Source organism: Pristiophorus japonicus, chromosome 5 (assembly GCF_044704955.1).
Source record: "Pristiophorus japonicus isolate sPriJap1 chromosome 5, sPriJap1.hap1, whole genome shotgun sequence".
Taxonomy (NCBI): Eukaryota; Metazoa; Chordata; class Chondrichthyes; family Pristiophoridae; genus Pristiophorus; species Pristiophorus japonicus.
Window position 1 is genome coordinate 143,710,931 of NC_091981.1, and position 144,179 is coordinate 143,855,109.

At 43.6% G+C, this 144,179-nt stretch overlaps 1 protein-coding gene across 1 annotated transcript; it reads left to right on the top strand.

Moving 5' to 3' along the window:
• The first annotated feature begins 36,880 nt into the window (after window positions 1-36,880).
• On the top strand, window positions 36,881-99,164 carry meox2a (mesenchyme homeobox 2a). The gene is made up of 3 exons (XM_070879981.1): window positions 36,881-37,493; window positions 40,911-41,083; window positions 98,165-99,164. The coding sequence occupies exons 1-3, from the start codon at window positions 37,001-37,003 to the stop codon at window positions 98,384-98,386; spliced, it is 888 nt and encodes a 295-aa protein (XP_070736082.1). The 5' UTR covers window positions 36,881-37,000; the 3' UTR covers window positions 98,387-99,164.
• The last annotated feature ends 45,015 nt before the right edge of the window (window positions 99,165-144,179 follow it).

The window sequence follows — 144,179 nt, forward strand, 5'->3', positions numbered from 1 at the left end:
TCACACTGCCACCCAACTTAGTGTCAAGCGCAAATTTGGAGATACTACATTTAATCCCCTCGTCTAAATTATTAATGTACAGTGTAAACAGCTGGGGCCCCAGAACAGAACCTTGCGGTACCCCACTAGTCACTGCCTGCCATTCTGAAAAGTACCCATTTACTCCTACTCTTTGCTTCCTGTCTGACAACCAGTTCTCAATCCATGTCAGCACACTACCCCCAATCCCATGTGCTTTAACTTTGCACATTAATCTCTTGTGTGGGACCTTGTCGAAAGCCTTCTGAAAGTCCAAATATACCACATCAACTGGTTCTCCCTTGTCCACTCTACTGGAAACATCCTCAAAAAATTCCAGAAGATTTGTCAAGCATGATTTCCCTTTCACAAATCCATGCTGACTTGGACCTATCATATTACCTCTTTCCAAATGCACTGCGATGACATCCTTAATAATTGATTCCATCATTTTACCCACTACCGATGTCAGGCTGACCGGTCTGTAATTCCCTGTTTTCTCTCTCCCTCCTTTTTTAAAAAGTGGGGTTACATTGGCTACCCTCCACTCCATAGGAACTGATCCAGAGTCAATGGAATGTTGGAAAATGACTGTCAATGCATCCACTATTTCCAAGGCCACCTCCTTAAGTACTCTGGGATGCAGTCCATCAGGCCCTGGGGATTTATCGGCCTTCAATCCCATCAATTTCCCCAACACAATTTCCCGACTAATAAGGATTTCCCTCAGTTCCTCCTCCTTACTAGACCCTCCGACCCCTTTTATATCCGGAAGGTTGTTTGTGTCCTCCTCAGTGAATACCGAACCAAAGTACTTGTTCAATTGGTCCGCCATTGAAGGCATTCAATAAGGTTACTGCACAAGATAAAAGCTCATGGGATTGGGGGTAATATGTTATCATGGATTGGCTAACTAACAAAAAACAGAGAGTCAGAATAAATGGGTAATTTTCCAGTTGGCAAACGGTAACTAGTAGGGTGCCACAGGGATCAGTGCTGGGGCTTCAACTATTTACAATCTTTATTAATGACTTGGATTAAGGGACCAGGTGTATTGTAGCCAAGTTTGCTGATGATACAAAGATGGGTGGGAAAGCAAGTTGTGAGGAAGACAGAGAATCTGCAAAGGGATATAGACAGTCTAAGTGAGTGGAAAAAAAATTGCAGTTGGAGTATAATATAGGAAAGTGTGAGGTTATCCACTTTGGCAGGAAAAATAAAAAAGCAATTTATTATTTAAATGGAGAGAGATTACAAAATGCTGCAGTACAGAGGGACCTGGGGGTCCTTGTGCATGAAACACAAAAAGATATTATGCAGATGCAGCAAATAATCAGGAAGACAAATGAAATGTTGGTCTTTATTACAAGGGGGTGGACTATAAAAGCAGGGAAGTCCTGTTACAACTGTACAGGGTATTGGTGAGACCACACCTAAAGTACTGCGTACAGTTTTGGTCTCCTTATTTAAGGAGTGATATAGTTGCATTGGAGGCAGTTCAGAGAAGGTTCCCTAGGTTGATTCCTGAGATGAAGTGGTTGACTTATGAAGAAGGGTTGAGCAGGTTGTGCCTATACTCAATGGAGTTTAGAAGAATGAGAGGTGATCTTATTGAAACATGTAAAATACTGAGGGGGTCTCAACAAGGTAGATGCAGAGAGGATGTTTCCACTCATGAGGGGATCTAGAACTAGGGGGGTATAATTAAGAATATGGGGTCTCCCATTTAGTACTGAAAGGAGGAGGAATTTCTACTCTCAGATGGTTGTAAATCTATGGAATTCTCTGCCCCAGAGTGCTGTGGAGGCTGGATCATTGAATATATTTAATGTGGAGATAGACAGATTTTTGAGCGATAAAGGAGTAAAGGGTTATGGGGAGCGGGCAGGGAAGTGGAGCTGAGTCCACGATCAGATCAGCCATGATCTTATTAAATGGCGGAGCAGGCTCGAGGAGCCAAAAGTCCATCTCCTGTTCCTATTTCTTATGTTTTTATGTTCTTATGTTTATTGCATTTGTATTCTATGGTGTGGAAAATCAGTGTCACTCAGCTCTGGACATGAAGGTCAGAACGAGGCCAGCCCAAAATTGGAATATGGGCCTCAACTAAATAATGCGTGTGACCTGATGGCACCTGGTGTGCTCCCACATGCAGCTTGCCCACGTACTGGTTCAAATTTCGGACCGCCTGCCTCACCGACAGAAGCCCTCAGCTAAGTGGTGGGTACGAGGAGAGCGGGAGGGGGATGAATGCAGCCTGGCAATGGCCCTCAGGAGGCCGGGAGAACTCCTGCTCTTCTGACTCCATAAGAACGTATTATTTTAAATGATTATTCTTTGTTTAATTCACCTTTCATTGGCAGCCTCTGCTTGAGACCATAGAAATAAAACATCAGGAGAGATGTAAAACGGGCTGCCAACTATCTCCTGTTTTACACTATCACACACAGTCTAACTCTACTCATTGGGCTTTTTAGCTTAGCAAGAAGGCATCTGAGAGCTAATCTTATAAGAACATAAAAAAGAGAAGCAGGAGTAGGCCATAAGGCCCCTCGAGCCTGCTCCGCCATTCAATGAGATCATGGCTGATTTGATCATGGACTCAGCTCCACTTCCCTGCCCGCTCCCCATAACTCCTTATCCCCTTATCGTTTAAGAAACTGTGTATTTCTGTCTTAAATTTATTTAATGTCCCAGCTTCCACAGCTCTCTGAGGCAGCGAATTCCACAGATTCACAACCCTCTGATAGAAGAAATTTCTCCTCATTTCAGTTCTAAATGGGCAGCCCCTTATCCTAAGATCATGCCCTCTAATTCTAGTCTCCCCCACCAGTGGAAACATCCTCTCTGCAACCACCTTGTCCAGCTCCCTTATAATCTTATACGTTTCTATAACATCACCTCTCATTCTTCTGAATTCCAATGAGTAGAGGCCTAACCTACTCAACCTTTCCTCATAAGTCAACCCACTCATTCCCGGGATCAACCTAGTGAACTTTCTCTGAATGCCTCCACAGCAAATATATCTGTTTGTAAATATGGAAACCAAAACTACATGCAGTATTCCAGGTGTGGCCTCCCCAATACCCCTGTGCAGCTGTAACAAGACTTCCCTGCTTTTATACTCCATCCCATTTCAATAAAGGCCAAGATTCCATTGGCCTTCCTGATCATTTGCTGTAGCTGCATACTATCCTTTTATGTTTCATGCACAAGTACCCTCAGATCCCGCTGTACTGCAGCACTTTGCAAACTTTCTCCATTTAAATAATAATTTGCTCTTTGATTTTTTTCTGCCAAAGTGCATGACCTCACATTTTCCAACATTATACTCCATCTGCCAAAATTTTCCCACTCATTTAGCATGTCTATGTCCTCCTTCAGCCTCTATGTCCTCCTCACACATTACCCTTCCTCCCATCTTTGTATCATCAGCAAACTTGGCTACGCTACTCTCAGTCCCCTCTTCCAAGTCGTTAATATAGATTGTAAATAGTTGGGGTCCCAGCACTGATCCCTGTGGCACCCCACTCGTTACTGATTGCCAACCAGAGAATGAACCATTTATCCAGACTCTCTGTTTTCTGTTTGTCAGCCAATCTTCTATCCATGCTAATATATTACCTCCAACCCCGTGAACTTTTATCTTGTACAGTAATCTTTTGTGTGGCACCTTGTCAAATGCCTTCTGGAAGTCGAAATACACCACATCCACTGGTTCCCCTCTATCCACCCTGTTCGTTACATTCTCAAAGAATTCCAGCAAATTTGTCAAACATGATTTCCCCTTCATAAATCCATGCTAACTTTGCCTGACCAAATTTTGCTTTTCCAAATGTCCTGTTACTGCTTCTTTAATAATGGACTCCAACATTTTCCCAACCACAGATGTTAGGGCTAACTGGTCTATAGTTTCCTGCTTTTTGTCTGCCTCCTTTTTTGAATAGGGGCGTGACATTTGCAGTTTTCCAATCTGCTGGGACCTCCCCAACATCCAGGGAATTTTGGTAAATTACAACCAACCCATCCACAATCCCTGTTGCTACTTCTCTTAAGATCCAAGGATGCAAGCATCAGGTCCAGGGGATTTATCTGCCTTTAGTCCCATTATCTTACTGAGTACCACCTCCTTAGTGCTTGTGATTGTGTTAAGTTCCTCCCCCGCTATAGCACCTTGACTATCCACTGTTGGAATATTGTTAGTGTCCTCTACTGTAAAAACTGATACAAAATACTTGTTTAGAGTTTCTGCCATCTCCATGTTCCCCATTACTAATTCCCTGGTCTCGTCCTCTAACGGACCAACATTTACTTTAGCCACTCTTTTTCTTTTTATATACCTATAGAAACTCTCATTATTTGTTTTTATATTTCATGCTAGTTTACTTTCATAGTCTATCTTCCCTTTCTTAATCATTTTTTTAGTCATTCTTTGCTGGCTTTTAAAAGCTTCCCAATCTTCTGTCTTCCCACTAGTTTTGGCCACTTTGTATGCCCTTGTTTTTAATCAGATACTGTCCTTTATTTCTTTAGTTAGCCACAGATGGCTATCTTTTCTCTTGCACCCTTTCCTCCTTACTGGAATATATTTTTCTTGAGAGTTGTGAAATATCTCTTTAAATGTACACCACTATTCATCAACCGTCCCACACTTCAATCTGTTTTCCCAGTCCACTTTAGTCAACTCTGCCCTCATACCTTCATAGTCTCCTTTATTTAAGCTTTGTATGCTGGTTAGAGATCCAACTTTCTCACCCTCTGTCTGAATTTGAAACTCAATCATGCTATGATCACTCATTCCAAGGGGATCCTTTACTAAGAGATTGTTTATTAATCCTCTCTCATTACACAGGACCAGATCTAGGATAGCCTGCCCCCTGGTTGGTTCCATTACATACTGTTCAGGGAACCCGTCCCTTATGCACTCTATGAACTCTTCCTCAAGGCTACCCTGACCAATTTGATAGGGGTATAGAAGATAGATAAAGGAATGGAAAAGGTAAAGCCAGGATATTGCTTTAGTTTAAATTGCACTATAGATCAAGAGGACACAGGTTCATGCTCGTTAAAGATAAATTTAGAACTTATATCTGGAAGTTCTTCTTCAAATAAAAAATGATCAAGACTTGCAATGGATTTTCACACTCGCACGACTGTGTCAAGAAATTCCTCTTAAATTTTTCATTTGATCTGTTAGTGTTCTGAACTCACCCACATGTGGAAACAATTTCTCTGCATCCACCCTATCGAACCCCTTCATAATTTTAAAGACCACTATTAGATCAATTATTTTCCAGAAATAAAAGAACTCCAGCCTGCTCAATTTTTCCTGATAGTTGTAGCCTCTCAATTCTGTTAATGTCCTTTTAAATCTTTTCTGCATTCTCCAGTGTTCCAATATCATTTTTGTAGTATGAAGACCAGAACTACACACAGTATTCCAAGTGTGGCCTAATTTCCCTGCTTTGTATTCTATATATAATCGCAGATACTTTGTTTGCACTTTTTATGGCCTTAATAACTTATGTTGTTACTCTGAGTGATTTATGTATCTGTATTTCCAGATCTCCATGCTCCTCTACCCATTTACTTTCTTATCTCCCAAGGAATAGTGGCCTCCTTATTCCTTTTACCAAAATGAACCATCTTACAAAACCCCTTCCTCCACTTTAATAGCCTCATACCTCACATCTCTTACTGCAGCTCTCCCGTCACTTGACACATGCCTTACCCCATTTGCTTTATCTTCTTGCAGCATAAATTGGAGGGGGCTTCGCCAACATTAAGTATCTCACCCCTTTTGAGGAGAAGGTGAGTTGATTACTAAAGGGCAGAAATTTGAGATCATCATCAAATTGACTTGAATGGAAAGTAAAAGTGGCCAATGTGTAAACTGGACGGCCGATCCTTTTCCGGTAGTTTCCTGTCTGGTGGATTAGGTTAAAATGACTCCCGATGGCCCAGTTGAATAGCTTCATGGTTTTTAAATGGGTTCTATGCCTTTCACTAAATGCATCACACATAATACAAGTCAGAATATCTGTATGGTGGTGCATAGCTTGCACTTGGAACCTGAATGTTTGATGCAAAAATGACATAGGTAGTGCTGAATTTAATGAGATGTACAGCTTGAAACCTTGGATGAAATGAGAACTGGTTAAATAAAGTGTAATTGACTTTATGGGCATTTGGGTTGCTAGTTTTACTTTACTCATTCAGTCAATGGTCTGGAAGTCTGTAAATGAAATGGATATACTACTGATGGAATTAAAGAGCAATTGGAGCAAAACTATGAATTCATTTTCAGTAATTAACAGATAATAATAACACTTTCAAATAAATTACCAGAACCAGATGTTAACAGCCCCTTTCTTAGGTGCTACATTGCCACATTAGGATCGAAAATGGGGTCTAAGATGATTGCGAACACTTCTAACAGGAAGTGCGCAGGATGCCATCTTGGTAAAGGACAAAGAGGCGTTCTATATCCATGTCTGAAGCAAGTGTTAGTTTTTATACATATGCAAAAAAGGGACCTAATACTTACTTCTGGTGCCTGCTGCAACTTTGTTATACATCAAGGCACCAGCGCCAGTGCTGGTTACCTCTGGAAAAAACAACCTTAAACATCATGTAAGTAGAAAAAGGTAAGTACTGAACATAATCACCACCACTCCCCGTCCCGATATCTGTGACCTCCCCCCTTACCCCAACCTCAAGACTCCCCCTGATCTCCTAGTCCTCCTGACAGCATTCCCAAGGCCTGCAATCTTCCTGCCTGATCCACCACAGAACCCTGATCATGGACTCCAAGTCCCACCCATTCCTCCTTCAGACCCCCGCGATCTAACACGATCACTTACTTGGAAATTGGAGCATTAACCTGTGCGGGCACCTACCATAGCACCATCTACATTGTGATGATGTCCAAGGCCCAAAATCTGGGGCTCCTCGGACCTCCCCATTTAACACGGGATGTTAACACTGTGCAGGACGCTCCCAAATGTATCCCCCCATTTGTCCACATAATCTTATTAGAGTCTGTCAATGATGGCTGGCGACATAAAATAACCATAAATATTTATTTGTTTTAAATAGAGGTACTCTGTTTGTGTTTGGAAAAATAAAGAAATGAATTAAATCATAGCTGTTCCAGATTATCATTCTGAAATAGATACAAATATTTTTACTGGGAATTTCCTCGAGGCCTCGCCGGTTCCGCTGCCGTAACTTTGACGTAAGATCAGCACAAACCCCGTTTACGCAGTGTAGCCGGGATTTCCACCAATCTTCCCCCAAAGTTATGCTGGCCGATTGGGAAACCCCTCCCCCATCACAAGGGAAATTCCCAGGGGGTGAAATTCAATAAGGCCCCAAAACAGCCGCTGGCACCGTGATGCAGAATATGCCTGCACCCATTTAGAAAATGCAGGTAGCACGTCAATTTGGTGCTGCCTGCAAACTAACATGATAGGCGTACACAGACCAGTGACTAATGTGCTGCTGACAGGCTGCCCGCTCAGCAGGGGACAAGATTGTGTCGCTTGGAGCAAGTCTAACTTTACTTAAAGCTGGCCTGCTCCTTTTCAAGGGTCTCGTTAGCTCTTAAAGCTGAACTGCCTTGTGAACAAAATATTAAAAATCCTTCAACAATCGGCAGTCTGCAGCTCTGAAAGCTGAGCTACATTCTGCAAAAAAAAATCCTTTAGAATTGGCCAATCTGCAGCTCTTAAAACTGAACTGCCTTCTGCACATAAAAATGCTAAAAGCTTTTCAACATTAACACAAATGGCTTAACAGGCCAGAGAAAGGTCACGCAGGGTCTCAAATGCAGCACTCCAGATTTGTGCAGAGGGTCTACACTGGAAGAGATGTCCTCTACTCATAGGGTGTCAGAAGGCCTTCCAGAAAGTATGATGTGGGAGTTAGATCATCGAGTTAGTCACTGCCAACAGTATCATCCCCAGGACCTGGCTCCAGTGCCCAAAAAAGTTTCATAACCCTAGATGAATGATCAAGATCACTGAATGCATCAATGCTCAATGCATGACTCACCACCCACCACCCCCCCATCATTCATCTACCAAACACGAGGCACAGCTCACATTCTTAGTTTCACCTCATCCCATTGGAGGAGATGCTGGCCATTCTTGGCAGGGGCATGGCTGAGCCCTTGGCCAAAGGTGGGGCTGAAAGAATTCAAGATGCCAATATCTTCATATGTTATCCTCCTTCTCACATCCCATTTCCCCCTCATCCCACAATATCTTCTGATTTACAAGCTGCACATGGTGTAAGCATGCACCTCTTGCTTTTACCTCCCTCCCCTCACCATAACTCCACCTTTGTGTCTTCCCAGTTCAGACACCCGAGAAATTGTGTCTGCCCATCCAGTGAGTCAACACGAAGAGGGAGAGGAGAGTGAAGAAGAAGAAACACAGTCACTCGATTTGACACTCCCAGCCACCAGCTCCTCGAGGCCATCCTGCAAGGGCATTTGCAGTGTCCCCCACTGAAAGTCAGCAGCCTTCCACCAGCTATGCTGCAGTTACTGGGGCAACTCTGTGTGACATCAGTAGGATAAGCAAAGACACACACAAGACACTCACTAAGAGAATGCATAAGGGTGATGAGTTGGTTCTTGATGTCATTATGGATGGATAGATGGATATAGGTGGATTGCAAAGTTTGCTTTGTGGTGGCTTTTATTTCAGCATCACCACCAAGAGGATGTTGTGATGGTCAGTAGCAGATGGAAGGTAAGGTATGGGAGCACTGTTGAAAGGGGAATCAGGGTTGTGATCACAGGGACTTGAGGCAGATGATTCCATTCCAAATATCCCGGCCACAAAGGTGCTGTCAGGGATGCATCCTTCCGTCTGATTCCTCCCCTTTGGCTTCTTCCTCTTCTGTGTCTTTCTCTTCCCTCTGCAAGCAGATGTTGTAAATGTGAAATGACAGCATTAAATGCTGGAAATACTCAGCTGGTCAGGCAGCATCTCGACCTGAGATGTGAACTCAGTTTTTCTCTCCACGGATGTTGCATGGCCTGCTGAGTATTAACAGCATGTCCTGTCTTCTCAAAGGTCTTAATTTACTATCCAAGCCTTAGCAAGCATTCAGCAGCATTCCCTACATAATTAAAAAAACTTTTCACATTTATTGCAGCAAGCCACCACTTCAATAAAATTTTAACAAACAGTCCAAAACCTTAAATACAAACTTATCTGAATGATGTGTGTGTCCCTTTAAGAGGTGCAGACATTGCCACTGTCAGCCTGCTTGCACTTAATCTGGCAGGCTTAGAACCCAGCGTGAAGGTCGAAGTTCACACTTGTGACTTAATGTCGGTGTTGTGTGCTGATTTACTTCACAATGCTGACACTTTTCCAGCCTGGCACTGCCAGTTACTGGCAGCACAAAGTTAAGCACAAAAACGCTGAGGGAACCACCAGCAGCTGGCCGCCATTTAGCGCCATTCAATGGTGCTATGGAATGGTGCTATGGTCATGAATTTCTAGCCCTAGGTTACTATATTAATGAGACTTGCATTCTGACTGCTCTTTTTGACTTGACAAAACTGAAACTTGTGTAGTAAATTAGCTGGGTTTTTGGTGCTCCTTGCTGTTGTTTCCCTTTAATTCAGCATTCCTTTGGTACACATCTTCCACAGCAGAATTCCTGCTGCTTCCAGTTCATCCCTGAAGCTGCAACCAGTACTGATTATGGATATTTCATTGGGCTTACTACTGGGTTCTGTTTGATTTGCAGGAGGAAAAGGAATATGTACCCAAATTCTTGTAGAACAAACCATTGGGATGTTGAAGTAGAGCTTCTGATGTCTCATTAGATCAGTTGCGGTTAATAAAGTTTTGAAGATTATTTGCGCCTGTTGTGTTCTGCACAATTTTGACATTAGAAAAGAGGAATGTTCTACAGCCAGAAGGGCTGGAAAGCAAGTTTGCACCCTTGTCTATCAAAAAAAAAGAAAATGGGCAGAAGGTAGAAGAGGCAGAGGAAAAATGGCCCTAAGAGGGCCAGTCAGAGCTCACTGAATGAGCTGTGCATTTAGAGTTTGTAATCCTGCTCCTTTCCACACCAAGTCACTTTCTCTGCACCCTGTCCAAGACTAATTTCAGTCCGATCACCGCTAGTTCAATCAAAAAAACACTCCTTTCATATCAACCCCCTTCCCCATTGGGATAAAGTTATGAAGCCCCCCACCTCCCCAACCCCTATCACTGAGTCACATACCCGGCTTATGTCCTGGGGGTGGTGGGCATTGAAATATAAAAGCAGAGAAAGCCATGGCCACAGCCAGTGACCACAATATAGTACATCAAGATTTCCAAAAGGGATTTAACAAAAGGCCGTTAATTAAACTCAAAGCTGTAGCGCTTCAGAGTAAACTTTGGGAAGGGATAAGAAACTGACTGATGGGTAGGAAATAACAAGTACTCATTAGAGGAGGAATGTCATAACAACAGCAACAACAACTTGTATTTATACAACAACTTTAACATAGTGAACTATCCCAAGGCACTTCATAGGAGTATTATGCAATAACATTTTGACACCGAGACGCATAAGTAGAAATTAGTGCATGTGACGGTCACAGAGATATGTTTTAAGAAGCGTCATGAAGGAGGAAAGATAGGTACAGAGGCTGAGAGGTTTAGGCAGGGAGTTCCAGAGCTTGGGGCCCAGGCAACAGAAGGCACGGCTACCAATGGTTGAGTGATTACAACCAGGGATGCTTAGGAGGGCAGAACCAGAGGAGCGCAAACATCTTGGGGAGTTGTGGGGCTGGAGGAGATTACAGACATAGGGAGGGGCGGGGCCATGGAGGGATTTGAAAATAAGGATGAGAATTTTGAAATCGAGGTGTTGCTCAACCGTAAGTCAATGTAAGTCAGCGAGCATGAGGGTGATGGGTGAACGTGACTTGGTACGAATTAGGACACGGGTAGCTGAGTTTTGGATCACCTCTAGTTTACTTGGATAGAACATGGGAGGCCAGCCAGGTGTGTGTTGGAATAGTCAAGTCTAGAGGTAACAAAGGCATGGACGAGGGCTTCGGCAGCGGATGAGCTGAGGCAAGGGCAGAGACGGGCGATGTTACGGAGGTGGAAATAGGTGGTCTTAGTTATGCTGCAGATATGTGGTCGAAAGCTCATTGCAGGGTCGAACATGACACTGAGGTTGCAAACAGTCTGGTTCAGCCTCAGACAGGAGTTGGGGAGAGGGATGGAGTAAGTGGGGCCAAAATTCAGTGTCCCGGGAGAGACCGTCACTGCAGGTTTTCAACGGCTAATCATTAAAATCAATTGGCTGACGCATTCTGCTCGATTGCCCCCTGCCCCCCCCCCCCCCACCCCGCTGATGCATATTCATCGTGGGGGTTTTTTCAGCAGTGAGCACTTCCACCGGAATTGGCTGCAGTAAAGGGTGTGCTGCTGCAGTGACACCATCAGGGTGCGCACCGCTGCTACACGGCCATGCCACCCATATTCAGTTTAAAAAGGGAGGGTTTTTTTTAGCAGTGCCCCCGTCAGCTTTTTGGGTAAGTACACTTTGCCGTGATGCTCGACACCTCTGGAGGAGGACAACAGAGGATTCCCACGAGCTGGGGTATTTGTGCTGATAACTTTTGCTCTTTGTTTTTTGATTTTGTTAAACCTGCTGAGTGCTATTTAGAACTTTTGGGAGAGTTTTCAGGACTTTGAGCTCTGACTCATTAGTGGAGGCCTGCAGGCCACATTCTGTGCTCCAGAGGCCTGCTTGTCAGGGTGCAGCCTTGAAGCACAATGGGATCAGTGTTGGCAGGGGAACGCCTGGTACACCTTGTAAGACGCAGGGCGGCACACAAGAGAAGGCGGCACCATCATCAACATGCACAGAGGCAGCGGGCAAGAGAGGCAGCAGTTATGCCTGCCCAACATCCACAACGGCCTGCAGATGTGTGCAGACCTGCACATAGAGGGGGTGTCCAAGAGGAAATGGCATCAGGAGGAGGGTCAGGAATGCTGACCCCACCCCCACCACCACATACTGGGCCAGGAACCTTACCAGCAACAGCTTGCAGAGGCGCGCGACCATGAGGAGGACCAGGGAGATGGCCACCATCCAGCTGCCATGGGAGGCGGCCAACACAGAACTGGGGGAAGCAGGTCCTACCCTCAAAGGGTCTACAGACCTCAGTTCTCTTTCCTCCAGCTCAGTGGTGAGCTATGCCTCAAAGGCTGAGATTCAGAAAGGAGGTACTGAGGGAGCTCTGTAATGTGATGCACCAAGATCTGGAGCCTCACACAAGGCTCAGGACTGCTCTGACCATTGCGACCAAGGTCACCATATCTTTGAACTTCTGTTCTGTGGGGTCTTTCCAGTCTGCCACTGCAGACATTGGCAACATTTCTTAATTCTCTGCACATCGCTCCTTCCAGCAGGTTACCGATGCACTGTATAGAAGAAGAGTGGACTGCATCTCATTCCCAATGACGAGTGACAAACAGGTGGAGCGGCAGGCCAAATTTGCCCGCATTGCAGGGTTCCCAAGGGTGCAGGGTGCCATCGACTGCACACACCTTGGGCTGAGGACACCACAACACCACCTCAAGATCTTTGTCAACCATAAGAGGTTCCACTTGCTCAATGTACAGCACGTGTGTGACCACCAACATCGGAATCTGACAGTTGATGCGAGGTATCCAGGCATCAACCATGAGTTGTTCATTCTGCGCCAGACTAGTATGCCCGCCCTCTTCACCGACCCAAATCAGGTGTATGGTTGGCTGTTTGGCGACAAGGCATATCCCCTGTCCACTTGGCTGCTCACTCCACTGCGGAAGCCCAGGACAGCGCCAGAGCATGCCTACAACGACGCTCATTCTGCACTGCACATCATCGAGCACTGCATTGACATCCTCAAGCAGAGGTTCCGTTGCCTGAACCGGTCTGGTGGCGCTTGCAGTACGCTCCTGAACGGGTTTCCATATTCATGGTGGTCTACTGCATGCTGCATAACCTGGCCCCCATGAGAGGACAGCCGCTGGAAGTCGAGCCAGCAGTACCACCTGATGATGAGGAGGCGCAGGAGGAGGAGGAGGAGCCCTGTCGCCGCCCAGCCAGGAGGCATCGTCCCCATCGCAACCCTGCAAGGGAGGTACAGAGATGTCTGATAGCTGCACAATTCACGTAACCTCATCCACACGTGACCCTTCAGCTCTCACTTTCCATGGCCATCGCAATGAATGCTTTCACACAGAATTGCAAAACCCAAATGAAACACCTGGCAGATATATATGCCAAAAATAAAGATTTATCAAATAATCAAAGTCAGTTCAAAAACATAACAGAAACAAAAATGACTATCATCAATACCACAAATAATCATGTTTTACCCCTGTGCATCTCTTTACATGCCTATCCTAACACTACACCTAAGTGTCTCCCCTGTGGCTGCATCATGGTTCTGGGAAGGCTGCTGTGGTTGTTGTGTGGAAGCTACAGATGTCCTTGTCGGACACCCTCGACCAGCTTCGGACCTGGAAGGGCTGGGTACAGACTGGCCAGCCACCTCCTGGGATGGTTCAGTCTGGTTTGGCTCGGGTGAGGCCATGCACAGAGGCATTGGCAGAGTGGCAGGTCTTGGGACAAGAATGGTGTGATCCTGAGAGAGCACATCATCAGGAGCCTGGTCCAAGGAGCCTGAGTCACTCACCGCGGGCAGCATACTACCATCAGCACCAAGCTGAGGGAAGTCAGGTCGGTGGTGTGGCACGACACCAGAAGGTCTCCTGTGGCCCGTGGTGGACTCAGCTGTGAAAGCAACACTGAGGTGTCGGGGGGCATCGAGCTGAGACTGCACGAGAGCAGCCAGAGTCTCAAAGCCAACAGACATGGCAGCACTTTGACGCTCCATGGCAGCAGTAAGACGCTCCGTGGCCTGTTGCCCAGAGTGCATAAGAGCATTCTGAGCTTCCAGGGCTGTGGCCATCCTCTCCAATCCAGCACCGATGCGCTCGTTCCCTCGCGCCTGTGCTGAAATGGCAGCTGCCACATCACTTGCAGGTTGCGGCATCACAGCTGGATCCGCACGGTCACTGTGGGAGTCCACCATCGCCTGCACACTGGCAATGATAGGCTCCATGGTGTGCACAGAGCTGTCAACTATGCGGGAGGTGGACTCTTTCACACTCCTTAACTTCGGACAGCCTCTCTGACACCCTTGTTAGTGCCCCCAACATCTGGGAATGCATGGCCCCCACCCTTCGTTCATATGCCGCTACATCGATGGCATCGTCTGAGTCTTCATCGAGAGAACTCTGGTGCAGACTCGCTCCCCGCCGCCACCCCCCCCCCACCCCCACGTCACTCAGAGAGATGGCACATGAGGTTGCCTAGCTCCATCACCATGGTACAGCCACTAGGCCCCTGGTGCAGCACCCAGTGCAGACCCCTGTACCACCTCATCTATATCACACCGCGCACTTCCAGTATCTGAGTGGTTGCATGTGGGTGGAAGCAGTGACACGTTGGTGCCATCAGTGTCCTCTTCCTCTTCCAGAAATCCCCAGGGCCTGATAGTCTGCATCCCAGAGTACTTAAGGAAGTGGCCCTAGAAATAGTAGATGCATTGGTGGTCATTTTTCAACATTCCATGGACTCTGGATCAGTTCCTATGGATTGGAGGGTAGGAAATGTAACCATTTTTAAAAAAGGAGGTAGAGAGAAAACAGGGAATTATAGACTGGTTAGCCTGACATCGGTAGTGGGGAAAATGCTGGAATCAATTATTAAAGATGTAATAGCAGCGTATTTGGAAAGCAGTGACAGGATCGGTCCAAGTCAGCATGGATTTATGAAAGGGAAATCATGCTTGACAAATCTTCTAGAATTTTTTGAGGATGTAACTAGCAGAGTGGATAAGGGAGAACCAGCAGTTATGGTGTATTTGGACTTTCAAAAGGCTTTTGACAAGGTCACACACAAGAGATTAGTGTGCAAAATTAAGGCACAGGGGATTGGGGGTAATGTATTGACATGTATAGAACTGGTTGTCAGACAGGAAGCAAAGAGTGGGAATAAACGGGTCCTTTTCAGAATGGCAGACAGTGACTAGTGGGGTACCGCAAGGTTCAGTGCTGGGACCCCAGCTATTTACACTATATATTAATGACTTCGACGAAGGAATTGAATGTAATATCTCCAAGTTTGCAGATGACACTAAGCTGGCTGGCAGTGTGAGCTGTGAGGAGGATGCTAAGAGGCTGCAGGGTGACTTGGACAGGTTAGGTGAGTGGGCAAATGCATGGCTGATGCAGTATAATGTGGATGAGTGTGAGGTTATCTACTTTGGTGGCGAAAACAGAAAAGCAGATTATTATCTGAATGGTGACAGATTAGTAAAAGGGGTGGTTCAACGAGACCTGGGTGTCATGGTACATCAGTCATTGAAAGTAGGCATGCAGGTACATCAGGCAGTTAAGAAAGCAAATGGCATGTTGGCCTTCATAGCGAGAGGATTTGAGTATTGGAGCAGGGTGGTCTTGCTGCAGTTGTACAGGGCTTTGGTGAGACCACACCTTGAGTATTGTGTGCAATTTTGGTCTCCGAATCTGAGGAAGAACATTCCTGCTGTTGAGGGAGTGCAGCGAAGGTTCACCAGACTGATTCCCGGGATGGCAGGACTGACATATGAAGAAAGACTGGATCAACAAGACTTATATTCACTGGAATTTAGAAGAATGAGAGGGGACCTCATAGAAGCAGATAAAATTCTGACGGGATTGGAAAGGTTAGCTGCAGGTAGAATGTTCCCGATGTTGGGGAAGTCCAGAACCAGGGGTCACAATCTAAGGATAAGGGATAAGCCATATAGGACCGAGATGAGGAGAAACGTTTTCACCCAGAGAATTGTGAACCTGTGGAACTCTCTACCACAGAAAGTTGTTGAGTCCAGTTCGTTGGATATATCCAAGAGGGAGTTAGATATGACCCTTACAGCTAAAGGGATCAAGTGGTATGGATAGAAAGCAGGAAACGGGTACTGAGGTCGCATGATGAGCCATGATCATGTTGAATGGTGGTGCAGGCTCGAAGGACCGAATGGCCTGCTCATGCACATATTTTCTATGTTTCTATGTTTCCTCAAACGAGAGATTGTTGTGGATGCTCGCAGCAGAGCTTGAACCCTCAATGTCGTCACTGCTGAGACCTGACATTTCAGGGCTTAGAGAAACATAGAAACATAGAAAATAGGTGCAGGAGTAGGCCATTCGGCCCTTCGAGCCTGCACCGCCATTCAATGAGTTCATGGCTGAACATGCATTTTCAGTACCCCATTCCTGCTTTCTCGCCATACCCCTTGATCCCCTTAGTAGTAAGGACTACATCTAACTCCTTTTTGAATATATTTAGTGAATTGGCCTCAACAACTTTCTGTGGTAGGTAATTCCACAGGTTCACCACTTTCTGGGTGAAGAAGTTTCTCCTCATCTCAGTCCAAAATGGCTTACCCCTTATCCTTAGACTGTGACCCCTGGTTCTGGACTTCCCCAACATTGGGAACATTCTTCCTGCATCTAATCTGTCTAAACCCATCAGAATTTTAGACGTTTCTATGAGATCCCCTCTCATTCTTCTGAACTCCAGTGAATACAAGCCCAGTTGATCCAGTCTTTCTTGATATGTCAGTCCCGCCATCCCGGGAATCAGTCTGGTGACCCTTCGCTGCACTCCCTCAATAGCAAGAATGTCCTTCCTCAAGTTAGGAGACCAAAACTGTACACAATACTCCAGGTGTGGCCTCACCAAGGCCCTGTACAACTGTAGTAACACCTCCGTGCCCCTGTACTCAAATCCCCTCGCTATGAAGGCCAACATACCATTTGCTTTCTTAACCGCCTGCTGTGCCTGCATGCCAACCTTCAATGACTGATGTACCATGACACCCAGGTCTCGTTGCACCTCCCCTTTTCCTAATCTCCCACCATTCAGATAATAGTCTGTCTCTCTGTTTTTACCACCAAAGTGGATAATCTCACATTTATCCACATTATACTTCATCTGCCATGCATTTGCCCACTCATATAACCTATCCAAGTCACTCTGCAGCCTCTTAGCATCCTCCTCGCAGCTCACATTGCCACCTAACTTAGTGTCTTCCACAAATTTGGAGATACTACATTTAATCCACTCGTCTAAATCATTAATGTACAATGTAAACACCTGGGGCCCCAGAACAGAACCTTGCGGTACCCCATTAGTCACTGCCTGCCATTCTGAAAAGTACCCATTTACTCCTATTAGGACAGGTGACCAGAAGTTTGGTCAAAGAGGTTGGTTTTAATGAGCGTCATAAAGGAAGAGAGAGAGGTGGAGAGGTTTTTAGGGAGAGAATTGCAGAGTTTAGGGCCTAGGCAGCTAAGGCACAGCCACCAATGGTGGAGTGATGAAACCTTTTGTATTTCATCCCGATCTACATTTTAATATAAAAACCAAAGCAGCAGAATAGTTCCAGTTTTTCTCTAACATAACCTTTTTTTAACAAATAAAATTAAACGTGATATTAGAGTCAACGCTTTTTGCAGCCTATTCTCTCAAGCAATCCTGTAATTCCTAGCAAATTTGCAATAAAAAGTGACGAAGAACCACAACTCAAAATTGTTTATAATATTTAACATTATTTGACCAAACAGCGGCAGCCCACTAGTGACATTTAAATGAAGTCAACATTGGCTCGGGCTTTAGGCTGACACGGAGCTGTTGCCCCCGTTACCAATTTTGCCTCCATTTTGGATGAATGTCAAATTTCTCGGCCCCTACCTTCATTTTCATCAGAATGGCACATGCACTCATTTTGTCCATATATGAATGATATTAGAAAACATTTCACTCATGTTGACTTTACTCTAAAGCCCTAACTCCATAACTGTCTGAAATGTTCAGCACTAGTTGAATTGGATCCACCCAACCCCCCCCACACACACAATAATTCACTAAGTAATGCTTTTAGGCCATCAGTGTAAAAGAGTTGTTTGTTAAATCTTAATTCTGCATGAAAATACTGTAATATCTAATCTATAAACTACATTCATGGATGCCTTTAATCCTCTAAAAATAAGGATGAGACTGATAAACAGTCAACTTTAATAGCTTTACTAAAAGGAGCCCAGTGAATAGGGGAATGCTTTATTCAATGTTGTAAGCTCTGCACATTTTATGGTAATATCCAAGAGATTTAAAATTCTTATTGATCTAATTCAGATAATATATTTTTTTAAATCCATCTTTTAGCAAGATAAGTTTAACCCCCAAAAATGGGTGGATTGGGTCGGGTGGAATGTTAAAATTAAAAATTCTCGAACCCAAATGTTATGTATGTTAACTGGGTTTTACCTGCCATCGGAGGGCGCGACTGTCAGAGTCCTAATGGTCACTGGCAGACACGTGCAAGCCGTGTATATAATGTTGGCAGCCATGTTAAATCCTCGCTTTGAGAATAAATAAACTGGAGTAAGGTCATGTGAACTAGCTCACTGTACTTAGCCTCATGAAGTTATTCGATACTTAACAATTGGCGACGAGTTAAAAATACGAACTTTCACGCAACCATGTCTGTTGGAATTTTGGAGAGATTAATGGAAGGGGAAGACTGGGAGGATTTCATTGATCGCCTTGACCAGTACTTCATAGCCAATGGATTGGAAGGAACCGATAACACAATTATGCGCAGGGTGGTTCTCCTCACCGTTTGTGGGTCAAAAATTTATGGCCTTATCAAGAATCTACTCTCACCAACTCGATCAACAGATAAAACTTATGATGAATTGTGTACACTGGTTCAGAACCACTTTAAACTGAAGGAAAGCATCATCATGGCGAGGTATTGTTTCTATATGCACAATCGCTCCGAAGGCCAGGACGTGGCGGAATTTGTCACTGACCTGAGACGTCTCGCTGGGCCGTGCAACTTCGGAGCTGTGTTGGAGGAAATGCTGTGGGACTTTTACGAGCTTGGGATTGGCCACGAGGTCATCCTTCGAAAGCTGTTGGCTGCTGAATCTCTTGACCTGAGCAGGGCCATCACGATCGCCCAGGCATGCATGTCCATAGATGAAAACACGAACCAGATATCTTCCCAACATTGAAACTCACCGGCAAGTACTGTGTATAAAATAAAATCATCGGCAGGCAGAGTTGCCCATAGCAGGGCCTACTCGTCCGCGTTCGTACCACCTGTAACTGCTCAAAGTCCGCCATTGGGGGTGAATCAAATCTTGACTTGGCGTTGCGGGGGCTATCATGGGGCCCATCAATGCCGATTCAAGCAATACGTGTGCAAAGGCTGTGTGACAATGGAGCACCTTCAGCGAATGTGTCCGCAACCGAGCAAGCGTGCTGCGACACACCACATGGCTGAGGATGATCGATCCAGCGTGGATCAAGTGGCACAGGCAACACAACCCAAGGTGCAGGACGAAGAAGTGTATGGGGTACATTCTTTTACCAAAAGTCCTCCGATAATGCTGGAAGTTAAATGGGGTTCCAGTATCCATGGAATTGGACACGGGTGCGAGTCAGTCAATAATGAGCCAGAGGGCTTTCGAAAAGCTGTGGGACACTAAGGCAAAAAGACCCAAACTGAGCCCAATCAATGTGAAGCTGCGTACCTACACCAAAGAGCTCATACCAGTCATTGGCAGTGCGGCAGTAAAGGTATCATACGATGGAGCTGTGCATGATTTATCGTTGTGGATCATTCCAGGCAATGGCCCAACGCTGTTCGGCAGGAGTTGGCTTGAGAAAATTAAATGGAACTGGAATGATATTAAAGCCTTATCATCAGTGGATCACGCTTTGTGTGCTCAAGTGCTAAGCAAGTTTCCCTCTTTGTTCAAACCAGGCATCGGCAACTTCACGGGAGCTAAGGTGCAGATCCACCTAGGCCCGGATGCAAGACCCATCCATCACAAGGCTTGGACAGTTCCATACATGATGCGGGAGAAGGTTGAGATCGAACTGGACAGACTTCAACGGGAAGGAATCATATCACCAGTCGAGTTCAGCAAATGGGCCAGTCCAATTGTCCCGGTGTTGAAAAGTGATGGCACGGGCAGGATCTGCGGCGACTACAAGCTAACAATCAATCGAGTCTCGATACAGGATCAGTACCCATTACCCAAGGTGGACGACCTGTTTGCAATGCTAGCGGGGGGGGAAGTCGTTCACCAAATTGGACCTGACCTCCGCTTACATGACACAGGAGCTGGTTGAATCTTCGAAAAAACTGACGTGCATCAACACGCACAAAGGACTGTTTATAATCCGAAACCCTTTCGGAATTCGCTCGGGGGCAGCCATTATTTCAGAGAAACATGGAGAGTTTGCTGAAGTCCATCCCGAGAACCGTCGTGTTCCAAGCTGACATCCTGATCACCGGTCGCGATGCCACCGAACACTTGCACAACCTGGAAAAGGTTCTACATCATCTGGACAGAGTGGGACTCAGGCTAAAATGCTCCAAGTGCGTTTTCATGGCACCTGGAGTCGAATTTGTGGCGAGAAAGATTGCAGCAGATGGCATCAGATCTACGAACTCGAAGACAGAGGCCATCAAGAATGCACCCAGACCCCAGAGTGTGACGGAGCTGCATTCGTTCCTGGGTCTTCTCAACTATTTCGATAACTTTCTACCTAGTTTGAGTACATTGCTGGAGCCCTTGCACATGTTGCTGAGAAAGGGTAACGACTGGGTTTGGGGCAAATCTCAAGACAGGGCCTTTGAGAAAGCCAAGAACCTGCTATGTTCCAATAAATTATTGGTACACCATGACCCATATAAGTGGTTAGTGCTGGCCTGCGACGCCTCATCATATGGGGTCGATTGTGTGCTCCAGCAAGCCAATGTATCAGTCAAACTCCAACCAGTTGCATACTTGTCCAGAAGTCTGTCTAAGGCTGAAAGAGCCTATAGTATGGTAGAGAAAGAGGCTTTAACATGCGTATATGGGGTTAGGAAAATGCACCAATACCTGTTAAAGCTTCGGTTTGAGCTTGAAACAGACCACAAGCCACTCATTTCATTGTTTTCTGAGAGCAAAGTTATAAGCACCAATGCCTCGTCTCGCATCCAAAGATGGGCACTGAAATTATCCGCTTATGATTATGTCATCCGCCACAGACCAGGCACTGAAAACTGCTGATGCGCTTAGCCGGCTACCATTGCCCATAACCAGGGTGGAAATGCCGCAGCCCGCAGACTTGCTGCTGATCATGGATGCCTTCGAGAGCGAGGGGTCACCCGTCATGGCTTTCCAAATTAGGACCTGGACCAGCCAGGATCCTGTACTGTCAAGGGTAAAAAGGTGCATTCTCAATGGAATTTGTTCTGCCATTCCCAGGGAAATGCAGGATGAAATTAAGCCTTGTAGCCGACGCAAAGCTGAATTGTCTATTCAGTCTGATTGTTTGTATGGCGTAATCGTGTTGTTATGCAAAAAAAGGACAGGGAAACTTTTGTGCGAGATTTACACAGTATCCACCCAGGCATTATCATGATGAAGGCCATTGTCAGGTCTCACGTTTGGTGGCCCGGCATTGACTTGGACTTGGAGTCATGTGTGCATCAGTGCAACACTTGCATGCAACTGAGTAACGCACCTGTGGAGGCTCCGCTGAGTCTGTGGTCATGGCCATCCAAACCGTGGTCAAGGATCCACATAGACTTTGTTTTTAGTGGTAGTGGTAGTGGACGCTTACTCCAAATGGATTGAATGCGTAATCATGTCATTCAGCACGTCCACAGCCACTATTGAAAGCCTCCGGGCCATGTTCACCACCCATGGCCTGCCCAACATCCTTGTCAGCGACAACAGACTGTGTTTCACCAGTTCGGAGTTCCACGAGTTTATGACCCGTAATGGCATTAAGCATGTCAGGTCTGCCTCTTTCAAACCCGCGTCTAACAGTCAAGCGGAGCGGGCTGTCCAAACTATTAAGCAGAGCCTAAAACGCGTGGCTCACGGCTCCCTACAGACCCGCTTGTCCCGCATTCTGCTCGGTTACCGGACAAGACCCCACTCGCTCACCGGGGTCCCTCCTGCTGAGCTGTTAATGAAGAGAGGCCTCAAAACCAGGCTCTCCCTTGTACACCCAGATCTTAATGATCACGTCGAAACCAGAAGGCAACGGCAGCAATGGTACCACGATCGCGCAACATTGCAGTTCATGACCCTGTGTTTGTCCTGAATTATGGTCATGGTCCAAAGTGGATTGCTGGCTCAGTTTTGGCCAAGGAGGGGAACAGGGTGTTTGTAGTCAAACTGTTAAATGGGCAAACATGCAAGAGGCACATCGACCAAACCAAACTGCAATTCACAGACAACCCAGAACAAATTGAAGATGACATCATCATCGACCAACCAACACACATCCAACCATCAGTTGACCCTTGTGTCATTCACGAAGACGAAACTACCATCCCCAACTGTCCTGTCAGACCAACTGCTCCGCAATGCAGCAATGGTCCTACTAACTCACCCAAGCTTGGGTTCGAACTGAGAAGATCAACCAGGGAGCGGAAGGCCCCAGACCATCTCAACTTGTAAATACAACCTGTACCAAGGAGTTTGGAGGAATGATGTATGTTAACTGGGTTTTATCTGCCACCAGAGGGCGCGACTGTCGGAGTCCTAATGGTCACTGGCAGACATGTGCAAGCCATGTATATAATGTTGGCAGCCATGTTGAATCCTCACTTTAAGAATAAATAAACTGGAATAAGGTCAAGCCTGAACTAGTTATCAGTACTTCTGGAGTTATTCGATACTTAACACCAAACCCAATCCCCCTTGAACTTGGCCACATCCTGTTTCAACGAGGTGGGATGGGAGGCAGGCAACCAACCCAGGAGACAGGCACTCATATAAATATTTTATTGAGGCTGCGTGCCTCAGATTTTATCTCTCTTCCAGTTTTAATGCTGGCCGGCCATGTTTCCCGGGCCCCACAGCTAAAGGGTGCCTTTCTGTTTTGGATCAATAATAATAGACCCAGGTTCGGGATATGGATGAATGTTAAGTAAGAGACAAGACAAATTAAGTAAAGAATAAGACACCGTTTACTGAGAGAAAAGAAACATTAATAATACAGTTTACAAAGAAAAGAGAAGTATGATAAGATGCAACAACGCTCATGGCCTTCCGCCCGTCGGGAACTCCACAAGCAATGGCTGGTCTGGAGCATTGGGGGTCCCGGTACCGCTCGCGAATCACGGTCCAAGGCGAAGTTCAAAGAGCTACGGGGCAGTGCTGTACCTTTATACTATCAAATAAACATACTACTGAACAAAACATGGGTGCATGTGGCTTATGGACAACTCCTAATCTGTAAGGCCCCAGGTGTTCGTCGCAAAGCATGAGACCTCGAGCCGCAGACTGTATCATAACAAGCTGGTGTGTGTCCCAAGGTCGCTTCCCTCGCTCTCTCTCGAAATAGCAACAACATTCTACGGGGCATGGGAGCAGAGACACCATATGAATGACTAAATATCATAATTAACCCTATGTGATTAACCCCATACAATACACTTTCCAGCACTGCTTGTGGGCCAGGAGAAGCAGGAGTACTTCCCCCACCCTCTCCCAAGTAAACTTATTTCCCACTCCACGCAATCGGACCCTCCCCCCGCCATGATCCTGACACCCCCCCATCTCTGCCCCCGGTCTCTCTCCGACACTCCGCGATCACCCCCCAACCCTCCAAACCATGCTGTATCTCCCCCCCCACCTCATGATCTCTACCCCGAGCAGCTCAAATTTACCTGCTTCTGGGCTGCTGCTCTTCTGGAGCATTCCTCCCCTACTTCCCCGCCCGCCCCCCCCCCCCCCCGGCCCCCCCACCCACCGACAGGCTGGCTTCTAGATCTAGATGGGGAACCTGTAAAAAAGAAACACATGGAATAACTCCGCAGCATTCAGGGAAACCTGGATCAGAATTCCTTCCACCCCCCATTCTCCACTTGGAAATCCAACCCCAGTACATATCAAGGCCTTTGTTTCTGTTCAATTTAACATGGTCCCGAAGTGCACCAAATCTGCTTTTAGATGTCATGCAACAGCTGTACTTATCTAAGTTTTACACTTTTTAATTTGCCACTGTCAACTCATGAATGTGATTTATTTCATCATTGTAATTTTTAAAGCTACATGTATTTTTTTGTAACTTAATATTGAAAAGTTTTGTCTAATTATTGTCCTGGGAAATAGAACAAATATTTTCATAATTATCAATTCTTCTCTAAAGAATGTTGTTTATATAATTTCACACCTATGTCACTTTCATGGCTACCAGACTAAAATGAACAATAGCCAAGATTTTCTTACACAATCCATCGAGTCACCTACACACTTGCAACATCTATGGACTCTTTTATCCATTCCTTGTACAAATATTGCAATCTGATGGGATTAACATCATGTACAATACGAGACCATTTCTGTACATGTGACACAAATAGGATGATTTGCATTACAATTGTCAATAGAATAAAGAAGCATTGTACTGAACCGTACAGAGACAAGTATTTTATTACATAGAGAACAGCGGGGCTGTTTTCAGTGAATGCATCACTTTAAAAATGGTGTAAGTAAATTACTAAATGAATAATCATCTCACTGCTCTACTCCATCATAATGCACACAATTAAGGTAAATCTTTCAGGGAAAGCATCTCTTCGAAATCAGACACTATTAACACCCAAGTACTGGCAGATAGGAGCTGTATAAAGATCCTGCTGCTCACTGAGGGCTGCAGATGTCTGCCTCAGCAGGAAGCCCTTCCCCCTTCCTTAATGGAGCTCCGGGGAATGTAGATCCTGGAATAAAATCCTATCCTTCCCTTCCAACCTCCTCCCCAAACTCCTGCTGAGAGGGGAAAAGAAATCATCCACATATCTCAAAATGTTTGTGTGGCACGGCTTCTAAAACGAATCGAAATTAGCAATATTTAACTGATTATGAAAATGCTTTATCCCTTTTCTATATGTTGATTTATTTTTTGGAGGAGGCAGGTGAGGGAAGCAAGTGTGTTCACGTGTTGAACTGCGACTCTGCCACTATTAATTCATTTGTATAGTGTTTTGTGTAATTTTTGCTCAATATCCTCCAATTGTTAAAACTTGCATCACTGAAAGATTTCTATAGGATGTAATAATTTAGTCTCCAATACACTGTGCATTGTTTTACCAGCACAACAAAATCACTTACCTACATTAGTCAACTGCAGCTAAATCCAAACAAAGTTAAATATTGTCTTGCTGAATAAAACCTAACCTAATGGGAAAATTATCAGGAAATCTAACAGATTATACATGGATTATAATAGACTGGTATATTTCAGACTGTGTGACAGATTGGAAAATGAGTCATATGTCAGGTTCTCTCTTTCAGTTTTAGCTCTTTTTAGTTAATTTTAAAAATCAAGATCAAAAGGCCTTTATTATAATACGTATATATCTGAGATTTATGCACAGCTTTTGAATTAAGTTTCACATGTACTATTGAGAAATATATTAATACAAAGTTGCTAATGTAAATGAGAAGCTGGCAAAAATATAAGCGATGAGGTTCATTGGAATGGAGTGTTACTCGTGACAGATGGAGGTTCAACAACTTTCATCTCAACATTTTTAAAACATTATGCAGCATATTTGACCCACAAACTGTCATGTACACAATATACTGTCTCACAAACAGGATTCTCTTTCTCCCAGAAGAATTTCCTTAGAATCAGTAGATCATTAGATTTACTATCTTTGTAACTGAGATGGTTCCATGCTCTTAACTCTTGAAGGGCTAAGGAGAAACTTGGGCTTGAAAATAAAAATGTGCATGTTATTGATTTTGACTTCATTCACTGAATACCACGAAGAAAGAAAGTGAAACACAATGATTCCACATATTCAACAGTCAGCTTTTAAGTTATAGGGTGTTATGTTATATTGTCTAGATATGTTAAAAAGTAGCAAATTCAGAATTCAAAACATTAATAAACAGTACAGATAATTTTGGTGAAAGAAATCTAAGGGAAAAGGATCCCTTGACAAGATTATTGTTTCTACATTTATTCCTTCAGCAACACATATTCTAATTTATTGATCCTTCATCTTTCAATCAGGATCTTATCAGGTGAATTGTAGCGTTGGTCCAGCTGTACGTTCCATCTACAAGATACATGTGCAATTACATGATTTTATTGTTAGACTTTAAGGGGATACTTTTAACCCCAAAAACAGGTGGGTTGGGGTTTGGGTCGGGTGGAAAATTAAATTGTTAAAAATCTGAATCTCAACCAGAGTCCGCCTCCAACCCGCGCTTTTCCAGTTTTGTAGGAGGTGGGCCGAGGGTGGGCAGCCAAGCTGCTCCCAGGAGGCGGACCGCCCATTTAAAAATTATAAGGAGGCTAGCATGCCTCAGATTCAACCACCATTTTAAGTTTAACAGTGGCTGGTTGGCTTTTGCAGGCCTCATGAAACCCGCCAGCTAATGGAAGGCGAGGACTGTTGGATCCAGGAAGTAAGTGCCTTTACAATTCCCTCCTGGATCCAGTATCCCTGCCTAAACCACGGCCCGCGATTGGCGAAACCCCAAATTGCCTCCGATTCCCCCCCACCCTCAGGCGTCCGATTTCCCCCACAAGGCCACCCTGCCCCCCCAACACCATGCTCCTCTTGCCCCTCAAGGTCATCTGCCTCCCCTCCGTACTCCTCAAGTCCCCCGATGTTGTCTGTCTCCCCGCCATGCTCCTTTTGCCCATTGATGTCATCTGCCACGCCAACCTCGCTTCTTCAGTCCCCCCAATGTCGTCTGCCTATCACACCACCTCTGCTCCTCCGGCCCTCTGATTATTCTCCAGACCCCCGCCCTCCACCTGCTCCTCTGGCCCTCTGATCATTCTCCGGACATGACCCCCAGTCCTCTAGCCCTCTGATCATTTACCAGACCAACACCTCCACACCTCCAGCCCTCTGATCATTCTCCGCCCCACCCACCCCCCCATGCTCCTCTGCCCGTCTCCCACCCTGATCATCCCCTGGCCCCCACACGATCTCTCACTCCCTCCCTCCTCTCTGCGGCCTAATGCCACAGACCTACCTGCCCGCAGCAGCCAGCCTTTCCAAAGCAAATTAGGCCCTGCCAAATTTAACGATAGGACCTGTGGGAAACCCATTCTTCCGGGTCTCCCAACTGCTTCTGAGCCCCCCCACTTGCAACTCGCCAAAGTATTAAAGTTCAAGCTTAAGTGTTTTTTTTCAAACGTAAATGGATTGGCTTGGATTTACATAGGAAAGTATTGAAAGCATTTCAGCTAAAAATTAGTTTAATTCCTATTTGCTGGTTTATTTACTATGAAGGCATTTGGAGTATTTTAGTGATTACAATGGTGACTATTTCTCCTGAGAACAATGCTTCCGATATGGCAGAGGTGGTATGGACACTTATTCACAAGCTTTTGGTATAAATGTTGCTAATTATCTCTCTGTGTTGTGCATAAAACAATTTTACACTAAATTCTGTCAAAGAGAATAGCTATCATATATTATTTCCCATGCATTTGCTATTTGAAAATTTTGTTTCTTATGTAAGTTTATTCTTTTTACCAAGTTGTTCATGAATTTAATCATTAGTAGAAGATGAACTAAAATGTGTTTTGGTTCCACAATAAAAATTACAGTTCACATTTTGCTAAAGCATGAGAAGAGGTGAGAACAAAAATGTGCACTTAAAATGAAATGAATTGTGAGCACCTTGGAGATCTGTGAAGTGCTGAGTGCAATACAATTCTCCATGAGGATATGTGACATGAGTCAACAGTTTCATAACATAACATTCAGACACTTTTCTGAAGAGTTCTCTGGAGTTGTTATCCATTTTTGTTCCTCTTGAAAACACTCAGCAATCAAAGCTTACACTCGCATGTGTAAAGCAAATATAATAATTTATTAAAAAGAGATACAATTTAAAAATGTCATCAAAGATGGTTGATTTTTTTTAACACAGAGTGTTATTCCCTCTAGCAGGTGGGTCAATGACTAGAGGTCATAGATTCAAAACCATTGGCACAAGATCGAGAGGGGAAATGAGGAGAATTTATTTCATTCAGAGTTGGCAGGATCTGGAACGCTCTGCCTGAAAAGGCAGCGAAACTGATTCCATAAATAATTTTAAAAGGGAGTTACTTGAGGATGGTACTTGAGGATGAGGAACTTACAGGGTTACAAACAAAAAGTGAGGGTGTGGGACTAAGAACGACTTCTCGTTCAAAGAGCCAACACAAGCACAACAGGCCGAATGGCCTCCTAATGTGCTGTACATTTCTATGGTTCGAGTGTTGTTAGGACATGGAATGCCCTTCCAGAAACAACTGTGGAGAAGCAGAGGGAAGAAATTGGCTCCCATTAGCACCTCTGGAGAGCATTAACGGCGTGCTACCAGCTCTGCGACTGGGCGTGGCGAGAGTATCGATGCCCGCGAACTTGCCTTGCAGGTTAGCGGTAGTCGTAAATCCCTGCGCCTCAGAGATCGTGATGTCATGCGGTGCGCAGTGCCCCGGATGCAAATTTAGGTTCCACCCCTTGCAGCATTGCCGGGCATCAATACCGGCAGCTGCAGGAGACGTTGTATGGTAGGCCGGCTGCTTGGAGAGCGATATTTAAAGATATTGCCGCTGTGGTAAGTGAAAAATTTGTATTGAACCCTCAGGTCATTTTTTTAACATTTTGTTTTGCCATGATTGATCAGCCCTGCACTCTGTTAGAGTGCTTGGGGCCGATCGTCGCGGATCGCAGGTGCCGTTGGCGAGCAGAGGATTAGATTTATTGCAGAGCCCACAGCAATAGGCTTCAAGGAAGAGAAGGAGCCTCCGATCCCGGCAGCGCTCCACTGGACATTGTGCACGCTGTATCAGTACCACCCCTCTTGCCTGGCTTAGCGTTCCAAGGGAAGTAATAACGCTTGATTTAGCACTTCACTTCACTTTTGCGCTCCTGCAAAAGTTATCGCCCCTAACAGGGCGCTACATCATTTCTAGCCCAGAATCTATAACAGCTTTTAAAAGGGAAGTGAGTCTGAATTAATTGCAAGCAACTTGTTGAACAAGTTCTTCAGTGTGGCCAATATAACCTCATAAGGAAGGTAGATGGATATTGAGGGAGATGCATCTCCCAGTGGTTCATTAGCATTCTTTACAGAGGAAACCTGGTGTCCTAACCTGGTCTGACCTATATGTATACTAATACTAATATTATTTTAATGTTATTAAGTGTGAACAAAAATGAAAAAATGCATACACACAAATGACATGAAAATGTATGTCTCACCTTTGTGAATTGCAATGACAAATGTCAATATTTATAGTGGAACAAATCACCCCTTTCTGCCAAAATTTTAAATACTGGAATATTTTTATCCAGCAGCGTTATAATGAGTTATACCGGGGCATGGCCACGGGGCAGGGGGAGAGGGCGGTGCCTATTTGTATGGGGCCCCTAGGCATGGGCCCAGGCATTAATCTGCCCCTGAATCTGCCCACCTAACCAGCCAGTAAATAAGAACATAAGAAATAGGAACAGGAGTAGGCCATATGGACCCTCGAGCCTGCTCCGCCATTCACTAAGATCATGGCTGATCTGATCATGGACTCAGCTCCCCATAACCCCTTATCCCCTTATCGTTTAAGAAACTGTCTATTTCTGTCTTAAATTTATTCAATGTCCCAGCTTTCACAGCTCTCTGAGGCAGCGAATTCCATAGATTCACAACCTTCTGAGAGAAGAAATTTCTCCTCATCTCTGTTTTAAATAGGCGGCCCCTTATCCTAAGATTATGCCCTCTAGTTCTAGTCTCCCCCATCAGTGGAAACATCTTCTCTACATCCACCTTCTCATATTCTTATACATTTCAATAAGATCACCCCAAATTCTTCTGAATTCCAATGAGTAGAGGCCCAACCTACTCAACCTTTCCTCAGAAGTCAACCCCTCCTCATCCCCAGAATCTACCGAGTGAACCTTCTCTGAACTGTCTCCAAAGCAAGTATATCCTTTCGTAAATATGGAAACCAAAACTGCACGCAGTATTCCAGGCGTGGCCTCACCAATACCTTGTATAACTGTAGCAAGACTCAAGGATGTAAATGGAACTCAAGAGTAAAATAATTTACAAATTGAGGAAAATGAATTGTAATAAACAAACAAATAAAATAATAAATATTCCCATTAGTATAAATGCTGATAATAAGAGTTCACTAGAATAAAGATTGATAAATGTTCACTATGATGCTCCAGATCATTATATATATATCTTCTTCTTAAGCAGTCCTTCAGAGTTGAGGATGACTTGCTTCCACACTAACATGAGTTCTAACGTGGCTGATGAGTCCAATGCGGGATCTACAGTCTCTGTCACAGGTGGGGCAGGTGGTGGTTGAAGGGACGAGTGGGTGGGGTGCTTGGTTTGTCGTACACTCATTCCGCGCTTTGTATTTCACTACCACGTGCTCCCGACAAAGAGACTCAAAGTGTTTGACGCATTCCCGAATGCTTCTTCTCCACTTTGAGCGGTCACAGGCCAGGGATTCCCAAGAGTCAGTGGAGAGGTTACATTTTTTCAGGGCGGTTTTGAGGGCGTCCTTGAAGCATTTTATCTGCCCAACCTGGGGCTTGCTTGCCATGATGGAGCTCGGAGTAGAGTGGCTGTTTCGGGAGTCTTGTATCAGGCATGCGGACTACGTGGCCCATCCATCGAAGCTGATTGAGCATGATCAATGCTTTGATGCTGGGGATGTTGGCCTGAGAGAGAACACTGATATTGGTACGCCTATCCTGCCAATGGATTTGCAGATTTTGCGGAGACAACATTATACACACACAATTAATAGAATAGTTTCTTTAATAGTTTAGGCACTGGATTTTTTTTTAAGCTTGTGAAAACATAGGGATAACAGTCTTATGTTAGCCAGTCATTCTCCTTCATTTCTAACCACTTCATTTCCAGTTGCTTTGTAAGTTATCTTGCTTTCCATTTTCTCCTAGTCTCCTCACTGCATGCATTTTCCTAACTGAAAGGAAAGGCTGGAGATCTGATCCTACTCCACAACTGAACACAATGAGGTTCATGATAGTGTCCGAGGGTAAATGATCTTCTGATTATTTATTCCTGTGAGGAAGTGTTTGATATGCACTTCTCTACGATAGCATGGCTGAAATTAGAAAATTCATTATATGGAGAATTTTAAGCATGGAACCATGTCTCTTCACTCTGTGTCACACTGTACTGGAGCTCCAATGCACTGTGCCACTATGTAACTGCTGACCTTATATTATCCCATGTGGTCACCAACAAATATTCCTTATGAACACAAGCAAGGGAATGAATGTATTTTGTAGGGGAAGACTGTAGAACATATGAAATGTTTTTGCAATCACAGCTTAGCATGTATTTTGCAGAGAAAATGCTGGACACACTCCGCTGGGCAGTCAGCATCTGTGAAGAGAATGGTTGAGTTAATGTTTCAGGTGTATACTCTTCATCAGAACCCATTACGATAACTCATCTGTTCTCTCCAGAGATGCTGATTAACCTGCTGTACCCAGCATTTGTTTCAGATTTCCAGCATCTACAGTTTCTTTTCTTTTTGTTCATATTTCTTCTAGAAGCGGCCTTTGTGTTCAACTTTTTCCTCCCTCATCCTCATGGTCACAGCTAAGATGGAACCCTGGATGTCTATGCTGTTCTTAGTCATTCTACCATCAAAATGTATCCATATTTATTATTAACTTGCAGTCACTCCTGTTCCTTCCCACCACTCATTGGTGAACTGCAGCCATCATTCAATCTCTGACTTTAATTAATCTGATAATTGTCAATCTACATTGATTTCCATTGTATGCCTACTTTTACTAGTTGTGTTATTGTAATATTGAGATCTATGAGATTTCAGTTGTTTAATAAACTCTCTCACTAAACCGTCTGAACATATTTGAAGTTCAATAAATCAGAGATTTGGAAGTTCAGTAACTGAAGTGATTGACCACTTGTTTCCCCATCAGATGGTCCAAGGTCAAGGGAGGTCTGTCATTCAGACTCCCTAGCCCCAGTTTACCAGTTCTCAGACAGGCTGGTAGAAGAAGTGTGTGACATCTCCTGGTTAGTTAGTGAGAAGGTGTTAAGGGCTCTATCGTCATCTGGTTCACGTTACTTGAATTGTACCATCTTCTAGAATCTAAATGATTGGCTCAAATTTTGTGGTGGGTAATGACAGCGAACTCTCAATGTTCCCGTCATTACTCTCTGAAACTGACCACAACTTCAGAATTTAGTGCATGCGCATGTAAACACAGAAATCCTGAAGTTGCAGTCAGTCGTTCACTGCTCCAAGACAGGCTGCGCTATTGAAACCCCCCCCCCCAACATAGCCAACAATCAGTGAAACTGATGAAAACTTGAGGTTTTCCACTCTATCACTGTTAAATACTTCATTAAATGTTAAGCCTTGTTGGAATAGGTGTAACTGGGGTTTAAACAATGTATTGACTGCTAAATAACTGTGCTGGTCCTGAAAAACTATTTTTTATATTTGTGAAAAGTCAAATTTCTCCATTTCTCCACAATTTAAAAGAAGTTTGTTCATGATATTTCAGCTTCTACTTTATCCAAATGTGAAAGATCTAATCTTATTTCACTCTCTGTAACTTTTTTAAAATGTGAGAATAAAAGCTGTCTTTTATTTCCTGGTTTGCTGTCCGTGAGAGTTCTTCAATGTGATTGGCTGCATAGACAACTTGATGATATCTTGGCTGTATCACACCAGGAATCAATTATTCACAATGTTGCAATCAATTACAAACCGTAAGTTTTCATGGGCAGCTTTCTTCAAGGTCAGTAGCGAGCACCTTTGATTTGCCGCTGAATGCATATTACGAGTCAATGGGCCCGAAATTGGTGGACTTACTGTCTGCTGCTCGGCGGTCTCCCTGGTTTCTGGGCAGTCTCCCCTCCGAGCAAGTTTGGTGGAGTCCTCCCACCGGCAGGGAGAGAAGCCCGCTGGGTACCGTGCGCTGATGTGTGCTGACGTGTGCCGACGTGCAATGCCCAGAAGATTCCTCCCACCCGCTGCATTCCTAGTTTGGTCCGGACAGTCCTCTGCTCCAACAGGGGAAAAGACCACCACATAGAGGCAGGTCTTATCTCAATGGTAAGTAAAAAGACCTGCGAAAAAAGGTTAGTCCACTTCTTTTCTTTTTTTGCAGCGATTTAGGTGGATGGGGTCCCCTGAAGGATTTCTGGTGGGTTTTTTTATGTTTTGAAAATATTTTATTTTATCAGTTCCCCCCTCCCTGGGCCTGACTCAATCCTTGGCGGTACTTTGCTGAGGATTGCATTTGCTGCCGAGAATGGGAGCTAACACCCACTGCTACCCAGAATCGATGTGCAAGGCCTTTTTTTGCCACCAGGCAAAATAATTCATGAATAATTCTCAGATTTATTCATGAAACTTCCGCCCAAAGTACCGTCAGGACCTTAGTGGTCCTTTGGACAATACTTGGACGCAAATTTGCTTTCACCAATTTCACGCCCAATATAATATGTTTAACAGTGTTTGCTGTCAGATTCCTTTTTCTCCCTGAAACCAGCTGGCAGTCAACAATCCCCAATCCGATTAAATGTACAAACTGATTGACCTTTTTTCCACAACCTAGCAAGATTTTTCATAGCAAAGTTATGATGAATTGGCGTTTAAATGTTTAACTATTAAGAACGTTACCACGAATAATTTCAGTGCTTTTCTCTTTAAAAAATGAATCAAATTGGCAAGCACCTAAACCCTAAAATAAAAATAAAGATATAAAAACAAAGCAAGTGATCTGGCCTTGGAGATTTGGTAATAATGGTTGCTGGTTCCTTGGGGTTCCAAAGGCTGAGGTGAGATTCCAAAAGGCACCTGTTAGTACTTTGCATTCTCAATGGTGCATCAGGGAAGCAATTCATATCACACAGGTTCATTTTTTTATCGGTGGTCAGTCACGCCTCCAGCAGGTTAAACAAACTGGGTAAAGTCTATAAAAAGCAAACGTGTTGGAGGGGGTACAGAGGTACAGAACGCCATTATTCGTCCCACCCTTTCGCCTTTCTCCATAATTTCTAATTCTTGGTAACAACTATGATTTTGTCCGAAAATTGTAAAACGTTGGCCCCACTGTCATAAAATTCCTCCCGCAGATGGAAAGGTTCGCTCCTTGACAGTGAATTAATTCGAAACTATGAAAATTATCACAGTCACACTGTAACAAAAATGTCTTAGATTCAACTTCAAAAGATGGTGAATAAACACCCTGAAAGTGGGGTAAACGCAAATTCCAGCACCCGTGTGAGGATCTCACTCCTAGTGGAACAGACTGTTGAAAATAAAAACATCGTTCGGCATGTTTAACATTATTTAGCTCACCTAAAAATTGCAGCATTACAACAGATGGAAGTACCTAAGCTCCGTTTGAATAATTTAGCTACGTGGAATTACGAAGAGGATTTTTTGTTAGTTTGTTTTAGTGTCTGTGTTTCCGTTCAATAAAATTGTCAGAAGTATCAGTGTGGCCAAACGGGGATTAGTAAAGCAGTTTATAAATTATTTCAATTTCGTTATTTAAAGAACACTGGCGATGCACTGGCTCCCAAACCGCGACCAGAAGGGAAAAGAGGAAACTCGTGAGTGAGAAATAGATTTCGTTCTGAAAATGGTGCTGCTATTATCTGTAGGGAGATGGGAAATCGGTCACACCAGCTGTCTTTTAAATAATTATTGTATAGTTGTTTGTATTATATGTGCGTATACTTATTATATCACTGCCACGATTAATATTATCAATTGAAATGCTTTTAGATCAGATCGTTATCTGGAGTACTGTTGTTTGGCGCTTTCCCGAGTTTCTAGCCTCTATTCCGTGTTAGTTGAGCCCCCGAGTCGGACTAATGTGAGTGAAACACGAAGGAAATCCCCTTCACATGTCTGCAGAGCAGAAAGAAATCCCTGAAACTCACCGGAGCATCTCAGCCCGAACTGAAGCAGTCCCGGTGCAAGATCAACCATTCGCTGCGATTCGATCCAGTTGTTCAAAATCTCTCCTACACTTGTAGAAAATATGTGATTAAGGTGACAATGCAGCCATTACCTTAATGGAAATTGAACCGACAGCAAACATCACACTATACTCGTATAAAACTAATTCTGGCAGTAATTTCAAACGGGATGCTATTACTATTTATAATTGCTGTATTTTAGAACATGTCACTAATTTATATATGATAAATGTGAGCTTCAAATAGTTTACAGAATTCAGATATCTATTTTTGCAGATTCACAATAATTAACATTTTCATTTTTGAAAAGCAGTTATCGATGAACGAAAAGATCGTTCCACCTTTAAAACTATTTTACCCACAGCGTGGAAAACACCTGAAAAAGCGATACCATTCCAAAGCAACATTAAACCAACAACCCCCATTTCATCGGCATTCTGCTGTTCGATTGTGAATACAGATTATAAATATGGATTAGATGTTTATGTAGAAACGCGTTGCATTCAGTACTTTTCTCCTATTATTTTAATCCAAGCAAGTATCTTATTCCTAGTGGTTTAAATATATTAATTGATTAACGTCACTGCAAAGTTTTTATTATTAATTCTGACAATGAACTTTTTAATACGTTTAAAAATACGCTGAAATCATTTTGGGGGCTGGGAGGGAGTGCGGATTCCACCACTCGTTAAAAAGGTTCATGTTGAAATGTAATTCTGATATCAAGCTCTGTTCAAATCCGTTTCATTGAGTAGTCCTTTTTATTTACCCCCTTTTCAATTAGACCCTGTTTGAGAGATTTTTCCACAGAAAAGGGGATTTAATCAGGGTTCAACGAAAATTAAAAAAGAGCGTCCAACTGAAATGAAAAGTAGTAATTAAACGCAAAACTTTTTCATAATTTTTCTTTTGCAATTGAAAACATCCAAATCACAAAAAAAAACACATCAGTAATAAAGAGGTCGCGACCACCGAATAAGGAAGGCCGATCCGGGCAGGGGAATCTCCAGATTTTTATAAAATGCACTGCACCAACATTAGAAAATCAACTCATTTACATTCCCATAACTTTATCAGTTAGGAATTTATTCTGTCATCTGAAGATGAACTTTTCTGTTTCCTTTAAATATCTGATGGCAGGATATTTTTTTTCTTTTTCTCTCTCGGTCCTTGCTGCTTTTCTCGAAGACTCCTTGTATGAAAGCTGCAGACAGACTTTTCCCTGGCTCTTAAGACGCTGATTGACAACCACAGGTTCCCCCCGCCCCCCAAGGTACGACACGTTATGGACATCTGACACCCCGGAGGTGCCAAGAAATTTTAGGAAAAAAGCTTGCCTCCTATTCCACATCACCCGTTAATTGCAAATGCACAAACTTTGAAAAGCGACAGCGGCAAATCAAAAATATCCAGAGTAATGCAAAAGAATAAAGCCTCCGCTTAACTTTGAGAAAAGTTGTTTCTCTTTCTCTGCGCCTACGAATTTCCGGTCATTAATTGCCATGATTTATGGGGCTGATGTTTTTTTGGAGGTAGCTTCACATGTGGTTGGGACCTTGCCTTAGATCCAGCCCCCCTCTCACGTTACAAAACTATTTATATATCTTCCACGATTTTCCCCTTAAAGCAGCTCCCTGGGACAACGTACGATTGGCTTCACTTGTCATCCGAGAATCAGGGTTAGCTGATGCGTGTGTGTGTGTGTGTTTATTCAGAGTCCTGGCTGTTAAAGAGCGATTGATCCAGATCGCTTTTAAAGACCCTTGCTTTTTTGGAAGCTGTTTACTTTGAAATCGAAGGTGCTTTGGATATAATTCCAGCCTCTTGGAATCCGAAACCCTGCTACCATGGATCATACAATATTTAGCTGCCTGCGCAGCTCACATGCCCCAGCTCAGAGCCTGCACCACTTCTCTCAGTCTCCACTAGCTCTCCATGGAAGATCAGACCATGTGGCTTTTCCAGAGTTGTCTTCTTCTTGTATCATAGCTGGATTTCCTAATGAAGAAAACATGTTTACAGCCCAGCGTCATCATCATCACCTACATCATCCCCACCGAGGCCACCAACAGCAGCAACAACAAGCGGCTGCCCAGGCTACCTGGCACATCCCCCAGATCTCCTCGCCCCCTCCTCTGGCCAGGCACGCACTCTGTGTCCAGTCAGAATCAGGACCCCCAGACCTGGGGACGAACCCTTCAAACCTGGTGGACAGCAACCCGAGCTTGGCCTCCAACAACCCTAACGTGGCGTCCTGTGTTTCTGGAGATTACGGGAGGCCGGCAGTCACTCCTGTGGAGATAGAGAAAAGGAACCCCAAGAGGAAATGTGACGGCTCAGGTAAGCGACTAGCATCTCGGGGCGGGGGGCGGCAACATATCAAATTAGCAACTATTAATGCACAGTGCAGAAACTTCAACTTAAATTCCAGTTGAAAAGTATTGCAGGTGAATATTCGCTTCCATTCTACAGATTCAAATCGTACACAGATTGTATAAAATCAGTTTATTTTCACTGGGATAACATTGTTCAAACCTTCTTGTCTCGATCTGATTCATCCGGTGGGTCCCACCAGTTAACATCCCCCTTTAAAAACACGGATTGGATTTTTTTTTCCCCCGCAGCTTTTAACCGATCTGTTTGGGGCTAATCTATAAATGCTGTAAAATCTTATTTTGCCCCACAACACACCTGTTAAAAGAAAGCAGAGGTTTAACACAATTCATTGTCTAGACAAACCCCGCATTGAACATTGCACCGTCCTCAGATCACACGACCAACGGTGTGAAGCTCATTTCAGCGAGCGAGGCTATTGTAATGTTAGCGACCGGCCGACATCAACCGAGAAGAAAAAGTTCAGGATATTGGGACTATCGTTTCCATTGGTGTGTCGCTTTGTGTATTTCTGCGCTTAAACTGACCAAGCAAAGTAACAACTCAAAATACTGTATCATCACATTTCATGCATTTAAAGTGGAATAATTTTACATCCAGTTCTAATCACAGTCGCATACACGCTGACATATATGTTTTCGTGTTTTTTAATGACAGTTATCATTCCAACCAGTTCGCCCTGTTACTTAATTCAAAGACACAACTCACTAATAGGTTCAATTTGAGAGAAAATCATGTACATTTATTTTCCTAAATAACAAATGCAATTTCTCAAACACCTTTGATTTTCAAACTTCCCATATATAGATCCCAGCATTTTCAATCAATGCTCCGTCCAGACATTGATAACTTCAGTGTTTGTGCAACTTTGTTTCCAGAAGTTTTGCTATCGTTAACTGTTCTAGTGAAAACAATAGATTGTTCAAGAAGGTGAACGATTCGAAGTTAATAATAATTCATGATGATATAATCATTAATTATATTATCATCGAACAGGTCACCGCGTGGTGAACCAAAACAAGCATTCGATTAAACCACATCGTACAAAGAGTATCGTTTTGTACAAATAAGTGCATGCATCCTACTTGAAGCAAATCAAATGATTTTGAAAGTTTTATAAGGGAAACCATTTCGATATTCCATTAAAAATACTTATGCATTCTGTAACTTCAACTGAAAACCCCGTGTTTAAAAATATCCTTTTGGATTTAAATGAAAATAGGCAGATATGAGATAGACATACGCACCATTATATTTCCACGTCATAAAAGTAATCATCTTTCTCCCGAGATTTATGTAAAAAATTACTGAGATTTACTTTGCAACAGTAAATCTATCGTCGGTTAATGGGCTGCATTTCCTCTGATTTCACATTCATCACCAAACCTTACAGAAATAGAGCACAGACAGGAAATATAAAAGTCCTTTTCAGTTTCATGACAACGTTTAAAGTGCAAAGGACCAGACTCCATATTACTGTTTTTACACCTGCTGCCAGCACTATTTCGCCCCTCGGATTATTTGTATTCATTTCATGATGTAAACAAAGATGCAAGTCTTCAATGAATCACACAGAAAACTATTTGCCCATTAACTTAAAAACAGCTTCCAGTCACGGTAACCGCTGGAGAACCCGTTCCAGGAGACCACTCAGTGCTTGCGGTACAAAATAAATAGAACCAAAATCTCAATGGACTGAAAAAAGGCAAATAATTGGCTAAACTCTGAAGAATAACTTAATGCCGTGTGGAACAGACATAAAACACAAAAGGCAGGTCAATTTTTAAAAACCCATAAGTTCCATTTGGAAATTTCTCAACTAAAAATAATTCTCCCTCACTAACTTTACATAAATACATTCCAATTTTCAAATGTGTGTTAAGTATGGATATCCCTTTTTATACAATGTATCTTTATAGGAACAGTATTTAATATAACCCTAGTGATTAAAAAATACGTAACATTGAACTTAATATTTTGTATAAGGCTATTCTAAATCTTAAATATCCTATTCTTCTTAGCAAGAACTGTTTTTCTTCAAGGGGTGTGAAAATTCGGTTTTATAATCCTATATTTTGTCTTGGTTATCTATGGAAATTTAGAAAGCAGTCAATTAATTAATTGCCACAAAGAATTAAACTTAAGTCTTTTTAACTGAGTGATTTTAGTTCCTTTACAATATACATTATATATATTTAGTATTTAACAGAATACCTATACACAATCTTTTTTAAATAACAAAAATTGCTTCAAAGGAGGATAATATAAAATATCCTTTTGTTAATATTTTTATAAACTAATTATATTCAATCTGCATTGTGTCTTTAAGGGGATATATTCATTAATCAACAATGAACTTGAATAATCCCACATTAATATTTAAATATTTGATTTTGTTGAAAAGATATTAATTTCAGTTTCAGTCCCCTGTGATTTTAGATTTGTATACAATAATTTCCGTATTTGTAACTTTACCTACCAGATAAGAATTATTAACAATATATTTATAACCATGTTGAAGCTGGTACTGCCAACACAAAAATCAGCTCAAACAATGAGAGTTGCAACCTCCTTAATCCCACGAAAATGCTCTTTTCCCAAAAGAAATGCATTTTGTCTGTTAATTTATAAATATATTATTTTATTAATTTGTGTATGTGCTCAATGTTTTATAACAATAATTATAGCGAACTTAAGGGAGTTTCCTGGCATTAACCTTTAGATATTAAAAAATAAAAAAAGGATAAAATGACAATACATGCTTTTGCTGAGAAACTCACTGAAAAAAAGGGCAATTGTTAACATTCACTAACAGGCATTTATGTAAGGCCTTGTACACCTTGTAAAAACACAGATAAAAAGTGTTCTCATTAAATGTTTCAACATTGTATACAAGTAGCATACATAATTTGCATTCTTATTGTTGCCTTACAGGCATATATATAACCCTTATTACAAAATATTACAGTATAATACTCAGTACGTGTCTTTCAAAAGTATACCAGACCAGTTATTGGTATCTGTGAAACTGAGGCCCTCTCACATGGACATAAAATATCCATTTCAGAGAAGAGCAGAGGAGATCGCTGTGAAGTTCCTGGCCAATATTTATCGCTCAACTGAAAAAATAGATTATCTGCTGATTAACTCATTGCTGTTTGTGGGACCTTGCTGTGCACAATTTGGCTGCTGTGTTTCCCACATTACAACAGTAACTACACTTCGAAAGTACTCCATTAGGTGTAAATCACTTGAGACATCCTGAGATTGCGTAAGGCAAGTTCTTACAATTAAAAGTATGTATTTTTGCTTTTAAATGATTATGAGAAATCTAAACTGGAATTATTGTGATGCCGGTTATAGAGACACAAGAAGGCAGCTACAAGGGAGAGGTGAACAGCAAACCCAGGAAGGAAAGAACAGCCTTCACTAAAGAACAGATTAGGGAATTGGAAGCTGAGTTCGCTCATCACAACTACCTGACCAGACTGAGAAGATACGAGATAGCAGTAAATCTGGATCTCACTGAGAGACAGGTAGGATACAATGAAACATATTGATTTTAAATACTTTTGAGAAAACAGTCACCAGGGACTTCAACTGAGACAGAGCACTGTGCTGCATACATATTTGTTCTGAATACCAGCGCAGACTGACAAATATAAATGACTGATGGGTGTAGCAAACAATTAACCTTTACTGAAAATATATGACCAGAGTTAAAATATGTGACATAACTGTCGATCTAGGTCTTGATTAAGACTACTCATCTATCTTAAGTTGAAATATCGCATTGAAATCGAATAAGGCATGCCATCTCAAGACTGATGAGCACCTAGTGGATTCAGGCCCATGGATGTGATCAGACATAGGGGTCGCACGAGATAGGATTACATGGGTCTTTTCCCCATTTTTTAACCCTTTTAATTTTGCTTTTCTTTTCCAATGTTTCAGTTATCTTTATATCATTTCCATCTAATAAAACAATGTGACCCTTTTTGCTTCTGTTTATAGTCTTGTTACATAAAGCTCTATGTATTCCAATAATTCCGATTCTTCTCATTTTAATGCCCCTGTGTTAATGAACAACATGAAATCTAATGATCTATTCAGTGTGTACTAGAAAGTGAATTAGAAATCTTTAAAGGGATATTATCATCCCATGAAGTTACTAGACAAACATCTTCCCCAATGCAATGCTGTAATTTGGTGTGGGATAATGTTATTCATGTCAGAACACATTATTTTGGTGTCATTTAACATGGCACATTTATGACTTGTGACTTTTCCAGCTTTCACTTACCAAAATGGCAGCTATTCCTTTTAAAAAATCTCGTTAAATATTTGTACCTGTTGAGATTGCATATGATAAAGGCGGCCTGGTTGAGATTTCTCCCAGACTTTATAATGAAGGCTGCTACCCGTCATCTCAGGCACAGGCATCTATTACATTATTTGCATTGATGCATGACTGTACCAATGGCTGAATTCCAGTTTAAATTCACAAGAGATTTACAACACATTTATGCCAGCCTGATGTGAATGTCCCAATTTGTAACCCCACACAAGACTTTGAGCAGGAGGTGAACATTAGATGCTATGAAATTTGATCTCAGAAATTAACTCCCCATCGTTTATACTTCCCTAGTTTCTTTGATTGTGTTGTAAATCCATAAAGAGTGCAGTGCAAGTGTGGATTGGGTATAAAAGTGCAATGCTCATCAGCAATAAAAACGTGATTAAAGCAAAAAGTCAGGTTTAGAGTTTTATTTCAGCATATCAATATATCTACACCTACCCATTAGTAAATAAAGAAGTAAATATAGAATATATGGTGGGGAGTTATGATATATGAAAACATAACCGAGTGACACAAACCCTATAACTCAAAAGTCCTGAGTGCATTGATGAGCACTAGTCACTGCCCATGAAGGTTTTTTTTAACATAAAGAGCTACTCTCTGACTTTTGTTCTATTTTAAATAGAACTTTCTCACAGCTTTATGGCTAATTTGCTGTTGTGAAGACAATGAGAGGCTAGAGATCATTGTAGTGTAACTGTTTAAAATTAGTTTAAAAAAAGTTAAAATGAATTAACCGTTAGCCTGCAACATACAGAAAAGTATTGTGTATTCAACTGGATTTTTAGATCTTCACTTGGCTAAAGATTAGACATGCTTAAAAAAAATAAACAGCACACACAACTTTAAAAAAGAGATTCAACCAGTAATTTGTTACAGTGTTTTAAAAAGTTTGGAGACAACTCAGGAGAGTCATTAGCTACAGAGTGTATATTTTGAATTAAATGCATAAATTAAAAGGAAATAAAACCATGAACATACAACTCAATACAAATAAATATATTTCAAAAAAGTCACTATTATGAAATATAATACAACTTAACCTATTTTGTAATTCATAGTTTTAAAATAAATATTATTGTAGTTACTATTAAATCTAATTTAATTACATTACATTTAAGTAATTTCAAAGTGGTTAGGATTTTTATAGAATAAAATTAATTTACAAAAATTGCTATTTTAAAATATGTATATTTTACTTTGATTGTTCTATGAGCAAAGTTCCAACAACATCCTCGATATATGATTTATTATGAGCCTCAGTTTAGCTCCTTGCTGCCTTAAATTACCACAGTATCCTATTCTTTGTAAATCAGGTTACAAGCAACAACTTCATTCACCATCATAATCTATTCCCTGAAAGAATTCCAATATATTTCCTGAAAGAGTAACAGAATTACATAACTTAAATTAAACAAGCGATTATTTTCAAAACTATGAAAATATTTTATTTCTGTGGTACAGGTTTAAAGATTGTGAAGTATTTATTTTGCCATCAGGATCCTGTTAAAATATTTCATTTTACATAATTACTGTGAATGTAGTGTAGTAATGGTAAAAAGCTCAAATTTTATTAAAAAGGCACACAAATAAAAAAGGAAAGTAATGACAGCAATGTAACTGCTTGTACTATATGCCACATACTGCACTAAGATTACACACATGAACCCCTTAGCCTTAAAAATATAATAAACCTTCAAATCACTTCTCCAACGAGCTTGCACAATTTCCAGCTCTTAAAAGCTGCTGCTACAAAAAATTCAGTCTACCCCTTACTTTGCCTACTACCCACAAATTATTACCAAATAATCCCAACAAATGTGCAATAAAAAAACTGAACAAATTTACAAAGCTTAAAAAGAGGATCTGTTACAATATACTGAGTATTTGATGGGAATGGGTGTGATGCTGCATTTATTGCATGACTGAGGCAAGCCGATTTAACTCCTAGCTCACCTCTCTTGATGAAATCAGTCTCACACATGTGGTGATAATTTCACCATCTACCCCATAATTCAATTTCCTTCCATGGAGATATAGTGAAGGTTTCTAATTAAATGAAATGCTGTTAGACCAGATTCATTTCATATTTTTGTTAGTCTTTTCCCTTTGGCAGCTGGCTGTCACTGCAAACATGACAGAAGCAAAATTACTGAAGAATAGCTTCACGGCTAATCCCCAGATTTTTCAGGAAAGCTTCTGACGACATTAGCCTCCTTCTGTACAAAACTGGGTTGGGTCAAATGAAAACACTTTCAATGGCAATGCCATCTGGAATTTTAACGAAGTAGCTACGGGTGGGGTACTTTTCAAACATTAAAGGCAGCCTATAGTATTTTGATTAGTAACAAGACTGTGGTCAAAACAGTGTTTTGCCAAAATCTGTGACTTCACTTTCCACAGTGTCAACGTCAAACTATAACAAACAATTGCACAAAACCTTTGAACATTAATTGAAGTTATCAGAATATTAGAATAAAAGTTTATATTTTGTCATTTTTTAATGAAGTCAGCTTATAGGTTCATATTTCTTGAAAATCTTTGGTCACGATAAATATAATTAAACTAAACAAAAAAAATCAGTTTTGCAAAGTGTTTAAGTCTGGTAAGAAAAATGTCATAAAATATTGCTGCCAAGAATCATAAAACTTTAAGAATTGTTGTTCAGTATCTTTTAGTCTTCCACAAAGCTTGTTCAAGTTCAGCCTCAGATTCATGCATCATTGTCGTGAAAAATATACTCAATTAGCAGCTGAGTGTTAACAAAAGAACAATAAATTGCATTTTAAAATAAATGTCAACTGCACTCTTTCAATTATTATTTACATTTCCCAAAATCTCAGCATTAATTCAAGTGCTGTGGTTATTTGATATTTCAATGTCCCATTTAATTATTTTGCAACATTTTTAATTTAAAATCTTTCCAAGTGAATATAGATACGCCACAAATAAGCTTTCTCACATATTTCTCCACAGAATCCAACCTATAGATTAGAACAGAGAGCCTACCCTTTAGCTTGTTTCCAGAAGCTGTGCACTTGAACACCTTGTACTGGAAGAGCACTACTGTGCCATTTAAAATCAAAAAATGTTGATTATTTTTTGACTATCGAACAGGGAAATGAAGTTCAGCTGAAGAAGATCAGCATTATTAGAAACAATTACTGATTTTCTGAAAAAAAAAACACACAAGCAAATTAGGTCTTGTTCTTAGTAAATGTGTTTGATATGGTTAGGAAAATCCAATTTGCTTTCTAAATAAACAAATAAGAATTTGCTGACCTCGGCTGGTCCATGGCGGGCAACATCGGTGGCGGGTCCTGACCCCGCTGCTGGCTCCAGCCTATTGTGTAGAATGAATTTCTCTTGATGGGGCATGCCCAGCGCGTTTCCCAGCCAATTAGAGGAAGTGGGTCTGGTGACATCATTTGATGATGTGCCATCAGCCAGTTTCCTTAAAGGGACCATAGCAAACTTTATTTTGACATTTGTGCTGTCAGTGTTCTACAGCATTGAGGTGCTACAAACACTGACAATGACTACACAAAGGCACAGGGCTGCACCCAGACTCTCCCATGACTCTCTCAATATGCTTGTGGAGGGAGTCACAGCACGCAGGGAGTTCCTCTTCCCTTCCCATGGGCAGAAGCGATCTCCCTAGGAGATCAACACAGCCTGGTTGCACATTGCAAAGGGGAGCATAAGCAGAGATGTCGTCAGGAGGTTCTGGGTGCAGTGCTGCAAACGTTTCAATGATCTCAGTAGGTTACGAAACGTTAGTACAAAGCCATATTCAACCTCATCCTGCTGTGCCTCCCATCACATCCCCATCACTCTGCATTCCCTACCCTACTCCTGCACATCCTTACTCACACCAACTTACCTTGCACCTCCACCCATCCCTCTCTATTACATTATCACATCCCCGTCTCACTAGCTGCCCCTCACACTTACCCTCATCTTAGTGCAATCATACTAACTAACAACACACAAGGGTAGGCACTTGGGTGTTTTATGCAATGTTTATATAAAGTTCCTGTTAATGTGTTGTCAAACATTGAAACCTTTATTTTCAACACTTTGCGCTTTAGACAAATTGGTGTGCACCTTTGGAAGTGGCTTAGTGAGTTGCAGTGGATGGTAAGACATAACGATACCCCCGCAATGGTGATGAGTGTAAAAAGAATGGTTGGGCATTGTAGGGATGCTTTATGGCACTGGTGTGGGGTGGTGCCAACCTGTGACATCATGTGGCAGCCAGGGTATACAGCATCAAGTGAAGTAAATCTGGCCATGGTGAGACCGTCCTTGGCCTCCCGGGCAGCAATGTAAGAACATAAGAACATAAGAAATAGGAGCAGGAGTAGGCCATACGGCCCCTCGAGCCTGCTCCGCCATTCAATAAGATCATGGCTGATCTGATCATGGACTCAGCTCCACTTCCCTGCTCGCTCCCTATAACTCTTTATCCCCTTATCATTTAAGAAACTGTCTATTTCTGTCTTAAATTTATTCAATGTCCCAGCTTCCACAGCTCTCTGAGGCAGCGAATTCCACAGATTTACAACCCTCTGAGAGAAGAAATTTCTCCTAATCTCAGTTTTAAATGGGCGGCCCCTTATTCTAAGATCATGCCCTCTAGTTCTAGTCTCCCCCATCAGTGGAAACATCCTCTCTGCATCCACCTTGTCAAGGCCCCTCATAATCTTATATGTTTTTTTAAGATCACCTCTCATTCTTCTGAATTCCAATGAGTATAGGCCCAACCTACTCAACCTTTCCTCATAAGTCAACCCCCTCATCCCCGGAATCAACCTAGTGAACCTTCTCTGAACTGCCTCCAAAGCAAGTATATCCTTTCGTAAATATGGAAACCAAAACTGCACGCAGTATTCCAGGTGTGGCCCCACCAATACCTTATATAACTGTAGCAAGACTTCCCTATTTTTATACTCCATCCCCTTTGCAATAAAGGCCAAGATACCATTGGCCTTCCTGATCACTTGCTGTACCTGCATACTAATATTTTGCGTTTCATGCACAAGTATCCCCAGGTCCCGCTGTACTGCGGCTTTTTGCAATCGTTCTCCATTTAAATAATAACTTTCTCTTTGATTTTTTCTGTCAAAGTGCATGACCTCACACTTTCAAACATTATACTCCATCTGCCAAATTTTTGCCACTCACTTAGCCTGTCTATGTCCTTTTGCAGATTTTTTGTGTCCTCCTCACACATTGCTTTTCCTCCCATCTTTGTATCATCAGCAAACTTGGCTATGCTACACTCAGTCCCCAATGTGGTCGGGTGCTGATGCCCTGTGACCTGTACTGCATCAGTTGTATCTGCGCTTATGCAGAAGCTGAACTCCAAGCCATTGTCAACATCTTCACCGGGGTATACCAAAGCATGGGCCTTGCACTAAACATCCATAAGACAAAGGTCCTCCACTAACCTGACCCCGCCACACAGCACTGCCACCCAGTCATCAAAATCCACGGCGCGGCCTTGGACAACGTGGACCATTTTCCATACCTTGGGAGCCAACTATCATCAAGGGCAGACATCGCTTACATGGTCCAACACCGCCTCCAGTGTGCCAGCGCAGCCTTCGGTCGCCTGAGGAAGAGAGTGTTTGAAGACCAGGACCTCAAATCTGGCACCAAGGGTAAGGTCTACAGGGCAGTAGTGATACCCACCCTCCTATATGCCTCAGAGATGTGGACCATATACAGTAGATACCTCAAAGCACCAACGCTGCCTCTGCAAGATCCTGCAAATCCACTGGGTGGATAGACGCAGCAACATCAGTGTTCTTGCTCAGGCCAACATCTCCAGCATCGAAGCACTGACCACACTCGACCAGCTCTGTTGGGTGGGCCACATCATCCACATGTCCGACACAAGACACACAAAGCAAGCACTCTACTCGGAACTCCTACACGGCAAGCGAGTCCCAGGAAATGTTTCAAGGACACCCACAAAGCCTCCTTGATTAAGTGCAGCATCCCCACCGGCATCTGGGAATCCTTGGCCCAAGACCGCCCTAAGTGGAGGAAGAGCAGCCGGGAGGGCGCTGAGCACCTCGAGTCTTGTCGCCGAGAGCATGCAGAAACCAAGCGCAGACAGTGGAAGGACCGTGCGGAAAACCAGACTCCCCACCCGCCCTTTCCTTTAACAACTGTCTGTCCCACCTGTAACAGAGACTGTATTCCCATATTGAACTGTACAGTCACCTGAGAACTTGCTTTTAGAGTGCAAGCAGGTCTTCCTCGATTTTGAGGGACTGCCTATGGTAATGATGATGGTGACTGCATCAGTTGATTGCATAAAAGTTCGGTGGTGTTGTTGGTGCTGCTGGTGTGCCTGGTGTTACTAGTGTGGGGGCTGACCGTTGTAGGATTCTAAGGTCCAACGTGAGAGACTATAAAGGGCACCCATGCTGATGGAATAGATGGCAGGTGAAGTAGAGATAACAGAAGTGATCTGTCAATGGTGAGAGAGGTAATGCGATCAGACTAGATGGAGACTTATGTAAACAATTGCAGCATGGTGTATATGTTGTGGAAACGCAGTGAGAACAGCTTATGGTTGAGGAAAGAGTTCTCTGCAAGGTGGGAGCTTTTACTTTACATTTGAAGCTGTCAGCTCAACAGCTGATTCAGTGGCCACTGAACTCCCATCTCAGCTTAACAGACGTAATCCCTGAGCAGTGAGGGCCCTGTGGGTGAGCACATAAAATCAAAAGGTGAGCTCAAATGCATTTGTGATGATCTCCAAGCAAGGTCATAATTACTTGAATTGGGTCACCCGCTGTAGCGGGTCTGCTCAGCGTTGACAGATCTGACATCGGGGAAAGGCGCATGGAGGTGGGTTCACAGTGAGGTCACGACCCACTGGGGAAAAAAAGAACACTTTCCCACAACCCGCCACCCATCGCAACCGCTGAACCCACCGGAAAATCTCGGCATGTCTCAGAAAAGTATCTTGATTGATGTTGAAAGTGTTGTATTCTGTTTGGCTGGATACTGCACTCTGATAAACACATACCCTCACTTGACTGCATATACCTTCACATGTCCTGCTCATCCGGCAGAGCCCCACCCATCACAATGTTGGATCTCCAGAGCTGAGGGAGATAGATATCCCGTGCTGCATAGTCTTCTATCTATTTCAACCTCCCATCCCCCTCCCCACTCCCCTCAAGCACCCACCACCTTCAACATCCCTCCTTCCCCCACCCCACCCACACACACATGCATGATGATGAAGCCTTGTTCAGGATCAATAAGCACAGAGGCACTGAACACACCTTTCTCCAAGCCTGACACTGCAGTTAAGCAATACCGATGAAAATGGCTAAAGTGTGAACATATATCAAGAAATTTAAAGATGTGGTTGGGTAGCAGAAAACCAACTTCGTCCAAATGATTTAAATTGTCCAGATTATCTTCAATTCCTCCTTAGAATACATGAGGTCATCTTAAACATTGGGAAAATGCTGGAATCCATTAGTAAGGAAGTGGTATCAGGGCACTTAAAAAGTCATACATGATTAGGCAGAGTCAACATGGTTTTATGAAAGGGAAATCGTGCTTGAAAATTTTATTAGAGTTTTTTGAGGATGTAACTAGCAAGGTCGATAAAGGGGAACCAGTGGATGTAGCATATTTGGATTTCCAAAAGGCATTTGATAAGGTGCCACATAAAAGGTTATTGCACAAGATAAGAGATCATGGGATTGGAGGTAATATATTAACATAGATAGAGGATTGGTTAGCGCACAGAAAACAGAGAGTAGGGATAAACGGGTCTTTATCTGAAGATTCTGAAGGAGATTGACAGGGTAGATGCTAAGAGGCTGTTTCCCCTGGCTGGAGTGTCTAGAACTAGGGACCAAAGGGGTAGGCCATTTAAGACAAAGACAAGGAGGAATTTCTTCACTCCGAGGGTTGTGAATCGTTGGAATTCTCTACCCCAGAGGGCTGTGGATGCTGAGTCTGTGAATATATTCAAGGCTGAGATAGATAGATTTTTGGCATCTAGGGGAATCAAGGGATATGGAGATTGGGCAGGAAAGTGGAGTTGAGTTCGATGATCAGCCACAATCTTATTGAATGGCGGAGCAGGCTCGAGGGGCCGTATCGCCTACTCCTGCTCCTATTTTTTATGTTCTTATGTTCTTAAATTAAATAAATACATAGAGCCTTATATAACTAGATGTACACATACAGATTGCGTGTGTACACTTAATTTTTTTTCATAGACCATTTTGTTTCTTTTTTAATAAATAAAATAAATATTGGTGACCTCATCTAATAATGTCAATGACCAAACAATGCCCTAAGGTGCTATTTTAAATATAAACCTCCCAGCAAATGCTGCTGAAATACAGGGTCATTAGTTTAAGAATTGTTGTTCCTGGTGAGGGAAAGAATTGGAAGGAGCAGAGGTGTTTAACTATCCAGTGCTGGAAAATAAAAATATTCAGGATTGCTTTGATCACTTTGTTGTTAGTCTGTGTCAAGGAATGAGCCACATGCCTCTGAAGGCAGAATGGCCATATTTGGAGCAGAGCAGGTAAACAGTAGTTTTAAAAATAAACTCACAGGTTTAATATTAAGCACTAGTGAGCATTTGAAAAATCAAGATGAAAGATGAAAGACGAACACAGATGTTCATGTGCTAATGGCCATGCAGTATGTTGGATAGGTGTCCTGCTTTGCATGGTAATTCCTACTGTATAATCTTAAGATCGATCCTGTAGTGCTTTTATGTGACCTTTGTTGTCCTAATAACGATAGTGTAGCTAATCAGCATGCACCAAGATTTTTTTCTTTTATTCGTTGCTGTGTTCAGTTTTGGTCTCCTAATCTGAGGAAGGACGTTCTTGCTATTGAGGGAGTGCAGCGAAGGTTCCAAGACTGATGCCCGGGATGGCAGGACTGACATATGAGGAGAGACTGGATTGACTGGGCCTGTATTCACTGGAGTTTAGAAGAATGAGAGGGGGTCCCATAGAAACATATAAAATTCTGACGGGTTTAGACAGGTTAGATGCAGGAAGAATGTTCCCGATATTGGGGGAGTCCAGAACCAGGGGTCACAGTCTGAGGATAAGAGGTAAGCCATTTAGGACTGAGATGAGGAGAAACTTCTTCACTCAGAAAGTTGTTAACCTGTGGAATTCTCTTCCGCAGAGAGTTGTTGATGCCAGTTCATTAGATATATTCAAAAGGGAGTTGGATATGGCCCTTATGGCTAAAGGGATCAAGGGGTATGGAGAGAAGGCAGGAAAGGGGTACTGAGGTGAATGATCAGCCATGATCTTATTGAATGATGGTGCAGGCTCGAAGGGCCGAATGGCCTACTCCTGCACCTATTTTCTATGTTTCTATGTTTCTAAAGCAAAGACCACAACCACACTTAATTTAGTCACTGATGCACTTTGTTAAAAGCAATTGCTTGATTCAGGCATAACTGGATTCCACAATAACACAGAACATCATTAATCATTCAGAAAGCTGATGTTGAACAGGATGAGACATTTTAGTAATCTTGATAGTTAAATTAAGCACTGAATGGAGTTGTATGACATTATTAAAACAATAAAAAAATTACTGATTTGATGTCAAAATCCTGCCCACACAATCTTTGAACAATAGTTGAGATATAACATTGATTTTAATGTTCTCTTTTCCTGGATAGCAGGGATAGCATTTTAGAATTCAAGTTCCAGAAGCTAAATCTTTCTAGTTGTCTATCTGGAATAGCTGCAGTACAGTATCTTTAAAAAAAAATCTTAATTTATAAAGTTACTGCAAAATAAATCCTGCTACTGAAAAAAATGCTGAGTATACATATTCCAGTGCCTCTTTCAGTTAGAACTGAAAGTTGGATCACATTTATGGCGTAAATTCCTTGAATGATTGTAATATTTTTGTGCTGTTTATTCTGGAGAATTCTGAAGGGAATACTGAATACTTACTTCTAGATCTGTTCCATTCATTTCTAATCAAGGTTTTTATATTGATTATCTGATTTTGCAATCTTTAACGTTGATTCACGTTTTTTCATTTTTTGATGTACAGCAAAATTTGCTGCAAGGTTGCATCTCAACTTAAAATATTGAGACCAAAATGTGCTGGGAGATCAAGGGAGATTTTGAATCCGAGTCTTTAAAAAAATATGTAATTTTTTTCTTCAATCAAATGTATTAGTTAAAATAATCTCATTTTAACAGCCTCCATTGTAGGCCCATCAGTCTCAGTTTGCTCAGTAAAATAGTGGAACGGACACGCTGTGGTGATGCCAGCCAAGGCCGATCCCTTTGGACTATGTCTGCTTACCAGAACTGGTGCCTGTTATGATTTTTTTCTGTTTTCAGCCTGGTTGTAAGCTTGTGTTTTTCCTGCCTTTCATTTGTGCTCACACAGACTGAGAGACAAATAAAAAGGAGGTGGCTCATGATCAGTCTCAAAGTCAACTGAACTTACTGCACCAATAGTAAAAGCCCAACAAGCTTCAAGGATCTGTTCTTTGCTATGTTACCACAGTGTATCTCAACCAGTAAAAGTTCTTAAAGTACAGCCATGTTAACAAAGTTCAGAATACAGATCTAGTCCTCACTATTCATAGAGAGTATTTCCTTCTTCTTTATGCCTGTTCCACTTTGAGATTTTCAGCTCTCAGTTCTCCAAATGCCAGAATCTTCAGTGCACTGAGAGTCAGTATCAAATACATGCAACGGTCTCCAATAGTTCAATTGGAAGAATTGGTCGCGAAGTCACAAAGGAGAGGACATCGCTTTGCAGTTCATGGGCATTCAGCTCTCTACATGAAAGGCTGTAGAAATGAAATATGCAGGGAGGTCATTCAGATTTTATATAGTCATAGGTACAAACAATAGAATGTTCCTTTTCAGAGTTCAGCCAATACTCTTCTATTTCAAAATGTACAAAAATAATGAAATATAATGCATCTGGCTTAAAATAAAATATAATTTGTACAAATGAGGGCATATTAGATCAGTTTTGAAAACTTGTCATAAAGTCAAAACCTGCTAATGTTTTGTACATGTAAGCAATCGTGAAGTTTTACAGATTTATGTTTCCCTTTTTGGATGTATAGGGTTTTTTTTTTCTTTTCTTCCCGCAATCCCCTTGTTTGTTAATGGAAGTATGTGCAAGGCTGTATAATAATAGCACTACCTCACAAAGTATCCTATATCCACTTTAGAGTACTTAGAGATTTCAAATCAAAGCTCCATACATTTCAGAGAAAATGAAATGATAATGGCCTTACGCCTGTTTTTACCAGGCGTAAGAATTTTAAGGACATTCGCTGGGCAGGAGTTGGCCCTCTGCCCGCGGAGGCTCTTTTCCTTCAGATGTGGTGGATCTGTCAAGCTTGACGCACGCGCCTAAACTTCGCAAGTTCGGGGTTTAGGCGCATGCGTTTCGCAAATATAAGCCCGGAACTTGCGGGGCCCTAACAGGCGCATGCACACCTCATACACACCCGCAAGGCCTGCGAATTCAGGCCCAATATTTGTCATATAGAATGCCATAAAACTCATGCTATAAATAAAAGTGGGAGACAGCAAACCATGAGGCACCACTTTGGGTAAACAAATGAGAAAATCCCTTAGGTAACTTGCTGTTTGTGTTTATATCCACCCTTGTTCTAATCAAACTAACAGTACCACATTGTGAAAAAAAAGACACCTTTGCGCTAATAGTATGGCTTACAAAATGAAATTAATTTATTTAAATCTTTCTTTCCTTGGGACTGCACTTCAAAATAATGGCTCAGTATTTGAGCAGTTAAGACCATTCCATGTTCACATATGGAAACTTCGCTTGGTACATTCCATGTTGGAAATGAGCTTTAAAGCAAAATATTTGCTTACAAGTAAAATAAATAATTTAATTGCCATCCACACCGTGAAAATTTCTTAAAGCACATCACACTGTGAACTGATGTTTTTGGAATCCACTGACTCCTGTTGTTTGATAAACACGGCAGCCAGCAATGCCCCACAAGCAGCAATAGGATAAATAACCAGCGAGCCAGTTTTTTTTAGCAGTACTGGTTAAGAGGAATGTTGATCACACATTAGGAGAACCCCCTGCTCGTCTTCAAATAGTACCATGAGATATTTAACGTCTACCTGAACCATTAGTGCAGGCAGCTGTGATCTTGGTTTAACAACCTCATCTGAAGGACAGTACTTCCAACAAGGCAGCAATCCCTCGGTAATGGTGTAAATCATGTGTTTACATGCTGGTGCGGGGCTTGAACCCACAGACCTCTGCCCAGATGAGAGCACCACCAACTGCGCTAAGCTGAACTTTATTAAACACTGAAATAAAAATACTCACTATGCAATATAAAGAAGTTATTTCAGAAAATTAAGCAGGTGAGAATGGGTGCCTGTAAATGAATCACCCTGATTTTATTTCTAAATGGAAGGAAAATGGGTTGGATTTCTTTACATGCATGCTATTTTGGCCTGCCCAGTTTTTTGATATTCACAGTACCCAGTTGTACCAGTGCAGCTGGGTGCAGACCCAAAAAGTATCCCCTTCTTGACCCCAAGTTTCGTGCCGCAGCGAAAACGGCGCACCTCTGAGCTGGGCGCCTGTTTTTTGCGCCGAAAACGGCACCTAAAAAAAAGTCCGATATTCTCGAGCTCCTTGGAGCTCGATGTCTGCTTGGCGCGGTGCGCTCATCGCAGCAGGGGGCGGAGCCTAACACTCGCGCCGATTTTCTAAGTAGCAGGGGGCGGGTACAATTTAAATTAGCCTTCGTGGTGCCGGCAACCCTGCGCGTGCGCGTTGGAGCGTGCGCGCACGCGCAGTCTCACACAAACATTGGCACTTGGCCATTTTAAAAAATACTGCAGAAAAAGTGAAGATTTGTTTCTTGGACCCCTGCAAAGGCTTGTAATTTAATTTTTTTTGATATTTCTGTGTGTGAGGGAGTGCTTTTAGCAGCACTGCTGAATAAATCACCTGCTGAAATCAGTGAGTTCAGCTTTTCACTGCTAAACTTGCAGAACCGGTGCTGCATTGGTGCATACAAAGTAAGGACTGTGTGTTTGGAGAAATAAGAGTGCCAATTCAACTTTGCAATAATACGTGGTGTTGACAATGCAGCACCCATTCTGCAAATTTAAATATAAAACTGTCGATGTGGCTTTCTCTCCCTGTCCAAATGGCCTCAGTCCCCCTCACAGCTCGAAGGCTGCTGCTGTATCTTCGGCTGCTGTCGAGCCACTGACGCCGCCCCTAAAGCGTGGCCGAATGGCCTCAAGAACCTTAATGAGCTGCGTGTGTCCTGCGTTGATTCTTCGGCTGCCGGCCAGCCACTGACGCCGCTGATATCTCATGGCCGAATGGCCTCACGTCGGTCCGCTGATTCTTCGGCTGCCGGCCAGCCACTGACGCCGCTGATATCTCATGGCCGAATGGCCTCGGGTCCGTCCGGTGCTGCTTCTTCGCGGCCAATCACGAAGAGAATGAAGGCCTGCCTCAAGCACTGCAGCTCAGCTCGAAGCTTGCTGCCGCTGCCGTCGAGACACTGATGCCACACCGCTGCCTGTCTCCAACATGAAAGGCCTGCCTGAAGCACTTTCACACAGGTAGGAACATGGTTTATTTAATCTTTTCTTTGCTTATAAATTTTTATTCAGGTTGAATTTATTTGTATAATATTTGTATAAGTATAACTAAGGATTTATTGTAGAATTTAATGACTTCCCTTCCCCCCCTCCCCCCTCCCCCTCACCTCGTTCCCTACACCTAATTTGTAACCTACACCTGATTTTCTAAAGTGTAGACAAGGTTTTTTCGAGCGTACAAAAATCTTCACTTACTCCATTCTAAGTTAGTTTGGAGTAAGTTTTCACTCACGAAACTTTGAAATCAGGCGTAAGTGGCCAGACACGCCCCCTTTTGAAAATAAAATTCTGTTCCAAAGTGAAACTGTGCTACCTGAATAGAACTGGAGCAAACTAAATGTGGAGAATTCCGATTTCTAAGATACTCCGTTCTACACCAGCTGCTCCTAAAAATAAGGAGCAAATCATGTGGAAACTTGGGGCCGTTATGTCAAACCAGTATTGCATCTAATTTTCAAAAGGGAGTGTCCTTTTTCAGATGTCTTAAATCATATCTTTCTACAATGTGTAAATTCATCTGGTTTTCCACTGTTGTTTGATGGCAACATTTGCAAATAATGGCATTAAAATTGGCAGAAGACTGGGAGATATCAATGATAATATCAAAGATGATGTTAATGGAGCCACCTTCTGCTAATAGTTTTCAGAGAATTTTAGATCATAGTCCAAACACATATTTATAAATTTTTGTGAGTCAAAATCTTGTGGAATGTTTGCAGTAAAGCTATGCATGGACTAGAAATTGCATTGGCTCACCGCCCGGTTTCTGGGCGGTATTGGCTGTTTTGGGCGATAACCGGGTTGGTGAGAAATTGCCCAGCTGAGTTGCGCTGGCGGTTTTGAGGTACTGCTGGGGAGCGGACCGCTGGCGTCTACAGATCGCCCTGGCGCGATATTTGGCTCAGCGGTGACCCGTAGGTAAGTATAAAAAAGAACGCACACGAGAATCAGTGGAGCTGGCGGTAGGTGAGTAGCTCTGCAAGAAAAAGGTAAGTAATTGGTTTTTTACTCATTATTTTAAAATTATGCTCTGGTGATTTAAGTTAAAAGGGTCCTGAGAATGTTTTAAAGATTTTTTATGTTCTGTTTTTTGAAAAAATATTTTTAGTGTTTTTCTCCTCCAAGGCCCAACCTGAGGGTAAATTTTTAGCGAATTTTTAAATTATCGCCCATTTTCTTTAAGAGCCGCCCAATCGACCCTAAATTCCACTTTTTCACTGAGAATCGGGGTGCAATGTCCATTATTTTCGCTGGGCGGATTTCTTTCTTTTTTGAGGGGGAAGTTTTCACCGGCGAAAATCTTGGGAATCTTAGCAGTCTTTTGGGCGGTAATCGGGCACTGGCGGATTGTTAGAAAATTTTAGCCCATAGAGCTTGAATAGTGTGGTTGCAGAACATAAGTACTGTTTAAAGAAGAGAAGAGGAGTTCTCCCAATGTCCTGGCCAATATTTATCCCGCAACTAACATCACTAAAGCGTATCTGGTTATTTACCTCATTGCTGTTTATGGAACCTTGATATTTGCAAATTAATTGCCTTGTTTCCCTACATTATGACAGTGACTACATTTTCAAAGTACTTCATTGGCTATGAGGCAGTTTAGGGCATCCTTTTTCTTTTCATTCATTCATTGGATGTGGGCGTCGCTGGCAAGGCCGGCATTTATTGCCCATCCATATTTGCCCTTGAGAAGATGGTGGGGACCTGCAGAGGGCCAGTTAAGAGTTAACCGCATTGCTGTGGGTCTGGAGTCACATATAGGCCAGACTAGGTAAGGGCGGCAGATTTCTTTCCCTAAAGGACATTACATTAGTGAATCAGATGGGTTTTTACAACAATCCAGTAGTTCCATGCTTATCATTACTGATACTAGCTTTTCATTCCGATTTATTTAATTGAATTTAAATTCCACAGCTGCCATGATGAGATTTGAACTCACGTCACTGGATCATTAGTCGAGAACTCTGGATTATCACTGTGCTACCATACCCCCACTTTAAAAATACATGAGGCTAGAAATTCATCCACTTACCACCACTCCATAGCGCCATGAAATGGCAAAAAAATGGCCACCGCTGCTCTTTCGCCAGCTGGTGGCAGGTCCTGCGGCAGCCGCCATTTTCCTCCCTCCCTTTGTGCTGCTGGTAACTGGAAGCACCTTGGAAAAAAACGGAGACGTGGTGACGTCAATTGGCGTGCAACGTCAACTGAATATCTCCACTCCAAACTTTGAGCCTAGCGCTAAATTCAGCGCTGGGTCCCAAGCATGCCAGTATTCAGTTGGCGTTGCAAGGTAAACCTGTCATGCAAGCAGGCTGACAATGGCAATGTCAGCACCTCTTAAAGAGACACACACATCTTTCAGGTAAGTTTGGATTTAAGCTTTTGGACTGGGTTTTTTGATTTTATTGAAGTGGTGGCTTTTGATATTAAAAGTTTTTTAAGTATGTAGAGAGTGCTGTTGGATGCTTGCAATGCCTCAGGTGGTAAAGGAAGGCCTCTGACAATACAGAAAATGTTGCAAATACTCAGCATGTCAGGCAACATCCGTGGAGCGAGAAACAGAGTTCACTTCTCAAGTTGAGATACTGCCTGACCAGCTGAGTATTTCTAACATTCTATGCTGTCATTTTAGATTTACAGCATCCACTCGCACAGGGAAGAGGAAGACACAGAAGAGGAAGAAGCTGAAGAGGAGGTAGCAGAAGGAAGGATGCAATTCAGACAGCCCCTTTCTGGCCGGGATGTCCGGGATGGAATCATCCGCCTGCGGTACCAGTGATCACAACCCCAATTCCCCTTGCCACATTTATCCCACCTTCCCTCTGTTACTGACCATCACAGCGTCCTCTTGGCTACGATGTTGAATTTAAAGCCACCACAAAGCAAACCTTCCAATCTAACTTTATACATCTGTCCATCCAATATGACATCAAGAAATCAACTCATCGTCCTTATGCATTCTCTTAGTGACTGTCTTATGTGTGCCCTTGCTTATCCTAGTGATGTTACGCAGTGCTACCTCAGCAGCTGCAGCATGGCTGGTGGAAGGCTGCTAACTTTCAGTGAGGGAGACTGCAAATGGCCTTGCTGATCGACCTTGAGGAGCTGGGAGTGTGAAATCGAGTGACAGTGTTTATTTTTCTTCTTCTTCACTCTCCTCTCCCTCTTTGTCAACCATTGGCTGTGCAGGCTGGATTTCTTGGGTGTATGAAATGAGGAAGGCACAAGGTAGAGTTGTGGCGAGGGGTGGGCAGGAAAGCAAGAGGTGCATGTGAGAAGGAGGATAATGTGTGAGGATACCAGCATCTTGTACCTTTCAGCCCTGTCGCTGGCCAAGGGTTCAGCCATGCACCTGCCAAGAATGGCCTGCACCATCTCCTCCAAGGAAGCTAGGAATGGGAGATGTGCCCTGTGATTGATACAAATTGTTGGTAGGGGGGAGGGGGGAGGGTGGGGGAGTCGTACATTGAACAGTGTTTAGGCTAGTGATGCAGTTGATAGGAGACGGCTTTTGAAGATGCATTCACTGACCTTGACCAGCGGTCTGAGGTCATGACACCTCTTTGGGCACTGGAGAAAAGGTGGGAGAAATTTGGTGCGATGAAAATAAATAAAAGTTAAAAATGCCAGAGCACAAATGATCATCATTGAAGCTCAATTCTAACTTATAATTAATACATCAAATTGGAGTAAAGCCCTAAATGTTGAAATGGAAAAAGAGACAGACATACAGTCAACACCACAGAAACTTATACCTCAGCCAAGCAAAATCCTGGTCCAAGCACTGATTTCCGAATTGTCAAACCACTTCCTGTTAATTCCTATTGAATAGAATGCTAAATCCAAGTATAATACTTAAATAAAAACTGCTCTCTGATTATCCACGGTTGGTGTTTAGCTCAGACTGTTGCCAAATGTTGCCATAAGCAATTAAAACATTATGGAAATGTACATTTATTCATTCTATTTTGTTGGCATTCTTACATTAATGATTGCATAGCTGTATTAACTTGGAAATTAGCTCATTTTATCTGCAGCTTGAAATGATCCAGATGCCAGATAAACATTTCTTAACAAACTATTTATAAAGATTGTACCTTCTGTGACCTATTAGATAATGCTTTAGAAATGCAACCACTGGCGTTCCAAACTTGGAACGATTCTTTGCCAATACTCGAGTTATTATAAAACTACTGGTGTTTGAATTACCTTCTCAGGGTATACTGTTATCATCTTGTCATCCTCCATGACCACACCATTTGGTCTTCTTGAAGTGGTAGGGCAAGCGAGAACCAGCCCTTCAACCACACTTCACCATTGCTAAATACAGCATTAAGTGAGAAGTTGCCAAGTTCAGAATTTACATCTGTGAAACACAGCCCTGTTAAATTGTATCTTCAAAATTTCCAGCCAGACATTTTGGGCTAGAGTTTTCCTAACCTGTTTTTCTGGCCCCCTCGGCCGAGGTGCGCCGTTTTGGTCCGCCTCCAAGCGTGCCGAAAAAAGATGTCGGTATTCTGGCCACTCCCCAGCCTCTCTTCGGTCATGGTGCAGCGTGGCCCAATGGATTGGGGGTGGAGCCAGGTCCTGCCGCTGAAAACAGTGCCGGGACCTCTGCACATGCGCGTTAGATTCTGTCTAAGTTAGTTTGGAGCAACTATTTGCTGACCAAACGCCTAAAACAGGGGTAAGTGGCTGGGAACGCCCCCTTTTGAAAAAAAAACTGAACTTTAAAAAAACCTAACTAACTCACTTACACTGGTGCAAATTAAATGGCCAGAATTGCAACTAAAAAGATAGTCCAGAAAAATCAAGTTGCTTCAAAAAAAAAAGGAGCAACTCCTGGGAAAACTTGGGTTCAATATAAGCAGCATTTGAGCCTCTTTTCAATGATTTCTAATAAGTATCACTGGAAAAATCTCTATTGTGAAAAGTACTGCTTCTAAAGGGTGAAAGATGTTGCTTTAACTGAATCCGAATGCATGAAGCATTAGGAAAATAATGAAACACTTAATTAGTATGGAGAGCTATGCTGTCATAGCTTTAACAGAACCTTGGCTTCAGCAAGGCAGGACTGGGAATTAAACATTTCTGTCTGTAAAATATTCAGAACTGATAGAGGAAGCAGAAAATTCTTCCTAATTACTAATTGAGGAAAGAAAAAAAGAACTTGGTGCATTTTCATGTTTTCAGATATCTTAAAGCATTTCACATTTTGTTTTGTGGGCAAACATGGCAGCCAATTTGTACAAATAGCAGCTGAATAAATTACCAGTTAATGATATGACTGCAGCATTAGTAAGGAAGGATATTATCAAAGTTGGTATTGGATTGAACTGAGAAATAATATGGGCTCTATGACAATATGGAGTATTTATTAGAGACTACCAAATAGTGAGAAAGCAATAGAGGAGAGAGAGAAAGAACATAAGAAATAGGAGCTGGAGTAGGCCATTTGACCATTCGAGCCTGCAACAAGATCATGGCTGATATACCTCAACTGCACCTTCTGCATTATCCCCATATCCCTTAATTCCCTTAGTTCCCGACCTCTATCTTGGAATATTCTCAGCGACTGAGAATCCACAGCTCTCTGGGGTAGAGAATTCCAAAGATTCACAATCCTTTGAGTGAAGAAATTTCTTCTCATCTCACCCCTTATTCTGAGACTGTGACCCTGTTTTCTAGATTCCCCAGCCAGGGGAAACATTTTCTCAGCATTAACCTGCCAAGCTCCTTAAGAATTTTATGTTTCAATTAGATCACCTCTCATTCTTCTAAATTCTGAGGAATGTAGGCCTAGTCTATTCAATCTCTCCTCCAAAACAATTCCCCTATCCCTTTGTTGCAGAGCCTCTAAGGCAAGTATGTCTCTCCTTAGGTAAGGAGAATACAACTGTACACAGTACTCCAGGTGTTGCCTCACCAATGCCCTGTATAATTGTAGTAAGACTTCTTTACTCTTATACTCTAATCTCCTTGTAACAAAAGATAATATACCATTTGCTTTCCTAATTTCTTGCTGTACCTGCATGTTAACTTTCTATGATTCATGTACAAGGACATCCAGTTTCCTCTGAATGCAAATATTTACCAGTCTCTCACCATTTAAAAAATCTTCCGATTTTTTATTTTTCCTACCAAAAGTGGATAACTTCACACTTCCCCACATTATATTCCATTTGCCCCCTCAGTCAACCTGTCTATATCTCTCTGCAGTTTCTTTGTGTCTGCCTCACAGCTTAGTTTCCCATCATCACCAAACTTGGATACGTTACACCAGTCCCTCCATCTAAGTTATTAATATAGATTGGAAATAGCTGAGGCCCAAGCATTGATCCTTCTGGTACCCCACTACTTACAGCCTGCCAACCCGAAAAAGTCCAGTTTATTCCTACTCTCTGTTTTCTGTCCATTAATCAATCCTCAATCCATGCCAATATATTACCGCCAATCCAATGAGTCCTATTTTAGTGTTATAACTGCTTTTTAAATGCCCTTTTACCACGTCCCTAATAATAGATTCTAGCATTTTCCCTACTACTGATGTCAAGCTAACTGGCCTATAGTTCCCTGTTTCTTCTCTTCCTCCTTTCTTAAATTGCGGGGTTATGTTTGCTACCTTCCAATCCTTGGGGACTGTTCTCGAATCTAGGGAATTCTGGAAGATTAATACCAGTGCATCCATTATCTTTGCAGCTACCTCTTTTAAAACCCTGGGATGCAGGTCGTCAGGTCCAGGAGATTTGTCGCCACTTTGTCCCATTAATTTCTCCAACACTATGGGGCCGAAATTTGGTTGCTATTGCCAGCCGATACTGCCGAAGAAAGGCGGCACCTGGGCGGTAACGGCTGAGCGCCGGCGTTAGGCGTTGTTGCCGATTGCTGCGAAACTCGGTTGAGTTTTTCCAGCGGCAGAAAGATGTACCGCCTCACCGACTACCGCCATGGAAATCATAACATCAGTGCACATGCAATGTCTCGCTGGCGCCGGTCATGCCACATTCCGTTTTGTCGCCTCACTTACCAGCTGGCAAAAAGTTGGCATATACAAGTCGAAGTCAAGATGCCGGGGCAGTATATAACGGGAGTTGCAACCAGGGCTTGGAGTTGGCAGCTATGTATTCTCCTAGCAGAGTGCATAGGTGTTGGCGTGCTGCAGCTGTTGACTACTCAGCTTGACTGCAACTTTTTGTTTTTTGCCTTGGGTTTCTCTGACCTCCACTTTTACTATTCTCCTTTCTATCTTTTGCTTCTGCCTCCATTTTATTTCCCTCTGTCTCCCTGCATAGGTTCCCATCCCTCTGCCATGTTAGTTTAACTCCTCCTCAACAGCACTAACAAACATTCCCCCTACGACATTTGTTCCGGTCCTGCCCAGGTGTAGACCGGTTTGTACTGGTCCCACCTCCCCCAGAACCAGTTCCAATGTCCCAGCAATTTGAATCCCTCCCTCTTGCACCACTCCTCAAGCCACGTATTCATCTGAGCTATCCTGTGATTCCTACGCCGACTAGCACGTGGCACTGGTAGCAATCCTGAGATTACTGCCTTTGAGATCCTACTTTTTAATTTAGCTCCTAGCTCTCTAAATTCATCTCATTGGACCTCATCCCGTTTTTTACCTACCGTATATACTCGCGTATCCTGCGATCTCGCGTATCATGCGACCCCCTAAATTTTCGTCCCCAAAACATGATTTTACCATATATCTCATGTATCATGCGAGTCACTTTTTTGAGATCGAATACAGACCTTAACATGAAACATCGAGTGGATTCTGCTGTGAAAGCTGTTCGCGAATCGAACACCGATACAGCAATCGTTCCAGCTGGCTTGACTAGCGTCGTTCAGCCACAGCCTCTACTGTGTTTGCGGGTAAAAGAAGCATGGGCTGAGATAGATGGAGCCTCTAATAATGCAGCAAACTTCAGAGGGAGTTGTGGGTGGCGGAGGTCGGGTCGCCGGGGGGGTGGGGAAGCGGAGGTCGGGTTGCTGGGTGGGAGGGGAGTTGGGGGAGCGGAGGTCGGATCGCCGAGGTAGGGAGAGCGGGGGTCAGGTCGGATCCGGTCCGGTCTCTTTCCAACCCCCCCCCCCCGACCTCCGCGACTCTCTCTCCCCCCCCCGACCTCTGCGACTCTCTCTCATCCCCCCCGATACAGTACAAGCGACAATAGAGGCTGCAATCCAGCCCAGGAGATACCTGCCGAGATTCAGCGTGGATACGGTCTGCTTAACAGCCTAACAGCCTAATCTTGGCCAGCACTTCACACCCGCAAATTTTGTATCTCGCGTATCATGCGACCCCCCAAATTTAGGTTACAATTTAGGTCTTCAAAAGTCGCATGATACGCGAGTATATACGGTATATCGTTGGTACCTATATGCACCACGACAACTGGTTGTTCACCCTCCCTTTTCAGAATGTCCTGCACCTGCTCCGAGACATCCTTGACCCTTGCACCAGGGAGGCAACATACCATTCTGGAGTCTCGGTTGCGGCCACAGAAATGCCTATCTATTCCCCTTACAATCGAATCCCCTATCACTATACCTCTCCCACTTTTTTTCCTGCCCTCCTGTGCAGCAGAGCCACCCACGGTGCTATGAACTTGGCTGCTGCTGCTCCCCCCCGATGAGTCATCCCCCTCAACAGTACCCAAAGCAGGGTGATGACCGCAGGGGACCCCTGCACTACCTTCCTTGCACTGCTCTTCCTGCTGGTCACCCATTTACTATCTGGCTGTGTACCCTTTACCTGCGGTGAGACCAACTCGCTAAACGTGCTATTCACGTCATTCTCAGCATCGTGCATGCTTCAGAGTGAATCCACCTGCAGCTCCAGTGCCGCAATGCGGTCCGTCAGGAGCTGGAGGCGGATACACTTCCTGCAGACGTAGTCGTCAGGGACACCGGAAGTGTCCCGACTTCCCACATAGTACAGGAGGAGCATAACACATGTCCTGCCATGACTTAACCCTCAGATTAACTTAATTTGGCAACAACAATGCTAAAGGTTACTTACTGATATGGAAAAGAAAAAGAAAAACTACTTACCAATCACCAGCCAATCACTTACCCCCTTGGCTGTGACGTCACTGTTTGATTTCCTTCTATTTCTTTTTTGCCTTCTCTCCCTGCTGCAGCTGCACCGGCTGGCCTCTCACCGACTCACCAAGCTGGGCCTTTTTATAGGCCTCCCCACGCTGCCTCACACCGACTCACGAACTCCTGCTGCCTCTCACCGACTCACCAACGCTGGGCCTTTTTATAGGCCTCCCCACGCTGCCTCACACCAACTCACGAACTCCCGCTGCCTCTCACCGACTCACCAACGCTGGGCCTTTATATTCATTGGGAGATCAGCTGAAGACACCACACCCCACCCTCCAAGCCTCTATGTATATAAATCGCAACACAAGAATGTGACAATTCAAAATAACGTTTATTATGTACAAAAACCATACTGTGCCCTAAACATGCACAACAGAAAGCCATCATCAGCATCAAATTATTTATAAAACAACACCCTTTCAAACATCATCACCCACATCCAAGTGCAATTATTGACATGTCTTCAAATGGCAACGAGGTCAGTATCTCTGGCCACTATGGCATTATTGTTCAGTGGGTCTTCCTCAGTGATTTCCCGCCCCTTCCCTTCAACCCCTCCCACACTTACTGCTCCATCTCAATGGGACTCAGGGCCTGCAGCAAGATTGGTTGGAAGTTGCTCTGGTGTTGCCACTGCCACAACTGATGGCATCGCAGAACATCCCCGATCAGCCTTGAAGGCCCGGCTGTGGACTACACCACCTCAGCATGGGCAGCAGCACTCTGGGCTAGATGGGTTGCAGAGACCGGCAGCTGCAAAGGCGGAATTACGTCGTCCTGAGAGAGGACATTACGTTCCATAAGGCCCAACATGCTGCTACTCCCCCAAGGCAGAGCTTGGACATCTGCAGCAATCTGGGTGAGCACAGATTGCTGCCCTGGACAGATGGAGCCCCAGACACAATGGCAGCAATTAGTGCCTACGTGACTGCAGCACACAACAGAGACGACATGACAGAATGCAGGCCTTGTGTTCAATGGCTATGGCCACATCAGCCATAGCTCATGCCATCATGTCTGGAATGCCATGGTCACTGGTGGCTTCCAACATATGTTGGTATCTACCAAGGAGGGGCTCGATGGGCTGCTGAGACGCAAGAGCAAAAGTTGAGGCGGACTCTCCCATCTTCACACCAAATGCATTGAGACTCTCGGGCCAACGCAACCAACAGATCGCTGTGCATCCGTGACACATTCCAATTCGGCCTTCTCATCAGAGTGCTGCTGAGCGTCACTCAGGCGCACACTCACCCTCCGGTGAGCTGACCCTTGGTTTCCCTTCCCCCGTGGCATTGCTGCAGGCCACTGGGTCCCGGATTATCACCCACCTTCTCAACCACGTCTTCCTCAACTGAGGTGCTGGCCCCGCTCTCCGAAGCCACTGCCTCCTCGTTAATTGCCAAAGCGGTCTCCTCCACCTCCTCCTCCTCTTCACCATTGCTGGCACTGGACGGCTGACGTGCAGGTTCCTGGGCATCGGGTTTATCATCTGAAAGCACAAAGCCAGAGAGCAGGACATGGGTCCAGGATACGGAAAAGCATTCTGAAATGCCAGTAACATGGAAAGTGAGGAAGGCTTGTGGTGTCAGGGCTAAATGGTCTGATAGAGGATGCAAAAGTCCTCAACATACCGTCACTGTCCTGAGGGAGCTCGGCCTCACCAACCGCCACCACACCGACTTGTGCTCCCAGTAGGGCCGAGACGCGTTCCTCCACCGCAGTAAGGGGTTGCAGGTCAGGGTCCCCTCCTCTGGTCTTCATTTGCTCTCTTCGACTATGCACCAGTTTCGCCTGCAACATTAAAGAGAACGTCACAGTTAATGCCATTCTATCAGCCTGTCCAAAGTGTTATGCCTTGAATAACAAGTCTGACCAGATACTGTAAGCTTAAAGTAATTTGTGACCGGAGTCCTTTATTACAGGTCTCCAGCGTGACTCTCCAGCCTGTGAGGCCTCCTTATGTACAGGTGCTCCCAAGGGATTGTGGGATCCCTTGGGACTCCAGGGGATGAGCCCTCTGGTGGTTAAACAAGGTATTTACAGTTTTACATATATAACAACACTCCCTGCCCCCCCACCAAAGCCAATAATGTAACTATTTACAATGTGAGTCGATCTGGGGCCTTCCTTTCCCTGGTTGATCGTCTCGGTGCAAATGCTGGTTTTGGTCAGTCGTTTGTTGGGCCCTCGGTGGGCTGCTGCGCAGCTGGCCTTGCGGGGCTGCTCGATGTGGTGAGTCCTGCTGGGCTGCTGCAGGTGATGGATCCTGCTTCATGGTCAATCACTGGGTCGGTTGCCATTTGTGAGTGGGGGGTCAAAAAAGGTAGAGTCGATTGTGGATTGTTCTGGATAGTCTGTGGATCTGAGTTTGGTTTGGTCCAAGTGTTTTCTGCAGGTGAGTCCATTTGAAAGTTTGACCAGAAACACCCTACTCCCCTCTTTGGCCACGACAGTGCTGGGAAGCCACTTGGGACCTTGTCCATAGTTTAACACAAATACAGGATCATTAATCTCGATTTCGCGTGACACATTTGTGCGATCATAATATGTATTCTGTTGAAGCCACCTGCTCGCTACCTGTTCGTGTAGATCAGGGTGGACTAACAAGAGCCTGTCTTAAGTGCCTTTTTCATGAGCAGTTCAGCAGGGGGAACCCCAGTGAGCGAGTGAGGTCTTATGCGGTAACTAAGCAGGACTCGGGATAGGCGAGTCTACAGTGAGCCTTCAGTTACCCTCTTCAAACTCTGCTTGATTGTTTGCACTGCTCGCTCTGCCTGAACATTGGACGCTTGTTTAAACGGGGCAGATGTGACATGTTTGATCCCATTGCGGGTTATGAACTCTTTGAACTCAGCACTGGTGAAGCATGGCCCATTGTCACTCACAAGGACATCAGGCAGGCCGTGCGTGGCAAACATGGCCCGCAGGCTTTCAATAGTGGCAGCGAACGTGCTTGCCGACATTATCACACATTCAATTCATTTGGAGTACGCATCTGCAACCACAAGGAACATTTTTCCCAAGAATGGGCCTGCATAGTCGACATGGACCCTGGATCACGGTTTGGAGGGCCAAGACCATAAACTTAGTGGCGCCTCCCTGGGTGCATTGCTTAACTGTGAACATGTGTAACATTTATGCATGCAGGACTCTAAGTCCGCATTGATACCGGGCCACCACACGTGGGATCTGGCTATCGCTTTCATCATTACGATGCCTGGGTGGGTGCTGTGGAGATCACTAATGAAGGTGTCCCTGCCCTTTTTTGGCACCACTACCCAATTACCCCACAGGAGGCAGTCTGCCTGTATGGACATTTTATCTCTGCGCCGTTGGTACGGCTTTATTTCTTCCTGCATCTCTAATGGGACACTAGATCAACTCCCGTGGAGCACATAGTTTTTTACTAAGGACAGTAAGGTGTCCTGGCTTGTCCAGGTTCTAATTTGTCAGGCGGTAACAGATGATTGCTCACTCTCGAATGCTTCCATTACCATAACTAAATCTGCAGGCTGTGCCATCTCCACCCCTGTGGTGGGCAGTGGCAGCTTACTGAGAGCATCAGCACAGTTTTCGTTGCCTGGCCAGTGGCGGATGGCGTAGTTGTATGCGGACAATGTGAGCACCTATCTCTGGATGCGGGCTGATGCATTCGTATTTATCCCCTTACTTTCAGAAAAGAGCGATATAAGTGGCTTATGGTCAGTTTCCAATTCAAATTTGAACTCAAACAGATATTGATGCATTTTCTTTACCCCATAACCACACGCTAACGCTTCTTTTTCGATCATGCTGTAGGCCCTCTCAGCCTTAGACAGACTTCTGGATGCATAAGCAACCGATTGCAATTTCCCAGGTTCATTGGCTTGTTGCAATACACACCCGACACCGTATGACAACGCATCACATGCTATTACCACATGCTTATATGGATCATACAACACAAACAATTTGTTTGAGCATAACAGTTTCCGAGCTTTCTCAAAGGCATTTTCTTGGCTTTTACCCCATACCCATTCATCTCCTTTACGCAGTAAAGAGTGCAGTGGTTCTGACAGTGTGCTAAAACCCTGTAAGAAGTTACCAAAGAAGTTCAGCAGTTCAGGAATGCAGCTCCATCACATTCTGTGGTCTCGGTGCGTTCTTGATTGCCTCCGTCTTCGAATCGGTGGGCCTGATGCCGTCTGCCGCGATTCTTCTCCCCAGGAACTCCACTTCAGGCGCCAGTAAAACGCACTTCGAGCATTTTAACCTGAGCCTCACATGATTAAACCGACTAAGAACCTCCTCCAGGTTCTGCAGGTGCTCGACAGTGTCCCGATCTGTAACCAAGATGTCGTTCTGTAAGACCATGGTGCGAGGGACCAACTTCAGCAAGCTTTCCATGTTTCTCTAGAATATCGCCGTGGCTGATCGAATCCCAAATGGGCATCTGTTGTAAATGAAGAGACCTTTGTGCGTGTTGATGCAAGTGAGGCCTTTTGATGATTCCTCCAGCTCCTGCGTCATGTAGGCCGAGGTCAAGTCCAGCTTCGTGAACGTTTTTCCTCCCGCCAGCGTCGCGAATAGGTCATCTGCCTTTGGTAGTGGGTATTGATCCTGCAGGGAGAAACGATTGATAGTTACTTTGTAATCACCACAGATTGTGATGGTGCCATCTCCCTTGAGGACTGGAACAATCGGACTGGCCCACTCGTTGAATTCAATCGGAGAAATAATGCCCTCTCATTGCAGCCGGTCCAGCTCGATCTCCTCATGTACGGTACCGCTCTCGCCTTGTAACGGATGGGTCGTGCCCCCGGAATCAGGTGGATCTGCATTGTTGCTCCTTGGAACTTCCCGATGCCTGGTTCGAACAGCGAGGGGAACTTGTTTACGACCTGGGCACATGAAGTGTCGTCGATAGATGAGAGCGCTCGGACGTCATCCCAGTTCCAGCGTAACTGCCGAACAGTATGGGACCGTCGCTCGGTATCACCTAGAGTGGTAAATTGTGCACCGCTCCATCGTAGGAGACCTTTACGTTAGCACTGCCGATTACAGGAATCAATTCCTTTGTGTACATTCTCAGTTTAGTACGAATGGGAGTCAGGACTGACCTTGAGGCCTTGCTGCACCATAATTTATCGACAGTCTTTTTGCTCATTATGGACTGGCTCGCGCCCGTGTCCAGCTCCATTGAAACAGGGAGTCCATTTAATTCAACCTTCAGAATTATCGGGGGACATTTTGTGGTGAATGTGTGCACCCCTTATACCTCTGCCTCCTCAGTCTGAGGCTCTGGTTCGTCGTGATCCATCATGGATCTGTCCTCCTCTGCAACATGGTGGTTTGCAGGATTAGCAGGGTTTGCAGCTCACCTGCTCATACGTTGGAGGTGTCCCATTGTTCCACAGCCCTTACAAACGTATCCTTTGAAGTGGCATGAATGAAAACGATGATCACCTCCGCAGCGCCAACAAGGTGTTAATGGCCTTGCATTCACCACCCTTGATGGTGGACTCTAAGACATCTGCGGACGTACAGCTGCAGGCATGTGAGTCCTGCCCTGTACGTTACTGTCATGTATGTAACCTTCATGTAACTGTAACCTTCATAACAACACTGCATACTGTATACACCTAACAAATGCACACCTTGACCACAGAGGGGTGAACTTGTGGGAGACACTCCTCACCTGGTCATCCAGGTATATAAAGGGAGGTCCCACGCAGGGTCATCACTTCTTGGTCCTTTGAATAAAGGCTCAGGTGTGACCTTGTCTGCAGAATGTGCCTTGTGTGAATTTATAGTAGTGTGTAAGGACATTACAGTTATGATTCAAAAACAATATTACTTTGTTCACAGTACTTGTAGCAGCACTAGTGTGCTGAGAGATTTGTTTGGTATTGTCACTGGTGGCGATGAACGCCTGGGCTATCGCTATGGCTTTACTCAAGGTTGGGGCCTCTACAGTCAAAAGTTTGCGAAGTATTACTTCATGGCCAATGCCAAGTACAAAGAGGTCCCTGAGCATGTGCTGCAAGTGTCCTTCAAATTCGCAATGTCCTGCAAGGTGCCTTAGCTTGGCGACGTAGCTCACCACTTCCTGGCCTTCAGACCTCTTGTACGTGTAGAACCAGTACCTCGCCATCAGAACGCTTTCCTTCGGGTTTAGATGATCCAGGACCAGTGTGCACAAATTATCGTACAACTTCTTTGTGGGTTTCACTGGGGCAAGCAGATTTTTCATGAGGCCATAAGTTGGTGCCCCACAAACGGTGAGGAGCATCGCCCTTCGTTTGGCAGCGTTCGCTTCTTCTTCCAGCCGTTGGCCACGAAGTATTGGTCGAGTCGCTCCACGAAGGTTTCCCAATCATCTCCCTCTGAAAATTTCTCCAGGATGCCCACGGTTCTCTGCATTGTTGCAGTGGGGTTCATCATCTGTATCTCATCGCCAGTTGTTATGTCTTGAATAAAGGATCTGACCAGATACTGTAAGCTTAAAGTAATGTGTGACCGTAGTCCTTTATTACAGGTCTCCAGAGTGCTTCTCTAGCCTGTGAGGCCTCCTTATGTACAGCTGCTCCCAAGGGATTGTGGGATCCCTTGGGACTCCAGGGGATGAGCCCTCTGGTGGTTAAACAAGGTACTTACACGTTTACATATATAATAAAAGTGCCTTACATAGTTGAGTACATGTTACTGTTTGAGAGTCTTCACAGGTTGATGTAATTTCGAATAGCTGCATTCACTTGGTGTGGCAATGCTGGAATTAAGGGGCCAGCACCTAACAGTCATTGTGAGGCTACCGTCTTCCACATGTATATGAAGACTGTGGAGGTAACAAGATAAGGGGTGTTTCTCAACAATGGAGTAGGAAGGTTAACTACGCATGCAGGCCCTTGGAGTGGGTGAGGCTGCAAATGCTAATGTTGCATCTGGGCTCAGCCATGAAGAGCTTGGGGTCTGACACATTCTGATTGAGCAGAGACTGCACATTGAGCTCAGAGCATGGCATGCTCAGGTTAATGTAAAATATACTTACCCTCAGCAACCGAGTCATGTCATTCCACTTCTTCTAAAACTGGGCGACTGTCCTGGGCACCGTGTTTGTTATTGACACGCTTTGAGCGACTTCCCTCCAAAGTCAATGAAAGGTCTGTGGCCTCCTGCCAGTCTTGGTCCGCAGCAACTCCCGCTGCCTCTCCAGAGCATCAAGGAGTGCATCCACGGCATCATCGGAGAACCGGTGCACACTGACGAACTGCTACATCTGCCACCTTTCCCCTCTGAGTAAGTGCGTAGGAAGCGAATACAAGTACGAGGCAGTGCTGTGCCCTTTCACTGCCTGAATTGATTCCAGATGGTGCCAGTCGGTCTGTGGCACAGTTACAAATGCTGATTACTACCTTGATGTCACCGCCCCACTTACCATTGTTTACCACCTCGAGAGTAGCGTGTAACGCCCAATTTACTGCTCCAATCCCCTGGTCAGGTGGAGAAACTGAATTTCGCTGTTGGTGGCGGTAATTACCACCTGCCGGTAAAAACACCCACCAGGCGGTGTTACCGCCTCTAAATTGGTGACAATGAATTTTGACCCCTATGTTTTTACTTATACTGAGTTCTTTAAGTTTCTTATTTTCTTAGACCTTTGGTTCCCCATTATTTCCGGAATGTTTTTTGTGTCCTCTACTGTGAAGACAGATACAAAGTATTTGTTTAATGTCTCCGCCATTTTCTTTTTGCCCATTATAATTTCTCTTGTCTTTGCCTCTAATGTGCCTACTTTCACTAATCTCTTCCGATTTACATATCTATAGAAATGTTTACAATCTGATTTTATGTCTCTTGCTAATTTACTCTTGAATTCCTTTTTCTCGTTCCTTATCAATTTCTTGGTCCTCCTTTGCTGAATTCTAAAATCCTCCGAATCCTCAGGTTTACTACTCTTTATGACAATGTTATAAGCCTCTTCCTTTGATCTAATAGTATCTTTAACTTCTCTTGTTAGCCATGTTTGTGCCACTTTTCCTGTTGGTTTTTTGTGCCATAAAGCAATATATATGTTATAAATTATGTATTCATTCTTTAAATGCTAACCATTGCTTGTCTACTGTCATACCTTTTAATGTAGTTTCCCAATCTACTTCAGCCAACTCACCCCTCACACCTACATAGTTTGCTTTGTTTAGATTTAAGGCCTTATTTTCGGATATAACTAAATCACTTTCAAACTCAATATAAAATTCCACCATATTTTGATCACTCTTCCCAAAAGGCCCCAAAAGGTTATTAATTAACTCTTTCTCATTGCACAGTACTAGATCTAAAATAGCCTGTTCTCTAGTTGGTTCCTCAACATACTGATCTAGAAAACTGTCTTGTATATATTCCATGAACTCGCCCTTCACACTATTACTGCAACTTTCGTTTGCCCAGTCTGGATGTAGATTAAAGATCCCCTTTAATTACTGTATTACCCTTGTTACATGCACCTCTAATTTCCTGATTTATACTCTGCCCTTCATTACAACTAGTGTTTGGGGCCTATAAACAACTCCCACCAATGTTTTCTGCCTCTTGCTATTTCTTAGCTCCACCCAAACTGATTCTACTTCTTGATTTTTCCGAGTCAAGATTCTTTCTCTGTACTGTCTTTATCCCATCCTATATTATCAAGCTAGCCCTCCTCCTTTTCTATTTTGTCTATCCCTTCTAAAGAAAGCATCTCATAGGTCATGAAACATGTCTAATAACAACAACTTGCATTTATATAACGCTTTTAATATAGTAAAATGTCCCAAGGTGCTTCACAGGAGCGTTATCAAACATAATAGGTTTGAAGAAGCATTTTAAAAGGAGCAAAGATAGAGAGGCAGAAAGGTTTAGGGAGGAAATTCCAGAGCTTAGGGCCTAGGCTGCTGAAGGCATTACTGCCAATGGAGGAGTGATGAAAAGCATGGATGTGCAAGAGACCAGAATTGAAGGAACGCAGAGATATCAGAAGCTTGTAAGACTGGAGAAAGTTACAGATAGAGAGGGATAAGGCCATGGAGGGATTTAAAATTGAGGCGTTGTTGGACCGAGAGCCTGTATAGCTCAGTGAGCACATGGGTGATGCGTGGTGAACAGGAATTGGTGCAAGTTTGGATATGGGCAGCAATATGTTGGATGAGCTTAAGTTTATGGAGGGTGCAAGGTGGGAGGCTGGCCAGGAGAACATTGGAATAGTCAAGTCAAGGAGGTAACAAAGGCATGGTTAAGGGTTTCAGCAGCAGATTAACTGAGGCAGGGGCAGAGTCAGGTGATATTACGGAGGAGGAAGTACGTAATCTTGGTGATGGAGCGGATCGGAGGTTGCAAGTTCATCTCAGGGTAAAATAGGATGCTAAGGTTCTGAACAGTTGGTTCAGTTTCAAACAGTGGACAGGGAGATCGGTAGTCAGGGAACGGAGTTAGTGGTGGGGACTGAAGACGATGGCTTTGGTCTTCCCAGTATTTAGTTGAGGAAATTTTTGCTCATCCTGCACTGGATGTTGGACAAGCAGCGTGACAACTCAAAGGCAGTGGAGAGGTCAAGAGAGGTGGTATAGCTTGGTGGTGTCAGCATGCATGAAGAAACTGACGTTATATTTTTGGATGATGTTGCCGAGGGTCAGCATATAGATGAAAAATAGAAATGGGCCAAGGATAGATCCTTCGGGGACTCCAGAACTAATGGTGTAGGCATGGGAAAAGAAACCATTACAGGTGATTCTCTGGCTATGACTGGATAGATAGGAATGAAGCCAGGTGAGGGCAGTCCCATCCAGCTGGACAATGGAGGGGAGATGTTTGAGGAGGATGATGTGGTTAACCATGTCCGAGGTTGCAGACAGATAGAGAAGGATGAGGAGAGATAGTTTACCATGGTCACATAGGATGTCATTTGTGACTTTGCTAAGGGCTGTTTCAGTACTGCAGCAGGGGCTGAAAGCCGATTGGGAGGGGTGCAAACATGGCGTCACAGTAAAGATTATCTCAGATTTGGGAGGCGAAAATATGTTCAAGGTCTTTGGAGAGGAAAGGGAGGTTGGATATGGGGCGGTAGTTTGCAGGGAAAGCAGGATCAAGGATGGGCTTTTTGAAGCAGGTGATTATGATGGCAGATTTGAAAGAGAGGGAACCATAATATCAGCTAACATAAGAGCCAGGAAGGGAAATTGGGCGGTCAGCAATTTGGTGGGAATAGGGTCGAGGGAGCAGGAGGCGGGTGTATGAACAAGATGAACTCACAAAGGGCATGAGTGGTGACAGGAGAGAAACTAGAGAGAGATGTATCTTCAGGACTAAAACAGAGGGGACAGAGGGGAACCTTTGTGGAAGTCTGGCTTGGTGGGCTAGAGGAACGGAGGGAAGCAGCAGAGGCAGCTGAATGAATGGTCTCAATCCTATTCAATTAATTACTTAAGTGTAGTAACTGTTGCTATGTAGATAACCATGGCAGCAATTTGCACACAGCAAGATCTCACAAACAGAAATTGGATGAATGAACTTGTTCATTATTGGTGGTGCTTGTTAAGAGAGGTGAAGGACTAACTCTGGATGCTTGCCACTTCCTCCATATGTTTCAGCAGTACAAGAGATTACATTTATTTATTCCACATTCTGTCAATTTGTGACAGTAACATCTCAGATAGGCTGCCCTAGCCATCAAACAATTTTTTGATTTTATATTTTTGTGATCAAAGGCAATGAAATAAAGAAAACCCATTTCGGACACATCTCCCATTGAATAAACTGTAAAGGACTGATTTTGCTGCTAGTTATGTGTATTGTTCACCAATATCACAAAGGAAGGGGGTCGCCCAGTCAGCTGAAGTCAAATTTTAACCTAAAATTGGATTTACCCTAGTTATCCTGCAAGAGACCTTGATGCTGATGGAGTAAGGGTTACACAACAGCTTTTGCACAGTTCTCTTTTTCCCTGATATTACAGCTCTCACTCGTGGGTGGGATGAGTACTGATTTAGCCCAGAACATGTAATCACCTTTCCTAGACTTCCAGTGTGATGGTGGTACATTAAAAAAAAATCAAACCAATGGTCGATCTAAATCATAATTTTATTCATTCACCATTAGACAGTTTCACATCACACATCTGAATAAAATACCATCAGCATTGCACTTGAGGCAGCAAACATTGAGAATAAAATCTTTCCCTATGTTTATAAAATCCCCCTCCCCCCAGCATAATATATACAGTTAAACAAATGCCAGCAGCCCTTCAGGATCTTACCCAAGTTGGCATTCATCATCTTCAAGGTCAGATGGTAATTGTTGTTAAGCTACTTAGCTATGGAGGAGCATCACAGTCAAGTCTGATCTTGTATTCACCCCACATGCATGCATTTTTTCAGAGGAATCACTGGAAAATCGATCAGTAAAAAGAACTTTGGTTGATTCTTAGCCTAGTAAATGAAGCTAATTGTATCTGCCAGCCCAGCTGAGATGAGCCAGCCTAGCACAGAGCAGAGGCCAAGCCTGGTTACTTATTACCACAGCATGAACGATTCACTCTGCAGCCCTCATCACTATTATTCTGTTGCTGGTATATCTTAACTGAGGTTGGGAATTCCCAGAATGAATACAGTCATCAGAGAGGAATGTACCAAAGGATTAAGACTTGGTGCAGGGGAAGCCATACCTATTTAGTACTACTGCATCCTGTAAAAAAAATGACTTAGAGGCAATTCTAGTTTACTGAACAACAGTAGAATCATAGAATGGTACAAGACACAAGGAAGCCATTTGGCCTATCTTGCTTGTGGCAGCCCTTTGATAGAGTTATCCAATTAACCCGACTGCCCTGATCTTTCCTCTTTGTAATTTTGTTTCCCTTCAAGTATTTATCCAATTCTTTTTTGAAAGTTACTATTGAATTTTCTTCTACCACTCTTTCAGATAGTTCATTCCAGATCACATAACTCACTGTGGGAAAAAAAGGTTTCTCCATGTCGCCTCTGTTTCTTTTGCCAATCACCTTATATCTGTGACCTCTTGTTACCGATTGTTCTGTCTGGAAACGGTTTTGTCTTATTTACCCTATCAAAACCGTTCAAGATTTTTAACACCTCTATCAAATCTCCTCGTAACATTCCCTGCTCTAAGAAGAACAACCACAACTTCTCCAGTCTATCCACATAACTGAAGTCTCTCATTCCTGGCAAATCTCTTCTGCACCCTCTCTAATGCCTTGACATCCTTCCTAAAGTGTGATGCCCAGAATTGAACACAATATTCCAGCTGAGGTCTAACCATTGCTTTATAAAGGTTTAGCATAACTTAATTGCTTTAGTACTCTATGCCTCTGTTAATAAAGGCAAGGATCCCATATGCTTTTTAACAGCCTTCTCAACTTATCCTGCCATCTTCAAAAATGTGTGTACATGCACTCCAGGTCTCTCTGGCCATGCACCCCTTTAAAATTGTTTCATTTAATTTATATTGTCTCTCCTCATTCTTTCTACCAAAATATATCACTTTACACCTCGGTGTTAAATTTCATCTGCCCATTTCACCAGTCTGTCGCTGTCCTCCTGAGGTCTGTTACTATCCTCCTCAATGTTTACTACACTTCTGAGTTTTGTGTCATCTGCAAACTTTGAAATTATGTCCTGTATACCCAAGTCCAGATCATTAATATATATCAAAAAGAGCAGTAGTCCTAATATCTACTCCTGAGTAACACCACTGTATACTTCTCTCCAGTCTGATAAACAGCCATTCACCACTAGTCTCTGCTTTCTGTCACTTAGCCAATTTCATATCCACACTGCCATTGTCCCTTTAATCCCAGGAGCTTTAATTTTGCTAACAAGTCTGCTATGTGTTACTTTATCAAACCCCTTTTGAAAATCCAAATACACAACATCAACGGCACTACCATTATCAACCCTCTCAGTTACTTTATCAAAGAACTCAATCACGTTAGTCAAACATGATTTGCCTTTAACAAATCCATGCTGACTTTCATTTATTATCCAATACTTTTCCAGATGTCAATTAATAATGGGGCAGAAATTCTGGCCTCCCGGGTCCGTACTGAGTGTGTACGGACCTGGGAAAGCATCACAAAAGCCGGTTTTCAGCGCACAATGCGCATGCGCTGAAAATCAGCTTTTCCTATCTGTCAAGCTGGAGCTTGACAGATCTTCTGTATCTCGGCAACCAGGACATTTGCATGAGCAAGATTGCAGTACTTACCCATATCTTGCCCAGCAAATGTCTTAAAAACATTTGTGCCTGATAAAAAATAAAATTAAAAAAACACATTTTATTTTTTAAAACCCTGCCCACTAGGTTAAATTTATTTTAAAGCGTAATTAAAAAAACATTTTTAAAAATAGGGAAAATATATGTTTTTAATAATACATAAATAACTTTAATTTAAATTAATGTTAAATATGTAGTGTATTTTTTCTATTTTTTATTAATGTTTTGCGTGTTTGGATGGGTTTCTTATTCGTAATAATGGGAACTCCAACTTACGGAATTCCCATTATTATGAATGAGAATACACCTTACCTGATTGGCAGCCTAGAGCCATGTGACTGCAGCTCCAGCCCTGCACATGTCCTGATGTGCACGCGCTCCATTGTGCAGTCAGTGGAGGCCTCAGGACTGGGAACTCGCATGGGCGCAGCAGCTTCAGGTAAGTGTGCTTCCTTTTTACGTTTTTTTACCCGCTCACCTGAGGGAAGCAGCTGACCGGGATTTCTGGGCCATTGTCCCAGATTATTGTCTCTAAAGGTTTTCCCACCACTGATGTTAGACTGACTGGTCTGTAATTGCTGGGTTTATCTCTCTCCTCTTCTTTGAAAAGGGGTGTAACCATTTGCAATCCTCCAGTCCTCTGGCAGCACCCACATATCCAAGGATTGAAAGATTGTGGCTCGAGGCTCCGCAATCTCTACCCTTACTTCCCTCAGTAACCTAGGATGTATCCCATTCAGACCAGGTGAGTTTTCTGCTTTTGAATACTGTCTACCTTTTAAGTACCTCTTTTCCCATAACTATTCTGAACCCGATATTATGATCAATTTTTCCCAAATGCTCCCCCACTGAAACATGCTCCACTTGCCCCACTTCATTCCCCAGAACTAGATCCAGCACTGCTTCCTTCCGCACGGAAATACAATGATCAAGAAAGTTTCAGGAATTCCTCCCCCTCTTTGCACTTTACACTGTTACTATCCCAGTCTATATAAGGATAATTGAAGTCCCCCATTATCACTGCTCAGTGGTTCTTGCATCTTTCTGTAATTTGCCTGCAGATTTGCTCCTATATCTCATTATTACTATTTGGTGGCCTATAATATACACCCACTAGTGTATTAGCTCCTGCACTGCTTGCCTCTTCCTACCCTACCAGATAGCCACCCATTTACTATCCTTTTGAACTCTAGCTGTGAGGTGACCACCTCCTGGAACATATGCTCCAGGAAATTCTCAGCCTCCCATAGGCTCTGCCATGACTCCAGACACTCCTCAAGCTCAGAAACCCTGAGCTTGAGTTCGAGCAACTGGAGACACTTCCTGCATTATCATGGAGTTCCCACATGGCGCAGAAATTGCAGGCAATGGGTCTCAGCTGTCCCATCAATTTGCTTAAAAGTCTTATCTACGCCATCAGCCGGTCCAGGCAGCGGGCGGTCGAGGGGGTCGTTCAACCTGACTGCCTGCCTCTCTTCCGCTCTTACATCCGGTCCAGGGTGTCCTTGGAGATGGAGCACGCGGTGTCCACCGGTACGCTCGCGGCCTTCCGCGAGAGGTGGGCACCGGAGGGACTGGAGTGCATCATCACGCCCGGCAACCAAATTTTAATTTGATTTTACGTTTTAAAGTTAATTTGTTTTAATTGCCGGTGCTTTTAGTGTCCCCTTCCCTTTTATAGGGGGCACTGGGGAAAAATTGTGATTTTAGTGCCCAAAAAAAAACAAAAAAAAAAAGAAAAACACAAAAAAAAAAGGGGGGGAAAAAGGAAGTCTTATCTACTTAGATTATTTATATATGTTTTAGTTTAGTGTTTCCTTACTCCTATTATTTATTATTTATTATTCATGTATACCAAATTTATATTTAATGCAATGGGTCCCTTTAAAGTTGGTATCTTCTAGTGAGTTAATTATAATTTTATTTACTTAGATATAATTAATTATTCTGATTATTTATACATTTACTTATTTGCTGTTGCCCTTGGTTTAAATTACTTAGCACCTCCTTCCCCCTCATTCCAAATTCCCAATCTCACCAAATTCCCTCGTCACTCTGTTTCACAAACCACTCAGTTTAGCAGGTTCACCAAGTTCTGTGTTTAAAGCTCTGCTTTAACAGATATCTTCTAATACATACCCTTCAGAAACACACTAGTTGCAACTGGTCAAGTAACATGCAGCCACAGTAATTAACAGCTAGTTAGGACACACTTACAGCTGATTGACTGTTAACTGACACTGACTTGCAATTTTTCAAAGTTAGGAAACAAGGTTAAATTTCAGTTTACTAAAAACATATTCTATACTATTCACCCATTACCAGTGAATTCCCATTGTCACCAAATTTTCATCATCACTCTTTAGCAAGTCATTCTGTTTAGTATTTCATCCAACTCTCACCAAACTCTGTCGGTATTCTCTCCGTGATACCCTGGTCCACTCCTCTATAACCATCAACACCTACCCCCATTCCCATAGAACGTTCCTGTGCAAGGACAGAAGTTGCAACATCTTCCCTTTTACCCTCCCATCCCACTGTCCAGGGCCCCAAACACACCTTCTAGGTGAAACAGCGATTTACTTGTACATCTTTCAATTCAGTATATTGTATTCACTGCTCACGATGCATTCTCCCCTACACTAGGGAGACCAAATGCAGATTGGGTGACCGCTTTGGTCTCCTAATCTGAGGCAAGACATTCTTGCTATTGAGGGAGTGTAGCGAAGATTCACCAGACTGATTCCCGAGATGGCAGGACTGACATATGAAGAAAGACTGGATCGACTAGGCTTATATTCATTGGAATTTAGAAGAATGAGAGGGGATCTCATAGAAACATATAAAATTCTGATGGGATTGGACAGGTTAGATGCAGGAAGAATGTTCCTGATGTTGGGGAAGTCCAGAACCAGGGGTCACAGTCTTAAGAATAAGGGGCCATTTAGGACCGAGATGAGGAGAAACTTCTTCACTCAGAGAATTGTGAACCTGTGGAATTCTCTACCACAGAAAGTTGTTGAGGTCAGTTTGTTGGATATATTCAAAAGGGAGTTAGATATGGCCCTTATGGCTAAAGGGATCAAGGGGTATGGAGAGAAAGCAGGAATGGGGTACTAAAGTTGCATGATCAGCCATGATCATATTCGAAGGGCCTAATGGCCTACTCCTGCACCTATTTTCTATGTTTCTATGTAACATCTCCGTCAGTCCGCAAGCGTGACCCCAAACTTCCGGTCACCTGTTATTATAATTCCCCACTTCACTCTCACTCTGACCTCTCTGTCCTCGGCCTCCTACACTGTTCCAATTAAGTTCAACATAAGCTTGAGGAACAACACCTCATCTTTCTATTAGGCACTTTACAGCCTTCCAGACTGAGCATTTAGTTCAGCAATTTCAAATCATATCCGCTGCTCCTATTGGTTAGAATACTGATATTCCCATTTACATCTCCACTCAACACATCTTTTGTTACTTTACATGTCCCATTACCATCTTTCACCTTCCACCATCATCCCTTTTGTTATTTAATCTCTCCTGCCTTCCACCCTATCACAGACCTTCCCTTTTATCCTTTCCTCCCCTCCCCCTTTCACTGCCTCTATAATTTTTTAAATTCTGTTCCATCTCTAACATTTTCCAGTTCTGACAAAAAGTCACTAAGCTGAAAAGTTAACTGTTTCTCTCTCCACAGATGCTGCCTGACCTGACCTATTTTCAGCATTTTCAGTATTTATTTTAGCTTTCTAGCTTCTACAGTATTTTGCGTTTATGCCTATCAGCTGTTGTTGTTTTCAAAGCTTCACACTCCTCCCTTGAGACTGAACTAGACCATTCACAACCTGGGCATCCTATTTGACCCTGACATGAGCTTCCGACAACATAGCTGCTCCATCACCAAAACCGCCTACATTCATCTCTGTAACATCGCCCGTCACCAACTCTGCCTCTGTTCATCTGCTGCTGAAACCCTCATCCATCCTTGTATTTCTAGACTTGACTGTTCCAAAGCTCTCTAAGGCTGGGCTCCCATTTCCACCTTTCATAAACTTGAGCTTATCCAAAACTACGCTATCCATATCTTAACTCACACCAAGTCTCGTTCACTCATCAACCCTGTGCTCACTGACCTACATTGGCTCCTGGTCCGGCAACGCCTCAATTTAAAAATTCCCATCCTTTTTTAAAAATCTTTCTATGACCTCTCCCCACCCTATCTCTGTAACTCCTCCAGCCCTACAACCTCTGACATCTCTGTGCTCCTCCAATTCAGGCCTCTTGCATGTCCCTGATTTTAATTGTTCCACTTTTGGTGGCCATGCCTTCAGCTGCTAAGGCCTCCCTAAATTCCCTCGCTAAACCTCTCTGACTCTGTACCTCTCTCTCCTCCTTGAAGACACTCCTTGAAACCTACCCTTTTGACCAAGTTTTTGGTCACCTGTGCTAATTACTCCTTATGTGGCTCGGTGTCAAATTTTGTTTGATAACTTGGGACGTTTTACTATGGTAAAGGCGTTATATAAATGCAAGATGTTTTTGAAGAATAGTGTGAAATAGTGGAATGATGTGCAGACTGATTAATAATCTGACAGGTCATGACCTGAACGCTCCTTCCATGGCCATAACCGTCTTTATACTAACCGATAGCTCTTATACAGCAGGGTGGGTATATGGACTCACACAACACATATAGCAAGGGAGATGGGGTTGAGATATTTCCTATGGGATGTGAGTATAGTGCTGGTTGTCAATCCAGAATTCAGATCTGGTCTCCAGTCTCCATTCGCCAGGAGTGTCTGGAGTGGGGTTCGAACCATGCACCTTCCGATTCAGAGGCAGGGCACTTACTAAGCCAAAGGCTTGCTCCAAAAACAGTAGGTAAATAATAATAGTGTTAATTAACTTCAAACTTTCGCAGCAAACTAATGGACAAAGTAGTTTACTAGATATAGTGGGTAATTTTAGAAATTTGCACTCATATTATGGACCTTTGCTCATCAGGAGTGGATATTAGGAATTTGGGCGCACACTCCCCACAATTTTCTGTTCAAATGAAACACAAGTTCACAAAATTACCCCAATGGTACTGTAATGTCTCTGCACCTTGTTACAAACTCAAACGAGGCATGGATATATCAGACACGGTCACTCTGTGACCTTCACTTTATTTCCAGGACTGAAGAGTCTTGATCCTGGGTGGGACCTCCCCTTTTATACCTGGAAGCCCAGGTGAGGAGCTCACTCCCTGTGGTCAGGGTGTGCATTAAAAGGGTACAGGTACAGTATGCATGAGTTACAGTTACATACTTATAGTCATTGCAAGATGGTGAAATACATGACATCACCTCCCCCCTTAGGTCTTTTAGTTTCAGAGATTAAATCTATCGGGTGGTCGCCGCTCTCTCGTGGAGCGCCGCAGTTGTGACTCTGGTGGCTAAGCCTCAGCACGCGTCTCTGTCACTTGAGGTGACTCCGGCCTGTCCGGTCTGGCCGCAGGGACTGTGCATGCTGAGGGCTGTCTTTGTTGCTCGTACGCTGGCAGTGGTGTCGGTGTTATCTCATCATGCTCTTCTTCCGGTTCCTCCGTGTCTGCACTGAACCTTGTCTTTACTTGGTCCAAGTGTTTGCGGCATATCTGCCCATTGTTTAGTCTGACCACCATGATCCTATTTCCTTCTTTGCCAATTACGGTGCCCTCAAGCCATTTGGGTCCCAAAGCATGGTTAAGAACAAATACCGGGTCATCTATTTCGATACACCTCCCCCTTGAGCCTCGATCATGGAGCTCGATTTGGGACTGGCGCTTACCCTCAACAATGTCTGCCAGGGCTGGGTGAATGAGGGACGGCTGCGTCTTGAGCATGCGTTTCATGAGGAGTTCCACTGGTGGGACTCCCGTGAGTGAGTGTGGCCGGGACCTGTAGACCAGCAGGAGGCGCGATAGGCGGTACTGAAGGGAGGGTCCTTGGATGCGTAGCATGCCCTGCTTTATGACTTGGACCGCCCGTTACGCCTGGCCATTGGAGGCCGGCTTGAATAGCGCTGTCCGGGCATGCTTGATCCCATTGCCCGACATAAACTCCTGGAATTCATGGCTGGTAAAACACGGGCCATTATCGCTGACCAGGATGTCCGGCAAGCCGTGGGTCGCGAAAACCGTACGCAGACTCTCCACAGTGATGGATGTCGTGCACGAGTTCAATGTGATGCACTCGATCCACTTTGAGTATGCATCGACAACGATCAGGAACATTTTTCCCATGAACGGGCCCACATAGTCCACGTGAATACGTGACCATGGCCTGGTGGGCCAGGGCCATGGGCTGGGTGGGGACTCCCTGGGGGCATTGCCCAGCTGGGCAAACGTCATGCACCTGCGAACCCAGTGTTCCAGGTCTGAGTCAATCCCCGGCCACCACACGTGTGACTGGGCAATGGCCTTCATTAACACGATGTCAGGGTGCTCGCTGTGGAGTTCCCTGATGAACGCTTCCCTTCCTTTCTGGGGCATGACTACCCGGCTGCCCCATAACAGGCAGTCGGCTTGGACGGAGAGTTCATCCATCCGTCTCTGAAACGGCCTGACTTCTTCGGGGCACCCAGTCCCCAGTCAGGACACATTTCTTTATCATGGATAGGAGGGGGTCCCTGTTGGTCCAGAGTTTGATCTGTCAGGCTGTGATGGGGGAGCCCGCAGTGTCAAAAGCCTCAACGGCCATGACCATTTCGGCGCTCTGCTCCAACGCCCCCTCGGTGGTGGCCAGTTGGAGCCTGCTGAGCGCGTCAGCGCAATTTTCGGTGCCTGGCTGGTGCCGTATGGTGTAGTCATACGCAGCCAGCATGAGGGCCCATCGCTGTATGCGAGCTGACGCATTAGCGTTGACAGCCTTGCTGTCGGACAACAAATATGTTAACGGCTTGTGGTCCGTCTCTAGCTTGAACCGTCTACCGAAAAGGTACTGGTGCATCTTTTTCACACCATACACACACGCGAGTGCCACCTTCTCGACCATGCCGTATCCACGCTCTGCCTGGGAGAGCGACCTGGAGTCGGCCGTCATCGTTACCCTGCTGCAAAACATACCCAACCCATAGGCTGAGGCATCGCATGTTAAAACCAGTGTTTTTACAGGGGTCATACAAAGTCAACAGTTTGTTGGAACACAGCAGGTTCCTCGCCTTATTGAAAGCCCGTTCTTGACAATCTCCCCCCAAGACCATTCACAACCTTTACGGAGGAGCATGTGTAACGGCTCCAACAATGTGCTTAAGTTCGGCAGGAAGTTCCCAAAATAGTTCAAGAGTCCCAGGAATGATCGCAACTCCGATGTGTTGCCGGGCCTGGACCCCTGGCAATTTCAGCTCAGTTTTTGATTCAGTAGGCCGGATCCTGTCTGCGGCAACCCTCCTACCCAGGAACTCGACCTCTGGGGCCAAAAACACGCTCCTGGCCTTTTTCAGCCGCAGGCCTACCTGTTCCAATCAGCGTAGCACCTCCTCCAGGTTGCGGAGGTATTCCTCAGTGTCTCGACCCGTTATAAGGATGTCGTCTTGGAACACGATCGTTCCAGGGATGGACTTGAGCAAGGTTCCATGTTTCGCTGAAAGATAGCTGCTGCTGAACAAATGCCAAATGGGCACCTATTGTAAACAAATAATCCTTTGTGTGTCGTGATGGTGGTCAGAAACTTGGATTCTTCAGCCAGTTCCTGAGTCATGTAGGCCGAAGTGAGGTCCAACTTCGTGAACAGCTTACCACCTGCCAGCGTGGCAAAAAAGGCCCTCCGCTCTCGGAAGCGGGTATTGGTCTTGCAGCGACACTCGGTTGATGGTGGCTTTGTAGTCGCCACAAATCCTAACCGAGCCATCTGCTTTGAGGACGGGAACAATGGGACTTGCCCAGTCGCTGAATTCAAAGGGCGAAATTATGCCCTCTCTGAGCAGCCTGTCCAGTTCACTTTCAATTTTCTCACGCATCATGTACGGCTCCACTCTGGCTTTGTGGTGCACTGGTCTGGCATCCAGAGTGATGTGTATCACTACTTTGGTGCCCTTGAACGTTCCGACATCGGGTTGAAAGAGTGACTTGAATTTTTGCAATACCTGCAAGCCTGAACTTCGCTCCAAGGATGAAATGGCGTGCACATCCCCCCTTTTCCAATTCATCTCAGCTAGCCAACTCCTCCCCAAGAGCGCGGGGCCATTTCCCAGAACAATCCAGAGTGGCAGCCGGTTCTGTGATCCATTATGCGTTACCACCAAGTTTACACTGCCCAGCACTGGGATGATCACTTTGGTGTACGTATATAGCTGCGTCTCAATTCGTTCCAATTTGGGCCTGCTAGCTCTGTGTGGCCATAGTCTCTCAAATTGTTGGGCACTCATGAGCAACTGGCTAGCTCTGGTATCCAGCTCCATGTACACCGGAATGCCATTCAGTAAGACTTTCATCATCATGGGTGGCGTTGAGGTGTATGAGCTGTGGACGTCGGCCACATGAACTCTCTGAACTTCAGCCTCCATGGTAGTTCCCCAGGCTTCATCCTGCATTTCAGACCCCTCGTCTGGTTCTTCTGTCTCACAGACTAGCCTCGCTACTGCCTTTTTGCACATCCTGGCCAGGTGTCCCTTGACATTACAAGTCCTACAGGTGTAAAGTTGGAACCTGCAGATTTTTGCAGTGTGTCTGCCCCCACATCTCCAACATGAGCTGAGATTGCTGTTAACAAAAGGACTATTCCCAGGCATTCCTCTCTGATGGCCCGTTTGGCTGTTTCTAATCACTCTGATGGAGGGTGTTAATTGTCCCATCATGGGATGCATTGTTCCTCGTGATGGCATGAATTGCTGATCCCCTTCCCATTGTCCCTGTTGCAGGCCCACCCTGGCTGCCTGGACGGTGTCGAATTGCCCTTGTCTGCCAGTGGGGTTGTGTGTCTTTTTTACAATATTAACTCCCTGGTTCATCGCAACATTGAAACCAGGCTGTGTGCGTAAATTAGCTTGGTCTCCTCTTCCCCTGCCATGAAGGTCTGAGCTATCAACGCTGTCCCTTCTGAAGTCAAATCCTTAGTCTTTATGAGCTTCCTGAAAATGCCGGCATGATTAATGCCCTCGATGAAAAAGTCCCTTAACATCTCCTCCCTGCAGGCATCGGAGAATTTACAGAGACTGGCCAGACGCTGCAGTTCTGCCACGAAGTCCAAGATGTTTTGACGCCGGTGAGAGTAGAACCTGTGCCGGGGAATGTGTACGCTATTTGCCGGCTTGAGATATTCACTGGCTGAGCTCTTCGAAGGACTTGTCCGCTGGCATTTGGGGTGCGAGCAGGTCTTTCATCAGCACATACGTCTGTGAACCACAGCTGGTCAGTAGATGCGCCCTCCGCTTGTCAGCCGCTGCCTTGTCCAGCCCATCCTTTGTGACAAAGCTCTGCTGGAGTCTTTCCACAAAGTCGTCCCTGTCATGTATCTTACATTATTATATATAACTGTATCCTAACATGCTATACATGACTGTAATAAGATATGACCTGTAACCACCAGCATACCTTACCACCAGGGGTGCACTTGCAAGAGACAGATATATAAGGACAGGTCTCAGGCAAGTGCAGCATTCCAGAGCTGTGAAATAAAGGTGCAGGTCCAGAGTGACCTTGACTTCACTACATGCCTCGTGTGAATCTGTACTGAGGGGACAGGACTTTACAGTCCCAGTCCTCACCCACACAGTAGCGTTCCTCTATGCTACCGGTGGCCATCCTCGTGGTTCAGTGATTCCCGATTCTCGTCGCCAGATGTAATGTCTCTGCACCTTGTTACAAACTCACACAAGGCATGGATATATCAAACACTCTGTGTCCTTCACTTTATTTCCAGGACTGAAGAGTCTTGATCCTGGGTGGGACCTCTCCTTTTATACCTGGAAGCCCAGGTGAGGAGCTCACTCCCTGTGACCAGGGTGTGCATTACAAGGGTACAGGTACAGTATGCATGAGTTACAGTTACATACTTATAGTCATTGCAAGATGGTGAAATACATGACAGGTACAGAATTCATTTTTTTAAATCCAATCTCTCCCTTTCCAAAGGCATTAGCTCCTTTACGAAGATACACTTCCACATCCAGCAGCTATCCTATGATATCTCATCTCATGGCCATTACTCATGTGTGAGCCTCAGCAGTGAGCGTTCGCAAGCCATCTGCCTGCAGACGACATCATAGCTGATAATCCTGTCCTCACTTGACATTCACACATGTGCACTTTCATATTGAGTTGCTGGACAGCAGTCAGAAAGTGAGAAAGGCAAATGGGATTCTTGCCTTTCTTAGTCGAGGCATGAAATACAAGAGTAAGGCTGCAGCTGGAGTATTGTGTGCAGTTCTGGTCACCACATTACAGGAAATTTGTGATTGCATTGGAAAGGGTGCAGAGGAGATTTACAAGAATGTTGCCTGGACTGGAGAATTTTGGCTATGAGGGAAGATTGGAGATGCTGGGCCTGTTTTCTTTGGAAAAGAGGAGACTGAGGGGAGACCTGATTGAGGTGTATAAAATTATGAGGGGCCTGAATAGAGTGTATAGGAAGGACCTGTTTCCCTTGGCAGAGGGGTCAATAACCAGAGCGGTATAGATTTAAAATAATTTGCCGAGGTTTAGAGGAGATATGAGGGGAAATTTCTTCACCCAGAGGGTGGTGGGGGTCTGAAACTCACTGCCTGAAAGGCAGAAAGCCTCACCACATTTAAAAAATACTTGGATGTGCACTTGGAGTACCGTAACTTACAGGGCTACGGAACAAGAGCTGGAAGGTGGGATTAAGCTGGATTGCTCTTGGTCAGCCAGCACGGACACGATGGGTCAAAAAGGCTTCTTCCGTGCTGTAAATTTCTATGACTCTATGATTCTATGAACCCTGGCGAATTTTACCTTTCCTAACCAAGGGCGCTGTAATGTCTCAACCATTGTCCCAGTTGAAATCAGCTAACTAAACACAGTCCGGGGTTTAAATCTGGGACTGACCTTCCGTGTCTGTATAAGAATATAAGAACATAAGAAATAGGAGCAGGATTAGGTCATTTGGCCCCTCGAGCCTGCTCTGCCATTCAATAAGATCAGGCTGATCTGATCATGAACTCAGCTCGACTTCCGTGCCAGCTCCCCATAACCCTTTACTTCCTTATCGCTCAAAAGTCTGTCTATCTTCGCCTTAAATTTATTCAATGACCCAGCCTCCACAGCTCTCTGGGGCAGAGAATTCCATAGATTTACAACCTTCTGAGAGAAGAAATTTCTCCTCATCTCAGTTTTAAATGGGAGGCCCCTTATTCTAAGACTATGTCCCCTAGTTTTAGTTTCCCCTATGAGTGGAAATATCGTCTCTGCATCCACCTTGTCAAGCCCCCTCATTATCTTATACGTTTCAATAGATCACCTCTCATTCTTTTGAACTCCAGTGTGTATAGGCCCAACCTACTCAACCTATCCTCATAAGTCAACCCCCTCATCTCCGGAATTAACCTAGTGAACTTTCTCTGAACAGCCTCCAATGCAAGTATATCCTTCCTTAAATACCAAAACTGTACGCAGTACTCCAGGTGTGGCCTCACCAATACCCTGTGCAATTGTAGCAGGACTTCTCTGCTTTTGTACTCTATCCCCCTTGCAATAAAGGCCAACATTCCATTTGCCTTCCTGATTACTTGCTGTACCTGCATTCTAACTTTTTGGAGTTCATGCAGGTATCTCTGTATTGCAGCATTTTGTAATTTTTCTCCATTTAAATTATAATTTGCTTTTCTACTATTTCTGCCAAAGTGGATAACCTCACAGTTTCCCACATTATACTCCATCTGCCAAATTTTTGCCCACTCACTTAGCCTGTCTATATCCCTTTGCAGATTTTTTGTGCCCTCCTCACAATTTGCTTTCCCACCGATCTTTGTATCATCAGCAAACTTAGCTACATTATACTCGGTCCCTTCATCCAAGTCATTAATATAGATTGTAAATAGTTGAGGACCCAGCACCGATCCCTGAGGCACCCCACTAGTCACTCTTTGCCAACCGGAAAATGACCCATTTATCCCGACTCTGTTTTCTGTTAGTTAGCCAATCCTCTATCCATGCTAATATATTACCCCCAACTCAGTGAGCTTTTATCTCGTGCAGTAACCTTTTATGCGGCACTTTATTGAAATCCAAATACACCACATCCACTGGTCCCCCTTATCCACCCTGCTCGTTACATCCTCAAAGAACTCGACAAATTTGTCAAACATGATTTCCCTTTCATAAAACCATGCTGACTCTGCTTGATTGAATCGTGCTTTTCCAAATGTCCCGCTACTGCTTCCTTAATAATGGACTGCGCATTTTCCCAACCACAGATGTTAGGCTAACTGGTTTATAGTTTCCTGCTTTTTGTCTGCCTCCTTTTTTAAATAGGGGCATTACATTTGCAGTTTTCCAATCCGCTGGGACTGCCCCAGAATCCAGGGATTTTTGGTAGATTATAACCAATGCATCCACTCTCTCTGCTGCCACTTCTCTTAAGACCCGAGGATGTAAGTCATCAGGTCCGGGAACTTGTCTGCCTTTAATGCCATTATTTTACCTAGTACTACTTCATTAGTGATAGTGATAGTATTAAGTTTCTCCCTCCCTATAGCCCCTTGATTTAGAGAAGTGAGACAGATGGAGAATAAAAGCAGGGATGTCTTGCTACAGTTGTACAGTGTATTGGTGAGGCCACAACTAGAATACTGCGTGCAGTTTTGGTTTCCGTATTTATGAAAGGATATACTTGCTTTGGAGGCAGTTCAGAGAAGGTTCACAAGGTTAATTCCGGAGATAAGGGGGTTGACTTATGAGGAAAGGTTGAGTAGGTTGGGCCTCTACTCATTGGAATTCAGAAGAATGAGAGGTGATCTTATCGAAACGTATAAGATTATGAGGGGGCTTGACGTGGTGGATGCAGAGAGCATGTTTCCACTGATAGGGGAGACCAGAACTAGAGTGCATGATCTTAGAATAAGGGGCCGCGCATTTAAAACTGAGATGAGGAGAAATTTCTTCTCTCAGAGGGATCTATGGAATTCGCTGCCTCAGAGAGCTGTGGAAGCTGGGACATTGAATAAATTTGACAGAAATAGACAGTTTCTTAAACGATAAGGGAATAAGGGGTTATGGAGAGCAGGCAGGGAAGTGGACCTGAGTCCATGATCGGATCAACTATGATCGTATTAAATGGCGGAGCAGTCTTGAGGGGCCGTATGACGTACTCCTGCTCCTATTTCTTTTGTTCTTATGTTCTTATTTTCCTCTTTTGCACTGAGCATAGGTAATCGCTGGGCAGAGCTCATAGAGAAAGGTTGGGGAGTTGTTCACATGCTTGTATTGGAGCTCTGCCAAATTTCCTCTGTGTGCTGCCCAGGTACACCTGTTATACGTTTCAGATATGCCTCAGATATTCCCTCGGTTACAGCAGAGGTGGTTAGTCCTGCGAGTGGACCAAGTGTCTTACATTTAGGTGGGTGCCTGCTCTGCCCAATGTCTAATTATATGACAGAGTAATCTAGGGGTGTAACAATAAAGTCCCCTTGTGATCTGAAGTGGATATCATGGCATAGAAATTATATGGCCTTGTGCCCGTCATTGAGTGCTAAATGGGTGCCAAAGCCTCCAATATGGTGCACAGGAAGTGTGTGCTCATTATGAGCTGCAAATGCGCCACCCACCAGATTGGTATGGGCTGAAAAATAAGCATACAAGAACCATGCCTGAAACAGGCTTTTGTCCCTTTGCATATGCAAATAGAGGACCTAATGCCTATTTGAGGCTCCTTTGGCAAAACTGGGTTGCCCTGAATGTAGCTGCCAGTGGGCGGCTACGTTCAGGAAAGCCAGGTGTACATGCTGCCTAACCGGCAGTCCTCAAAGAGACCTGTGCAGGCCGCCAATAAAAAGTTAAGTCTGTTTAAAGAAAACTGAACTCAATGTGGAGCCAAGAATTGCAGGACTCGTCTCAGCTCTGCATTAAAACTGCGGGCCGTGCCAGCCATCACTTTCACCTCCTCCCCTCCTCACTGCCTCAGCCCTCTAATTGCCACCTCAAAGCCCATCCTGATGTCCCAATTGGCCCCCATCTCTATCACCCCCATCTCAATGTCCCGAACGATCCAAGTCTTGGTCACCCACCTCCCGAATGACCCCTTCCTGGTTGCCATGCATCGCAATCGCCCTCTCTTTCCCGATTTTTTAATCTGTACAAATTAATTTTATTTTAAAACTAAAAATTACATAATTCATTCGCAAAACTTTTCCATGAAACAAAATGATCCAAAGTCCTGAAACGTGACAATGCCCAAGAGCAAATGAGGAAAATTTGCCCCTGTGAGTTTACTCTTGACTCTCGAATACATTTTAAATGTGCCATTTTAAGAATAAAGATCTTTTTGTGACATATTCAAGCTAAACACCAGGCAGTTGGTTTCATAAAATTATGCTTTGAATCATTTTAATTTCGCCATAATTTTACAAAATAAGAAAGAATTTTGAGGAATTAAAAATAGAGTAATTTAGACAGGTTTATTTAAACAAAACTTCTTGTCATTGGAACATTTACATTTGAATAACTGAATCACACAAACAAAAACTAGCAGTATGACTACTGAGTTAATCTTCAACCCATAATCCATAGCATAGATATGCATTTGAGAATAGCAAACCAAGTTGTCAAAGCATGGTCCCACAGAGACAGCAGAAGTCTTAGCTTATGGCTATTTATTTGGCGACCTTTTTAAGCAACAGCTTATTCATCATTCTGTAAGACATAAATACGAAGCAACTTGTCGACTAAGGAAATAGAAGAAGCTTTTGACATTCTGCAACAGGTGTATTTATACATCAATCTTTCACATTATACTGGTGTAGAAATAGTAGCTAATCCAGAACACTCTCCATTAACCACACCATAAGAAAATTGTACAAAGACTATATTAGTATTACACTTTTTTGATTAACTTATAGATGAGGAAAGTTAGCTTAACGTTTTATTTCGGCAATCAATCAAAGGCAGGATTAAATATTGTAGTTTAGAAATTATGTTGAGCAAAGTTCTTGTAAGAACGCAAAAGGTGCGTACCAAATTCATTTCTCCGCTATTTTAACTGAGATGTTAACCCATAAATAGGTTATGTCTCTGTAAAAATAGCAGAGAGGAATTTGATACAAATACATTAAGCGTTCATACAATAACATTACTCTAATAACTTCCAAGCTTACATGTCTCAATCTTGATTTTATTTTTTACACATTGCCCCTTCTAATTTTTTTCCTTCTTTCCTAAAGGCACTGTTGGAATTTGGTTCCACAGGCACTGGCTGCCACCAGGACTGAGCCTAGTGGTCCTTCCTCATGTGTGAACCTGCACAATGAGTTCAGTGAGCTATTATAGCGTGATGAACGTCACAACTTAACCTGATCCTTTCCTCACCTGATATCTTTCTATGCGCACTTTCGAAAATTAAATTCTATAGTGTTTATTCTGTAGCAATCAGGAGAGGGAACCCTGGATGAACTTTTACAGCCACCCTTCCAGTGAGCTGGTTAAGATCAGCAAGGACTGGATATCATATCTAGTCTTTTCAGATCTGTAAGGGTGAGTTCCACCCAAGGCATTGAGCTCACCAACTATGGCATTACTACTAATAGTACTAAATTCCCATTTGTCAGTTCAGCAATGATGGGCCCGAATGAATTCACTCCACTGTAGTCTGCTCTGAACTAGCCTCACCACTTCAGTTTTCTTTATCCCTTTCTGTAACAAGTCACTTGATATTGCCTATCCAGTGCTTCCTTGGTCTTCCTCAACTTCTTGTTCCATGTACCTCTGTATTCTAGCTGTTTCCTTTCTTGAACGGACCCGAATCATCACAGTTGTCTATCTAGGATCATCTACATCAGCTCTGTTTCTTGTCTAAGCCATGTTCTTATTATATTATATTCGGTATCAGAGGTCTAGAATTTGCTAAGAGATCGACCATGACTTGTTGGCTACTCTCAGTAGGTTTAGCATGCCAACCGAAGCAAGGTCCCAGGGTATGCTGTTTGGAGGCTCTAATGGGAGCTGGGTGAGTTACCAGGGACAACTGCCAGTAAAATTACCCTTCTGGGTGCAATTGTTTGCCACACAGAGTTTCCACTAGTTAATGCTTGTTTTATCAGCTCAATCTGGGTCAAACCAGTGCAAAAGATCAGGGCGTTTTAAATGTAAATGATGTCAGGTGTAAATCGAGTTTCCTTGATCTTTGACACTGATATAAATATTATTTCATCTGAAGCTGGCCCACCCACAAAGCTGGCCAGATTGAAATAATGAGGATGGCAAGTTTTTGCCAATTGTCCCATTTGTGGCAATTCAAGGAGGGCCTCTTAATTGTGCTAATTTTCTCAGGCACTAGTAGGCATATTCTAAACATTTTTACTTATTAAAAATATTTAATTTACTGAGAAACTGACTAGTGTACACAAATGAAACTAGGAAATGGTTCATTAAAGTTTTTAAAACTGCACCAGGTTACCACTGTTAAATATATCAAGGAATATTTTTGAATGCAAAAGCAACAAAAATGAACAATTACATTCTATAACACTTGCATGGTTCATGGACAATTTTATATTTGTGATTATGCAAGTGCTTTAAGTGGAACTTGAACTGTAACCTTACCAATGCAATTTCAAGCGCAATTTGTGCCCAATTTCCTGATTGTGCCCAAAGCAGAAACTTACCTCCGCTGCCTTTAGGGCTTACTCCATACTCCTCATTAGGGAGCATCAATCATTACTTTATAAGGATTGCATTCACTTCACCGAGAAGGAAATTATTTTGCCTGTATATTATGTGTGGTGAAATTGTGAACATGTTCTTCATAAACACACTTGTAATTACACACTCTATGATTTAGTGCTTGCAGCAGGGAGTGGTGCTGGCAGGGAGCACATCATGGGAAATCAGGCAGGCACAGCACATGATTTTTCATCTAGTAAAATTAATGGCCAAAAAGATCATGGACTGTGTATCTCTAATTCCCTGAGATGCACTCCCTACCAGCACCACTCTATTGAGAGTGTTGGATCACAGAATCACCCCAGTAGCACACAGGCAATCATCTCCGAGTATGAATTAAGTTGATGTATTAAAAATGTTTTTATTTATGGCATCTTCAAACATGAAATTTACATTTATTTTTTGAAGCAAAATAAATTTCTCTTAAAAAAATTAGTTAAACTTTGCCAAATGCCACAACATTCTTAAAGTAAACATGTAATCCTGTGACCACAATGGATGCAATCCTCCAACATCTAACATATACTGTCACTGAGAATTTCCTTAGGGATTCTCACAATCAGCTGACATAGCTTTGTGGAAGATTGGTGGAAACTCTGTTTACTTAATGTATCTGGGGTTTCCGCCAATCTCCCATCGAAGTTATGGCGGGTAATGGGGAGAATCCCCAAGGAAATTCCCAGCGTGTGTATTTGGCACTTTGGCTATTTTTCTGATTTACAAGTGAAACCTGCAGAGCCCAATATGTGAAAGTAAGCTGCTCCTTATCACTCATTTCAGCTGTGCTGCTCACACTCAAAATTTCCTACACAATGATTTACAATCTTAACTATGTGATTTACAGGCAGTTGCTGTGTAGCAGCTCAGCACTCCCTCACATGGAAAGAGGAAAGCATCAAAGAATTAACCAATGGAGGCCATTTTTGAAAACCTCCTTAGCTGGTGGGTCAAGAGTGACACTGGAAGAGGCCTGGGAGAAGGCTGGCTTAGCCAGGGAATAATAGTTAAACAAGAGCAGCTAAAGCTAGGAGAGAAAATAGAATAGTTCCAGTTGCATATGGGAAACGTTTTTCCTTTTGTACATTTCACTTCCATTCGACTCCTCCCTCCATGTAGTGGCTGAGATTGGGAATTAAATGAAGCAGGCTTGAAACTGCATCCAGCCTGGCTCTGTGGTACTGAGTGTGTTAATGGATCAGCACTTTCCCTGTAGTGACCCATTAACACGCTCAGTACCACAGTAGGGGCATTTGTATCCCATCTAACAGTTTGATTAAATGAGTGATTTTTTTCAACTTGTTAGACCAGCTTGAATCAGTTAGAGCAGCTTTATTCAAAAAAAGTAGGAAAGAATCACAGTATTTTTGAAGAGTGACCTGTAGCAGCTTCAGATGAAAGCTTCTTCAGTACTAAGCGGCCTCGGTGATCCGATAGTTGCTTGAAGACATATCTCCTTCTCTGTGACAGTAGAAATGTCACTGAAACTGATGAACCCAACAGATGTCCAGTCCAGTGCCATGTTGGATAATGCCAAGCAGGCGGTTTATTTTACATCAGGAATTTTTGGCTTGCAGTCTAGAAATACCTGATAACTACACTTTGTTAGCTCATGTAATCCTTCAGGATTTTCTAACAAAACATATCTATTAGTATATAAGCAGATCATATATATCGGAGAAAAAATATTTTAATAAATTCACAGAATATATAAGAAGGAAACGCATTGCAGTAAGTAGCAATTTCATTAATATTCCTTTAACTCAGAGTCCCTTCATTGTAAAGGGTCCTTCTTTAATTTTTAAAGGCTGGGCACTACTGACATATTGAAGAGCTGTGTTTTTATCTGTTCACGTGCTTCTCTGTACAGACTCTTGTTACGAGTCAATATATTATTTTGCTGAAAATGGTATCCCTGATTATAGAAAGCAAACATTCGACATTAGTTTAGTGAAATGTTTCTCTGAGAACCTGCAAATAACTGTTACATAATTGTAAGGTACCTCATTGGTATCTCATTGTTTATAGAATCATAGAATATTACAGCACAGAAGGAGGCCATTTGACCATCGTGCTGTGCCGGCTCTTCGAAAGAGCTATCTAATTAGTCCCACTTCCCTGCTATTTTCCCATAGCCCTGAAAATATTTCCTTCTCAAGTATATATCTAATTTATCATTGAACTTTCTTCTACCACCCTTTTAAGCACTGCATTCAAGATCATAACAACTTACTGAATAAAATAAATTCTCATCATCATCCCTCTGGTTCTTTTGTTGATTATCTTAAATCTGTGTCATCTCGTTACTAACCCACCAGCCAGTGGAAACAGCTTCTCCTTATTTACTTTATCAAAACTGTTTATGATTTTGAACACCTCTATTCAATCTTCCCTTAACATTTTCTGCTCTAAGAAGAACAACCCCTGACTCTCTGGTCTCTCCACATAACTGAAATCCCTCATCCCTGATACCATTCTAGCAACTCTCTTCTGCACCCTCTCCAAGATCTAGACATCCTTCCTAATCTATGGTACCCAGAATTGTACACAACAGTCCAGCTGAGGTTTAACTAGTGATTTATAAAGGTTAAGCATAACTTCCCTTCTTTGTTTTGTAACTTTGTTGTAATTTTCTTTATTTGTTTTTAACATTTATGTGTAATTTTTCTAATCAAGTTGATTTATGCTAGCATTGGAACACTTGCCAATTTTTGCACCCAGAGTCAGTATTGCGCATTGTCAGGTTGGTGTACCATAGTTAGATCCTACTATTCTGCCCCAACAATGTGCCTCTGTCCCAACCTCAGAAAAATATTGTACTATGTTATAATATTTTTCCACAAGGCATCTGTGGCTTCTCTGAGTGAGATTGAAAATTAACGCCCAAATAATGGTAGTTTTGTTCTGTGCATCTCATGCCCACTACAAACTTGGCTGAGACTACCTGAAGTGGTTTCACAAGGTTTGTTTGCACAGGAGACTTTCAGTCTGATCTACCTAGGCTGTGTTTGAACACAGGTCTAAGAGGTGAAAGGCCAATATCTGATCCATTACACCACATAGTCTATCTTATCTATTATTTTATTAACAAGTTGACCTGTACACTGTTATCCTTAAATGAGTACTATTCATGATAAAGTGCTCGGCAAGCTTTTTTTTTGTTTGGGGGACAGAGAAAAGCCAGAAGAGCATGAGTTATTTTTTGTCATTTTGACACCTGGTAATAATGAACTTCAGTGTGATTCATGTCACTATGTGTTGGTACAAAACTGTAAAAATGTTGACCAAATGCTTTAACTTGTCACTATTATAATACATGATCAGAATTGGTAAGTTACTTAACATGATAACCAGCTTTGGATTATTTTAGGTCAAGGTGTGGTTCCAGAACCGGAGGATGAAATGGAAACGTGTTAAAGGAGGCCAGCAAGGAGCTGTCGCAAGGGAAAAAGAACTGGTTAATGTGAAGAAAGGGACATTACTGCCCTCTGAGCTCTCTGGGATCTCCACATCAGGTGCTCATCATGCTGGAGACATTCTATCAAACGATGAAAGCCAGGACAGTGATCACAGTGAGCTTGGCCACTTGTGATGTACAAAGTGGGAGAGCAGGTCTCAACAGATACTCAGGAAAGAAATGGCATAAGAAGAAAGCAAACAACATTGTCTTAATGCCTCTGTGTGAATGACTCCTTGTGGACATGGTGCGAACATCAGAGCCTCTGAACATTCCATATTTGCATATGACAATCGGACGGTTTGCAAGTTTATGCTTTGACTTCCACTGTAAATAAGAACAGGAATTAATGCAAAAAAGCAAAATAAATATTAACAGAAACTCTAGAGAGAACAATGGGGAAGATTTTTTCTGTGCAATCGCTGAAGCAAAATAATAAACATGTTTATAAAGAATAAGTATACAATCTTGCCAAAGAAGAAATCCTCACCCAGTAATGGGAATTGTAGCATTTCAATGTAATTGAAATATTAAAACAGTGCTCTGAAAGAGACAGCTAGAAAATGCAGACACCTTCTCCAGTATTCTTAATCATAGGTGCAATACTTATTCAAATAGAAAAATAACTATTTAGGCAGCAGCAACACACTGATATTTATAGGGTTGTCCTGACACGTATTTTAAGAGCTGTTGATGTGAGAAAGTATCTCGTCAGCTCAACAAAACCTTGAAACCCCTACAGACTGCTACTCCAGCATAAAAGTTACATTTGTTGTCCTATCAGTAGTCATTTCATACACATCAAATATACCAGTCAACAGTCAACTGAGTGTTGAAAATCTTAATTTTATCTCCTGTGGCTAAATATCATCAAATTATATTAAGCAAATGCAAATAACATGTAATTAGTAATTATCAGAAATTAAACAAAAATTGAAACACTGAGGGCAGCAGCGATGTCAACTATTGATTCCTTTTTTCTTTGACGTATTCAAAGATCCAATGGAGATTCATATTTCCATTCTGTTCTTGCCAAATTATTTTTACTTCAGTCATTACTAACAGTCAAACAAATGTAATGAAAAAACTGAAATCCAATCTGTGTGAAATGTAATTGGAAATTTGACATTGTTTAATCAATATCATTAGTTTTATTAATTAGTTATCAGTCTTAGCCAAGTGATGGTAACTTCCATAATAGTTGCACCCAGTGTTATCAAAATAATCTATTAGCATTTTGCAACATTTGAGAAGTTTTTAAAGCAGTTCTAAAATGTATAATGTTGATAATCAATACAATTGTATGCACTAGTGTTTAGGGGATGTAAAACATGAATGTCTAACAGCATCCTTGAATTCTTTTTGGCCCTTTCATGTTTGGTATTGCTGTTTGGGAATAATTTACAATACAAACAATAGATTTATTAAGTAAATGTTGCACATATTATTGAAGTGTAATAAACAGTTGAATAATGTGCACATCTAAACCAACCAAATTTCAATTACTATCTTATCTATGGTATATATAGAATAATGGGTACTCAGGAGTGAAATACAAGGTTGCATCTCAATTGAGAAATTGAGGATGTAATTCCTGATTTATCAGGAAGTAGAAAAATATGAACTTGGTGCCAAAATATGGGTGAGTTACAAATGGGCTGTATGTAATGCTTAATGACAGGGTGCACTAAATGGCTGAATGTTCTCTTCGTTCCTACTATATTATGTATAAACAATAAAAGTAACAACAGAAAGTTTTACAAATGCTGTCTGATTTCAGAGATTAGGTTACAGCTTTTACCTCACTCCCCTGGTATTTTTATTATATTTACTGTGTAGGATATTGTGTTAAATTGTTAAATTGATATTTTGAGTATGTTCCTAATGTGGATATGCATTCCTAAACAGGTTTACTGGTGAATAACCTACAATGAATTGCAGGAAAATTTCATACACAATATATATTATTTTAGTATCCATAATACCAACTTGCTTCATATATCAATCAAAATATATAAATTGTTGTAAATAATGCCTTAAACTTCGAGTTTCATTAATTACTTGGTAAATATTTCTTTTAATGTTTTGGGCAAATGATTAAGTCTTAACTCTGAGAAAGTATGATTCACAGGGAGTACAGCATTGCAGTGATGCTGCACTTTAGCCTTCAAAACAAGAATGTTTGGCAGCGATAGAAAGATTCTTTCATAAATCCGGATATTCAATCCCAGGTATAGATTTTGGCAAAGTGGCCTGTAGTAATTGAAATAATAAATAACAAGAGTAAGGATGAAAACATATCGATATAGAAAACGTATCTGATTTTGTGTTCAAAGCTTCTGTGTAAGAATTGCAGGAATGTAATAAATGGGATTGTCTTCTGAAAAAAGAGTTTGGCATGCTGATATGACATATAAGAAATGCAATTACATTTTTCAACATAACTTACATTATCACACAGTATGTTAGCGAAGGAATGAAAAGGGTTTGTCAAAGACTTTTTCATGAAGACGTTGCTCCTTTAAGCAAATAATACTCAAGCTCCTTAATATTGTTTCTCAGGTAATTCTGTTTATGTAACAGTTCCTAAACTAAGAGCTAATGGTAGATTTCAAATGTTTTTTGATGTAATATATAGATAACTCCTGGTGGTATCAAAGGGAAACAGTTCAATTAGCTACCTCCTGGGAATGAACTTCAAGCAGACATAATTACAATGTATTAACAGTAGTCACCTGAGAAACATATGGCTTCCTGCTGGTGCAGTAAAGCAATGAAATAGCCAAACCTTTGGCAACATATTGTTTACAATGTTATAACTGCCTTTGCCTTTGTACAATAATTGCACACTGGACACAAATGTGTCTTAATGTTTTGCTGTATCTTGCAAAAGAAACACCATTTCTTATGTTTAATGAAACAATTTTTAAACAAGTTTGAAATGTGCCCCTAATAAATTCACATTGAAATAGTAATCACCAGCGAGCATATAATTTATTTCAAGAGTTCGAGGCCAAAATCTTACCAGCCCTGCGAGTGCGGGTTTGGATGTGGACCCGCTGTCAAAATGGCCGGATTCCGCTCTGAGCCCCCTCCTTGTAAGTTTCCAAAGTGCCGAGACTGGCTGCGGTTCACATACCCGGAACCAAGTTGCGAGCCAGCCAATTAACATCATTAAGAGGTACTTTAAAGGTATTTAAAAATAATTTTACTACGTACTTACCATTTTTCCAAGTTTTTTACGAGGTTCACGTCCCTCGGGGAATACGTCAGGTAAGTGTGTCAGGCTCTCAATGACTCTCTATTGCTTTGACTAGTTGACAGCTGCAGAAGTGGTATAAAAACTACCATTTCAGAGCTGTTCACTTTCCAATCTCAGAAGCTGAAGCCTCCAGGATTTGGAAGACACTTTTGAGTTGTATGCAGTTTGGAAGTGTTTGCAGTGAAATCTCTATCTACAGTCACCTCCTTGGCACAACCTCTCTCACCATTGACATATAATTTCTGTCATCTGAACTTCAGCTGCCATCTATTCCATCAGCATCAGTGCCCTTGAAAAAATCTCACCTTGGTCCTCAGAATCCCATCATGATCAGCCCCAACACCAACATCACTAGCACACCAGCATCACCAACAACAACACCAACCTTTTCCGCAATCACCTGATGCCCTGAGTCCTGTGCAGCATCAGTACCCGACCACATTGATGCCCGGGAGGCCAGTGATGACCTCACCATGGTCAGAGTTACTTCGCTTCACGCTGTACACCCTGACTGTCACATGATGCGCCAGGTTGGCACCACCCCACAACAGCACCGCAAAGCATCCCTGCAATGTCCAACCCATTCCTTTCACACTCATCACCATTGTGGGGGGTATCGTTATGTCTCACCATTCACTACAACTCCAAAGGTTCACTACTTCCAAAGGTGCACCCACATCTGTCCAAGAACACTAAGTGTTCAAAATGAAGATTTCAATGTTTGACAACACATTAGCAGAAACAACACATGAACATTGGCTAAATGACCCAAGTGCCTACCCTTGTGTGTTGTTGGTTGGTATGATTGGACAAGGATGAGGGTGAGTGTGAGGGCTGGCCAGTGAGATGGGGATGTGATAATGTAGATGGAGAGAGAGGGATGGGTGGAGGTGCAAGGTAAATTGGTGTGAGTAAGGGTGTGCAGGAATAAGGTAGGGAAGGCAGAATGATGGGGATGTGATGAGTGGCACAGCAGGATGGTGTTGAGTTTGGCTTTGCAGTAACATTTTATGATCTACTGAGATCATTGAAAGGTTTGTGCCACTGCAGCCAGGTCCTCCTGATGACATCCCTGCTTGTGCCCTTCTGTACAATGTTCAAGCCAGCTGCGTTGGTGTCCGGAGGAGGTCTCTGCTGCACATGGGAAGAGAAGAGAACCTCCCTGCATGCAGTGGTTCCCTCCATAAGCATCTGGAGGGTGTTATGGGAGAGCCTGGGTGCAGCTGTGCACCTTTGTGCAGTGCCTGTCAGTGTTTGCAGCACCTCAATGCTGCAGAACACTGACAGAACAACTGTCTAAGTAAATGTAGGCACGGTCCCTTTAAGGAAACCGGAAGATGATGCAGGGTGGAATGGAGCCAGGAGGGGTGTCACAACCTGCCATTGACCTTGGCCACCGCAGACGCACCACGGTTGGTGAAATTGCGGCCCTAATATGGAGTTTTTTTGCCCATAAAAGAATTGCAACTGATTTACATATATTTTGGGCAAGTCTAGAAACCTACACCATTTCACTGCCTTAATTTTGTTGTCTTTGGAGAAAAGTATAAAAAAAGAACAGCATAAAAATAAATAACATATGGGACTCAATTTTCCCCAAAGCTGTTTTTTGCTGTACTTGAAGAGTTACACCAATTTTTTGGGGGTCCAAGCAGGCCCAAAAAAATCATCCAAGTTTCCCATTTGAATTCTTCATTTTGGTGCCGCCTAGCCTGTCCTTTAGTTTTGGGGATGAAGCCTCAGATCTGCGCCAAAAAGATCAGGTTGTCACGGTAATCAGGGACACACTACTGGCTGAGGCAGGAAAATGACACATACAGCCAGCTCACAGCAACCTACACAAGCACATTACACATTGCAGCAACTTACCTCCATTAAATGATTAAAGTGTAATGACAAAAGTCGATCTCCTCCTCTCCACTCCCCCGCCTCCCCCCCGCCCAGTTGATGCCAGTCCCGGTCCCCGCTCCTATCCCTAGCCGAATGGCCTCCCGGTGCTGGTTCCTGTTCCTATCCCTGGCCGAATGGCCTCCAGGTCCCAGTCCCCGCTCCTATCCCTGGCCAACTGGCCTCCCGGTCCTCGTCCCTGCACCTAACTATGCCTGAAAGGCTTCCTGATCCTCTCTCCCACTTTCATCTCTCTGTTGCTGCTGTCCGGGCCCTGGAACTGCATTTGCTGCACTGATTTACTTACCTGTGCCGATTTTCTTAACTCAGCAGAAGAATTTTTCCACAGAGGCCACATACGCTATCCTAAGAAAAATTGGAGTAAATCGGAGCTGGCCAAACTTGCTTAAATGGCCAGAATTGGTGCGGGTGGCAAGTTATCCAAGCACAAAAAAAAACGAACCTAAAAAAATCGTAGCTAACTGAGTTATGCTGGCACACATTGATTGGGGAAACTTGTATTTTTTAAACTTAGGCCAAAAAAAGTAGTGCACGCCAAAAAAACAGCGCAAATCACTAGGGAAAATTGAGCCCATAATGTTGCCTCTGCTTAAAATATTTTTTAGCACTATTTACCTTTGCATCTACCTTTCAGAAAAAAATACACAAAGGATTAAAGTCTATGCAGCATGGGAACACCTCTAAGCATTGACTTTCAAAAGGTGAACATTCATTACAAAAAAATAATCGATTTCATTTTTATTTTCTTGGTTGAGGACATCCCAACCAGCAGCTTGACGGATGTAAAATCTAAGAAAATGCATCACGGATTGGAGTCTCCAGCTTCCAGAGGTTGTCTTGGTACAATACCTGTAACTGCAGAGGGGCCAGTTGACTTGCAGTTAAACTGCTGAAAACAAGGGCTTGAATTGTGATGGGCACATGAAAAATCATCCTTTAGAGTATCATGCGTACGTAATGGTATATTAACTGCAAAAGTGGCTCATTTACAGGACATGGCTTGTTTGAATACTTTATTGCTACAGTCTTGTTTGAAATTGAATGTCTAAAACATTAGTTGCAACATGTATTGCTGTATCTATAGAGTTCATGTTTCTTCAATAGGGAGCAAGATATCGATCCTCATTATTCGATTGTGTGAATTTATTGGAGTATCATGCACGTGTACTTACACATTTTTACTTGTACTCAGAAAACTATCAATTTAACACTCAACCTGAAAGGAAATTGTTTGAAAATGTTTAACTCTCAATATAGTTTCGCAGATGAATTGTTACCGCTTTTGCAAGCTGCTCATTGTCATGCTCATTCCTTCTCCAGCCAGGAGGTACGGTATGGCCTGTTGACTTCCACACAACTGTGGTCAATGTTGCTGAAGAGAACATAGGAGATAAAAACTAGGTTTCAAATGTGGTGAGTTGGACAAGGCCAAATGAATTATGGTTCCCGCCTACTGCCCAAGGTTTGTGCAAATATATAGGTGATGAAATTGGTCTTTGGCAGTAGATCAAAACAGGTGATAGCAATTCGGCAGCATGTTTTACACTCTACCCGCTTGAATGAAAAAGGAAAAAATGGGTGGAGTGTAAAATGGGCGGTCGATTCTTTATCGCCCAGTTTGCATTACCAATACAGACCAATTTCACCCCACCAAAACTCAATTTTTGTTATGCAATATTTAACTACGATGGTGTACCAATGTCAATAACAGAATGTACATTGTTTTTAATTTATGATATATTTGCAGTTATGCCATATGAGGTAATCAAATACAGTACAGGAACGACCTCATTTCAGCAATGATTAGTATATATTTATGAGATGGCTTCATATAGTTCTGCAAAAAGAGTGCCTTCCTGAGACTGACTTCCATTCTTGACTGTTCCAAATTATAAAGGGAACACTGATAGCATTTTTACAAATTTATGGGGCATCACAATACACAAAAAAATGAAACCAAGTTGTTACTCTTGGTATTACATTTGTAAAATAACAGTTTTCTCCCTTGGAATCTAATGTGGAATCGAGATGTTTTGTCTGGAGATGGAAACCTTGCTGGTTGAGTGCCAGGATTCTCTCTTAATTGGCTCTTTGACCTTTCCATAGGCTGTGCTAATTGATGGTGACAGCTTTTATGTTTTATAATTGATTATTTGGTTTAGTTGACAACACGCACAAGGCACTCAGCACAACCCAATGGAGGCAGTGGCACAAAATGGGGTTCGAGTCACTGCACAATTTGTGTGCACTTATCATTAGACCCCTAAGTTGTATTTAAATGATGTGCACACTCAATAATGCAGTTTGAGCACCTGAGCACTATTCCAGCTGCACAGCATTTTTTTGTAATGGATACTGATGGGAGGACACCTTTAAGAAAATAATTTGTGCACCTCTGTCGTACGCCTGCCCGAGTAGTCTGACACCAGCATCAGTGCCCCCATGCTCATTATATTATGAGAGATGTGTCCAGAGTACTAGTAAATTATGCAAATAGTCTGACCAAGCATTATCTAGTGTGGTTGCATGTTAGTTATGATTGCCCCAATTTAAGTTATCAATCAGTGCAACTTTGGTAATGGACATGCATAGTAGTTGTTGCTCAGAGACCAATTAATTTGGATAGATGCAGGCTTAAACTGGGGGCCATATCAGTAAATTCACACTAAAGGATGGTGACCTTCTGCAGCCCGAGAGCCCTATAGGTTTTTGCACTGTTTCTCCCTCTTAGTTACTGACAGAGGAAAAATAATTGTGGAAAATGTTCACCCTTATTAACAGTCAGAAAACGTTCACTACAACGGACTGCAATGGAGTGAACATCCTGGAATGAATGCAGAATCTGCTCATTGCAACACTTAGAACAAGACTCCTTCTGAACTCCCAAAAAAATGAGTTGATTTCAAAATGGACTGCTTATAGTTGATACACTATACTAAATAGAGCACACCTCTTTTCACACCAGTTTAAAATATTAATACGCCACATTTTGCTGTAGAAATAACAATGAGGCTAACAGCGCTCACCGTTGTTAAAGTATAAATCAGACTCCAACATCCAGTGACTGCACATGCCCAATTAAAAACGAAAATCAGAAAGTTGGTGACTTGGTCGTCATGCTCCTCCAGAAGCTTTGCTATAACAGTATCTTGGTGAGAGATTTGGCATTGAAATACGTGGAATGGCATGAAAGTTGCGGTACTTATGTAATAGCTACCCACTAAACATGCCAGAAAAAAAATTAGGGCTTGTTCATTCCAGTGTAAGTAAATTTTTAATGGTGTGATAAGTCTGCCAAACAATCAATCTGGCACTGAAAATTAATTTTTACAAGTGTGGAGTTACATTCCTTCAGATTTTAATTATTGTTGGAGATTTAAAAAAATTAAAAATAGATATATTTTTTACTTTTTCTGTTTCTTTTATCGCTCTTATTCCGATCTTTCTCTCTTTATTTCACTTTCTATGCATTGTCAAATTCAATGTCAACTGAATGAACTATTCCAACTTACACTTCCTGGTTCAAACTCTGCACAACTCATTAACGATTCTTCAATCTGATTGGTTAAGCACATACACAGTTGCTTGATCTCTTCACACAGGTCCCAGATTCTCTATAGAGGGTGATGCGCCAAAATGGATTTCTAATTACATCAACTTCCAGTACAAAACCCCATAGAAAGTCTGTGTGCAAGTGGAAGTGTAACTAACAGCTGAGAGCAAAGTCCAGCACACCATGTTTTACCTTCAGCAATCTACAGAATTTGAAGTCTGGTTTATGCTTGCCATGGTCAGGATTCTAATGTTACAATATCAATTGCCCAGTTCCAAATGTTTTTAGCCATCATCCATAATCTCAGTATAACATGCCTGAAGCTCATACCAATGCTGAGGATCGATATGTCGATATCTACTACCCAAGTCTCCCAGAGTTTATCGTGTGAACATCCACCAGTTGGGATTTTGATATCTTTAGCTATTGCTCAGGCAAAGGAGTTTCACTTCCCTTATGTGGACTTTAGCAGAAGGTTCTGTTCACAGTTAGATGACTGTCAGATTGATAATCCTCCTGTTGTTAACTTTAATACCATTTACACATCATCTGATTTTGCCTTCAAATTTTCTTGGGTGGAAATAACAATGATTTGCAATTTCCCCATAGGCTCAACAGGGTTATAACATATGGCTGTTGTTAGCTTAACAAGACCAATTAATCCAATTATTGGGAAGTGGATTCAATTACCTTCAGCCATGAGGAATTTCCAATTTGTAACATGGAGGATATATTTCAATTTGCGGTCATGTTTTTCTTTGTTCATGTTACCCATGTGTTCATTCAGTAAGTATGATTTCAAAATGCAATGGAAAATGAGTTCACTTCACATGAAATTTGAAACTGTCAGTTCTCTGTAGTGATGCATGGTGGCTCCCCAGGTGTCAGTACAGCAGGACTGCTTGTTTACATTATCATTCCAGACCTAATTTTAATGCAATTGTGTGCATTGAGAATATTAAAAAATGATTATGCCCAATCAGGGTAATGTAAACCACTAATCCTGCTGAACTAATGCGCGGAGTAGCTTTATGGTTATGGTTCAGGACTAGCAACCCAGAGGTTGAGTTCAAATCCTAGCATGACAAACTATGGATATTGAATTTAATAAATCTGGTAATTTGTGGCCAAGAACCAGAAGGTGTCAGATTGTTGTAAAAACCCAACTGATTCACTAATATTCTTTAGGGAAAGGAACCTAGCACCCCTACCTGGTTTGACCTACATGTGGCTCCAGTCTCACACTATGTGGTTGATTCTTAAAGCCCCCAGGGTAACCAGAGATGGGAAATAAATACTGGCTTGTCAGCGTCACCCACATTCTAAGCACAAATTTTTAAAATGGAGCACGACAGGGAATTTTTAAGCACATTTTCAAACTATGATTATAAAAAATATTGTAGGTAAATAATTTATATTCTGTTCAAAGGTCACGCAGGCATAATTATCTTCACTACAGTCTACGATAGTATGTTCACTAGAATAGATGCAATGTACATAACAATTAAATACATCACAGTTCAATGCATTTCATTGAGAAGGCCCTGTGCAAGATTTTGTAAAATATAATATTGAAACAGAAACAAAATAAAATAATTTGCATTTATTTCTGGATGTCTCAGAGCATTTCACAGCCAATGAAGTATCCTTTGAAGTACTGTAATGTAGGAAAACACAGCATAGAAACATAGAAACATAGAAATTAGGTGCAGGAGCAGGCCATTCGGCCCTTAGAGCCTGCACCGCCATTCAATAAGATCATGGCTGATCATTCAACCTTAGTACCCCTTTCCTGCTTTCTCTCCATACCCCTTGATCCCTTTGGCCGTAAGGGCCATATCTAACTCCCTTTTGAATATATCTAACAAACTGGCCTCAACAACTTTCTGCGGTAGAGAATTCCACAGGTTAACCACTCTCTGAGTGAAGAAGTTTTTCCTCATCTCGGTCCTAAATGGCTTACCCCTTATTCTTAGACTGTGACCCCTGGTTCTGGAACTCCCCAGCAATGGGAGCATTCTTCCTGCCTCTAACCTGTTGAATCCCGTCAGAATTTTATATGTTTCTATGAGATCCCCTCTCATTCTTCTAAACTCCAGTGGATACAAGTCCAGTTGATCCAGTCTCTCCTCATATGTCAATCCTGCCATCCCAGGAATTAATCTGTTGAACCTTTGCTGTACTCCCTCAATAGCAAGAAAGTCCTTCCTCAGATTAGGGGACCAAAACTAAACACAATATTCCAGGTGTGGCCTCAGCAAGGCTCTGTACAACTGCAGTAAGACCTCCCTGCTCCTATACTCAAATCCTCTAGCTATGAAGGCCAACATGCCATTTGCCTTCTTCACCGCCTGCTGTACCTGCATGCCAAACTTCAATGACTGATGTACCATGACACCCAGGTCTCGTTGCACCTCCCCTTTTCCTAATCTGTCACCATTCATATAATATCCTGTTTTTGCCACCAAAGTGGATAACCTCACATTTATCCACATTATACTGCACCTGCCATGCATTTTCCCACTCACCTAACCTATCCAAGTCACCCTGCAGTCTCTTAGCATCCTCCACACAGCTCACACCGCCACCCAGCTTAGTGTCATCTGCAAACTTGGAGATACTACATTCAATTCCTTCATCCAAATCATTGATGTATATTGTAAATAGCTGGGGTCCAGGCTGAACCTTGCGGCACCCCACTAGTCACTGCCTGCCATTCTGAAAAGCACCCGTTTGTTCCAACTCTCTGATTTCTGTCTGCCAACCAGTTCTCTATCCACGTCAATACATTACCCCCAATACCCCCAATACCATGTGCTTTGATTTTGCACACTAATCTTTTGTGTGGGACCTTGTCAAAAGCCTTTTGAAAGTCCAAATACACCGCATCCACTGGTTCTCCCTTGTCCACTCTACTAGTTACATCCTCAAAAAATTCTAGAAGATTTGTCAAGCATGATTTCCCTATCATAAATCCATGCTGACTTGGACCGATCCCGTTACCGCTTTCCAAATGCGCTGCTATTTCATCTTTAATAATTGATTCCAACATTTTCCCATCGATGTCAGGCTAACCGGTCTATAATTCCCCGTTTTCTCTCTCCCTCCTTTTTTAAAAAGTGGTGTTACATTAGCTACCCTCCAGTCCATAGGAATTGATCCAGAGTCAATAAAATGTTGGAAAATGATCACCAATGCATCTACTATTTCTAGGGGCACTTCCTTAAGTACTCTGGGATGCAGCCTATCAGGCCCTGGGGATTTATCGGCCTTCAATCCCATCTATTTCCCCAACATAATTTCCTGACTAATAAGGATTTCCTTCAGTTCCTTCTTTTCACTAGACCTTCGAACCCCTAGTATTTCCGGAAGGTTATTTGTGTCTTCCTTAGTGAAGACAGATCCAAAGTATTTGTTCAATTGGTCTGCCATTTCTTTGCTCCCCATTATAAATTCATCTGATTCTGTCTGCCAGAGACCTACGTTTGTCTTCACTAATCTTTTTCTCTTCACAGATCTATAGATGTTTTTGCAGTCAGTTTTTATGTTCCCTGCAAGCTTCCTCTCATACTTTATTTTCCCCCTCCTAATTAGACCCTTTGTCCTCCTCTGCTGAATTCTAAATTTCTCCCAGTCCTCAGATTTTCTGCTTTTTCTCACCAATTTATGTGCCTCTTCCTTGGACTTAACACTATCTCTAATTTCCCTTGTTAGCTACGGTTGAGCCACCATCCCCTTTTTATTTTTACTCCAGACAATTGTTGAAGTTCATCCATGTAATCTATAAATGTCTGCCATTGCCTATCCACTGTCAACCCTTTAAGTATCATTTGCCAGTCTATCCTAGCCAATTCACGTCTCATACCATCGAAGTTACCTTTCCTTAAGTTCAGGACCCTAGTCTCTGAATTAACACTGTCACTCTCCATCTTAATAAAGAATTCTACCATATTATGGTCACTCTTCCCCAGGGGGCCTCGCACAACAACATTGCTAATTAGTCCTCTCTCATTACACAACACCCAGTCTAGGATGGCCAGCTCTCTAGTTGGTTCCTCGACATATTGGTCGAGAAAGCCATCCCTAATACACTCCAGGAAATCCTCCTCCACCGCATTGCTACCAACTTGGTTAACCCAATCTATATGTAGATTAAAGTCGCCCATGATAACTGCTGTACCTTTATTGCACACATCCCTAATTTCTTGTTTGATGACATCCCCAACCTCACTGCTACTGTTTGGTGGTCTGTACACAACTCCCACTAGCGTTTTCTGCCCTTTGGTATTCCACAGCTCTACCCATACAGATTCCACATCATCCAAGCTAATGTCCTTTCTTACTATTGCATTAATTTCCTCTTTATCCAGCAACGCTACCCCATCTCCTTTTCCTTTCTGTCTATCCTATTTGCGCACAGCAAAGTCCCAATAACAGCAAATCAGATGATCTTTTATAATACTGTTGGATAAGAGATAAATGTTACCTAGGAGAAATCCCTGTTATTCTTCAAATGATGCCATAGGAACTTTTACAATCACGTGAGAGGGTAGACGGTTAATGTCTTATTCAAAAGACTAGCCTTATTCCCTCAGTACTGCATTGAAGTGTCACTTAGATTATGTGCTCAAAGTCTCTCAGAGGCACAAGTGCTACCTTTTGGCCAAGGGTGGCATTTAATAATATTATATCACTGTATTAGATGCCTTGTATTTGAGGGATTTCTAAAATATTGGCTGCCAATCTTTGGGAGAACTTGTCCTTCTCACTGTGTCCCACTTTGAAGGGGAGCTGTCCAAGTTAGTCACAAGTTGGATACTCTCCCTCCACCACAAATAAAAAGACCTCAGATGTTTCTTCAGATATCTGAATTGCAACATACTGAAGAAATATGGAGGAGGGCTGCTTAGTATAGATCAATGTAGTGAGTTGGCATTCTAGTGAGTTCATCTGCTCAATCAACTTACCTAATTCAATGTAACAATTATTTGGGTTTTTTATTCGTTCATGGGATGTGGGTGTCGCTGGCAAGGCCAGCATTTATTGTCCATTCCTAATTGCCCTTGAGAAGAGCTTTCTTGAACCGCTGCAGTCCGTGTGGTGAAGGTACCCCCACAGTGTTGTTAGAGAGGGAGTTCCAGGTTTTTGACCCAGCGACGATGAAGGAACGGCGATATACTTCCAAGTCCAAATGGTGTGTGACTTGGAGGGGAACATGGAGGTGGTGATATTCCCATGTGCCTGCTGTCCTTGACCTTCCAGATGGTAGCGGTCACGAGTTTGGGAGGTGCTGCCAAAGAAGCCTTGGCAAGTTGCTGCAGTGCATCTTGTAGATGGTACACCCTGCAGTCACGGTACGTCGGTGATAGAGGGTGTGAATGTTTAAGGTGGTGGATGGGGTGCCAATCAAGTGAGCTGCTTTGTCCTGGATGGTGTCGAGCTTCTTGAGTGTTGTTGGAGCTATACTCATCCAGGTAAGTGGAAAGTATTCCATCACACTCCTGACTTGTGCCTGTAGATGGTGGAAACACTTTGGGGAGTCAAGAGGTGAGACACTCACCACAGAATACCCAGCCTCTGATCTGCTCTTGTTCCCACAGTATTTATGTGGCTGGTCCAGTTAAGTTTCTGGTCAATGGTGACCCCCAGCATGTTGATGATGGGGGATTCGGCGATGGTAATACCATTGAATGTCAAGGGGCGGTGGTTAGACTCTTGCTTGTTGGAGATAGTTATTGCCTGGCACTTGTGTGGTGCAAATGTTACCTGCCACTTATCAGCCCAAGCCTGAATGTCATCCAGGTCTTCCTGCATGCGGGCCTGGACTGGTCCATTATCTGAGAAGTTGCAAATGGCACTGAATATTGTGCAGTCATCAGCAAACATCCCTACTTCTGACCTTATGATGGAGGGAAGGTCATTGATGAAGATGATTGGGCCTGAGGAACTCCAGCACGATGTCCTGGGGCTGTGAAGATTGACCTCCAAACACCACAACCATCTTCCTTTGAATTAGGTATGACTCCAGCCAGTGGAGAGTTTTCCTCCTGATTCCCATTAACTTCAGTTTTACTAGGGCTCCTTGATGCCACACTTGGTCAAATGCTGCCTTGATGTCAAGGGTGGTTACTCTCACCTCACAGCTCTTTTGTCCATGTTTGGACCAAGGATGTAATGAGGTCGGGAGCCGAGTGGTCCTGGCCGAACCCAAACTGGGCATCGGTGAGCAGGATATTGGTGAGTGAGTGCCGCTTGATAGCACTGTTGATGACACCTTCCATCACTTGGTGATGATTAAGAGTATACTGATGGGGCAGTAATTGGCTGGATTGAATTTGTCCTACCTTTTGTGGACAGGACATACCTGGGCAGTTTTCCACATTGTCGGATAAATGCCAGTGTTGTAGCTGTACTGGAATAGTTTGACTCGAGGTGCGGCTAGTTCTGGAACACAAGTCTTCAGCACATCAGCCGGGATGTTGTCAGGGCCCATAGCCTTTGCATTCACCGTTTTCTAGAATGATGGTTTTGTCCCGGATTAATTTGTGGTGGGTAAGAATAATTAATTAACACTACCGGCTACTTCTCAGAGTTCGACTCTGGAAAATAATGGCAAGACACCAATAAGTATAGTTCCTACTTTGCATGGCAGTCTTTACTGAGTACTGATCAATCTGTTATCAATGTTATACCTTTCAGTCTGTTCCTTGAGCTGCAAAGCTATATTATAGTTACCAGTTCCTCAGTTCCCTGCGTGCTCACGATCGTCCCAATGGTCTGCTGACGTGCTGTGATGCGCATCTTCTGATGACTGACCAGGTCACTCTTCCTTGATGGCAGCCGTGTTCCCACTCGTCTTTACTAAGTCTCTGCCTCAGTTTCCCTGTGCACTCATGATTGACCCAGTAGTCTGACGGGTTCGTGGAGCACAACTTCTTATGACTGACCAGGTAATCCTTCTCTGACTACTGCGGCTGCTTGTCCGTCGTCTATGACCTCATGTCCCTGCCTTTTCTCATGTGTTGTTTTCATGGCTACCTGCCATCCATCAAATCCTTCCTCTGATCCATCGATGATCTATATCTTCTTTGAGCACGCATTAGCACTTTGGAAACTGGTCGCTATTATCTATGGTCTAGCATTATCATGGACCTCACTGTGTCATATTGATATTCAGTATCGGTGTTTACATTTCTACAAAGGTTTAGTCATTATTGGTGATTACATTTCTACAAAGATTTCTTATAGTCAGTATCGCTTCTATTGTGTTGGGGTTTCTCTTAATGCGTGTGCTGATTACAGCCTTTAGTGCTTTACATGTACATTTATACAGAATGTTTAAAATGGTTAATCACAGAGTTCGGTTTCCTGGGCTTTACACTGGGTGCTTTATACAGAAGTTTTCTTTCGAAAGTTATTTATGAATTTCAAAAGTGAGGTATTCAAGCCCTACAGTTTCTTGATATCATATGGAGTGAATTGAATTGCCTGAAGACTGTGATGGTGGGGACCTTAGGAGGAGGCTGATATGGATCATCCACTCGGCACTTCTGGCTGAAAAAGGTTGTAAATGCTTCAGCCTTGCCTTTTGCACTCACTTGCTAGGCACCGCCATCATTGATGATGGGGATAGTCACAGAGCCTCCTCCTCCAGTTTTGTGTTTAATGGTCCACCGCCATTCATGACAGGATGTGGCAGGACTACAGAGCTTTAATCTGATCCGTTGGTTGTGGGATCGCTTAGCCTTGTCTATAGCATGCTGCTTCCACTTTTAGCATGCATGCAGTCCTGTGTTGCAGCTTCTCCAGGTTGGCACCTCATTTTTAGGTATGCCTGTTGCTGCTCCTGGCATGCTCTTCTACACTCTTCATTGAAACAGGTTTGGTCCCCTGACTTGATGGTAATGGTCGAGCGAGGGATATGCCGGGCAATGAGGTTATAGATTTTGGTGGAATACAAATCTGCTGCTGCTGCTGATGGCCCACAGCGCCTCATGGATACCCAGTTTTGAGCTGCTAGATCTGTTCTGGATCTATCCCATTTGGCACGGTGGTTGTAAAGTCCTTACTCTACAGCATGAAATCACACGGGGCACATTCTGGGGACAAGGTCACTTTGTGACCTGCTCTCTTTATTTACAGGACTCCAAAGAAGATGACCTGTGTGGGACCTCCCTTTTTATACCTGTGTGATCAGGTAAGGAGTGTATCCCACAAGTTCACCCCTTGTGGTCAAGGTGTGCATCTAGGTTGATTGTATACAGTGATACAGTGGTGTTACATTGTGGTTACATACATGACAGTGGTAGTGCCATACAACACGATAGATGGTGTCCTCAGTGTGAAGACGGGACTTCATCTCCATAATGACTGTGCGGTGGTCGCTGCTACCAATACTGTCATGCACAGATACATCTGCGACAGGTAGATTAGTAGGTTTTTCCCTCGTGTTGGTTCTCACACCACCAGCTGCAGACCCAGTCTGGTAGCTATGGCCTTCAGGTCTCAGTCAGCTCGGTCAGTGGAAGTGTTACCGAGCCACTCTTGATGATGAACATTGAAGTCGCCCACCCAGAGTACATTCTGTGCCCTTGCTACTCTCAGTGCTTCTTCCAAGTGGTGTTCAACATGGAGGAGTATCGATTCATCAGCTGTGGGAGAACGGTATGTGGTAATCAGCAGGAGGTTTCCTTGCCCATGCTTGACCTGAAGCCATGAGGTTTCATGGAGTCCAGAGTCAATGTTGAAGGCTCACAGAGCCACTCCCTCCCTCCTGTATCTCACTGTGCCATCAACCCTGGTGGGTTTGTCCTGCCAGTGGGACAGGACATACCCAGGGATGGTGATGGAGGAGTCTGGGACATTGGCTGAAAGGTATGATTCTGTGAGTAAGACTATGTCAGGCTGTTGCTTGACGAGTCTGTGGGACAGCCCTCCCAATTTTGGCATAATCCCCAGATGTCGGTGAGAAGGACTTTGTGGGGTCAACTGGGCTGGGTGTGCCGTTGTCATGTCCGTAGCCGGTGCCTAGGTCGATGTCGGGTAGTCCATCCGGTTTTATTCTTATTATTGTTTTTCTTAGCGGTTGTGTAGAACTGAATGGCTTGCTAGGCCATTTCAAAGGGCAGTTAAGAGTCAACCACATTGCTGTGAGCCTGGAGTCACATATAGGCCAGACTGTGTATGATAAATGCAGATAAATGCAGATGAGTTCTACAAATTTGTGAGCTCAGAAGGTTGATAGATAATTGCAAACTACACTCTATCCCTTATTAATGTGATATATGTACCTCTAATTAATAGAAAGTTCCATAGCTATGAAAGGCTATGAAAGTAAACTAGCATGAAATATAAAAACAGATAGCAAGAGTTTCCATAGGTTTATAAAAAGGAAATAAGTGGCTAGAGTAAATGTTGGTCCCTTAGAGGACGAGACCAGGGAATTAGTAACGGGGAACATAGAGATGGCAGAAACTCTGAACTATTATTTTGTATCAGTCTTTACTGTAGAGGACACTAACAATATTCCAACAGTGAACAGTCAAGGGACAATAGCGGGGGGGGGGGGGGGAGGAACTTAACACAATCACAATCACTAAGGAGGTGGTACTCAATAAGATAATGGGACTAAAGGCGGATAAATCCCCTGGACCTGGTGGCTTGCATCCTCGGGTCTTAAGAGAAGTAGCGGCAGGGATAGTGGATGCATTGGTTGTAATTTACCAAAATTCCCTGGATTCTGGGGAGGTCTCAGCAGAGTGGAAAACTGCAAATGTAACACCCCTATTTAAAAAAAGAGGCAGTCAAAAAGCAGTTAGCCTAACATCTGTGGTTGGGAAGATGTTGGAATCCATTATTAAAGAAGCAGTAGCAGGACATTTGGAGAAGCAAAATTCGGTCAGGCAGAGTCAGCATGGATTTATGAAGGGGAAGTCATGTTTGACAAATTTGCTAGAATTCTTTGAGGATGTAACGCACAGGGTGGATAAAGGGGAACTAGTGGATGTGGTGTATTTGGACTTCCAGAAGGCATTTGACAAGGTGCCACATAAAAGGTTACTGTACAAGATAAAAGTTCATGGGGTTGGGGGTAATATATTAGCATGGATAGAGGATTGGCTAACGAACAGAAAACAGAGAGTAGGGATAAATGATTCATTCTCGGGTTGGTAATCAGTAACGAGTGGGGTGCCGCAGGGATCAGTGCTGGGACCCCAACTATTTGCAATCTATATTAACGACTTAGAGGAAGGGACCGAGTGTAACGTAGCCAAGTTTGCTGATGATACAAAGATGGGAGGAAAAGCAATGTGTGAGGAGGACACAAAAAATCTGCAAAGGGACATAGACAGGCTAACTGAGTGGGTGAAAATTTGGCAGATGGAGTATAATGTTGGAAATTGTGAGGTCATGCACTTTGGCAGAAAAAAATCAAAGAGCAAGTTATTATTTAAATGGAGAAAGATTGCAAAGTGCTATAATACAGCGGGACCTGGGGGTACTTGTGCATGAAACACAAAAGGTTAGTATGCAGGTACAGCAAGTGATCAGGAAGGCCAATGGAATCTTGGCCTTTATTGCAAAGGAGATGGAGTATAAAAGCAGGGAAGGCTTGCTATAGTTGTACAGGGTATTGGTGAGGCCACACCTAGAATACTGTGTGCCGTTTTATTTTCCGTATTTACGAAAAGAAATACTTGCATTGGAGACAGTTCAGAGAAGGTTCACAAGGTTGATTCCGGAGATGAGGGGGTTAACTTATGAGGAAAGGTTGAATAGGTTGGGCCTCTACTCATTGGAATTCAGAAGAATGAGAGGTGATCTTATCGAAAATTATAAGATTATGAGGGGGCTTGACAAGGTGGATGCAGAGAGGATGTTTCCCCTGATAGGGGAGACCAGAACTAGAGGGCATAATCTTAGAATAAGGAGTCGCCCATTTAAAACTGAGATGAGGAGAAATTTCTTCTCTCAGAGGGTTGTGGATCTGTGGAATTCGCTGCCTCAGAGAGCTGTGGAAGCTGGGACATTGAATAAATTTAAGACAGAAATAGACAGTTTCTTAAACGATAAGGGAATAAAGGGTTATGGAGAGCGGGCAGGGAAGTGGACCTGAGTCCATGATCGGATCAGTCATGATCATATTAAATGGCGGAGCAGGCTCGAGGGGCTGTATGGCGTACTCTTGCTCCTATTTCTTATGTTCTTATAAGGGGCCGTCCATTTAAAACTGAGATGAAGATGAATTTATTCTCTCAGAGGTTTGTAAATCTATGGAATTCTCTGCCCCAGAGAGTTGTAGAGCGTGGATCATTGATTATATTTAAGGCGGAGATAGACAGATTTTTGAGCGATAAGTGAGTAAAGGGTTATGGAGAGCGGGCAGGGAAGTGGAAATGAGTCCATGATCAGATCAGCCATGATCTTATTGAATGGCAGAGCAGGCTCGAGGGGCCAAATGGCCTACTCCTATTTGTTATGTTCTTATTTAATAGAAATGAATCAATCCAATAACAGCACAAATTTTTCAAAAAATAATATGTTGCAAGATTTCTAAATCTCTGCCATTAAATTGACAGCGAGACTGATATTTTTTAAAACAATTTGGAATAGTTTGTTAAACACACACACATGCACATCGAGCAGCAGTCGTCAGCTACCCTATGGATCGACTTAGTTACAACAGATACAATGTTACAGTAATGATTTAGAAAAAGGTATACATCACATTCCTCTGGCTGGCTGGCTGAGCACACAGCCTGCTGTTTCGGCTGGTCTTGACAGGACGGTTTGCCGTGTGCTCAGGAGTGAAGAAGAGAGAGAGCAATCTGTGCTTGGGTCTTTATAGTCCTTAAGGCCATTGTTTCTCAGAAAGCCCCAGGATTGGCTCTTGATTCCAGGGCAGTTCCTTATTGACTCTCCTCACACATGTGTCTGGAGGGCCGGTGCCACTTCTTGACTAGGTTAATGGCTTTCCAATTAACACCTTTTCTAGTTTGGTGAGTTTCAAAGCCATGGAGACATGAACTTGGGGAAGTCATCTATTTTGCTTCAACACTGCAGCCTTTCCGTATAATCCATACTTTTAACATTTATATATATACAGAATCAATTTTGTCATTACTAAACACTTTTATTCTTACAAACTCTCCACCTTGAGGGAGAAATATCCTTTTTGATTCCTCATATGGTTTATCTCCTCAGGGCTCACATATCATGAACATTGAGGGGGTTCTGGTAGCTCTACTCTTTATGTTTCTGTGAGGTGGATGACTGCTGTATAATGGGTTTTAAACTTAGAGAGAGAAAAGTGGATGGCCCCATCTCGTAAGGTGCATGCCACACGTAGGGGATTTACTGTAGTACAATAACATCTCCAGCGGAGACCCTCCCCTTCCTGTACCTTCAGTGCACCGTCGCTTCTCGAAGCACATTGATGATTGATGATGTTCGTGAGTCATGCTGCAGCTCCCGTTTCTCCATCTTCCCTCGGCTTCGGTCGTGGCCAGTATCGTCCTGACAATCGTGAGGATCCGTAACATGGTCTGTGGGAAACAAGATCAGTGCAGTGTTTACTCTTTGGCAGTTTTTAACTGATTAATGTGAAACCACTTCTTGTACCTAATGCCCTTTTTCCCCGGTAACTGAATCAAATAAACTGCGGGGTTCAATCGGTCGATAATCGGATGCGGTCCTCACCACCTAGGCTCGAAGGCATGCTTCTTTTTCCCATAATTTGGAATCATTATTGAATCTCCCACCTCATATTAAAAGGGATGTACTTTCTTGTCAAAGTACCTTTCAATTTGTCTTTTTGACTCCCCCAATTTGGTGGCCACAAATTGATTGATCTGATCGGTATGATCTACCACTTGTTCCAACCACTTGGAACTACATGTTTTCATTGTCCCTGTTAGTATTAGCTGGCCTGGCGTTCTCATGAGCCTCCCCGTCATGGCCTGATATGGGGAGACCCCTGTTGTTCTATGAGGTGTGGACCTCATTGCCATTAAGCACATTGGCAGCAGGTTAGCCCATTGAGTGGGGTGGTCCGTGCACAATTTTTTTAACATTAACTTGAGGGTCCTGTTCCCCCTTTCGACCCCTCTGGATGACTGGGGGTGGTGAGCAATATGTAATTTGTGTTTTATCCCCAACATCTCCTGCAGGTGGGTAAAAATTTTACCAGTAAAGTGTGAACCTTGATCACTGTCCACTTGTACTAGTACTCCCCACCTACAAAACACATGATTCAATAATGTTTTGGCTGCTGTGTTGTGGTGTTGGAGCGGCAGGGGAATGTTTCGATCCATTTAGTGAATTGATCCACCACCACTAGGGCATGCTGAAAATTGCTTTGCGCCTGTGGAAGTGGCCCAATGAAGTCTATCTGGAGGTGAGTCCATGGCCCTTGAGGTGGGGGTGCGCTTTGAAGCAAGGCTCGGTTGGTGCATGCAGGAGGATTGTGTTGCAGGCACGGTAGGCATCGTGCCACGTATTGGTTGATTGTTTCCCTCATGGAAGGTCACCGAGCTGTGGATGCTACCTTACAGAAGGTTACCAGGGCCGAATAATGCCCTGCTGTGGGGTGGGAGTGTAAGAGGGAGAGCAGTTCCTGAACCACCTCTGGTGGAACACACACCGGCGTTTGGCTTTCTTTTGAACATCTGCAACTGCTCATCTGAGTCAGGAGCAGTGGTTAGTATGGTATTGGGAGCCCAGGCTGTTGGTTGAGGAAGGGGTCTGCCTTCCTCATGCCAAGCGCTTACAACGGCAAATGACCAGTATTGCTGCTGCAGGGATTTTAAATCTAGGTGATCTGTTAGGGAGGCCTTGCTAACATCATTGCAGGGTTCAACAACTATATCCTCTATCTCCCCATCAATCACAGTGTCCTTGGCTGCTCTGTCTGCTCTGGAATTTCCCTCACTATGTGGACCCCCTTTTCTATGGGCTGCTACCTTTCCTATGAAGCAGGGCTGGGATTGCTGTTTAAGGTCTGACCAGAGCAGGTGTAACCAGGGCCCATAGACCAGGGCCTTACCGTCTATCATACAATAGTCATTTTTGTGGTATAGGGGCAAGGAGAGCAAGGTGTTTACAGCATAGACACTATCGGACCAAATATTCACGGGTGTTTCTGAGGTTTCCTTTACAGCAGTTAGAAGTGCAGCGATTTCTGCATATTGTGAAGACTGTCTGTTGCATCTTCGCTGGCTGGTTCTTTCTGGCAATACCACAGCATACCCGGTATGAGAGGATCCTTCAATGTGATATGAGGACCCATCGATGTAGACATCTGGGGCACACTGTATGGGTTCTTTCTGCACAGGATGGGTCTCAAAGTTAATCAGGGGTAACGGACATTTATGCGGGTCCCCTCCTAGATCAGAAATTGTGGCAGCAATGTGGTGGGTTTGGAAATGGTATCAATATCTCTTTCCATAAATTCCAATGTCCATTTGCTGAGGCGCTGCGAGGAAACTAGCGAATCTCCAGGTTTCATCAGTAATTTCAGAGGTGTGTGTCCGCTGTGCAGGATTGTAGCCTGTAACCCAGTAATAAAGGTAAAGTGGTGTACCGACCAGAAGATGGCCAGTAGATGGCGCTCGCATGAGGTATACATCTTTTCTGCCCCCTGCAGGATTCCAGATGCATACTCAATGGGCTGTAATTGATCAGCTCGCATTTGGCACAGAACTGCAGTGAGGCTTTGTTCTGTGGCCCCGACCTCCAAATGGAAGGGCTGTGTGGGATCACGAGGGATCTGACATGCGGCCTGTATTGCTGCAGTTTTTAATTTAGCCACGGACTCGGTGTGAGCATCAATCCATGCCAGGCGTATGTCATCACCCTACAGTTTTATTAAATCATACAGGGGCTTTGCACACTCTGCAAAGCCTGGGATAAAGTTCCTTTGGTATCCCACCAAACCCAAGAATGATCGTGGGGCTGTTTTAGAAGTGGGTAATGGCAGTCACTGTATTATCTCCACCTTGTGAGAGTCGGAGGATGATACCTCTGGAGAAATGGACACTCCTAGAAAGGTGACCCGTTCTTTTACTAACTGAGCCTTACGGGGATTCACCTTTCGTCCCGCCTGAGCCAACAATGTCAAAAGTTCGTGCAAAAGGGATAGAATGTCCTCCATGCTATCGGTTGCCAGCAGTAGGTCATCTACATACTACAGCAAGCAGGCAGGTTGGGAAAATTGCAGCCATTCTTTTGTTGAATAACATGGGGGCATTGTGGAACCCCTGAGGCGGGCATGTCCAGGTGTAGCTCTGGTCCTCAAAAGTGAACGCAAATTTGTACTGGTCTTCCCTCTTAATAGAGATACTCCAGAATCCATTGGCGATGTCGAGGGTCGAGAAGTACTTGGAACCAGCAGGAATTTGAGATAATATGGTGGGAGTTTCTCTTTCTACCGGTGAGCAGGCTGGTGTTACAGAATTTAACTTTTTGTAATCAATAGTCAGTTGCCAGCTGCTATCAGGCTTTTTAACCGGCCGTGTGGGTGAATTGGTTGTGAAAGTACCTATCCTAAGAACACCCTGCTCGACTAGGGATTTTATGGTGTCTCGGATGTAAGGGTGACTCTTCCTTGGGATGGGGTATTGTTTAGTGAATGAGTGGGGGGGGTCCCTCAATAGATTCTTCACCTGCCATTTTTCCACAGTCATGTTTGCATGTGGCAAACACCGCTAGCATGAATTATTTTTGCCACAGCTTCATTTTCACTCCCCGGAGGATCATACTCAGAGGGCTTTTTAATAGCAAAAACCGAGTGAGCATCTGAAATTTCTATCACTCCTGCCTTATCTCTCAATCCCATCCAAACACAGCCCTGATTATAATCTATCATCGCGCCATACTGATCCAACACATCAGTCCCTACAATTCCCCTTCCATCATAGGTGGTCATCAGCATAGGTGCTGGGACCTTACAGGTGAGGCCTCCCAACTGAAGTTCAGTGGCCTTCCCTGTATGCGCGGTGGTTGTATCACCGTTAAACCCTTTAAGGGTCATAAAACCCTTGCCCGCCTCTGCGTGATGTTTAGGGTATGGGTGTGGATGATGGTAATGGCTGAACCAGTAGCGGTAAGCATAATCTACTGCCTGCCCCCTTTTAAGACAACAAGGACTACTGGTCTCCCGCTACCATCACGTCGGAACCCCACTTCCGACCAATCTTTGGGGGCCGAACCCTGTCATAGGGTCGATCCTGGAATGGGTCTCTCTAATGAATGTGCATCGGCGATTGCATGCACCGGTAAATTATTTTGCATCCTCCCCGTGGCAATTTGGTTTGTATGAGAGTTATCAACTGGTCCAATCATTGATCTGTCTCAGAGGGCTTGTATTCATTCTTCTTTAGAAGGGTTACTAACTGAGCCAATTGTTGTTCCATCCTAGAGGGTTTGGGTTCGTCCCTCGGGAGGTATCCATGCGTTGCATCATGGTTCGGTGCCGGTCTGGGTCTGCTGCACTCTTTTGCTAGGTGGCCTACCTTCTTACAATTAAAGCACTGTCCCATAAAAGGGTAGTTTCGAGATCCCTCCACACTGGTTTATTTGCAGTGGATGGTGACTTCACCTTTAACTGGTCTTTTATCATCTCCCAGGCTATTTGAGCGCTGGTCTCTATATCTGTCCACTGATTGGTGGGCCTCATGGCTATGCCCAGGTTGGTTTTAACTAAAGTGTGGAGTTGGGTCAGGAACATCGATTTAAATTGTTCCTGATTCTTTCCTACTGTAGCATTTGCGGTGGCCTGGTTCTGGGTACGTTGATAGATATCTACAGGCGATTACTGAAGGCTCTCGGGGTCTCTTCTGGGCGCTGCTTGGTCTGATTAAGCAGAGCCACTATGTTCAAGTTTTGGATCCCTAAATGGTTTAGGATCTCGGTCATGAGTGCATCGGCCGCTGTGCCAGGCTCAAGGACTGCGTCTGGCAGATTATCTTTTCGGGAAGTGGAACAGGCCAAGAGGAGGACTCGTGTTAAGTCTCTCTCTTCCAACTCGGGGTGAGCCCTCCTGAAATTTGCCCACCTCCCATTAACTTCCAGTGGGTCGTCCCCATCATTAATGGGCCCCAACTCGTGGCTATACGCCGTGGCGTCAGCACCAGATATGGGCCGTGAGTCGGTATGGTTACTGGTGATGTGACCGTGCATATTACGTCGTAAAGAAGTGGTTACTATGGCTATGATTGGCTCTTGTGTCTCCAAGGTACACCACCCTCCTGGGGATTATACTGACTGCCTTCCTCTTCCCAATCTGTTTCCCCCTTGTCCCCTTCTGCTGTCTCTATTATGGCTCCCTGTGTTACTGCGGATACCGGGGCCCGCTGCTCCCCTAACTTACTTTTTAGCCTCGCTATTTCTAGTTGGCACTGGGAGTGATCTGCCTCCCTATGTGGCTTCTTAATTACTTCCCTTAATGTACCCCTAGCATCTTCTATCTCTTGCTGGAGCCCCAAGTTTTCCAATTTATATTTTTTTAACTCTAATTTGTTTTTATTTGTTTCAACGATGGCTGGTATGGCATTTAAATTCGCAAGGCTTTGTTGTTGTTGACCAATTTATTTTCTTAAATGCTGTATTTCACCCTCTTTTAACTGCTTCAGAAGTTGGAGGCCTTCTTTCTTTTGTTGATTTATACCATGAATCTCTTTTCCTTTTGGTTGCAATTCTTTTAAATTCTCTATCTCTTTTGCCCTTTGTTCTTTCACACTTTCAATCTCTTTTACTTGTAATTCTTTTAAATATTGGATCACTTTGGCACCCTGCCTCATTAATTCCTCATCTCTCTGGGCACAATAAAATGCGCTGAATGCCAAGAGACAGTTTGCCCGTTTTGGCCTTAGCTCTCCTTGATCTACTTTCTCCTGGATACATGCCACAAGCTCCCCATAGGATGCATGATGGCCCTTAAGGAGGTACGGTGCCTGTGCCTGTAACTCTTCTATGTCCGTTATGGATACCGTTTTGGACAACTTCTCCTGATAAACTATCTCAACATTTCTTTTTGTTGGCTTTCTGTTCATGACCGATCCCTTCATCCTGTGTCTTTTGAATTTAACTATTGGTGGGTCCCCACTTAAACAGTTCCAACTATCGAGACGACTGCTCATTAAGACGCAACTTCTCCCAATCCATTTATAGTTTATAATTATACTTCACAACATAGGTTAGAATCGCAACTCCCGAAATTTCCAATTGTTCAAAAGAATCATTAAAAGCTGTCTCGCCAGATCCCGGATGAGCCCCCAATTTGTAAGATTTCTAAATGTCTGGCATTAAATTGACAGCAAGACTGATTCTTTTAAAACAATTTGGAATAGTTTATTAAACACACACACATGCACATCTATCAGCAGTTGTCAGCTATCCTATGGATCGACTTAGTTGCAACAGATACAATGGGCCCAAGTTTCGGCCTCAGTTGCTCCTGATTTTTTGGAGCAACTGGTGTAGAACGGAGTATCTTAGAAATTCAAATTCTCAGCATTTAGTTTGCTCCAGTTCTCGTCAGTTAGAACAGTTTCACTTTGGAACAGAATTTTTTTTTCAAAAGGGTGCGTGTCCGGCCACTTACGCCTGTTTTCAAAGTTTCCGCAGTGAAAACTTACTCCAAACTAACTTAGAATGGAGTAAGTGAAGATTTTTGTACGCTCGAAAAAACCTTGTCTACACTTTAGAAAATCAGGCGTAGGTTACAAATCAAGTGTAGGGAATGGGGGGGGGGGGGGGGGGTTTAATGGGAAGATTACAAACATTAAACACTTCAGTTTTACAAATAAAGAGCCATCATCAATAATAAATGATAAAAACATCAATAAATCAACCAATAAATCAATCAAAAAAAATTAATAAGAAATAATTTTTTTAAAATAAATAAATAGAGAAGGGGAAGGGAAAGGGGATGGAAAGGAGAAGGGGGGGGGAAGGAGAAGGAGGGGGAAAGGAGATGGGGTGGAAAGGAGAAGGGGGAAGGAGAAGGGGAGAAGGTGGGGGAAAGGAGAAGGTGGGGGTGGGGGAAGGAGAAGAGGTGGATGGGGGGAGAGGCTGAACAGGCCGGATCCGGCTGGGCCCAAGGCTTCGGGCAGGGCCCGTCCCCAGCACCAGATTTACAGGTAGGTGGCGTTGGGTCGGGTCGGGTCCGGGATCCGGGGTCGGGAGCCCGGGTCGGGTCGGGGGGGCGGAGGGAGGTCGGTTTGGTTCAGGTCGGAGGGAGGGAGGGAGGGAGGGAGAGGGAGGTCAGGTCGGGTGGGGGTGGGAGGTGGGGAGCGCGGGTCGGGTTAGGTCGGGTCGGGTAGGGTCCGGGTGGGGGGTGAGGGGGAGCGCGGGTCGGGTCGGGTCGGGTGGTGGGAGGTCGGTTCGGTTCGGGTCGGGTCGGGGGGGAGGGAGAGAGAGGTCAGGTCGGGTGGGGGGGGGGTGGGGGAGCGCGGGTCGGGTCGGGTCCGGGGTGGGGGGGGGGCAGTAGTCGAGTTGGGTCGGGAGGAAGCAGGAGCTGGGTGTGGGAGGAGCCTTATGCACGCAGCCCCAGTAAGGCCATTCAGCCAGGGCTAGGGGCTGCGTGCTTCGGGCCCCTCCCACACAGTTTTGGGCGCCTGGAGCTACTGCACATGCGCGCCCACGGTAGCGCGCATGTGCAGAGGTCCAGGCATTGTTTTCAGCGCAGGGACCTAGCTCCGCCCCCAACTGCTTGTGCTGCGCTGCGCCCGGCTTAAGAGGACCAGCAGGGAGCCGGAGAATACGGAAGTTTTTTTAGGCGCACTTTGTGGCGCGAAAAACGGGCGTCCAGGTCAGGGCTGCGCCGTTCTAGGCGCGGCCCGAAACTTGGGCCCATGGTTACAATAATGATTTATAAAAAGGTATACATACTTTCCTCTGTTTCGGCTGGTTTTGACAGGACGGTTTGCCATGTGCTCAGGAGTGAAGAAGAGAGAGCAATCTGTGCTTGGGTCTTTATAGTCCTTAAGCACATTGTTTCTCAGAAAGCCCCAGGATTGGCTCTTGATTCCAGGGCAGTTCCTTATTGGCTCTCCTCACACGTGTGTCTGTCTGGAGGGTCGGCGCCAGTCCTTGACTAGGTTAATGGCTTTACAATTATCACCTTTTCTAGTCTGGTGAGTTTCAAAGCCATGGAGACATGAACTTGGGGAAGTCATCCATTTTGTTTCAACACTGTAGACTTTCCGTATAATCTACACTTTTAACATTTATATATATACAGTATCAATTTTGTCATTACTAAACGCTTTTATTCTTACAATGTTCTCAATGTGTGTATTCCATCTTTGAATGGTAATGCGGGAATTTTCAACTTCACCATAATAACATAAGACATAGGAGCAGGAGTAGGCCATTCAGCCTTTCGAGCCTGCTCTGTCATTCAATAAGATCATGGCTGATTTCGACCTCAACTCCACCTTCCTGCACTATCTCCATATCTCTTGATTCCCTTTGTATGCAAAAATCTATTGATCTCTGTCTTGAATTTGTTGAATGACTGAGCATCCACAGCTCTCTGGGATAGAGAATTCCAAAGATTCACAACCCTTTGAGTGAAGACATTTCTGCTCATCTCAGTCCTAATTGGCTGACCCCTTAACATCTTTCTCTTGTTTCTCTTTGATCTCCCCTCCCTCTTGTTCTCTTCAATCTCATCTTATCAATGAGACCCACTTCCTGCTGCCTTGACCCTATTCCCACTAGATTGTTAACCACCCAACTTCATTTTTTGGCTCCCATATTAGCCAACATTGTTAACGGTTCTCTCTCCTCGGGTACTGTTCCCCTCTCCTTCAAAGCTGCTGTCATCACACCTCTCTTCAAAAAAACAACCCCTCACCCCACTTTGCTTGCTAGCTATTGCCCCATCTCCAAACTCCCTTTCTTGTCCAAAGTACTTGAACGTATTGTTGCATCCCAAATCCGTGACCATTTTTCCATAAATTCAATGTTTGAATCCTTTCAATCTGGTTTTTGCCCCTTCCACAGTATCGAAACGGCTCTCATCAAAGTCACAAATTATATCCTTTTTGAGTGTGATAAAGGTAAATTATCCCTCTTCGTCCTTCTGAACCTGTCTACAGCCTTTGACACAGTTGACCACTCCATCCTCCTCCAACACCTCTCCTCCAATGTCCAGCTGGGTGGGACTGTACTCGCCTGGTTCCATTCTTATCTATCTAATCGTAGCCAGAAAATCTCCAGCAATGGCTTCTCTTCCCACTCCCGCATCATTACCTCTGGTGTCCCCCAAGGATCTGTCCTTAGCACCCTCTTATTTCTCATCTATATGCTGTCCCTTAGTGATATAATCCGAAAACACGGAGTCAGTTTTCACGTGTACGCAGACAACCCCGGCTCTACCTCTCTACCACTTCTCTCGACCCCTGCTTTGTATCTAAATTGTCAGATTGCTTGCCCGACATCCAGTATTGGATGAGAAGAAATTTTCTCCAATTAAATATCAGGAAGACAGAAGCCATTACCTTTGGTCCCCGCCACAAACTGTGTTCCCTAACCACTGACTCTATCCCTCTCCCTAGCATCAATCTGATAGTGAACAAGACTGTTTGCAACCTAGGTGTCATATTTGACCCTGAAATGAGTTTCCAGCCACCTATCCACGGCATAACTAAAACCGCCTTTTTTCCACCTCCGTAACATTACCCGGCTCCACCCCTGCCTCAACTCTTTTGCTGCTGAAACCTGTTATGTATCCAAACCTCACCAATGTGTAAGGTTTGCCACCAGGGGGCACACCTGTGGGAGACCTAAGGGTCACCTGTGCATCCGGGCAAGCAAGTATAAAAGGCAATCCACCATGCTGCTTCCTCACTTTGGAGTTACATTAAAGAGACCAAGGTCACAATGGTTTGAGCTCACAACACAGTCTGGTGGAGTTATTCTGAACATAATAATTGGCGACGAGTTACAGATCACGAACTTTCACGCGGTAATGGCTGCCGTTGATATTCTTCAGAGATTTGTTGAGGGCAAGGATTGGGAAGCCTTTGTTGAGCATCTCAACCAGTACTTCGTGGCCAACTAGCTGGACAAGGCGGAGACGGCGGTCAAGCGCAGGGCGATTCTCCTCAGCATATGTGGGTCTTTGATATATGGCTTCGTCAAAAATCTGCTGGCACCGGTCAAACCAACGGACAAGACTTACACAGAGCTGTGCACTCTGGTTCGGGAATACCTTAAGCCAAAGAGTATCTTAATGGCCAGGTTTCGCTTTTACATGCACCATCGCTCCGAGAGCCAGAACGTGGCAAGCTTTGTCACCGACCTAAGACGCCTTGCGAGACAGTGTGAATTTGCCAGATCTTTGGGGAAATGTTGCGGGACTTTTTCGTGCTTGGAATCAGCCACGAGCTTAGTCTTCGCAAACTGCTGCCTGCCGAATCCCTAGATCTGAGCAAGGCCATTACGATAGCCCAGGCTTTCATATCCACGAGCGACAACACGAAACAGATATCTTCACAGCATCGAAGCTCACCGGCAAGTACTGTGCATAAAATAATGCCTTCAGCAAGCAGAACTGTACATGGCAGAGCCTACACGACTGTAGAGGCCAGGCCTAAGGTGACTCAGAGGCCGCTGTGGGGTGTGAATGCGTATCCATTAACACCATGTTGGCGCTGCGGGGGCAGCCATAGAGCCCATCAATGTCGATTCAAGCACTATGTGTGCAAGGGTTGTGGAAAAATGGAGCACCTCCAGCAAATGTACAAATGACCTCTGACTCACCACGTGGCAGAGTCAGCAGAGGACGACCGATCCAGCGTGGATCATGCTGAATGAGCAGGAGAGGCAACTCAACCTGAGGATGAAGAGGAAGTGTATGGGTACACACCTTCACCACCAAAAGCCCTTCAATAAAGTTAAAAGTTAAACTTAACGGCATTCCAGTCTCCATGGAATTGGAGACGGGGGGGAGTCAATCAATCATGAGCCAGAAGGCTTTTGAGAAACTGTGGGGCAACAAGGCACAGAGGCCAAAACTGTGCCCCATTCACACAACGCTGCGCACTTACACCAAAGAACTCATACCTGTTACTGGCAGTGCGGCAGTGAAAGTATTGTACGACAGAATGGTGCATGATTTACCACTATGGATTGTACCAGGCGATGGCCCAACGCTGTTCGGCAGAAGCTGGCTAGGAAAGATCCGATGGGACTGGGACGACATCAAAGCGCTGTCTTCTGTGGATGACGCCTCATGCACCCAGGTGCTAAACAAATTCCCGGCATCATTTGAGCCAGGCATCGGCAACTTCACAGGTGCCAAGGTGCAGATCCATCTTGTTCCTGGGGCACGGCCCATTCATCACAAGACCTGAGCTTATACGATGCGAGAGAAAGTCGAGATCGAGCTGGATAGACTTCAACGAGAGGGAATCATATCGCCAGTCGAGTTCAACGAGTGGGCCAGTCCAATCGTGCCGGTGCTAAAGAGCGATGCGACGGTCAGAATCTGCGGGGACGACAAGGTAACGATCAACCGACTCTCATTACAGGACCAGTACCCACCATGTAAAGCGGAGGACCTATTCGCAACGCTAGCAGGGGGAAAGTCGTTCACCAAGCTAGATCTAACCTCTGCTACATGACATAGGAGCTGGCTGAACTGTCAAAGAAATTGACGTGCATCAGCACGCACAAAGGACTGTTCGTGTACCACAGATGCCCCTTTGGGATTCGGCCAGCTGCGGACATCTTCCAAAGGAACATGGAGAGACAGCTGAAATCGGTTCCATGCACCATGGTGTTCCAAGACGACATCTTGATCACTGGTCGCAACACCACTGAACACTTGCACACTGGAAGAGGTTCTAAAGTGACTGGACAGAGTGGGACTTAAGCTGAAATGCTCCAAGTGTGTTTTCCTGGCACCAGAGGCCGAATTTCTGGGGAGAAAGATTGCGGCAGATGGCATCAGACACACGGACTTCAAGACGGAGGCCATCAAGAATGCACCCAGACCACAGAATGTGACAGAGCTGCGTTCGTTCACTCCTCAACTATTTTGTTAACTTTCTACCAGGGTTGAGCACTTTGCTAGAACCCTTGCATTTATTGCTACGCAAGGGTGATGATTGGGTTTGGGGTAAATCTCAAGTGACAGCCTTTAATAAGGCCAGAAATCTGCTATGCTCTAACAAGTTACTTGTATTGTATGATCCATGTAAACGTTTAGTACTAGCTTGTGATGCGTCGTCGTATGGGGTCGGTTGTGTGTTACAGCAAGCAAATGTGTCAGGCAAACTGCAACCGGTTGCATATGCGTCCAGCAGTTTATCCAAGGCTGAAAGAGCCTACAGTATGGTTGAGAAAGAAGCGTTAGCATGTGTATATGGGGTTAAGAAAATGAACCAATAGCTATTTAGTCTCTGGTTCGAGCTCGAAACCGATCACAAACCGCTTACTTCACTGCTCTCAGAAAGCAAAGGTATCAACACCAATGCTTCATCCCTCATCCAAAGATGAGCACTAACATTGTCTGCGTATGACTATGTAATCCGCCACAGACCAGGCACTGAGAACTGCGCTGAAGTCCTCAGTCGGCTACCATTGTCCACCACCGGGGTGGAAATGACGCAACCCGCAGACTTGCTTCTGGTAATGGATGCTTTTGAGAGTGAGGAGTCACCCGTCACGGCTCGCCAGATCAGGACCTGGACTAGCCAGGACCCTGTGCTATCACTAGTAAAAAGCTGCATCCTTAATGGGAGCTGGTTGGTGGTCCCCGAGGAAATGCAATTAAGTCGTTCCACCGACGTAAGGATGAATTGTCCATCCAATTGGATTTTCTCCTATGGGGGAATCATGTGGTTTTGCCAAAGAAAGGCAGGGAAACGTTTATATGCGACCTACACAGTACCCACCGAGGCATAGTCAGGTCGCACGTTTGGTGGCCCGGCATTGACTTGGAATTGGAGTCATGCATACAACAATGCAACACTTGCTCACAGTTGAGCAACGCACCCAGGGAGGCCCCACTGAGCCTGTGGTCATGACCCTCCAAACCATGGTCCAGCGTCCACGTAGATTTTGCTGGCCCTTTTCTAGGAAAGATGTTCCTAGTAGCAGTGGATGCTTACTCTAAATGGATTGAATATATAATAATGTCATCATGTACATCCACTGCCACCATTGAAAGCCTCAGGGCCATGTTCGCCACCAATGGTTTGCCCGACGTCCTTGTTGTGACAATGGACTGTGTTTCACCAGCTCGGAATTCAACGAATTCATGACCCGCAATGGCATTAAGCATGTCAGGCCTGCCCCATTTAAGCCGGCATCCAATGGTCAAGCGGAACGGGCAGTCCAAGCCATCAAGCAGAGCTTGAAATGCGTAATGGACGGCTCCTTGCAGATCCAGTTATCCCGGGTCCTGCTCAGCTACAGGATGCGCCCCCACTTGCTCACTGGGTTTCCCCTTCAGAATTGTTAATGAAGAGAGCACTCAAAACCAGGCTCTCCTTAGTCCACCCGGATCTCAATGATCACGTAGAAACCCGGCGGCACCAGCATAACGTGTACCACGCATAACGCGCGACTGTATCGTGTGACATTGAGGTTAATGATCCTGTGTTTGTTCTCAATTACGGTCATGGTCCCAAATGGATTGCTGGCACTGTTTTAACCCAAGGAGGGGAATAGAGTGTTTGTTGTTAAACTGTTGAATGGGCAAACGTGCAGAAAGTACTTGGATCAGACCAAACCGCGATTCACTGACAACCGAGAACAGTTTGAAGAAGACTTTACATAGAAACATAGAAAACAGGTGCAGGAGTAGGCCATTCCGCCCTTCGAGCCTGCACCACCATTCAATAAGATCATGGCTGATCATGGCTGATCATTCCTTCAGTACCCCTTTCCTGCTTTCTCGCCATACCCCTTGATTCCTTTAGCCGTAAGGGCCATATCTAACTCCCGCTTGAATATATCCAATGAACTGACATCAACAACTCTCTGCGGTAGGGAATTCCACAGGTTAACAACTCTCTGAGTGAAGAAGTTTCTCCTCATCTCAGTCCTAAATGGCCGACCCCTTATCCTAAGACTGTGTCCCCTGGTTCTGGACTTCCCCATCATCGGGAACATTCTTCCCGCATCTAACCTGTCCAGTCCTGTCAGTATCTTGTAAGTTTCTATGAGATCCCCTCTCATCCTTCTAAACTCCAGTGAATAAAGGCCCAGTTGATCCAGTGTCTCCTCATATGTCAATCCCGCCATCTCGGCAATCAGTCTGGTGAACCTTCGCTGCACTCCCTCAATAGCAAGAACGTCCTTTCTCAGATTAGGAGACCAAAACTGAACACAATATTCTAGGTGAGGCCTCACCAAGGCCCTGTACAACTGCAGTAAGACCTCCTTGCTCCTATACTCAAATTCCCTAGCTATGAAGGCCAACATACCATTTGCCTTCTTCACCGCCTGTTGTACCTGCATGCCAACTTTCAATGACTGATGAACCATGACACCCAGGTCTCGTTGCACCTCCCCCTTTCCTAATCTGCCGCCATTCAGATAATATTCTGCCTTTGTGTTTTTGCCCCCAAAGTGGATAACCTCACATTTATCCATATTATACTGCATCTGCCATGCATTTGCCCACTCACCTAACCTGTCCAAGTCATCCTGCAGCCTCTTAGCGTCCTCCTCACAGCTCACACCACCACCCAGTTTAATGTCATCTGCAAACTTGGACATATATGATCCATCTATGATCCACCAACAAACACCCAACCAGCAATCGACCTCGCTGCCAACCACAAGGATGAACCCACCATGCCCAACATTCCGATCAGACCAGTCGCTCTGCCGTGCAGCAATGATCCGACCAACTCACCCATGCCAGGACTTCAACTCAGGCGATCGACCCGGGAACGCAGAGCGCCAGATCGCCTCAACCTGTAAAATACTTGTACATAAGACTTTGGCGGGGGGCGGGGGGGGGGGCGGCTGGGGGTGGGAATGTTGTTATGTATGCAAACCTCACCAATGCGTAAGACTTGCCACCAGGGGGCACATCTGTGGGAGACCTAAGGGTCATCTGTGCACCCTGGGAAAGCAGGTATAAAAGGCAATCCACCATGCTGCTTCCTCACTTTGGAGTTACATTAAAGAGACCAAGGTCACAATGGTTTGAGCTTACAACACAGTCTGGTGGAGTTATTCTGAACATATTAAAACCCTCATTCATGTCTTTGTTACCTCTAGACTTGACTACTCCAACTCAGTCTTGGCTTGCCTCCCACATTCTACACTGTAAACTTGAGGTCATCCAAAACTCTGCAGCCCATGTCCTAACTCGCACCAAGTCACGATCACCCATCACCCCTGTGCTTTCTGACCTACATTGGCTTCCGGTTAAACAAGGCCTCGATTTCAACATTCTCATCCTTGTTTACAAATCACTCCATGGCCTTGCCCCTCCCTATCTCTGTAATCTTTTTCAGCCTCTCAACCCCACAAGATGTCTGTGCTCCTCAAATTCTGCCCTCTTGAACATCCCACAGTATAACTGCTCAACTATCGGCGGCTGTGTCTTCAGTTGTTTGGGCCCTAAGCTCTGGAACTCCCTCCCTAAACCTCTCTGCCTCTCTACCTCTCTTTCCTCCTTTAAGACGCTCCTTAAAACATATCTCTTTAACCAAACTTTTCGTCATCTGCCTTAATTTCTTCTTTTGTGGCGCGATGTCAAATTTATCTGTTTTATATTGTAACACTGCTGTGAAGCACACTGGGACGTTGTACTACGTTAAAGGTGCTATATAAATAAAAGTTATTATTACTATTAATATTATTATTTATTCTGAGACTGTGACTCCTAGTTCTAGACTGCCCAGCCAGGGGAAATATCTTCCCACCATCTACCCTATCAAGCCCCTTAAGAATTTTATACCGCCATCTGGGTAGTCAACTGGCAGAGTGGATTGCTTGACTGTTGTAGAACTCATCTGAATTTCATCTCCTTAAAATCCATGGGATAAAAATCAGCTCTACTACAATGGTCGGTGATCTGCTCTGCCAGGTTACTGCCCAGGTGGTGAAGTAGAAAATTGGCCCCTACATGTTTCTGATTTAGGATGCATCCTTTGTCATTGTCTGTAGTGCCAATATTACTGAAAGAAAAAGTCACATCCAAAGAAGTGATTGTAATTTGGAGTGAGGAATGCATCAACAGCTGCACTTTTTAATGTCTGGACATCTGGACTTAGAGTGGACTGAAATTTCTCCAGTAAGAGTTTAATATCGTCAAGGGAATGCTGAAATTGGATAGTGCTAAGATTCTGTGACATCACTGACATATCACTGATCTGAGAGCCAACAACCTCTCTATCATGTTGCTGACTCCGTGGACTGCATTCACTGAGGGTAAATGCTGTCTTTCATCTGCATGAGACCATATTAAATGTCATCCTTCATCTCTGATAAACTTTCTCTTTAGCAATGAGCACACTCTTTCTCCAATTTCAGATAACGATGACCGAAGTACTGCTCGGAGAGTTGACCTCATGTCAGATGCAACAACACAAAAAGTAAAATACAACAATATCCCATGTTGCTGCATCTAAAATAAAGAACATGTATAGATATGGTGTCTTTCACATCCTCACGACATATCAAAGCACTTCAGAGCCAATTAATTGCATTTAATGTGTAGCCACTGGAGTTTTGTAGGCAAAGGCAGCAGCCAATTTACACACAACAAACAGATGAATGTCCAGTTAAAATGTTTTGCTGGTGTTAGTTGAGGGAGAAATTCTGACCCGAATACCATTCGAAATCCCTGCCCTTCTTCAAAAAAGTGAATGGGATCTTTGTAGGCAGACAGGTCCTCTCATCCAAAAGTCCACGCTTCTGACAATGCAACGTTTGCTCAGTACTGTACTGAAGAGTCAACCTAGATTATGGTTCACGTTTTAGAGTAGGGCTTAAAGCCACAACCTTCTGAGTCAAAGGTGAGAGTGGTACAACTGAATCAAGTGACACTTAGCATTTTCACTCTGAGAGGCACAGAATAGCTGCCATGGAAAAATGTCCCGATCACTGGGTGTTACGAAGGCTAGGGCTGAGGAAATTACCAGCATGGCCCCATATCCTCGAATGTTATGGGCCATGTTTGGGGTGAACAAAGGTTCTGAAGAAATTCTGAGCCCAAGAATGCTGTTATAATAATGGCGAAGCTATCAACATGCGTCGTTATTGCAGAGTAAATCTGACAGCAGCTTTTGACATCCACACATGTGTAGTTAAACACGGAAATCCAGAAGTTGTTATCAGCGATAACCTGCTCCTTCACATTGTGCACTGTTGCAGTCCTCACTGATAGACAAGGCACTGAAAATATTGTAATGGCATGAACTTGTGCTACTTACCCACTAGTTCTGCACTAAAGATAGTTGAAAAAGTTAGAGCTACTGCACTCAGATAAATTAGTTTTTAATGGTGTAATAAATGATAATTACTGCTGAACTACCTCTCTGGCCCTGAAAAATTAATTTTACAAGTGTGGAGTCTCAGAAGAAAATTAATATTGAGCTTAAAAAAATATATTTAAAAAAAAGTTTTTCTGTCTATCGCTTTTATCTCTTTCCCATCTGTATTTCCCAATCTTTAGTTTGCTTCCTATACGTAACTTAAATGTAATTTATATTCCCTGTTTTTTACTTCCTGGTGTAGATCCTGCATGGCTCAGTGAGGATTCTTCAATCTGATTGGTTGAAGAGCCTCTATCGCTTTCCCTGTTCACAGATGCCCTGTAGAGAGCGCCACATTGAAACAGACACCAGATTAGTAGCAATCCCCTCTGACAAGCCCGTGAAAAGTCTGTGGGCAACTGTACGCAAGGTGAGCGACGAAAGCTGTTCATTTGCCGCTGAGTGCAAAATCCATGCCATTGTGCCTTGGCATTCTTATACTTTTTATGTATGAATCCTGCTTTTGTTTTGTAGAATCATAGCAATTACAGCACAGAAGGAGGCTGTTCCAGTTCTGTGACTTATTCATCATTTTGGATACTATTCCTCCTGCATTATAATATCTTTTTGAATTGCAAAGTTATGTGAAATACAACAGATAATAATAATTCCTCAGACACAGTGGGGCTTGTACTGTAAGACCCTTTCATTAACATTTCCAGTATCTGAAGTGCTTCAAGATCTCAATACATGGATGATGTAACGTTATATCAGCTATGGCTGTGGCAGATACCCACAATCTGCAAACAGCCATCCTTCCATTAATGACGGCAAGTGGATTGCCTTAAAATGTAGGCTTTGTGTGAGCTCTCTTTGCAGTAGATGCTCACCTCACTGCAGAGCTGGTCTCCTGTCATCTTGGTTAACCCTTGGCACTGGACCAAGACCTAGCTCTGTCAAGCCCATGTGGTGGCTGGTGTGCAACGGCCACCACACGTTTAAAAAAAATCCACGCACAGGCATCTTCCACTCTTCATGATGTAGTTCGGGATCTGGAATATTAGGTCATTCATTGAAACATTTTTGAACACATTCCCTTTTGGTGTGGAAGCAAGTCATCCTCGACACGAGGGACCGCCTAAGAAGAAGGAGATGTTCACCAATATGATTTGGTGTTGGTGGTTCGACACAAGCTGGACATTTATCGTAAAGCCTTTGTGGTTCATATAAAGGCAAGACATTGTGTACAGCAGTATGAATGCCAGCATGGTGTCTTTCGTCTCTTGGAAAGCCAGCAGAGTTATTAAAATGTATTGCTTTATTCCATCTGAAAGAGTATTAAATAGTTGGCATGGTAAAATCTGCTATCTTGGTGATGGATCTGTGCTTGCCTGGAATAAATACTAAAATGTTGACTGACTTCTGATTTTCCACAAGTACTGTCTGACCTGCTGCCTATTTCCATCTACTTTTTTGTTTTCTTGCCTGAAATAACCGTGAGATATAGAAATGGTTGGTTCTCCCCTTTTTGAATTTTTAACCCCTCTCCCGCCTGTCCTGAGGGTGTGGGGGTTAAAATTTTCCCCATAGAATACCTAACTATACCTACCAATACAATTTCAGTGGCACTTCATCCCTTGCCCTCTGCTGTTCCTCCTCAGCCAACTGCAGTATGAATAGCTCAGTGAATCCAACACCTACAGTCAAAGTACTTCCTCGTTTTTGTTTGTGATCTATTGTGATTAAATTGAAATCTGCAGCAATGCTGCAATGCCAGCTATAAATGATCATTCTCAGAACATTACAAGAACAAAGTAAATACACTGGAATATTATGCACGCTGAGAAACACCAGCACATTACTTCAGCATTACAGCACTGTGTATCTACTTCATACCAGGAGTAATTTTGTAACTTATGATAAACCGGAGCAAAATTATCACTAGACAAAATACGATACTGACCTGAACACACAAATAGCACATGCATTGAACAAATCCCTCAAAGTAATTTTCAGGTTTAAACCATTGTCATTTTAAGTGCTTTATACTGTAATATGCAGAGTTGCACAGATCATTTTTGGTGATTTATGTAATTCTCCAAATGCTTCATCCTCTGATAATACTATGCAAGAAACCCCTACACTATTCTCCAATTAAATTGTTTCTAATACATTCAGTTTCAATATGTCTACTGTTGCTGAAATTTGGAAATATTCAATAAGAAATGTAACATTTCCAAAGAGTTCTGATGAAGGTTAATTTGTTAATTATGATATTGATATTTGCCTGTTTCTCAGCTGCCAGGCTCAAATTTCCATCAGTTTTTGCAGACAGTCTGGCATGCTTCCAGAATAAATGCTGATGTGTAAAAGCTGAACTGACTTTCTAGCATGTGAAAATCTTACTGAGACTGAATTCCCTGAGCGCTGGTCATGGCGGAGAAACATAATGGGCCCGAAATTGGTGGATATACTGCCGCGGATCGCTGACATACCTCCCAAAAGTGTAAAATTGATCGAAAAATACTAACATATCGCTGACCATGTAGACCGCCCTGGATAAGATGGTTTTAAGTCGATCTTCAGTCGGCGGTATGCATCTTCACCTCTGAACATTTTTTTATCTACCCCCCAGTTTCTCCCGCCTCCCAATCTCTTTCCCCCTCCCCCCGCCACAGCAATCTGTTTCCCCCACCCCACTGATCTCCCCACAAGAAGCAATTTCCCCCAAATAGCGACCTCCCCCCGAGAAGCAATCTCCCCCAAATAGCGATCTCCCCCCAAGAAGCAATCTCCCCCCCGCAAGAAGCAATCCCCCCCCCCCCCCCAAGTAGCCATCTCCCCCAAATAGCAATCTCCCCCCAAGAAGCGACTCCCCCCCCCCACTCCACCCTTCCACATACCTGCACATTGCTCTCAGGCCGGCAGTCTCTGTTGATTCTGGTCTGTGTCTCTCGGGGGGGGGGGGCGGAGCTTTGCAGCAGCATGCGTGTGCGCAGAACTTGGGACCCGAAGATTCCCGAGTGAAAAGGATTCACCACCCGCACACCGCCCGCTGCACTCCACTCCGTCCACTGCACTCCGCTTGACATACTGCCAAGAAAAAATTGATGAAAATCGCGCACACTCTGCCCCAGTGATACCCGGCGGTATGAAACGACATGACACCGGCATACCACCAAGAAATGAGCAGATGACCAATTTCGGCCCCAATATCAGTTAAAATACTGAATAATAATTTAATATTGGAATAAACCTGTAAATTGCTGCCATTCATCTTTTGATTCCAATTCTAACCAATATGCTCATTAAAGCAATTTAGTCACAGAACTCATCAGCAAAACCAGCAAAAATGATTATGTATGTTATAAATATATAGTAATTATACGCCAAAGACTTACGGCAAAAGTACTTATGGTTCTGAATTGATTTTGAACTAATGTTCACACATATGGTGTGGCTAAAATGTACATAGTAGCGCAAACAAAATGGGGAACCACATACTCCTTATTAAACATGGATAGTCAAGGATAAGAAGTGTGTGGTTCCCTGTTTGGTTTCGGCTACTATGTGCATTTTTAGTGCATCATGTGTGTTAATATTAGTTTAAAATCAATTCAAGAACTATGAGTAATTTTTACGTAAATCTTTGAACATCCATTATTCTGCATACAAACACAAGCTATGTCACAGTCAACACAGATATCTGGTAAAAAATCTCCACAAGTGAGGCTGAGGAGATAATTAATGAGGAACACAGTCATAAGATATTGTCAGGAAAAAATTCTTCAGTAACTATTATTTAAGTATCTGTAAGTTGGATCTTCATCGTAGTTATGATGATAAAAGTGTACTGGAACATTCAAATGATAGAAGTGACATTTTTAGACCTAAAAGAAACACATTTTAAAGTGGAATATAATTTTGTGAGATTCATGGGAATCATTTTCCAAGATCTATTTGACATTGGTAAATTGTACTGAGGATTGTTGGGAATCAATAGTGATTGTTGGAATAAGAACACATGAATTAGGAGCAGGAGGAGGCCATATGGCCCCTCGAGCTTTCTCCGCCATTCAATAAGATCATGGCTGACCTTCGACCTCAGCTTCACTTTACTGCCCGAACACCATATCTTTTAATTCCGTTAAAAATCTATCTATATCAGCCTTGAATATACTCAGCGATTCTGCATTCACAGCCCTTTGGAGCAGAGAATTCCAAAGATTCACAACCCTTTGAGTCAATCCTTGTCAATCCCCCTCAGAATCTTATATGTTTCAATGAGATCACCTCTCATTCTTCTAAACTCCAGAGAGTATAAACCCAATCTGCTCAATCACTCCTCACAGGACAACCCTCTCATCCCAGGGATCAATCTAAAGAACCTTTGTTGCACTGCCTCTAAGGCAAGTATATCCGTTCCTAAATAAGGAGCCCAAAACTGTGCAGTATTCCAGGTGTGATCTCAACAGATCCCTGTACAATTGTAGCAAGACTTCCTTATTCTTGTACTCCAACCCTTTAACAATAAAGGCCAACATGCCATTTGCCTTCCTAATTACTTGCTGTACCTGCATGCGAACTTTCTGTGGGGCTCAAATTCTCCAGCACCTCAATTTGGTAACCGATTCGGGGCAGGACTTCCTGTGCCCGGCACGGAAGTCCCGCCCTGGCCGTGAAATTGCGGTTACCACCCCTCACAGGAAGTGGAGCGCAATGTCACGTAAAAGGGGAGGGTCGCTGCACACTCTGCCGGGCTTCCGATAGCCTCCACTGGGCCACCAGGGCATCGTGGTGCCGAGGCTGTGTTTCTTGTACGAGGACACCCAAATCTCTCTGAACACCAACATTTAATAGTTTCTCACCATTTAAAAAATATTCTGTTTTTCTATTCTTCCTACCAAAGTGAATAACATCACATTTCCCCACATTATACTCCATCTGCCACTTTATGCCCACTCACTTAACCTGTACATATCCCTTTGCAGGCTCTTTGCATCCTCCTCACATCTTACTTTTCCACCTAGCTTTGTATCATCAGCAAACTTCCATACCTTGCACTTGGTCCCTTCATCTAAGTCATTAATCATAGAATCATAGAAAAAAAATAGGAGGCCATTCAGCCCATCGTGTCCATGCTGGATATAGATTATAAATATTTGAGGTCCAAGCACTAATCCTTGCGGTGCCCCACCAGTTACAGTTTGCCAATCTGAAAATGACCCGTTTATCTCCACTCTCTGTTTTCTGTCTATTAACCAATCCTTTATCCATGCTAGTACCTTACCCCCAACCCCATGTTCCCTTATCTTGCTTAACAACCTTTAATGTAGCACCTTATCAAATGCATTTTGGAAATCCAAATACACTACATGTTATGTCTTTGGATGCTCTGATAATGACTCCACGAGGCAATGTATTGAACTTGAACTGTAGTGACCGTAGCCCTTTATTGATAACTCCAGAGTGAGGATCACACCTGGTGGCCTGCCTTTTATACTAGGCCAGGCACACCTGTACAGGTAACCTGCAGGTCTTCCACTGCGGTGCCCTCTGGTGACACATTTTGTAATAGTACAAGCAGTAATCATGTAGGATACATGATACTACGTCCACTGGTTCCCCTTTATCTACCCTGCTAATTACATCCTCAAAAAACTCTAATAAATTTGTCAAACCCAATTTACCTTTCATAAAACCATATTGACTTAGCCTAATCATATTATGATTTTCTAAGTACCCTGTTACCACTCCCTTATTAATGGATTCCAGCATTTTCCCGACAACTGATGTCTGGCTAACTGGCCTATAGTTCCCAGTTTTCTCTCTCACTCCTTTCTTGAATAGTGGGGTTACATTTGCTACCTTCCAATCCACTGGGACCTTTCCTGAATCTCGCGAATTGGAAGATCACAACCAATGCATCCACTGGACCAAACATTGCGGTCGGAGGCTTCCCACAGGCGGATGCGTCCGACCACAAAAAAAAAAACAAAAGTACCTGGTGGTTCTGCTCCAATGTAGACTTCTGGTCCCAGGCATAGCTGCGCAACCCAGCGCAGAAACCCACACATGCCAGGAGCATAAGCGCTTCCTTGGTTCACGTGGGCCTGGACCACCAATCATAATGTAGTATTCTCATTACTATCAATGAGAATATCCCTCAAAAAACAAAGAAAATGCACAGATAAATGAAAAGAACATCACTTTTTTTTTTAAGTAATTGAAATTAAATTCAATGTTTTATTAAAAAAAATATTTTTTTGAAATTTAAAAAAAATGTTTCAATAGTGTTAAACATTAACTTACCTTCATGGGCAGGGTTTTTAATATAAAAATAAGTAATATAATTTTTTTCTATCTTTTAAAACTCTTACACTGGTAAAAGCGGCCTTACGCCTGCTTTTACTAGGCGTTAAAGTTTGAAGGACATTCGCTAACTCTCCGCTCGGGAAGGCTCTTCTCCCAGGGAGGTGCACGATCTGTCAAAAGACATTTTGACAGATCGCAAGTTCCGGGTTTAGGTGCATGCACTTCATGCGCCTAAACCCGGAACTTGCAGGGTATCTTCGGGCAGGTGCGCACATCATACGCACCTGGAGACGACGCAATTTATGGCCCACTATCTCTGCAGCCACCTATTTTAGAACTCTAGGATGTAGCCCATCAGTTCCAGGGGATTTGTCAGCTTTTAGTCCCATTAGTTCCTCAAGTACTTTTTATCTACTAATATTAGATACTTTAAGTTCCTCACTCTCATTAGTCCCTTGGTTCCCCATTATTTTTGGTATGCTTTTTGTGTCGTCTAGTCTGAAGACAGATACAAAATATTTGTTTAAAACCTCTACCATTTCCTTTTTCCCCAACATAATATGCTGCTTAATTCTCAGTGTATAAGATGAACAGTTATCACTGAAACTGTGTTGATGAGAAGTGGAAACATTTCCCATAAAATCTGTGTAAACGATATTCTCACAGTTAACAATGACTGTAGTGAAAGTCTCAAAACAACGCTCTTTTCCAAAGTTAGCTTGACTACAATATTTAATTGAAGTTAGACATCAAACATTTACTGTTTCTAATTCATATGTTAAATCACAATCACAGAGTCTTAATTATCTTTGTCCTCAATTTTGTAAGTTATTTAATTTACATTCCCAAGATTATGGTCCATTCCTTGGTTATGAGGGGTGGACTGATGACCTGGAATGTCAGCCTTGGCTAAGTGATAGTACTCTGCTGAGTCAAAAGCATGTGGGTTCAAGCCCCACTCCAGAGATTTGAGCACATAATGTAAGCTGACACTTCAATGGAGTGCTGCTCTGTTGGAGATGCCATCTTTCAGATGAAACATTAAACCGAGGCCCCTTCTGCCCTTTCCGGTGGAATGTGAAAGAGCCCATGGCATGGTTCGAAGAGCAGGGGAGTTCCCCGTTGTATCCTGGCCAATATTTATCCCTCAACCAACATCACTAAAAACAATTTATCTGGTCATTATCTCATTGCTTTTTGTGGGACCGTGCTTTGTGCAAATTGGCTGCCACTTTTCCCTACATTACAACAATGACTATACTTCAAAAGTACTTCATTGGCTGTAAAGTACTTTGAGACATCCTGATGTTATTAAAGATGCAATATAAATGTAAGTTCTTTCTTTTCTTAACAGGTCGTTGCCAATAGCATTATTAGGAGATATATCGGAGTGACCTGCAGATGATGTAGTCTCTACTTTTCCCTTCTCTTCCTGTG

What these genes read in the sequence shown, in the direction of transcription:
- meox2a (XM_070879981.1), top strand. Translation starts at nt 37,001, where the DNA reads ATGGATCATACAATATTTAGCTGCCTGCGCAGCTCACATGCCCCAGCT. An exon ending in GAGGAAATGTGACGGCTCAG is followed by an intron (nt 37,494 to 40,910) that starts GTAAGCGACTAG and finishes TGCCGGTTATAG; the next exon opens with AGACACAAGAAGGCAGCTAC. An exon ending in TGGATCTCACTGAGAGACAG is followed by an intron (nt 41,084 to 98,164) that starts GTAGGATACAAT and finishes GGATTATTTTAG; the next exon opens with GTCAAGGTGTGGTTCCAGAA.